The sequence below is a fragment of the Gasterosteus aculeatus genome, chromosome 1, assembly GCF_964276395.1.
Source record: "Gasterosteus aculeatus chromosome 1, fGasAcu3.hap1.1, whole genome shotgun sequence".
Lineage (NCBI taxonomy): Eukaryota > Metazoa > Chordata > Actinopteri > Perciformes > Gasterosteidae > Gasterosteus > Gasterosteus aculeatus.
Window position 1 is genome coordinate 31,433,750 of NC_135688.1, and position 141,574 is coordinate 31,575,323.

At 49.3% G+C, this 141,574-nt stretch overlaps 5 protein-coding genes and 1 non-coding gene across 20 annotated transcripts; 3 read left to right on the top strand and 3 right to left on the bottom strand.

Moving 5' to 3' along the window:
- Window positions 1-23,203: 23,203 nt before the first annotated feature.
- LOC120825860 (zinc finger protein GLI2) lies at window positions 23,204-46,224 on the top strand. Its single transcript, XM_078103916.1, has 12 exons — window positions 23,204-23,381; window positions 26,011-26,105; window positions 34,175-34,280; window positions 38,809-39,014; window positions 39,509-39,676; window positions 41,890-42,091; window positions 42,224-42,401; window positions 42,773-42,883; window positions 43,848-43,985; window positions 44,062-44,211; window positions 44,585-44,749; window positions 45,839-46,224. Exons 2-12 carry the CDS (start codon window positions 26,024-26,026, stop codon window positions 46,127-46,129), a joined length of 1,797 nt encoding a protein of 598 aa, XP_077960042.1. The 5' UTR covers window positions 23,204-23,381; window positions 26,011-26,023; the 3' UTR covers window positions 46,130-46,224.
- A 10,082-nt stretch (window positions 46,225-56,306) lies between these two features.
- On the bottom strand, window positions 56,307-74,816 carry LOC120825781 (CLIP-associating protein 1-A-like). Of its 12 annotated transcripts, XM_078103923.1 has the most exons (39): window positions 74,094-74,816; window positions 72,500-72,578; window positions 72,194-72,297; window positions 72,017-72,108; window positions 71,852-71,927; window positions 71,662-71,759; window positions 71,439-71,509; window positions 68,698-68,838; window positions 68,477-68,547; window positions 68,311-68,403; window positions 68,075-68,220; window positions 67,865-68,000; window positions 67,712-67,782; window positions 67,545-67,604; window positions 67,104-67,181; window positions 66,872-67,027; window positions 66,725-66,759; window positions 66,416-66,613; window positions 66,044-66,139; window positions 65,819-65,965; window positions 65,230-65,334; window positions 65,050-65,106; window positions 64,678-64,775; window positions 64,546-64,569; window positions 63,733-63,953; window positions 63,538-63,601; window positions 63,177-63,340; window positions 62,884-63,106; window positions 62,702-62,797; window positions 62,206-62,346; window positions 61,683-61,780; window positions 61,254-61,362; window positions 59,818-59,914; window positions 59,681-59,731; window positions 58,624-58,826; window positions 58,398-58,526; window positions 58,025-58,231; window positions 57,830-57,946; window positions 56,307-57,760 (listed from the first exon to the last, which is right to left on the bottom strand). In XM_078103923.1, the coding sequence occupies exons 1-39, from the start codon at window positions 74,298-74,300 to the stop codon at window positions 57,677-57,679; spliced, it is 4,443 nt and encodes a 1,480-aa protein (XP_077960049.1). In that variant the 5' UTR covers window positions 74,301-74,816; the 3' UTR covers window positions 56,307-57,676. The 12 variants fall into 12 exon arrangements, with proteins under 12 accessions (XP_077960049.1, XP_077960055.1, XP_077960052.1 ...); XM_078103929.1 differs by lacking the exon at window positions 65,050-65,106; XM_078103926.1 differs by lacking the exon at window positions 64,546-64,569.
- LOC120830234 (U4atac minor spliceosomal RNA) lies at window positions 72,856-72,984 on the top strand. The gene has a single exon (XR_005713882.2). It is a non-coding gene; the product is annotated as a U4atac minor spliceosomal RNA (small nuclear RNA).
- Window positions 74,817-75,535: 719 nt separating the features above from the next.
- clcn4 (chloride channel, voltage-sensitive 4) lies at window positions 75,536-80,058 on the bottom strand. The gene is made up of 12 exons (XM_078103999.1): window positions 79,889-80,058; window positions 79,329-79,483; window positions 79,148-79,247; window positions 78,882-79,069; window positions 78,677-78,799; window positions 78,380-78,586; window positions 78,213-78,293; window positions 77,588-78,133; window positions 77,288-77,474; window positions 76,806-77,204; window positions 76,503-76,719; window positions 75,536-76,410 (listed from the first exon to the last, which is right to left on the bottom strand). Exons 1-12 carry the CDS (start codon window positions 79,902-79,904, stop codon window positions 76,320-76,322), a joined length of 2,310 nt encoding a protein of 769 aa, XP_077960125.1. The 5' UTR covers window positions 79,905-80,058; the 3' UTR covers window positions 75,536-76,319.
- Window positions 80,059-80,721: 663 nt separating this feature from the next.
- ephx2 (epoxide hydrolase 2, cytoplasmic) lies at window positions 80,722-85,582 on the top strand. Of its 3 annotated transcripts, XM_040175386.2 has the most exons (18): window positions 80,722-80,939; window positions 81,020-81,098; window positions 81,173-81,335; window positions 81,435-81,625; window positions 81,707-81,829; window positions 81,915-81,986; window positions 82,269-82,364; window positions 82,440-82,518; window positions 82,593-82,627; window positions 82,755-82,781; window positions 82,910-82,995; window positions 83,139-83,250; window positions 84,363-84,437; window positions 84,515-84,557; window positions 84,634-84,736; window positions 84,942-85,011; window positions 85,200-85,280; window positions 85,363-85,582. In XM_040175386.2, the coding sequence occupies exons 1-18, from the start codon at window positions 80,836-80,838 to the stop codon at window positions 85,507-85,509; spliced, it is 1,686 nt and encodes a 561-aa protein (XP_040031320.2). In that variant the 5' UTR covers window positions 80,722-80,835; the 3' UTR covers window positions 85,510-85,582. The 3 variants fall into 3 exon arrangements, with proteins under 3 accessions (XP_040031320.2, XP_077960142.1, XP_077960134.1); XM_078104016.1 differs by lacking the exons at window positions 84,515-84,557; window positions 84,634-84,736; window positions 84,942-85,011; window positions 85,200-85,280; window positions 85,363-85,582 and adding an exon at window positions 83,373-84,130 and having other exon boundaries at window positions 80,749-80,939; window positions 84,293-84,423; XM_078104008.1 differs by lacking the exons at window positions 84,363-84,437; window positions 84,515-84,557; window positions 84,634-84,736; ... (1 more) ...; window positions 85,200-85,280; window positions 85,363-85,582 and adding an exon at window positions 83,373-84,356 and having other exon boundaries at window positions 80,749-80,939.
- A 4,433-nt stretch (window positions 85,583-90,015) lies between these two features.
- Window positions 90,016-97,376, bottom strand: LOC120825702 (uncharacterized). 2 transcript variants are annotated; one of them, XM_078104036.1, is made up of 19 exons: window positions 96,881-97,376; window positions 96,375-96,441; window positions 96,106-96,227; window positions 95,445-95,660; window positions 95,212-95,289; window positions 94,749-94,842; window positions 94,488-94,608; window positions 94,064-94,304; window positions 93,610-93,754; window positions 93,419-93,509; window positions 93,257-93,319; window positions 92,904-93,103; window positions 92,353-92,484; window positions 92,001-92,188; window positions 91,679-91,833; window positions 91,327-91,572; window positions 91,088-91,250; window positions 90,669-90,793; window positions 90,016-90,487 (listed from the first exon to the last, which is right to left on the bottom strand). In XM_078104036.1, the coding sequence occupies exons 2-18, from the start codon at window positions 96,406-96,408 to the stop codon at window positions 90,698-90,700; spliced, it is 2,385 nt and encodes a 794-aa protein (XP_077960162.1). In that variant the 5' UTR covers window positions 96,409-96,441; window positions 96,881-97,376; the 3' UTR covers window positions 90,016-90,487; window positions 90,669-90,697. The 2 variants fall into 2 exon arrangements, with proteins under 2 accessions (XP_077960162.1, XP_077960155.1); XM_078104029.1 differs by having other exon boundaries at window positions 96,375-96,628; window positions 96,881-97,163.
- Between the last annotated feature and the right edge of the window lie 44,198 nt (window positions 97,377-141,574).

Sequence of the window (141,574 nt, forward strand, 5' to 3'; positions counted from 1 at the left end):
TACGTATTCTACTTTCATGTGCGTGTGTGTGCAGATGTGGAGATGAACATGTGTCTGAGTGGTAGGAGCTCACACACGTCTCTGAGGGGGGGGGGGGTGGATGACAGCGCGTCGCCCCAGGCCCCCCCCCCTCCTCAGCAAGCAAAGTCAACTCAAATTGGGTTATTGGAGACCTCGGGCTGAGCAGCCGGGGCCACCAGGACTCCAAAATAAAGCCCCCCTCCCCCAAAATAGACCACCGCCGAAAAACCAGGTTACTGCCGGCAGAGAAGACAGAGAAACGGACCCTCGGGACCCTCGGGATGTGAAGGAGGGGGGAGGCGGGTTTAGAGGTCACACGTTGACCCCCGGGGGGAAAAATCAATGGGGTCATTATCACCAAGGACAACGAGATTACAACCAATCGCAATGCAGGATTATCTGATGGAAACGGACCCCTCAGGAAGGTGGGGAGGAAGGTCTTCTCCATCAGGTGGAGTCTGGGGAGGAGAGGTGGATCCTCTTCATTCGCCATCAAGTGGTTGAGGACACCACAATGGACCTCCATCAGGTGGAGAGAACTCCACCATGGAGGAGAGTAAACTCCTCCTTTATGTCCATCAGGTGGAGAGAACTCCACCATGAAGGAGAGTAACCTCCTCCTTTATTTTCATCAGGTGGAGAGAACTCCACCATGTAGGAGAGTAACCTCCTCCTTTATGTCCATCAGGTGGAGAGAACTCCAGCATGGAGGAGAGTAACCTCCTCCTTTATGTCCATCAGGTGGCACCCGAAGCAGCAGAACCATGGAGGACAGGAAGCTCTGCTTTATTCTACTCGTAGATGTTCATCTTGGACATCTCTGCTCAGAGGAAATAACAGAGGATTTCACCGTGATTTTCAACAGGAACAAAGCTGACGTAGATTAGACCCCTTCAGAGGATAATCGGGCCTGATTGCCATGCGTTGGGGCTCACATGTGGGGGGTGGGGAATGGCCAATGGGTGGGGGTGGATGTGTGTGTGTTTGGGGGGGGTCATGTAGAACAGGGGCTTGTCCAAACATCTTGTCCGGCTCTATTCTGACAGCAGGATTAGAAGCACCTGCCACAGGGACAAAGAAGGGCCTCCAGCCAGATGAATGAAGTGCCACTAGCGGCTAAGCCCCGCCCCCAAACGAGGCCCTCGCTGATCCTCAGGGCCCTGACCGAGGGGCCCGACATAAGGAGTCCAAAGGTTCTCCCAGTGGAGACGTTCTCAGGTCTCAGGTCAGCTGGAGGAGAGGTAGGAGAAGATGAAGCTTTTGATCACATCAAAAGATAATAATTCAGGAAGAAGGAATCTAGTGTTTGTTGAGACTAAACTTAAGTCAACAAGTTATCAAACGAAATGACTAAAACTATGAAGTGCAGCTGAAATATGACTTGATGCTGAAACATGTCGACGAGTTCTCCAAAAAGTAAATGTTTAACACTAAAGGAAGGAGACGGAAGTGCTTCTAATAAACGTCCTTCCTTTCCTTCCCTTCGTCCCCTTCCTTTCCTGCCTATCCTTCCTTTCCTGCCCTCCATCAACACACAGCAGGTTGAATGTCTCTGAGGTTGTTGTTGGTTGAGGGGGGCAGGAGGGGGGGCGTGGGGGATTACTGGGGTAACAGCAGCCTTCGGGGATCCTCCGCATTGCAGCCCCGGGGGTTATGGGGGAGGCGGGGGGGGGGGGGGGGGGGGGGGTAGTACGTCGAGTCAATCTGCTTCAGACTCGGAGGAAACAGGAAGGAAGTCGGATGGACGCTGTCAGGTGTCATGGTTCCACCTCACTTCAAAAGAGACGAGAGAGGAGATCATCATCTCTCCAATATTCTCCAGGTGTTTTATAGCAGAGGATGAAGCCTCCACCCCCCCCTCACCCACACACCCCAAAGCCCCCCCCCCTCCCTCACCCACACACCCCAAAGCCCCCCCTCTACTTTCGGCCCCTCCCTGTGTTTTTGGCCTTTCTGGTCCAGTTCCCATTTCTAAGCCCCGGGGCGCTGACAGTAGCGTACGTGATCATCAGGATTCACGAGAGAGGGAGGGAGAGAGAAAAAGACAGAGACAGACAGACAGAGAGACAGATAGGGACAGACAGACAGACAGAGGGACACGGACACAGAGAGACCCTTGGTACAGGTGAGCGTTGGTCAGCCCAATTTTCAGCTCTATGATCAAATGAATCTAATCCAAGTGTTTTTATTTTGAAAGGATATAAGTGGGTGGGGGGGGGGGGGGGGGGTGTAGACAGAGTCTGATTTGACACACATACACACTCAGAGAGATTGTTAAATGCGTCCTTCCTTAAAAGGGTTATTATTAGAATTCACTTTTTGGGGGCTTTTATTTTGAAAGGATATAAGTGGGTGCTGCGCTTATCAATGGCAAACTGCCGTCTTCATACAAACAACTGAGGAGCTTCTCGGGGACGAGGTCACCAAGGATTATGATCAGCTGACTCACAGGTTCGGATCCTCTCACCTCGATGGGCTCCGCGTTTCTTTGTTTTTGAGAGCCGAGCCCCAGAAGCAGAGCTCTGGGTTTGTTTGGCCTTCAAATATCTGTCTATGAAACGCGACCCCGCGTGACCAATGCTCTGTTGGGGTTTGTGCCGGTGGTCCCGGCCTGGACGGAGGATGGAGGGGGGGGTGGTTGTAGGTGGGGTACCGCTTATTATCAACGAGGCGCGGGAAAACAAAGGGGTGAAAGAAAAGCCTTCTCCAGACCCGGGATGAAGTCAGAGAGCTAATCCTCGGCTTAAAGGGCTTCAGGTTTGGTTTCATCCACCTGCAGAATGACGGAGAAGGTTTCTACAACTCCACCAGGAACGGTGGTGACCTTCAGATGTTCATGTGAGACAAATCACAGATGTTTTTATTATCAATAACAGGATGAAAGTATTTTAAAAGTAAGAACACACATGTTGGTGTATGGTTCCTGGATAATAGATAAGTTCAAGACTAAAGCATTTATAAGGCGTTCTGGGCCTTTTTAAATCCTATTTAAATCACATTTAGAGGACTGGGAGGTTCATCAGCTGGTGTGTGTTTTTCCCTTCTATGGTTTCTATTCTACATATCGTTGTTTCCACTAAAAAAATATAGCCGAGGTGCCTCTGGAGCAGTTTATCTACACAGGTTCTTCAGCACACTGCAGACACCTTGTAACATTTTTAGAAACCTCTAGACACCTCTGGACACCTCTAGCAACCTGTAGGAACCCTTCGACCTCTCCAGAAACCTGTAAAAACCTTAAACACCTCTACAAACCTCTAGGAACCATAGACACCTCTAGAAACCTGTAGGAACCCTTCGACCTCTCCAGAAACCTGTAAAACCTTAAACACCTCTACAAACCTCTAGAAACCTTTACAAACCCTTAGACCTCTCCAGAAGCCTGCAAAAACCTTAGACACCTCTAGAAACCTGTAGAAACCCTTCAACCTCCCCAGAAACCTGTAAAAACCTTAGACACCGCTACAAACCTCTAGGAAACTGTATAAACTCTTATACCTCTCCAGAAACCTGTAAAAACCTTAGACACCTCTAGAAACCTGTAGGAACCCTTCGACCTCCCCAGAAACCTGTAAAAACCTTAGACAGCTCTACAAGACTCTAGAAACCTGTACAAACTCTTATACCTCCCCAGAAACCTGGAAAAACCATAGACACCTCTAGAAACCTGTAGAAACCTTAGACACCTCTACAAACATGTAGAAACCCTTCAACCTCCCCAGAAACCTGAAAAAACCATAGACACCTCTAGAAACCTGTAGAAACCTTAGACACCTCTACAAACCTGTAGAAACCCTTCAACCTCCCCAGAAACCTGTAAAAACCTTAGACACCTCTAAAAACCTGTAGAAACCCTTCGACCTCTCCAGAAACCTGGAAAAACCATAGACACCTCTAGAAACCTGTAGAAACCTTAGACACCTCTACAAACCTGTAGAAACCCTTCAACCTCCCCAGAAACCTGTAAAAACCATAGATACCTCTAGAAACCTGTAGAAACCTTAGACACCTCTACAAACCTGTAGAAACCCTTCAACCTCCCCAGAAACCTGTAAAAACCTTAGACACCTCTAAAAACCCGTAGATGCCTTGAGAAGCCTTGAGAAACCTTGAGACATCTGTGGAAACCAGTAGAGACCTTTAGAAACCAATCGACAAATCTAGACAACTTTAGAAACCAGAATGACGCCAATGCTCAGATCCTAGATAGACACCTCTAAAAACCTGTAGAAACCCTTCGACCTCTCCAGAAACCTGGAAAAACCATAGACACCTCTAGAAACCTGTAGAAACGTTAGACACCTCTACAAACCTGTAGAAACCCTTCAACCTCCCCAGAAACATGTAAAAACCATAGACACCCCGAGAAACCTGTAGAAACCTTAGACACCTCTACAAACCTCTAGAAACCTGTATAAACTCTTATACCTCTCCAGAAACCTGTAAAAACCTTAGACACCTCTAAAAACCTGTAGAAACCCTTCGACCTCCCCAGAAACCTGTAAAAACCTTAGACACCTCTACAAACCCGTAGATGCCTTGAGAAGCCTTGAGAAACCTTGAGACATCTGTGGAAACCAGTAGAGACCTTTAGAAACCAATCAACAAATCTAGACAACTTTAGAAACCAGAATGACGCCAATCCTCAGATCCTCACTTTTAAATTACTCTGGAAACCAATGAGCATTTCTTTGAATATGTCCATTGAGAGTCTGCAGTATATGGCCTAAAGAAAAGCCTTCTGGGGGGTGAGGGTTGGATTTCGGACCTGAGGGCACTGGCTATACATAACTTATTGATAGATGCTCCTGTGAGCTCTTCCCAACATCATTAATTTGCTCTATTTTCAGAGAACTCCACACAATGGGCCCAATGAGTCCGACATACAGTAATCATCCATCATTGTCTGGGTTCTTTGTCGAGAGGGGTAGGGGGGGTTTAAGGCTCCTAGCTGGAACTTGAGGTATGTTCTGTAAGCAGTGGCTGCAGCTGGTTCTTCTGGATCCTGGCAGAGATCGTCTCATTCATAAATATTTACTTTTTAACAAAGTATAAAGTATTTAAATATCTATCTTGGCTTTATTTAGGTAGTATTGTAATGGGAAATGATTCAATATTCTCTGCAGAAATTCCCTCAGTTTGTGTTCACGCGTAAGTAGCAGCTAGCTTAGTAAGCTAATAAATGGCTCAATAGTTCCTAAATGTCAGCCAATTAATCCTTATTGTCTTTCCCTTCATTGAGTCGCAGCCTGATCGGCACTCATCTGGCCGGATTCTGCAAACATCTAAAGGAGAGGTGTGGATCCACCAGCAGCTGTTAACCAGTACAACCAGTACAAACCAGTACCACCAGTCAAACCAGTAAAAACAGGGGGGGTCAAAAAAGTTCGATCTGGTTCGGGACAAAGAGCCATTGGGGAGCCGACAAGCTTGTGCACTTGGGAGGGGGGTAATCTGTGGTCTTTTTAAAACACATCTTCTCTCACGCCGAGGCAGGACCCGGTCTTTTCAGGACCGCTTGACTTCCCCGACTATCTGATAGCCTTTCTCCTTTTACACGGGGCCTTTATGGGGACAAAGTGCCCTCACCTTACGCCCCCTCCCCCCCTGCGCCCCCCCCGAGTCAGGTGTGCTGTCCACGGCGCTGAAAGGAGGATCACTGACCTGGATACACAAAGGGGGGCAGGGGGTCCGGATCACAGCCTTAGGTTACAGTTATGAGAGATATGAAAGACTTTGATGACTCTGTGGAGGTTGTTGTTGTTCTTAAATTAAAGGTAAACAATGTACACATATTTCAAATAGAATATATTTCAGATCTCTTTTCTCCTAATCAGCAGCACAGCTTCACCACATTGATGTAGTACTCTGAGGAGGATACATAAATAAATACACTTACATGTACTTTGGTCTACCAGCTGAAATCCGTGTGTGAGCGAGGCTGCAGGCTGATTGATGCTGGATACAAATCCTTCCCGATATACTTATTTACGAGAAGCTTTGCATGTGGCTCTTCCAGGTGGGGGATCCTCAGGAACCTCTCGGCTGACCTTGAGTTGATCTTGAGTGGGGAACAAGAACTAGCACCACCCCTTTGCTTCTCAGAGAGGAGAAAGAAGAGTTTCTCACAGGAAACAACCTTGACTCCTCTAAGGTCGACCAAACACGGATAGATGTTTGTGAGGCATCCTCCTGTTAATGAGCGGGGGGTTAAATATGGTCAATGTGGGGCTCCGGTTCCTGGAAATGGAAGGATATTATCTCAAGGACACAGGTGTAATCGCCAAAATAAAAGCATTCCCAACTGAAGAGTCCGAGGAGCGGGGATAGATGATAAGCCGACCTCTCAGTGTGTGTGTCCTTGTGTGTGTGTCTGTGTGTTGTCCAGATGTTGACCTCCTCACAGCAGCTCTTTCGTGGAGTTTTTTTTAGGGGAACGCCACAGTGACAAGAGATCCGGGCCGTCTGCAGAGAGAACAACAAGCTCTTAACGTAATCCATCTCTCCTACGGTGACAAACGAGGCGTGTAAGCGTTTACGGTCGCCATTGTGCCCGAGGCCCTGCCCCTCCGCCGCCTCTCCTTCCTGGGCCCTTTCACAATAAGAGACGCTTTTCCCAGGACTGTTGTTCATGGAGTCCTGTGCGCCGCATCATGGTCGTAACTCACAGTCACAGACCCAGAGAGACATCGAGGGCCAGAGGACATCATGGGGCTCCAAGTTGAGACTCACAACCCAACGATAGCGACAAGACGGCCATGAGGGCGAAGGAGGGGCCATGAGGGCGAAGGAGACGCCATGAGGGCGAAGGAGACGCCATGAGGGCGAAGGAGACGCCATGAGGGCGAAGGAGGGGCCATGAGGGCGAAGGAGACGCCATGAGGGCGAAGGAGGGGCCATGAGGGCGAAGGAGACGCCATGAGGGCGAAAGAGGGGCCATGAGGGCGAAGGAGACGCCATGAGGGCGAAGGAGGGGCCATGAGGGCGAAGGAGACGCCATGAGGGCGAAGGAGGGGCCATGAGGGCGAAGGAGGGGCCATGAGGGCGAATGAGACGCCATGAGGGCGAAGGAGGGGCCATGAGGGCGAAGGAGACGCCATGAGGGCGAAGGAGGGGCCATGAGGGCGAAGGAGACGCCATGAGGGCGAAGGAGGGGCCATGAGGGCGAAGGAGACGCCATGAGGGCGAAGGAGACGCCATGAGGGCGAAGGAGGGGCCATGAGGGCGAAGGAGACGCCATGAGGGCGAAGGAGACGCCACCGGTGTCCCGGGTTAACGAGCTACCGGTTTAACTGGTGACTCAGAGCTCAGCGCGCGGCTCCTGTGGTTGCAGACTGTTGTAACTGTTGCAGAGACCTGAGTCCCTCTTATCCCTCGTATTGATTATTTGTTGATCATAAGTTCTTATTTCTGATTAAGTAAATAACTGACTACTTGAAGGTCCTCCGAGTTCGTCAAGCAGAGCGGTTCAGTCCCAGAGGAGTAGACCGACAACTCGTTCCTTATGACCCCCCCCTCTCCCAGAATGGACCCGTCCTAACCACGGCAACAGGGAAGCATGCATAGCTAACCGCCGCTGGCCCTTTGTGCGGCTCTGAGGCGCACAGCCTGCCGGGGTCCCTGGCATCAAACCCCACATGCATAATATGAAATGTATTCCCAGGCCGGGCCGGTTCAAATTCATTTTAAAGTGTTTACCCGGGTCAAACAAAGCGGGCCGCGTTCACGCCAGTTATCTGCTGATCTGTCAGTTGGCTGAGAGGAGGTGCACTTAAAGAGCGCCTCTTTCACCGGCGCTCCTCCGGCACAAAGAGACCGAGAAGTCCCGGAGCGGAGCACGGCTCGGCATTGTGTGGCAAAATGAGCCAATTTCCATAAGCGATTGGGAGGACAATGTCTTAAACAAGCGTGCATGGGGAGAGACAATGAGCGGGGACAAAGGAGCGTCCTCCAGTTACAGAGGAGGAGGAGCCGGGGAACCAGGGACGACCATCATCAGAATAATCATTCTCAGATAAAGTCACAATAAAAGAGCAACCACCTTCTGGCATTGTGTTGGATCTACGGGTAAACAAGAATCCTAAAGGTTTCAGACTATTGAAGCGTCCTGACTGTAGTCCAGCTCCCTGGAGGTCACAAGTAAACTTCATCACGTCTCCCGGCTGGAGGACGGCGTGCACATGGTAGGACGTTTACCCAGAGCCCTCTGAGGAAGAGAGCGAGACGTAAAGGCAGGTTCCCCTTCTCCTTTTCCTCAAGACCAAGGAACAAGTGGAGGACGACGAGGATGAGGAGCGAGAAGAGGATGGAGGAGGACTTGGAGAATGAGGAGGAGCAGGCTGAGGATGAAGATGAGAACTAGGAGGGGGGGAGGACAAAGAGAAGGAGGATAGAGGAAGAGAAGGATGAAGGGAGTGGAGGATGCAGGAAGAGGAAAAGGATGGAGGAAGTGGAGGATGCAGGAAGAGGAAAGGATGGAGGAAGTGGAGGATAGAGGAAGAGGAAAGGGTTGGAGGAAGTGGAGGATGCAGGAAGAGGAAAGGATGGAGGAAGTGGAGGATAGAGGAAGAGGAAAAGGTTGGAGGAAGTGGAGGATGCAGGAAGAGGAAAGGATGGAGGAAGTGGAGGATGCAGGAAGAGGAAAGGATGGAGGAAAGTGGAGGATGCAGGAAGAGGAAAGGATGGAGGAAGTGGAGGATAGAGGAAAAGGATGGAGGAAGTGGAGGATGCAGGAAGAGGAAAGGATGGAGGAAGTGGAGAATGCAGGAAGAGGCAAGGATGGAGGAAGTGGAGGATAGAGGAAAAGGATGGAGGAAGTGGAGGATGCAGGAAGAGGAAAGGATGGAGGAAGAGGAAAGGATGGAGGAAGTGGAGAATGCAGGAAGAGGAAAGGATGGAGGAAGTGGAGGATAGAGGAAAAGGATGGAGGAAGTGGAGGAGTGGAGGATGCAGGAAGAGGAAAGGATGGAGGAAGTGGAGGATGCAGGAAGAGGAAAGGATGGAGGAAGTGGAGACACTTATGAGCTCCATTCAGCTCATGCTTTGGGGACAGAGAGCGACAATGAGGATCAACATGGGAACCAGAGTGCGTTACAGTCTCATGTTCACGCACACACACACACACGCACACACGCACACACACACACACGCGCGCACACACACACACACACACACACACACACACAGCTTTGTGGGGAGCTGAGGATGTCACTGCCCCCCCTTCACTCTGCAGCTCAGTGATGCTGCTAGATGGGACATCGCATGACTGGGAGCACAATAATACATGTGTGTTTTCCTTTTAATGTACTCCCACACACACACACACACACACACACACACACACACACACACACACACACACACACACTGTGGCACCCTGCTGTGTTCCTATCAGCGTCAGTGGTGAATCGGAGCGCTCAAGCATCAGTAAAGCTCCTAAAATCTCACTCCACTGACCCTGCGTGGACAATAAGCTGCATCTGATTACTGGCGCATGCACTCCCAGTACTCCCGGTACGCAGCCCTCTTCTCCCTGGCACTGGTCTGGGCCAACTGGGCCTCTCATATCTGATGTTTTTTGACAGCTTGAGCGGCTCTGAATGAAGAGGGAGCACGACTCCAGTCGGACAGGTTTCAGTCAGTGGACACAAAGAGTCTAAGGAACGGGAAGTCTATTCCGCAGAATATCAACACTTCGTGCTCCGGGTTTCAGCTGTGTTAAAGCTGCAGTCTCTCTTCTGAGAGACCGAGTTATCTGGTCCTGTAGAAGTCTACAAGCTGATTGACAGGTCCAGAGACGTATACAGCATAGTTACGTCCTCCGCAGTCCATATATGGCCACTTCCTGTTCCCTGGTTGGTTTAAAACGGATGGCGGGTTATGTGCCATGAAGTGGACAGGTTGTTGTGTGCGTCACTGTCAAATACTTCTTCAAACATCCAAGAACACGCTATTTGGGGTAACAGTACAGCACTATGTAGCAGTGGGTAGCAGTTTAGCACTATGTAGCAGTGGGTAGCAGTATAGCACTATGTAGCAGTGGGTAGCAGTATAGCACTATGTAGCAGTGGGTAGCAGTATAGCACTATGTAGCAGTGGGTAGCAGTATAGCACTATGTAGCAGTGGGTAGCAGTTTAGCACTATGTAGCAGTGGGTAGCAGTTTAGCACCATGTAGCAGTGGGTAGCAGTGGGTAGCAGCGGGTAGCAGCGTAGCACCATGTAGCAGTGGGAAGCAGTATAGCACCATGTAGCAGTGGGTAGCAGCGTAGCACCATGTAGCAGTGGGTAGCAGTGGGTAGCAGCGTAGCACCATGTAGCAGTGGGTAGCAGCGTAGCACCATGTAGCAGTGGGTAGCAGTAGGTAGCACCGTAGCACCATGTAGCAGTGGGAAGCAGTATAGCACCATGTAGCAGTGGGTAGCAGTGTAGCACCATGTAGCAGTGGGTAGCAGTGGGTAGCAGCGTAGCACCATGTAGCAGTGGGTAGCAGCGTAGCACCATGTAGCAGTGGGTAGCAGTGGGTAGCAGCGTAGCACCATGTAGCAGTGGGTAGCAGCGTAGCACCATGTAGCAGTGGGTAGCAGTAGGTAGCACCGTAGCACTATGTAGCAGTGGGCAGCAGCGTAGCACCATGTAGCAGTGTTCAGCATTATGCAGAAGCGTGTAGCACCATGTTACAGCCAGTAGCTGTGTAGTAGCTTGTAGCATCATGTAGCACTATTTAGCAGCGAGTAGCAACGCATGGTAGTATGTAGCAGCGTGTAGCAGTGTGTAGCAACATTGAGCAGCATGTAGCGGCATGTAGCAACGTGTTACAGCATGGGTGGTCTTCTCCTGGCTGATAATGAAATAATTGGCTAGGACACAAGGGGGAGTGGGGGGGGGGGAGGGGGGGTGTTATCAGCGCACACCCAACACACAAACACAAATAGTCCATTAATGATGACGAGCTAATGAGACAAAAGCTTTATTGTTTCTCCAAACCTTTTGAGTAAATTTGTATGAAATGACCTGGAAAAATAATGGTTCTATTCACTGAAAGTTATCATCAACCAGCTGCTCATTAGAGACACACACACACAGACACACGCACACACACACGCACACACACACACACACACACACAGACACACACACGTTAATCAGAATCTTCTCTGAGGCCATCAGCAAAGTATAGGTGAGACATTTAAAAAGGAGGTGGAGCCCTGATCAGCTCTTCAGAAGCGTTTGACTGGTCCACACGGTCTTCATCCTGCAGCTTGGAGAATCTCATAAGAATCTGTAGGTGTCACATGATCCTCCTGGGAGGGGCTGCCTGGAGCCCATGAGCAGGGCAGAGGCTCCAGAACAACAAACACCACAAGAAAGCACAAGTGAATTGTGGGAAACTGGGCAGACAAAGTCAAATTCCAGGAGTTTAAATTATGATAATGGAGGCCGTGGGGGACGAGGGGGGTTGGAGGCAGTTCAAGATGTGGTTTTATGAACGAGGAACAATGGTGGTTATGCATGAGTGTCCTCAGTTCTCCTTCATTTTCTCTTTGAAGAGCTGAGAGGACACGGGGGGGGGGCACAGACGTTTTCACATCACATTACAGGTCATTTCGACGCTTTTATCCAAAGCAACTTACATTTTTAACCCATAGCTTTTACATTTTGCCCGGGGAGCAGTTAGGGGCCGGGTGTCTTGCTCAGGGACACTTGGACATGGGACATGGGACATGAGGACTCGAACCTTCAAATTACTACTTCAATGCTAAATGCTGCCTCCACCTTCTGATGACGTCATTGGTATGTGTTGATGACATCACACACTCCAGCCGACAGCAAATTATAGACTTTGAGGAGTGTATCTGTTTGTTTGTTTTTATTGTTGTTGTTGTTGTATGTGAGAGCATAAGAAGACGGATAATCCCTTCTCTGGCTAATGCGCTGACAGATTAATTTGGATCAGTTTTCAGTTTCACAAGCGGTGACTCCCGACCCCATAGAGGCCCGCCTTGTGGTCCCGGTGGTCCCCCGTAGTCCTCATGGTCCTCGTCGTCCCCCCGTAGTGCTTGTTTTTCTCCGTAGTCCTTGTGGTCCCCTGTAGTCCTCACGGTCCTTGTTGTCTCCCGTAGTCCTTGTGGTCCTCATGGTCTTTTGGGACCTGTGGTAGTACTACTACTATTAATAATACTACTACCTGTAACACCCAGACTGGGGTGTCGCTGTCTGTCATTCACCCTGCTTCTCGTTTCAGACTCCTCCCTTCCTGATTTGAAAGCCCCGCCCTCATTGTTTCTACCTGTGTCTCGTTCCCCTGATTGCCGACTGCTTGTTCTGTGCCAGATTGTCTCTATTGTTACAAGCGAGTTACCCGAGTGTTCCTTCCCGTGTTCCTGCCCGTGTTCCTTCCCGTGTTCCTGCCCGTGTTCCATCCCGTGTTCCTTCCGATTTGGATTAATCCGCCTGCTCGGTCTGACTACCGGTGCACCGAACCGCTGCCTGAAGTAAAGACATCGTTGTTTGACCCTGACTACCTCGCCTTGAGTCTGCTTTTGAGTCCAGGTCCTTGTGGCCCCAGCTCCCTAAAAGTACCACATGTATTACTACTACTACTTCAAAAATACTGCTTCCTCTACAAAACTACAGAACTACCACTGTCACCATAGTACTTGTACTTTGACAACTAACCCCACTACAACTATATACTTCTACTGCTCACACTACCAGTAATGCTATATTACCAACTCAACTACCACTAAAACTGCAGCTACTACTTCTTCTACTGTATTTGTACCACTAATATAACTAACTAACAACTACATATGAATCTGCTATTAATCTTCTTTATTCACGGATGTTAAAATGAAGAACCAGGTGACGTGACTGAGGTGACGAGTATTTCTCTAGTATATAAAGTACGACAGCAGCATGGTGGGGGGGGGGGGATAACCGCAGTCATATGGCTGACTCCACCCGGGGATTAATTAAAGAGAGGCGGTCCTGCTGATCAAATCAGACGCTTCTTACCAGGTTAATACATTAAGCCATTCAAATCTGATCTGTAATCATCCATCAAACAATTCAGCCAGCTAAGTCCTGATTAGCATTAGCATTAGCTACAGGACTTCGGAAAAACAACACATATAACCAACAAACAAACAACGCGTGTAACCAATAATGCATATAACCAACAAACAAACAACACATATAACCAACAAACAAACAACGCGTATAACGAACAAACAATGCATATAACCAACAAACAAACAACAAATATAAACAAACAAACAACACATATAACCAACAACCAAACAACACGTAAAACCAACAAACAATGCATATAACCAACAGACAAACAACACATATAACCAACAAACAACGTGTGTAACCAATAATGCATATAACCAACAAACAAACAACACATATAACCAACAAACAACGTGTGTAACCAATAATGCATATAACCAACAAACAACACATATAACCAACAACCAAACAACGCGTGGAACCAACAAACAATGCATATAACCAACAGACAAACAACATGTAAAACCAACAGACAAACAACACATATAACCAACAAACAACGCGTGTAACCAATAATGCATATAACCAACAAACAAACAACACATATAACCAACAACCAAACAACGCGTGGAACCAACAAACAATGCATATAACCAACAAACAAACAACAAATATAAACAAACAAACAACACATATAACCAACAACCAAACAACACGTAAAACCAACAAACAATGCATATAACCAACAAACAAACAACAAATATAAACAAACAAACAACACATATAACCAACAACCAAACAACACGTAAAACCAACAAACACACAACGCGTATAACCAACAAACAATGCATATAACCAACAAACACATATAACCAACAAACAAACAACGTGTATAACCAACAAACAACACATATAAACAACAACCAAACAACACGTATAACCAACAAATGCGTATAACAAACAAACAACGCGTATGACCAACAAACATGTAAAACCAACAAACAAACAACACATAACCAACAAACAAACAACACGTAAAACCAACAAACAAACAACGCGTTTAATCAACAAACAAACACGTATAACCAACAAACAAACAACGTGTATAACAAACAACGCGTTTAACCAACAAACAAACAACGTGTATAACAAACAACGCGTTTAACCAACAAACAAACAACGTGTATAACCAACAAACAAACAACGCGTATAACCAACAAACAAACAAGCTGATCCTCATTCCACGATTCACCCCTGCAGTATTTAGACGCGGGCTGTTGATCGTACACACACCTACGTGGTAACTTGGCTCCGTATCCCGGCTCGCGTGGTCTCGCGAAACACTGATTGTTCCCGTGGTTCTCTCTGTCCAACCCTGGTTCCTCTGTGCAGGTCCCGCGTTCCCCGTTCCTACCCGGCTGCCTCACGTCGCTCCGACATCCTGCGTCACTGGGATCCCCCTGTGGAGCTCGACCCCATTCCCAGAACCCCGGGCTCAGCCTTGGTTGTCCCCCTTCCGTTGAGTCATTAAATTGCTTTTGCTGCTTGTCTGTGTCCTGTGTGGAATCTCTGGGTCGGATATACGGTCTTAACAAAACCTGAGATGAACTGGTGATTGATGTGATTCTTTCAGCCAATAAAACCTTTTTGTGTTGAAGGACTGAAGCAATCAAACATTTGACATTTGTTTTACCTTTTTTGTTCGTTTAGAAACTTCTCAATTTGAATATTGAAGAAACAAATAAAGCTTTAGATATTGCATAAATGATGTTCAAATGTCTAGTAAAGGTTCAACTGCTGCAGGTATTTAGGTGTTGCATCGATTGAAGGAACCTTGTTTCTTTGAAATAAACACGCATTTAACAACTGTGAGGTTTCAGTCTTTTTTGGGCTCCCTTCTGCAGAACGATTCTGCAGGAGATCTTTTCTGCGGTGGGCGGAGGCCGGCGGAGGTGGGCGGGGGCGGGTGGTGTCCCCTTTGTGCTGCTTTGATCCTAGATTACTTTCACTAGGTTAATATCTCACTGTACATCTCTTCCACTGTGGCCGGCTTTGTTCCTCTGACCCGATGTGAAACACAATTGAGAAGTCTTCTGATACAAAGTAACTCAATCTGCTTTGAAACGTCTTGGGCGAGATGGCTTTGTGCAGCGGGGGGGACAATAGGGGGTGAGGGGCTCTGTCGGAGGCCCGGAGGTTGATTTCCACCTTTAAAGCGAGGACATCAGACACCGGCCTTTTCACTCAAACCTTCTTTCTCTCTGAGCGGAGGACGGAGTACAGAGTGATAAGGAGGGAGGACGGTGGGCGGAGGATGGAGGATAGTCGAGGGACAAGGGAGGACGGAGGACACAGGGCAGAGGATGTAGACAAAGGAGGGAGGACAGAGGAGGAAAGAGGGAGGGAGGACGGACTGAGGACGGCGGCGGCGTTCTTGGTGTTTTGCTTGCAACGGATTAGGAATCAAATCACTGTAGATGAGATGAGACACGCTAACGTGTTGACGAGTGGCGGGGGACGCCACGGGTCACACGCCACGGGTCACACGCCACGGGTCACACGCCACGGGTCACACGCTTGTGCCGTCCGTGTTGAATAACTGTGCTTTTGTTTAGTCTTGTGACCTCAGACCAGCATCCACTGGAGGAGAAAAGCTCTCCAGAGTCTTCGGTTAAACACCTGTCCTCACGACCTCCACGTCTCCTGGATCACCTCTGGTGACGCGTCCATGAAGGTCTTCAAAGACCTCCTTGGGTTTCCTCTAAAGCCTCTACGATAACAGCCCGACCAGAGCTGCTGAGCAAACAGGGGATCAAACCTGCGACCCGGAGAGGAGTGCTAACACCGTCTCAAACTCCACTCCTTCATTTCCTGCTCTCTCCGTCAGACAGGACGTCACCGAGGCCTCAAATATTCCCATGATGCCGAGGGGCTGAATGGAGGACTTACGGTATATGAGAGGATACGAGCGCGTTAGCGATGATGTCATTGGTTTCCTTTGGCAGAGACATTCAAATAAAAAGTGAAGCTGTTTCTGTGCAGAACCCCCCCCCCCCCCTCCTCCAAGCCCCCCCACCCCCCCGAGCCCCCCGCGCCCCCCGCCCCCCCCCCGCACGCTCACCGCTCTTCAAGAATAAATCTAAGTTACTGCAGCTTCCCCACCTGCGTCTGGAGAAGTCCTGGGTATTTACCTCCAGCTCAAAGGAGGCGGGGCCCCCAAAACGAGGCGGAGCCTCGGCCTCTCGGCTGCTAATCAGCTTTGTTTGTGCTAAAAACCAATCAGGGGGGATCAGACGAGCCAGCTGTCTGCACCGCGGGACGATTAGCACAGAGCTCCACGTAGCAGCGAGACGCGCTGAATCACCGCTAACCGCTAACCCCCCCACAGGTGAGTCACCGCGGCCCGTGGAGGGGTCGCTGTAATCCGGCGAGGGGTTAAAAGATTGATTAGCTGATTAGCGTTAATCTGTCAACAACGTGAATGAAAACAAAAGGGACGCCTTCGGGTGACACACAAACAACTGCCGGTTCGGATCTGTAGATCCCACCGCACGGGAGGAGACACGTCCTCCGTCCCCACAAGAGGAACCCCGAGAGACGGACCCGCCGAGCCACAACAAGGATTGTTCAAACAGGACATTTTGCTCGACTTTTGTCCCACATGGACTTTTAAAAGCAATATGAAAGTCATAATTCAGCCTGTGACTAAACCTTTGGATCAGATGTTCTTCCATGAACTCCATAAATCCAACATGTGGTGAAGGAATAAGTCGTTTAAAGCGCCGTAATTCAACCGGTCGCTCGGAGCCCACATCAATTTCCTGCGAGAGGACGGCGGGCCGGGACAAGGTGAGGGACGACATCACTTTGTCTAAGCCTCACAGCTGCTGGACCGAGATGAGTCTCACTGGGACACAGGACGAGAGTTCACAAGTTCACAGGACAGGACAGAGGACACCGGGGACGCTAAAACTGCTACAAAGAGACAAACTATTACCTCTACTTCCTCCTCTTTCTCACCCCTTCCTCCCTCAGCCTCTCCATCTCTGTCTCGCCCCCCCCCCCCCCCATACACCAGATGGGCCCCCCCTCCTCTAGCTGCATTGTCTCACTGGACTCTTTAAAAGATAAGCCTCGAGGATTTCTACGCACGCCAACCTCTTGAACTTGACCTTTGGACAAATTCATCAAAGGAAAAGCCCCCCCCTCCAATTCCAGCTCCCCCCCACCTCCTCCTCCCCCTCCTCCCCCTCCTCCCCCCTGCCTTTGTTTGTCTTCCCTCTTATTGCTGTGTTAATGAAAAGCTGTCATTAAAAAACGGCTGCACTTTGTTTGAATGATCTAGTGGATGAGGACGAGGACATGAGGACGTGGACATGAGGACGTGGACATGAGGACGTGGTCGTGAGGACGTGGTCGTGAGGACGTGGACGTGAGGACGTGGACGTGAGGACGTGGACACGAGGACGTGAGGACGTGGTCGTGAGGACGTGGTCATGAGGACGTGGACGTGAGGACGTGGACATGAGGACGTGGTCGTGAGGACGTGGACATGAGGACGTGGACATGAGGACGTGGACGTGGACACGAGGACGTGAGGACGTGGACATGAGGACGTGGACACGAGGACGTGAGGACGTGGTCATGAGGACGTGGACGTGAGGACGTGGACATGAGGACGTGGACATGAGGACGTGGACGTGAGGACGTGGACGTGAGGACGTGGACGTGAGGACGTGGTCGTGAGGACGTGGACGTGAGGACGTGGACGTGAGGACGTGGTCGTGAGGACGTGGACATGAGGACGTGGTCGTGAGGACGTGGACATGAGGACGTGGTCGTGAGGACGTGGACGTGAGGACCATTAAGATGGGTTAAGTAAACGCTCTATAGTGTCTGTTGGTGGAGAAGAGACCCCCCCACCGATGCTTCACGCAGTCCCTCACGTGGGGTCTGAGGCGGACCTGGTCCTGAAGGCCTAGTCGGAGGTGATCAATGGGCCGGGGGTCCGGTTCAGGTCTCCTTAAGAGGTGGCGTCTGACGGGCTGCAGCAGGAAGAATTCCAGCTGTAGGCCCCCTGCCCCCCCCCACTTCATTTAATCCACTCTCCCAGACCCCTGACGCCCAAAAGCCCCCCTCAACTCCAGCCCTGCACTTTGGAGAGGGGGGGAGAAGAGGGGGGAGAAGAGGGGGGAGGAGTGGGGGGGGGGGGAGTAGGAGGTCGGTGAGACACTTTCACATCTTTCATCTGCAGGAACAAATCAAAATGTTTCTCCTCAGAAGTTGAAGAGAGGACCTTTCATCTGCTCTCCGTAAACAAACTACAACTCCCACAATTCCTCTGGGTCACTTGGGACGTGACTCAGAAGAAGATGGATTCCTACACTTCAAACACTGCAGGATTAAATCAAACCGCCAGAACCCCCAGAACCGCGGACCCTCTGGGTAACCCGACACTCACATGGCCGAGCTCCCAGCATGCATCACTCTGTTTACAGTCACACATTCTTCTGGGATCTGAGTGCATCTGCATGTCTGTGCCACCTCATCACTCCCACATGTTCTCCTCTGTGGGAGCAGCATCAACACGGGGACCCAAGGGGAGGAGGAGCCTGCTCCTTCTCCCCCAGGAGGAGGAGCAGGCTCCCCATTCTCCCCCAGGAGGAGGAGGAGCAGGCTCCTCAATAAGGAGGAAGAGGAGGAAGAGGAGCAGGCTCCTCAATGAGGAGGAAGAGGAGGAAGAGGAGCAGGCTCCTCTATGAGGAGGAAGAGGAGGAAGAGGAGGAGGCGGCGGCTCTGTTATTCTGATGTCCATCATCAGCTCAACGAGTCTCCTGTAAGGACGGAACTTTATTTTGAAAATACCTCATGTAACAGGAGGAAATAAAGATAAATACATTTTATATGAAATTGATTATTAATTGGTGATTGATGATTGATTGCCCCCCGACGAGGATTAGACTTGAGAATCTTCAGTCTCTTCCAGATGTTCCAGGTGTGACTCTGTAGCTTAATTAAAGTTTCTCTTCACAGTTCTAAGAGAGTAAAACACACACACAGACACACACACACACACACACACACAGACACACTAACACACACACACACACACACACACAGACACACATACACACACACACACAGACAGACACACACAAACACACACACACAGACAGACACACACAAACACACACACATACAGACACACAAACACACACACACACACACACAGACACAAGAGGAGCTGCAGAGGGGTCAGAGGTCACGGCGAGGTGCAGAGGGCTGGATGAGGTCCAGAGATTTGGATCTGAGGTCATCCCTATCAGGTTACCCCCCCCCCACACACACACACAGACACACACACACACACACACCTTGGACGTGGACTTGAGTGTCTCCCCCCTCTTTCCTCGAGGTTTATTGGTGACCTTTGACCTGATAAACTGTTGAACCTTTGGGTGTGTTTGCATCATAAACAATGGAAACACTATAAAATATTAAAATAAATCTATTATGCTTGAGATCATATTTTTTATCTTCTTGGCTCATTGAAGTGATGTCATGGCGTCGCCTTGATGACCTCATCGTTTCTCGGTAAAGGTCTTTAAACACACCAACAGAGCTCGGCCCAATAAGCTCAAACTGCAGTTCACCACCCCGCGGTGACCTTTACCCCCCCCCCCCCCCCCCCCCTAAGCCACCAATGAGGAGGCGGCGAGGCCAGAAGCCGATGACACGCCGCCTGTCATCGCCTGCTTCCTGGGAGTTCAAAGGGAGGCGTGGGAACAAAGCACATCTCCCGACCTTCAACCCCCCCCCCCCGCCCTCCTCTCACAGAGCCACGAGGTGTCAGAGGGTGTCCACCTGTGGAGGGGGGGACCTTTGGGCTCTTCATCCAGAACAAGTGGAGAATGTCCTCATGTTCTCCTGGGAATCCTCGCACACGTGTCTGGGGGGCTAATAAAAAGGGGGAGGGGCCGGGGGGAAGGAAATGCCTTGATCCACAAGGCCTGGGGCGGATTACGGGACGGCGTGGGGCAGGTTCAGAGCCCCCCCCCCCCCCCCCACGCCGGCCCGTCCTTCTCTCTCCTCACATCAACATCTGCAAACTCCTCCCTGGAGGGAGAGGAGGAGGAAGAGGGTGAGAAAGAGGGTGAGGAGGAAGAGGAGGAGAGGGATGAGGAGGAAGAGGAAGAGGAAGAGGAGGAGGAGGAAGAGGGTGAGGAGGAAGAGAAGGGGGATAAGAAAGAGGAGGAGGGTGAGGAGGAAGAAGAGGGTGAGGAGGATGAGGAAGAGGAGGAGGAGGAGGGGGATGAGGAAGAGGAAGAGGAGGAGGGGGATGAGGAAGAGGAGGAGGAGGAGGGGGATGAGGAAGAGGAAGAGGAGGAGGGGGATGAGGAAGAGGAGGAAGAGGAGGGGGATGAGGAAGAGGAAGAGGAGGAGGGGGTGAGGAAGAGGAGGGGGATGAGGAAGAGGAAGAGGAGGAGGAGGAGGGGGATGAGGAAGAGGAAGAGGAGGAGGGGGTGAGGAAGAGGAGGAGGGGGAGGGGCTCATAGGATCTGATCTCTGTTCAGTTGAGCCTCTCCTGGCTAATTGTTAGCGACATGTAGCTTTAATATTTAATCTCATTACAGGATCAATAATTCATCCGTGTAATAAGCAGGTGAACAAAACCTGTTTGTTCCTCTGCAGCCTCACAGGGGATCCTGTTACACCGCTGACCTCTGACCTCTGACCTACCAGCAGCTCGCTCATCCAGAGGCTTTAAATCGAGGCGAGGAAAAGTCACCGTGACTTCTGACACGTTTTCCCCTCAACACACACAGACACACACTAAACACACACACACACTAAACACACACACACACACACTAAACACACACACACACATACACACACACACACACACACTGTCTTGTGTCGGGTGGGGGGGGCAGGTGCATAACATGCCCCATCCATCACTGAGCAGCAGTCTGTGTGTGTGTGTTTAGTGTGTGTGTGTGTGTGTGTGTGTGTGTGTGTCTCTTGGTGGTTCTGATGGTTCTGTCACCGTGGACCAACCGAGCGTGACTGAAGCTTCGGTCAACTTCAATCATCACGTCCAGACAGCAGAACATTGGAAGCAGACCTCCAGAGCCGGAGAGCTCAGCTCCAATAATCCCGATGTTCTGACCTCGCTCTCGTCCGTCGACACGGCCGGAGAACCGGCAGCTCGCAGTCAGGGAGAAGATCCCTCCACCGACCGTCAGGAGACATCAGAAGACCTGAAGAACAAACAAATCAAGAAGATTAACGGAGGACGAGTGAAGACCCGTCAATCAGCGAGTGGCCCCGCCCTAAAGCATCGTCTGCTCTATGGTCTGAGCAGAAGGACCCCCCCTCACATTAAACCCCCCCGCTCTGCACCCCGCCCTCGCCCCCTCTCGCACCACCGGAGCGCGGAACCGGCCGAGGGGCCTCGGGGTGTCCACGGGTTTCGGAGAGGGGCCGCATGCGTCCGCTGAGGCGAAACAAGCGCTCTCATTCAGGACGGGACGTCCCAGAGAGACGCAGCGGCTCAGAGAGGAGTTCACACCCGACGCTCTTGTTCACTTGTGAACGCTTCGAGAGCCCTTGAGCGAGAGAACGGACCCCTCGAAGGCCCTTGGGGGGGGGGCAGATTAAAGGGAGATGAATTAAGAAAGGACGGTTTACACACTCATGTTACATGTAATAACATCAGAATATTACATGTAGTAACATCACGTGTTGTAACATGTTACCTGTTCATTCTCATTTCTCAGAGGACTCATTACATTTATCCAAATCTTTAATTGAGATGTGTTACTGTTCTTACTGGAGCTTCTCAGGTCTTCCTTTCCATCTAAATTATCAAAATGAATAATGAATAAAACCGTCCCGATATTAATCCATCAAGAAATGATCAATAAAGTTGCATTCATCAGAACTACATTTTGGCTGTGATTTGCTAGTTTGTCCACTAGAGAGCGCACTTTGCTCTTTTAATAAATATTAATCTAAATCTTCAACGGATCGATCAATTCATGTTTCACTACAAAACAACTCATATATATACATGAATGCTGTATAATAACATGAAATAATGATTGGGGTGTTTACTAGAAACAAAACGAATGTATAGAGGAATTTTCTGATTAACTTTAATAATGATATTATATAATTATAATTTGTTAGACTTTTTATTCATCAAAAATCAGGATGAACTTTAGACACAAACGTTATTGATCTAATAATTATAAATATATATATATATATATATATATATATATATATATATATATATATATATATATATATATATATATTCAGAACTCCACAGAAGTCATAAATGTACTTCTTATTGATGTGATCAGTGCAGCTGCAGTTCAGCCAGACGACCGCCAGGTGTCTCTGTTTCATCTATAACAACCGGCGTAAATACTGAGTGACAATATTTTTTACATGTAATTAGAATTTAACTATATACATATACAAATATATTACGCCAATAATCAGAGCATCCCTTCATACAGACACAGGTTATTGATCCTGGTGCTAAAATGTGTATTATTAAGTTGTGTATAGAACAGCATAGGCCTATTTATGATATTTAATTTGACTTTAAATACATTTTATTATCCTTTAAATTATAATTCAATTTAATTAAATAATCCGTTTATTCATATATTCATGTATGTAATGTTTATACATCGTTTTAGCACTGTACGTTTTACTATTTCTTACTATTATATACAGAGTTTTGCTAAATTATTTCAAGTTGATTAAAAAGAATAATTATGAAATATCATTCAGTAGAATGTATTAATTGTGTAGATTACAGGGGAAATATATATTTGAAAATGAGTGCATCGTGCAGCAAATTGAGTGTTTTATTCCTTCGACGTTTTATTTATTTAAAGAATTAATATATTGATAGAAAAAACTATTTAATCCATTAAATCAAAACTATAAATACAAGACAAATATTTCGACCACCAATTGTTGCTGTGTTAATATAAGTAATATCAATAATCAATAGTTGAGGTTTGATGTTGACACTAATAATCGTCATATCGGTGTGATGGCATGTAGGTGATGATGGGGGGGGGGGCTTGGGGGGGGTCAGGAGGAGGAGGCTCCGCAGCCTCCCGCTGAAACTTCCGTCTCCTCACTCCTCCAAAGTCTCCTCCGTGGTCGGTGGCGCACCGGAGGATCCCGGAGAAAAGCCCGGTCCCGGTGCCCCCCCCGCCCTCCGACACGGACTACCTGGATTCTCGTTGTTGGTGAAGTTTAACCGGAAAGGGGGAGAAGGAGTCGAGAGGAGCTCAGCGCGGGACACTTTGGGTGAGTTCTTTGGCCATGTGCTCCGCGGCGCGTTCACGTGAGTCTCCATCACGCACGCACTTCACACCGGAGCAGAGTGTCTATTATTGAATTATTATTACCAAAGTGAACTTAGAAGTTTCACGTGATCATTTTTCATTCAAACATCTGATTGTTCAGGAAGAAGTCACGTGATCGATCAACTCGCTCATTGATCAGAAACGACTGAAAGGTCACAGAGCGGCGGAGAGGTCAACATGCTTTGGTGCAGAATGAAGAGCTCCGTGGGGGGGGGGGGGGGGGGGGGGTTTAAAGGACTGAAGTTTAAGAAGAAGAAGTGTGAGCGCAGGGATGATTAATTAAGTAATTTATTGATCATAATAATAATATTCATTTACTTGCACACTTAAATATCTATTGTATTTTTTACATTATGTTTCATTTATTTCTGCACAGGAGGAGCAGCAAATACGCAAAAATATAAATCATTTCATTTCAATTAAATATGGAATTATTGGCCCACAAAAAGAAAAAAAAATATATAAAAATGTGGTATTAGTATATATTTTATTTATATATATACATATATAAATGTATAGTAAAATGTACATAAAACAATATATACATAATGTATTATTATATTATACATATATATGTGTATATATATATATATATGTATATGTTTCTGAAGGAGACACTGACAGCGATGGAACAGAGCTGGAGCTCATTAAAGGAGCCGTTGGGGGGAGGAGGGGAGGAGGGGGGTGGGGGGGGGCAGGGGTGGTCCCTCAATGAACTCCTGGAGGACACCTTGGTCTGGTCCTCCACCACAGAAGAAGAAGACGACACAAATGTGTGGGATTCTTCGGTAATCAAACCGCTGCTACGTGATAACCGGTCGTTCAGCCCCCCCCCCACAGAGGAGAAAAGACCCTCATATCTTTTGGCCTCCTCGTACCTGCAGACTGTTGACCTTTGACCTCCTACTGAGCTCCAGCAGCGCGTCCAGTAGGAGGTCAGCAGGAGGTGCAGAGAGGAGCCCCCCCCCCTCACCTGGAGGAGGTTAACAGGTTGAGTGAGGTCTGTCCCACAGGATATGAGACCTTCAAGTTAAGAGTCTGGACGACGCATAAATCCAAATGTCAGAGCTCCGCCTCTATTTTTTCATCCACAATAAATCCCCCCCCCCCTCCCATTCCTGGTCCTCTTTTAAAGGACAGCTATTGCTCCGAGGAAGAGGAGGGGGGGGGGGGGGGGGGGAGGGTTGACCTCTGTGACCTTTGGAGTTCGGAGGGACCACGTATCTCTATATATTTATGTAAACGCAGCGTTTCCCCCTCGGTTTACACCTTCGGGGGGGTAGTCGGGCCAAACGGGGGGGGGCAACAAATCGCTTGCCAAGCTACCTGATGATCACCAGATGTTGTCTAAACGCGTGACTTTGTGCTATTTGTGCTAAGCTAGCTAGATCAATGATCACTAGTAGAACACGTCTAAACGTGTGACTTCGTGCTATTTGTGCTAAGCTAGCTGGATCAATGATCACCAGTAGAACATGTTGTCTAAATGTGTGACTTCGTGCTATTTGTGCTAAGCTAGCTGGATCAATGATCACCAGTAGAACACGTTGTCTAAACGTGTGACTTCGTGCTATTTGTGCTAAGCTAGCTGGATCAATGATCACCAGTAGAACATGTTGTCTAAACGTGTGACTTCGTGCTATTTGTGCTAAGCTAGCTGGATCAATGATCACCAGTAGAACATGTTGTCTAAACTCGTGACTTCGTGCTATTTGTGCTAAGCTAGCTGGATCAATGATCACCAGTAGAACATGTTGTCTAAACGCGTGACTTTGTGCTATTTGTGCTAAGCTAGCTGGATCAATGATCACCTGTAGAACACGTTGTCTAAACGCGTGACTTCGTGCTATTTGTGCTAAGCTAGCTGGATCAATGATCACCAGTAGAACATGTTGTCTAAACGCGTGACTTTGTGCTATTTGTGCTAAGCTAGCTGGATCAATGATCACCTGTAGAACACGTTGTCTAAACGCGTGACTTCGTGCTATTTGTGCTAAGCTAGCTGGATCAATGATCACCAGTAGAACATGTTGTCTAAACGCGTGACTTTGTGCTATTTGTGCTAAGCTAGCTGGATCAATGATCACCTAACATATTGTTAAAAGCTTTTCTGAAGTTTCAAAGCAAATATTGATTTCTTCAGTAAAGCTTTGAATGCGAGACATTTACTTGTAAACAGTATTACAAGGTTGTGGTACTGGAACAGTGCTAGTACCACAATGCAGTAATACTCAGTACATTTTCAATGTTTCAACACACGCGCACACAGTGGTGTAGTCTACGTATTACGCAGGTATACGCGCATGTTTGACTATATATATATATATAGCTGAAAATATTGCCAGGTCACAATATAATAAGAAATGTCTACTTTAAAATCTCACATCTTTCTCTCTTTTGTAATTTTTACTGGCTCACAGCGTCCTGACAAATTCTCTCTCTTCGTCTCCTTGTTTCCTTGTCTCCTCCTTCTTCTCCAACGGTCTCTTTCTGTGTCCTCTCGTCTCCTTATCTTCTCCTTTGGCTTTAACGGTCTCGTTACGCATCTCCTTGTCTCCTCGCTCCCTCAGACCTCCTTCGGCGATGGAGATCTCCCCCCCTAGAGAGAAACCAGGCAACATGGACATCTTCCCAGAGCTGCTGAAGAAACCCTTGGAGACGAGAGGTAACGTGGGGGGGGGGGGGGGGGGCAAAATGAGGAGCATCAGAGCAGCTTTTGAAGAAGTCAGTGAGCTGATGAAAGCTGAGCTTAATGAGGCTCAAAGACCTTCTTACCTCCAGAGCAAGTGAGAGGGACGAGAGGGACAAGAGGGACGGGGGGCAAGAGAGACTAGACGGACGAAGCCGCCTTTGAAGTGGAAATTAAACGCAGAATTTAGTGACGTTTTTAACGAAGGACTTGGTGGCCCCCCATCACAGAGAAACACTATCAATGATAAAGAAGGAACCAAACCACAGAAAGAACCGCTTGTACCCCAAAGAGCCCCGAATACCCCAGGAAGTGGTGAGGAAATGTCCAGGACGTGGTGAGGAAAGGTTCAGGAAGTGGTGAGGAAAGGTTCAGGAAGTGGTGAGGAAAGGTTCAGGAAGTGGTGAGGAAATGACCAGGAAGTGGTGAGGAAAGGTTCAGGACGTGGCGAGGAAAGGTTCAGGACGTGGCGAGGAAAGGTTCAGGACGTGGCGAGGAAAGGTTCAGGACGTGGCGAGGAAAGGTGCAGGAAGTGGTGAGGAAAGGTACAGTCAGTGGTGAGGAAAGGTTCAGGAAGTGGCGAGGAAATGACTAGGAAGTGGCGAGGAAAGGTTCAGGACGTGGCGAGGAAATGTGCAGGACGTGGCGAGGAAAGGTTCAGGACGTGGCGAGGAAAGGTTCAGGACGTGGTGAGGAAAGGTTCAGGACGTGGCGAGGAAAGGTTCAGGAAGTGGTGAGGAAAGGTTCAGGACGTGGCGAGGAAAGGTTCAGGACGTGGTGAGGAAATGACTAGGAAGTGGTGAGGAAAGGTTCAGGACGTGGCGAGGAAAGGTTCAGGACGTGGCGAGGAAAGGTTCAGGACGTGGCGAGGAAAGGTTCAGGACGTGGTGAGGAAATGACTAGGAAGTGGTGAGGAAAGGTTCAGGACGTGGTGAGGAAATGACTAGGAAGTGGTGAGGAAAGGTTCAGGACGTGGCGAGGAAAGGTTCAGGAAGTGGCGAGGAATGGTTCAGGACGTGGCGAGGAAAGGTTCAGGACGTGGCGAGGAAAGGTTCAGGAAGTGGTGAGGAAAGGTGCAGGAAGTGGTGAGGAAATGACTAGGAAGTGGTGAGGAAAGGTTCAGGACGTGGCGAGGAAAGGTTCAGGAAGTGGCGAGGAATGGTTCAGGACGTGGCGAGGAAAGGTTCAGGACGTGGCGAGGAAAGGTTCAGGAAGTGGTGAGGAAAGGTGCAGGAAGTGGTGAGGAAATGACTAGGAAGTGGTGAGGAAATGACGGACCTCTATAACTAGGTGGAAGCAGGAAGTTGGTTCGTGAACTGTAATTATCAGGGACCCTTTTGGTTTTTGTGGTTAACGGTTCAGGTTAGTCTGTGTGAAGAATCTTGAAAAATAACCGCTTTAATCCCGAAAGAAGCGTTTGTGTTCTGTTTAAAGAACATGGGCGACCTGGCGAGGTAGAGGAGCGGAGGCGAGGGAGGACACGTCTCACATGTCAGGGACGGCGTGATGAAAGCAGAGCATAATGAGGTTAAAAGACCTGGTTCTCACCTCCAGAGGTCCTGGAGGAGGACCCGGTGCTGAGTGACGGGCCCCTTTTGAAATGGAAATACGTGACTCCTCTTTTCTCTTTAACGGAGAACCCGGTGGCCCGCCATGATGAAGAAGTCCAACATTAAATGTTGATCAGAGAATATCAATGTGAGGCAGCTGCACACGTTGAGCGTGTTTCTTCACATGCTCTTCGTTAATATTTGAACAGAAGATCAGAGGGATGGACTTTCTACAGCGACGTTGGACCTCCAGGACTTAAAGAATCCTTCTCCAACTAAACGCCTGGTGGCTTCACACAGAACGCTGTGTTCTGCTGATGGAAAGCTTGACGTGTAACACGTAACATGTAACATGATAACATGTCATATCATCACATGCACCGGCTGCTAATTAACAGGAACTTTTAGCAATAAGGATTCGGATTTAGTTCAGTTAGTTTTCCTGTAACGTAAAGGACCAATAACACGTGACAGGAAGTGACTCTTGTCATTCTCAAACATTTGGTAACTTTTTCGCCTCCTCTTCTTTTATCGTCTCTCCCCTAAAACAAAGCCCTCATAACTCTTCCTCCCCATCGGCGTACTGTGTAACGCCCACGTACCTTAATCTCAAACCCAAGAAGAAGCGCTGATTACCTCCTGCTGCCTGGACCAATCAGAGAGCAGCACCGGGCCGGCGGGGCGTAATGTGCGTTATTATTATTCCTGTTGCCGGCTCCTGATAAGTGGACCGGGCCCTTGAACCGCCGAGTGCTTCTCTGAATATACTGCTGCTGGTTTTATTCCCCCCGGTGGATCCCTGTCACCTCAGTCATGCCCCCCCCACGTTTTATACTCCCGTCCCGTGTTATTTATCCACCGCAATTTCCCCTCGGTGGAGCGCACGGCTAATGCCGAGTTTTAATATGTTATTTGCACATAAAAAACAAGCTATTTACAGCACGCGTGTGCGCAGACGGCAGGAAAACGAATGCCCCCCCGACTCCGATCTGTTGTATCGCGGTTTAACAATCTGGATGGCTAATAGAACCATTTATCACGGCGCCGCCGTCGGTTCCTCGGCCCCAGAGGCCTGTGGAAATGCAGACAGAGTCACTTTGTTTAAAGGAGTGGATCCGACACGCGGGGACTCAATTAAGGGACGGACGCAGGTGGCTCCGGTCACACGCGAAGCCGCTCCAACGGGACATAAAAAGAACCTCTGGCACGCCGTCTTTCTTGGGGGGGGGGGGGATTCGGCTGGCGGGGTCCGCCACTCTGTGCCCACCAAATAGATTCAAATGAGCACTTGTATTTCCTGTGACAGCAGGCATCTGTCTGCCGGTCGGGGCCCCGGCAACAACCAAAGGTATTTAGAGTGATGCATGTGTCTGCTTCCTACTCACATAAAGACTTTTCTTTAAATCCCATCGGTTAAATGGAGAGTTATTGCTTCTCCCCCAGAAACCCACCCTTCTCTCCAGGCCGGGGCAGTCGGATCCCCATCGGCTCCCCCCGCCTGCCCCCGCCTGCCCCCCGCCTCCCCCCGCCTGCCTCCGCCTCGCCGATCCGTTGGACTGGAAGTCTTCCATTTGGACTCCATCGGAGTCCAGCTTTGGACACAGAAACCTGTTCAATGAGGCCAGAAAGCCTCGTTGTGGAGGCACGTCTTGCTTTTCGTCCCCTGTAGACTCCTCAGAACCACTACATCTACAAGGCCCGGCCCAGGGTGGGGTCGTCCCGTCAGAGGGAGACTGATGGCATTGTGGACCTGGATGCTTTGAGCGAGATGCTCCCAGAGGTTCTCCTCTTTGAAAAAAGGAGCTTCCTCAGAAACATTCCGCTGCGTCCGAGACGTCCTCGCCCCGTTTCATCTCACATGTGGACCTTTCCTCACGTCAGCTCTATTTATAGAGCCGCTGTAGATTACTGGATGAACAGTGTGTGGCCTCGTGGCTCTTTGAGAGGAGTCATTAAGGGAGAGGAAACATGGCCTAGATATTCCACCAGGAACACTTCTTACATGGGCAGCGTCCTCACACTTCAAATGGCTTTTATTCAAAATCACCTCACAGGTGCTCATAAATCAGTCAGGGACGAAGCAGCCAAAGCTTGAGGCCTTTTGGTGTTTCCTTCCGTTAATCCTCATTTGTGGTCACTGAAAAGAACATCGTCTACGGAGGTCTTTAACACAGAGATAATGCTGTGAGGTCACACGGCTTCCTGCTTCACGTCCTCGGTAGATCACTGGCTAAACTGTTGAACGTGTGCCGGACTGTTCAGCACCGAACCTCCCAGAGGAACTTCAGATAAGTTAAGACCCTGAGCAGGAGGCCGAGGACGAACTGTACCTATAACAGTTTGGGGCGCGCTAACGAAGACTCCCGTCAGGACCTCAAACACACCAGTCTGAATGAGTCTGAGCGAGTGGTTTGAAGCAACGTTAGTTGGGTTTGTAGAATTTAGCCACGTGTGAGCCGATTTAAAAACCAGGAATGTCAGCAGCTGCTCAGCTCATAATTATTCCAACAAGCCAACAAACGTCAGGTGATTCACGCTAGTTTTGACTGGTCTCACCGCTCATCTCCGGTCCGGTACAACGGGGACAGCAGATGGAAATCCGCCTCTCTGGCTCACTTACAGCTGGATGGGTGTGCATTGTCCTGCAGAAGACATGAACAAAAGCATTTAACAACACAGAGACGACGTGTCTCACGTGAGGTCCTGCAGCTCCTCACGGCGCTCAGTGAAATGAGAGGACGCACACTAATTGCCTTGTGAGTGTTGCAGAAAGCAGCTGGAGATTAGCAATAACGGCTAATTAGCCCGAGTGGTGGAAACCAAAGCCGGCGCGTGAGGACAAACACGCAGTGGGATGAATCCTTATTGAGTCACGCGTTGTGTTTCAAACCCACGTCTGCAGCACAGGGCGGAAACGCTGGCCTCATACACACTGGGACGGACCAGGGGCCCCATTGGCGCCACGCTGAGGGCCAACGGAAGCACGAGGGCCTCGATAAAAAGAGCGAGGAGCTATATGAACGAGCTAAGGATCATTTAAAGAACTTTTATAATTAGAATCCAAATAACAGTCCCTTCTTTTTTTCATCTCTTTATTCAATTGGAATATTTTATTGGGCAACTAACTCTCTTAAAAGTGATCTTAGAGGTGGATGGAGGAGTAAAGTGCAGATGTTACTCCATGTGAGTCCTAATGAAATGGGGCAGGAGCTCCTGCAGAGGTCTTCTGGTTTCCTCCTTTAACCAGGAAGGAAAAAGGCTTCGCCCACCGGCTCCTGGAGGAGGCAGCATGTACACCGTCGGGGGCCGTGGGTGTAGCGAGTGTCTCCGTCGGCTCCACCACAGCAGGCGCTGTCAGAGGAAGGCATCCAGCGGTGGGACGTGATGAAGGATTCTTGGCATCGATTGAAAGCACTCACAGATTCTCACTCCTTTCTCCTCTTTTTGACCAGAGGCGTCACCACGGTAACGATGAGGGGGACCGTGGAGACATGTGGGCGTGTTCATACGTCTCCAGCAGGTTCATAAACACTTGTCCCACAGCGTAGCATTACAAGCTAATAGCTCTGGCAGACTAATTGCGCTCGCGATGTGCTCCGTCTTGGTGGCGTTTGCTCGAGCTAATTGGCCACCAAACCAGGCCAGCCGGGCCAGAACCGGGTCAGGAGAGATCTGCATGTTAGTCATTAGAGAGGAACTTCATACTTCATCTCCTTTGGACTTTTTAAAGTTCCTCAAACATTTCATTTCTCCCCTAATGAAGAGCTTTGTCCTCCTAACCGGCCCTCTTTTCCAGAGGCTGAATAGTGAGGGTCAGAGGTGGAGGAGGTGGAGTCACTAAAGGCAATCTAGTCCTGTTCCTGCTGAGTTCAGGTCCTATCGAGCTGAGCAGGCCTGTACTTTGTTTCTCCTTTAAAGCCTTAGACAGTGTCTTTAATAACTTGACCTTTGATCTCATGACGTATGTGACAAGTGCCGAGTCGGCCTCTGGAGAAGTCTGAACTTAGACATAAACACACACATACATATATATATAAATCTCTATATATATACATATATATATATCCAGAGAAAAAGATCCACATCTTGTCATTTCCTCTCCAAGTGAGGGGAGCTCTGCTCCTCGGCTCCTCGGCTCCTCAGCCGGCTGTGAGCCAGAGCTTCTGCAGGTTGGACAACATTCAGCCGAGGGAGTCCTCCAGAGACCGGCTCTCCATCACCCGGGTCACTAAATAGAGACGGTCCTACTTCAGCAGATTGAGGCAAGCAGCCAAGCACGATGGACACGGGGGGGATGGGGGGGGGGTTCCTGCTGCCAAGCATTCATCAAACCCACGAAGAAGAAGCAGTGCATCGGTCAAGGGAGTCCCTCCGCGTCCTCTCTGCCGCCTCGTGGAGGAGCAGGATTCTTCCGGAGAAGTGGGTCTTTGGGGGCCCCCTCAGCAGGGGGGCAGCGGGGTAATATGGATGCTGGGTAGCGCGCTGACAGCCCCGGAGGCGACTGTTTAATTCACTGTGTTTTAATTATGGCGCCCTGACACGAGCCTTTATCACGGGGCGGCCAAGCAGATACTAAACTCTGCTTTAAGGTACTTACTTAATGTGGACAAACCCATCAATCAATCAGCCCATTGATCAGCCCATCAATCAACCCATCAATCAGCCCATTGATCAGCCCATCAATCAATCAGCCCATCAATCAATCAGCCCACCGATCAATCAGCCCATCAATCAATCAGCCCATCGATCAGCCCATTGATCAGCCCATCAATCAATCAGCCCATCAATCAGCCCATTGATCAGCCCATCAATCAATCAGCCCATCAATCAATCAGCCCATCGATCAGCCCATCAATCAATCAGCCCATCGATCAGCCCATCAATCAGCCCATCAATCAGCACATCAATCAGCCCATCAATCAGCCCATTAATCAGCCCCCCCCCCCGACGCCGCCGTCTCTGGACCCTCGCAGTCTGTGAAGGGCCTTCGTGAAATAACAGATTCCTCGGAAGGTGATGGAGGTGATGTTTCTCAGGAGATGATGCTCCTCGGAAGATGATGCTCCTCGGGAGATGATGCTCCTCTGGAGGTGATGATCGTCGGGAGATGTTGCTCCTCTGGAGATGATGATCGTCGGGAGATGATGCTCCTCGGGAGATGATGCTCCTCGGGAGATGATGCTCCTCGGAGGTGATGCTCCTCGGGAGGTGATGCTCCTCGGGAGATGATGCTCCTCGGGAGGTGATGCTCCTCGGGAGGTGATCTGGTAAATGTGTCTCCTGAACTCTGGTGAGTGGTCACCTTTTGTTCTTCCAAAACAATCGGGCTGCGGGGTGATGGAGGAGGACTTGTGCGGGCCAACATGTCCCAAGAGGAAGAAGAACATGAGCTTCAGAGACCAGAGACATTAATAAATAAATCCAGTTTTTTTCAGATATTTAGTTGGCTTTAATACAATTTGTACTTTGTTTTTATTTGAATCCCTTTATTGTTTTCAATGAATTGTGTTTAAATCTCAAAAGTACTTCTTCCTCCTGTTGTACTGCAGTGATTTAATGAGCGACTCGCCTTCAGAATAATAAATATTAAAGATATTGAAATTACTGAACAGTGCATTTTCTCCTATTTTGAGACATTAAACCTCCGACCCGAGCCCGTCCTGACGGGGCAATTTCCATTTTTGGGGGGGCGTCAGGCCTGGCTGCCCTCCTGGAGACCCGCCGAGGGGCACAGAGGCTATTTGTGTCCCTCCCCCTGTCAGACAGAGTGAGAGCAATGGACCTGGACTGCTGACTCACTCGGGTCCGGGGCCCCCGGGAGCCCACGAGCCCCCCGTTGTCCCCTCCCTTCCAGCGCTGGGACCCAGGAGCATAATGATCCGTGGCCCCCCGACCCCTCTGCACCCCGCTGCCCCCACCAGGAGAATCCTCCAGACGGAGTCATGTGACACCAGAGGAATTTTAATGTGGTCCGTGGATCATCTCCTCCTCCTCCTCCTCTCTCCTCTCCTCAGTCTCCTCTTCCTCCTCCTCATCCTCGCCTCCTTCTCTCCTCTAGCCTTAAATGTCAGGTGTTCATCTCTTAATCAGAAGCAGATTTCCTGTTTCTGCATCATGAGACTTGATCACTTATGAAGAAGAACACAATGTTTTGGGCTCTTTTAAATAATCAATAACTTTGATTCATAGTGACTTTTCTCTGCACCTGTGATGATTGGATCATTTAACCAGAGGCTCTAATGAAAGCAAAAACAGGCCGTTGCATCATGGGAGATGTAGGCTGTTTCTTGGAGCTCAATCAGTAACAACCAGAACCCGTTTTGAGGGTGTGTTTGATTTGCTCCTCTGGAGGCGGAGCTTCGGTTGAGTCGGTCGGGAACAGGAAGTAATCTGCTGAGGTTCTTCCTCAGGAGATGAGGAGCGGATTATTTATTCAAACGTCCTGTTATTGTTTGAAACATCTTCAAGCTCTTCTTCTGTGCTTTTGTCTTCCAGCCACCCACCACCTCTTCCCCACCTTCCAGCCCCCCCTCCCCATCGACATGCGGCAACACGAGGGACGCTATCACTACGAGTCCCACGCGCTGCACGCCATGCACGGGTAGGTGGCCTCGCTTCCTCCTCCTCTGTGAGCAGGGAGGAGACAGGAGAGAGAGGAGAGGAGCCTCTGAGCAAGGCACTTTCCGCCCTGAACTCACATCATCATAACAAGACAATCCATCTTTACTTCACACAGACTTTGTAGCTCAAAGTGATAATAAAAGAGAAAAGCTTTAGATTAAACCACATTTAAAGAATACATTATAAAGAATTTCAACAGATGAATAACAGCTGAATACTTTTTTGACAAATCCTCACCTTCAGGGATCAACTCAGAGACTTTTGTTGTGCAGCGGTTCATCGTGCACGTGAACACATGAACAGTGCACGTGGCCGGGTGGTGCACACGCACCCAGCTAACTTCCACCTCTCCCCTCCGATAATAAAGCCCCATAAATCAACCCTTAACACGCTCCATTAGCAGCGATCGGCAGCGCCGGATCCATCAGCGATGACATCACAGGCCGAGCCGCCTCCCCCTTCTCTTCGGTAATGGCTGCTTGTGGGAGCTAATCTGTGCGGTGCAGCTCTGCCCCGAGCCAGCGCTGTAATTACACTCCCGGAGTGGAGGGTTCACAGCTACACACACGCCAAAATACCGCTACACACGCACCTCGCTACACACACGCCAACATACCGCTACACACTCACCTACGACACTGCAGCACGCCCCAACGCACACACACACACACACCAACACACTGTGCTTATAGTCTCGTAGTGTAAATCTTGGTTCATGTCTTAGTTTACATCTTATAGTTTATGTCTTATAGTTTACGTCTTATAGTTTACGCCTTATAGCTTACGTCTTATAGTTTACGTCTTATAGCTTACGTCTTATAGTTTACGCCTTATAATTTACGCCTTATAGTTTACGCCTTATAGCTTACGTCTTATAGTTTACGTCTTATAGCTTACGTCTTATAGCTTACGCCTTATAATTTACGCCTTATAGTTTACGCCTTATAGTTTACGTCTTATAGTTTACGTCTTATAGGTTACGTCTTATAGTTTACGTCTTATAGTTTACGTCTTATAGGTTACGTCTTATAGTTTACGTCTTATAGTTTACGTCTTGTAGTTTACATCTTATAGTTTACGTCTTATAGTTTACGTCTTATAGTTTACGTCTTATAGTTTACGTCTTATAGTTTACGTCTTTGTTTACGTCTTATAGTTTACGTCTTATAGTTTACGTCTTATAGTTTACGTCTTATAGTTTACGTCTTGTAGTTTACATCTTATAGTTTACGTCTTATAGTTTACGTCTTATAGTTTACGTCTTATAGTTTACGTCTTATAGTTTACGTCTTTGTTTACGTCTTATAGTTTACGTCTTATAGCTTACGTCTTATAGTTTACGTGTTATAGCTTACATCTTATAGTTTACGCCTTATAGTAAATCTTATAGCTTACATCTTATAGGTTAAGTCTTATAGGTTACGTCTTATAGCTTACGTCTTATAGTTTACGTCTTATAGCTTACGTCTTATAGTTTACGCGTTATAGTTTACGCCTTATAGATTACGTCTTATAGCTTACGTCTTATAGCTTACGTCTTATAGGTAACGTCTTATAGGTTACGTCTTATAGGTTACGTCTTATAGTTTACGTCTTTGTTTACGTCTTATAGTTTACATCTTATAGCTTACATCTTATAGCTTACGTCTTACAGTTTACGTCTTACAGTTTACGTCTTACAGCTTACGTCTTATAGCTTACGTCTTATAGTTTACGCCTTATAGTTTACGTCTTATAGCTTACGTCTTATAGTTTACGCCTTATAGCTTACGCCTTATAGCTTACGTCTTATAGCTTACGTCTTATAGTTTACGCCTTATAGTTTACGCCTCATAGCTTACGCCTTATAGCTTACGCCTTATAGCTTACGTCTTATAGCTTACGCCTTATAGTTTACGTCTTATAGCTTACGTCTTATAGTTTACGTCTTATAGCTTACGTCTTATAGCTTACGCGTTATAGTTTACGCCTTATAGATTACGTCTTATAGCTTACGTCTTATAGCTTACGTCTTATAGGTTACGTCTTATAGGTAACGTCTTATAGGTTACGTCTTATAGGTTACGTCTTATAGTTTACGTCTTTGTTTACGTCTTATAGTTTACATCTTATAGCTTACATCTTATAGTTTACGCCTTATAGTTTACGCCTTATAGTTTACGTCTTATAGTTTACGCCTTATAGTTTACGTCTTATAGCTTACGCCTTATAGCTTACGTCTTATAGCTTACGTCTTATAGCTTACGTCTTATAGGTTACGTCTTATAGGTAACGTCTTATAGGTTACGTCTTATAGGTTACGTCTTATAGTTTACGTCTTTGTTTACGTCTTATAGTTTACATCTTATAGCTTACATCTTATAGTTTACGCCTTATAGTTTACGCCTTATAGTTTACGCCTTATAGTTTACGCCTTATAGTTTACGTCTTATAGTTTACGCCTTATAGCTTACGTCTTATAGCTTACGTCTTATAGCTTACGTCTTATAGCTTACGTCTTATAGCTTACGCCTTATAGTTTACGTCTTATAGCTTACGTCTTATAGCTTACGTCTTATAGTTTACGTCTTATAGCTTACGTCTTATAGCTTACGTCTTATAGCTTACGTCTTATAGCTTACGTCTTATAGCTTACGTCTTATAGTTTACGTCTTATAGCTTACGTCTTATAGTTTACGCCTTATAGTTTACGCCTTATAGCTTACGCCTTATAGCTTACGTCTTATAGCTTACGTCTTATAGTTTACGCCTTATAGTTTACGCCTTATAGCTTACGTCTTATAGTTTACGCCTTATAGTTTACATCTCAGCAGCTTTATTTTGTTCCTGCAGACTTCATCACAGAAGGAAGAGAGGAAAAGTCAATAGCTTTCTCCAAGTAGTGCTCTTACATTTGGATTCACAGATTTGATGGTGATGCATACTTTGCGCCTAGCGGAACAGGGCCATTCATCACGGGACTGGGGGGGGTCGGGTGGGGGCTGTACGCTCACTCCGCCACCTTGATTAATGTGATTTGATCTTGACAGAGGACCGCTAATTCATCACGGCCTTGATCTGGCTGTCGCTCCCCCGACCCCCCCATCACCCCCGCCTGTGCCAAATTCATCTAATTACAGCAACATTGTGCGGCACATTAAGCGTGGTGAGCTTTGTGGCGCTTTGTCACAAGCACGTGGCGGCGTGTCAGAGGTCCGCCTCCTCATTGTCCAACATGACACCCCACCGCTGGCCCCTTCATCATTGTTTGCATATCGCCTAATGAGGGGGCTGCTCGTTGTGTCAGGCCTCCCCTTTCTCCTCCTCCTCCTCCTCCCGCCCTAACCAGCCAATGACAGAGCGGCTCATTGGTTGCTGTAGCTACGAGAAACAAAGCGAAAGGACTTGATGAACTCGATGAAAAAGCTTCGCTGGTTGATTCTGGGCTTCAAACCGACATATTGTGTTGTGTTATTTCAGAATAAAAGACTGGATTTATGCAACGAGCAGAACTGAAGAAATCGGCCGTATGAATAAAATAACTTTTTGAGACCAGTGAGGTTTAATCCGTCAGACTATATTTTATATTAAATCTAAAACGTTCCGTGTCAAGAATCAGAGCGCTTTTCTCAGGAGATGACTGCAAGGAGGCTGTGATGTGTTTGTTTGTATGTAGGTCATGGGGGGGGGGGGGCAGCCTCATAAACCTACAGAGGGAGTTTATTCAGCCGCTCGCTGGACGGCGTCATTTATCTAAATCAGAGAGCTCCCTGAACTCTGTCACACGCTCACAGAACTCTCACTGAAGGATTGGAGATTTATCTCTCTGCACACTTTGTTAAAACCTTCAGAAACAAAATCGGTTTCTGATTGTTGCTCCGATACGATGAGCAGTGAAGGGATGTGTTCTTCAAACATTTACATGATGCCTGCAGCCTGTAAATAACAACAACAAGCGTCAGCATCAATTATTTCGTCACTCCTTTAATGCCGGCCTGCAGACTCCAGTAGACCAGCAGGAGCTCGGGGAGGCCCACATGGGGGTCACACCTCGCATGACTGACACCAGAAACTCAGGTTTACTGAGGGAATGAATCAGGAGAGAAGAAGAGCAGAGGAGTCGCCCCCTGCTGGTCACCGTAGAGAATGCAGCTTCGACACATGAAGCTGTGACTGTGCTCACCAGACGATCACATGACTTATTGACCACGTGGCAGCTTGTCGTCTCAAGTCAACAAAGATGTTTTTACCCCATGAGAGCATTAATATTTCACCCGCACCGCCAGGCCGATCGCGGGTTCACGTTGCTTCACTTTGGATGGTGTTGTGTCTCCGAGGGGGGGGGGGGGGGTCTTTGTGGGACGGAGGATGGAGGGTGTGCGTTGTTAATGAAGTAGCCCGGCAAGAGACACATTTATGACTCACTTTCACCTGAGGGGGTTTACAAAGTCGTATTTTATAGATGTATTACACCTTCATCAAAGAGACGTAAAGAGACCCCCCCCCGCCCCCCCGCCTCTTTCTTTCAGCCCTGCAGGTCTGGCCGGCTGCCCCGTGATCTCCGACATCTCCCTGATCCGCCTGTCCTCCGCCGCCGTGGCAACGGCCGACTCGCCCTTCAGTCCGCACCACCCGTACACCGTCAGCCCCCACATGGAGCAGTACCTGCGCTCGGTGCACGGCGGCCCCTCCCTGTCCATGCTGTCTGCGGCCAGAGGACTCAGCCCGGCGGACTGTGAGTGGTCTCCTCCCCCCCATGCGCCGGTTATTGTGGAGGTCAAAGGTTAGGATCGATAAAAGGACGGGACCAGATTCTTGCACAAAAGTCACCCTTTCTGTGACGCATTTCATCTCGTGTTTTTTCTTGCGGATTCAAAGGGACGAACGTGAGGCGTGAAGCGGATTCCTGATGGGTTTATTTATTTAGTCACAAATGGGTTTGAAGCGGAGTAACGAGTGATGGCGTCTCGCGCTCATGATGACAGATGGTACAAATCAGCCGCCATGTGGCCGCGTGGGGAAGTTAAGCAAGAGGCGTGGCTGTGGGGGGGCAAATGGACTTTTCAATGTGGGGGCGGGGTTTGCAGACCAGAGTGATTCGGGGGCCGCGTGAACAGGAACTACACTCGTATTTTTGTACTTTCCTGCCGGCACATCGAGGCTTTTCTTCCTTTAGTAACTTTGCAAACTAAGACGTTACTCCCTCCCTGTGCCCCCCCCCCCCCTTAGTGGCTCACGAGCACCTGAAGGAGCGTGGGCTCTTCGGCCTCCCCCCTCCCCCCCCCAGGGCGAGCCCCTCTGAGTACTACCACCTGATGGCCGGCCAGCGGAGCCCCTACGGAGAGGGGGGCGGGGCCACGGGGGGCCACCTGTCCGACTACACGGGCCCCCTCGACGGTGAGTGACTCGGGGACCGAAGCGGGGGGGTTGTGATCGTGTTCTTCACTTTACGTCTCTTCATTATTGTTTCGTTATTTAGTATTTAATGCGATAACCTTTGATTGGCTTCGTCTAAGAGCATCGGAACGATCTGAATATTCTAAGTGGTAGAAAACATGAACGCGTGAAGAAGAAGTTGCAGCTCCAGAGTTCAGTTTGTCGTCCAAACCAAGACGAAGGGGGAGAGGAGCAGAAGCTCCAGCGGCTCGACCAATGGGTGGCCTCCGTGCTGATTGAGGAGAAAGACCCTCCAATCAGGTGAAGAGGTGGCGAAGCATCAAACGTCTGCAAAGTTCTGCTGACCGCTTTGATCCGGCGCTGTGCTCCTCAAAGGGAACGGCGTCCTCCTCGCTGGCACTTCCTGTTTCTGTTCGGAGGCCTCTGTGAGAGGAGGTGGAGCCCCCTGGTGGAGGCCCCTCCCTGACAACCAGCGCCAAGAACGCCACTGTCACGTGACGGAGGCCCTCTGAGGGCTTCTGGACACCTTCTGGTTTCAAACAGTCCGGTTAGAGACGGACCACAGAGGCGCACACACACACACACACACACACACACACACACACCTCTAACGCCACCGTTACCCCTGAGCTTCGCTCAACTTTAGGAGCTTAAATGTCCAAATTAGCGCCCCGCGGCACCGGGGGGAAGCGACGGCGTCCCTCAGCTTCACCCTCAAAGAAGACGGGGCTGCTAAGCTCCGCCCCTCAGAAAGTTGCTAAATAAGTAGCACCAGAACCAGCGCCCTCCCCCAGTGGGCGGCGGGCGTAGGCCCGTCGAGACACCGCCAGACGCGTTATGAAGAAACCGCAGTTGATATTATGCTGAACAGCCAAACTTTATTAACATCTGTTAACATTTGTGTAGCTTGATAAAACCGTAGTTTAAACACGGTGTTGTATTCTGCAGCGTTTAATAGGCTACACACAGTGATCCTTCCTCCTGTACGCGTAGCCATTTGTCTCTTCATCATTCGCAGACATGAACCGTTGGCCTACATCTGCAGGCTCAATCTTCTCCGCCCGCTACAATGCAGCTCTGCTTGTATTAAATCTCCAGCGTCTGCGACCGTTGGATAAACATACCAGGCTAGTTTAGTCCAGTACCAGCAGGATAGCAAATCAAAAGTTCAGCTGAATTAACGCTGAATTGTCCATTTTGGTAAAGTTTGCATTAGATGGTTGTTTTTTATTATTCCCTGGTGTATTTAGTAACTCTGTGTCCGTCTGCTACCAGCTCTCTTTCTATGAGGGACCATTCACACAGTTTCAGATCATCTTGTCGAGGACGCGTTGGAAACCTTGGAAATCTATTTTTTACTTCATCGTATAGATAATAATCATAATGAGTTTGCAGATAAATTGTGCACATTGTTGTTCCAACAGGCATTTCAAATTAAAAAAATATTGGGGGGGACAATTGGGTCTTTCCCAAACTTTGGTCGTCACTAGTCCTTAAGACCCCAACGCAAACCTACACGGTCTTTGCAGCGGACTCTTCACAGACTCCCCGAGGGAACAAACGGTTCTCTCCGTAGTTCCAGACTTGAGTCGATCCGGATCGCTCTGCATCTCCTTGCAGGCAGAAATTAAACATTGCGCAACAGGAAGCCTCTCTAACGCCACGCTAAACCCTATGCCACGTCTGAGGCTAATGGAGGTCGACCACGTGGACCAAGCCAGACCCACATGGACCAACTTGGACCCACGTAGACCAACGTGGATCAACAAGGACCCACGTAGACCAACTTGGACCAACAAGGACCCACGTACACCAACAAGGACCCGCATGGACCAACAAGGACCCACGTAGACCAAGAATGACCCACGTGGACCAACAAGGACCCGTGTAGACCAACAAGGACCCAAGTGGACCAACAAGGACCCACGTAGACCAAGAATGACCCACGTGGACCAACAAGGACCCGTGTAGACCAACAAGGACCCAAGTGGACCAACAAGGACCCACGTAGACCAAGAATGACCCACGTGGACCAACAAGGACCCGTGTAGACCAACAAGGACCCAAGTGGACCAACAAGGACCCACGTAGACAAACAAGGACCATCGTGGTCAAAAAACTAAATACCTTTTTTATAATGTTTTCATTGATTTTTGTATTTCCTATTCTTTCCATTTCAAATATAAAATGTTTTCCATCCCCCCTCCCCTCAGCGTCCCGGTTCTCCCGTCCCAGGACGCCCCCCCGGCCGAGCAGGAAACGTGCCCTGTCCATGTCGCCGTTGTCGGAGGCCAGCATCGACCTGCACGCCATGATCCGCTCCTCCCCCAGCTCGCTGGTGGCCTACATCAACAGCTCGCGCTCTGGCTCCGCCTCCAGCAGCTCCTACGGACACCTGTCGGTGGGGGGGTTCAGGTAGCTCACCCCCTCGCGCAACCTCATGCATCCATTTCTCTTTGGTTCCCTCCTTCCTTACCCACCTTGTCCACGCAGGTGACATTTGTCAAGGATGTCTCCTTGTGTCCTTGTGTCCTTGTGTCTTTGCAGCCCGTCCTTCCCCTTCCCTCCGCCCATCAACCCGATGGCGTACCAGCAGCTTCTCGCTCAGCATCGAGGGCTGAACGCCTTCGGCTACACGCCGCCTCTCCTCCAGGCTCCGCCCTCTTTTTGCGGCCCCCAGCCGGGTCTCGGCCCGCCGCTCCACGGGCGCGACCTGCAGACCAAAGTGAACAGATGATCTATTATATGTACACATATAACATAGATAATATCTTCAAAGATGTTTTTAGATTCAAGTAAAAACAGAAATCACTCGACTGAAGTCTTCAGTTTAGACATTATTAAGTTATGAAAGTTTAAAAATAACATTTTATTTATATTTATTAAATATTTATAATTTCACATTATTTTTTTAATTAATAATAGTTAATACATTAGCTAAAATATACAAAATGATAGAGAAAAAGAAGCTCATGACAAAACATATCAAATAATTACAATGAAATAAATTAAAAACAAATATTTGAAATCATTTTTTAAAAAAGTATAATACTAAAATCTGTTTCCTTCCTCGGTGCCCCCCCCCTCCCCCCACAGAACCACAGCGGCGAACCGGCGGTCAGCAGCACAGTCGAGCCCGCCGTCACCAAGAGGTCAAAGGTGAAGACGGAGGCGGAGCGTTGGAGGCCGCTGTCTCCTTGTTCCCCGGTATGAGAGGAAGAGGGCGGGGCTTACAGACTGTATTAAAACTTTTCTTCGTTAACGTCGTAAAGGCATTCGTGCATTTATTCTTTATTTTTATGGAAAGTCAGTAAGTTAATTGTGAAAGGAAACATTTAAAATAACAAACATGGTCTTAACAGAGGACAGCATTCATTTGACTTTTTGTTTAAAATTTTAGGGCAATTTAGAAAGTCGTGATAATATTTAGAAAGAGTGAAAAACGAACCTTTAGTGTGAAGAGACCCCCCCCCCCCCCCCCCTCTAAACTGTGCCACAGCACTTCATTTTCATGAAATATTGTCCGGGCCTCATCTGAGGAGCCTTTTCTCTGCTTTGATAAATCCCCCCCCCCCCGTCCCCCGGCGTGATGCATGGGGACGAGGAGGCGCGCCGTCGTCTTGGGGCCGCGAGAATTGATGAAGATAGCGAGCGCACATGCTGCAGTCAGCACGTTGTGTAAGTGTGTGTCTGTGTGTGTCTCACACGCGCAACGGTGTGTGAATACCAGCGTCTCTGTGAGGACACTTTTAGTTTTAGCAGGACGTTTCTCCTGTGAGACAAAAAAGTGAGACAAAAGAGTAGAAAGAAAAGTGTTTTTTGTGAAGGGAAGACATTTAGACGTTTAGCTCTAAATATCTTTGGGGACAAAGATGATTCTTGAGGACTTCCTGTAAAGGACATTTTTTAGGTAGTCAGAAGTTGGAAGGGGAAATATTTAACATTTTTGGACAAAATGCACAAAAACAAAAGTTTATTGGCCAGTTTTGGGACATCTTGTCCTGTTCTTGCCGGAGACGCGGCGCGGTGGCTCTGGCGTCTTTGACCTCTTGTCCCGCTGTGGGACGGGGACACTTCTCAATTACGGAGCGTACAAAAGTCAAAGCTTTACTTGCTCTGCAAAAACACGTGAACGCTTCCACATGTCCGAGTCCCTCCTTGTCCTCCGCAGGTCCACCGCGGCCCGCCGGACCGGAAGGACGAGGCGGAGCGGGACGAGTGCAAGCCGGAGGCCGAGGCCGCGTACGAGACGGACTGCCACTGGGACGGCTGCAGCCGGGAGCACGAGAACCAGGAGCAGCTGGTGCACGTGAGTGTGAGGAGGGAGACGCAGCGCCTCCTCTGGATGCCAGAATCAGCTCCTCACTGCCCGTGTGTGTCCACAGCACATCAACAACCACCACATCCACGGCGAGAAGAAGGAGTTCGTGTGCCGCTGGGACGCCTGCTCACGGGAGCAGAAGCCCTTCAAGGCTCAGTACATGCTGGTGGTCCACATGCGCCGGCACACGGGGGAGAAACCACACAAGTGCACGGTGGGTAACGGACGGCTCCACCCCCCCCCACGCTGCCCAAACACCGTGCACGCTCACACACACACACACACACACACACAGGAGGGAGGAGCTGTTTGTTTGTGTCAATAGGAGCTGAGAAGACTTTACAGATTAAAGAGGTCTCCACATTAAAAGGTTAATTCCTGATTAGAGACGTCACAGTGAAGGAAGAAAACCGGAACAAATTAGCTAAACAATCATAAATCATCATTCGGCCATTTCCCGGGTTGAAGAAAGAAAAAATTTATTCCTGCTGCAAATTCTGTTGAATGCCGAGGTGGTGGTCTCCTCCCAAAAGCTCCACTCATGATAAGAACTCTGATGTAACTGATATCATCTTGTCCCGCTGCAGTTCGAGGGCTGCTCCAAAGCCTACTCCCGACTGGAGAACCTCAAAACTCACCTGCGCTCCCACACCGGAGAGAAACCCTACGTCTGCGAGCACGAGGGCTGCAACAAGGCCTTCTCCAACGCCTCGGACCGGGCCAAGCACCAGAACCGCACGCACTCCAACGAGGTGACGCGCCGCAGCATCCGCACGCTTCCTCCACACGCATCATCCACACGCATCATCCGCACGCTTCCTCCACACGCTTCCTCCACACGCATCATCCACACGCATCATCCACACGCAGCATCCACACGCTTCCTCCACACGCATCATCCACACGCATCATCCACACGCATCATCCACACGCTTCCTCCACACGCATCATCCACACGCATCATCCGCACGCTTCCTCCACACGCTTCCTCCACACGCTTCCTCCACACGCATCATCCACACGCATCATCCACACGCAGCATCCACACGCTTCCTCCACACGCATCATCCACACGCATCATCCACACGCATCATCCACACGCTTCCTCCACACGCATCATCCACACGCATCATCCACACGCATCATCCACACGCATCATCCACACGCAGCATCCACACGCTTCCTCCACACGCATCATCCACACGCATCATCCACACGCATCATCCACACGCTTCCTCCACACGCATCATCCACACGCATCATCCACACGCAGCATCCACACGCATCATCCACACGCATCATCCACACGCAGCATCCACACGCTTCCTCCACACGCATCATCCACACGCATCATCCACACGCAGCATCCACACGCTTCCTCCACACGCATCATCAACACGCATCATCCACACGCTTCATCCACACGCTTCATCAACACGCTTCATCCACACGCATCATCCACACGCTTCATCCACACGCAGAGAGTTAATAACAGCAGAGCATCAATAAACCTCACGTGTTGTGTGTTGCGTGTTGCGTGTGTTGTTGATAGTTGAGGTGGGGGCGTCCCTATGTGAATCAGCTGGAGTAGCACCACCCGTATAATACCTCTTGGTGACCCTCGCCGGGCTGCACCACCCATGTGGGGGGCCGCTCGCCGGCTGGGCCGTCACAGTGTGTGTGAATAATGACGTGTACACACAGTGAGCATGACAGCCCACAATGCATTGGGGCGAACCCCTCGCTGAGCAGGACCACCTGCAGACGGCGAACAGAGGAAGCAAACCAGCGCGAGTACAAACACACCTGCTGATGGAACCTCCTCTTCCTGGTTCCCATAGAAACCGTACGTCTGTAAGCTCCCCGGCTGCACCAAGCGCTACACGGACCCCAGCTCCCTCCGGAAGCACGTGAAGACGGTCCACGGCCCGGAGGCCCATGTCACCAGGGGGCAGCGCGCCGCCCCGCCCCCCCCCGGACCTCCCTCGCGGCTGCCGGGGGACAGCGGTGAGGAGGCGGCGGGGAGGCGCAGGAGGTCGGAGCGCGGTGGCGTGGAGGACTACCTGCACCTCAGGTGCATCAAGGCGGAGCCCCCCGTGGTGAGAAGGAGCCCCCCGTCCTCTCCTCTGTAGTAACCAGCCCCCTTTGTGCTGCTTGATGATCGCTCTCCTTTCTTCTCCCCTCACGGACAGACTTTGTTAAGGTGAGCTCACCTGTGGCTTGTTATCACCTGACCCCCCCCCCCCCCCCATCTCACTGCATCACACCGAGACCACTTCAGTCGAGGAGGAGTCGACCAATAAGCATTAAGGACTGAAGTGGCTTCTTAGAATCTATTTACATGAAGTAACGACCTTCCAGCAGTAAATGTACTTTTGACGTTATTGTAAAGCCAGTATGTTGGGGGGAGGGGGGGGGGGCAAAATACACCAACATGAAACATCAATAGATACAGGACCCGATCAATACAGGAGCTGATCAATAAATGCCCTTAAATGTACTTGAAGCCGTATTTTTAAAATGTGACCGTTATGTATTTTACATTCTTTTCCAGGACCCGAGCAGACGGGTCGACCTCCTCATATCTATAGAGCTCAGCAGAGACCCCCCCCCGTCAGAGATAAAAGACCCTCCAGGATTAGTATTCACCGGCTGGGAGTCGACTTTCACGCCGTGATCAAGACGGCTTTAATCAGCGAATACATTAGAGTCAGCGAGGACACGCGGTCCTGGGGGGGACAGATGAACTCCCGTCTGCAGCATTATTAATATATTTGTTCATTATTAAGTGCAGGAGGTGTGTGAGTGCCTGATGAAACGCCTCCTCGCTGTATAACGGGATGATCCCCCCCCCTTCACCCCAAACTCCCCAAATAAACACTCGTTATTTACAATTAAGATTCACTGTTGCTCCACTTCTATTGAGGACAAACTCTTGTGCCCCCCCCCCGTAGATGCATCAGTCCGGACCTGCCGGTCGCTCATCACGAACCATCGCCACCAACAACCACCGTGGAGTAGAGATGGCGGCGCCCAGCGGGGAAGCTTGGGGGATCCAGGTGGGGGCGCGGCGGCGGGGGGCCCCCACCTGCGAGAGCGGTTCCTGAGGCCGGACAAGCTGAAGACGGCGAGGGACAAGCCCCCCCCCCCATACCGGCAACCGCCAGGCCTCACAGCTCGGCAGCAACAGCTCCGCCGACCTCTACGACCTCGGCAGACACGTCCCGGCGCTCCAGTCAGGCCGGTCAGTGCGGCGGCTAAGTATCGGGGGGTTACGGGGGGGGGGGGGGGGCCCTCTGGCCTGCTCGCCCTGACCCCGGCGCAGCAGCCTCAAGCCTGAGTACGCCGCCGCCACCGGAGGTGCACGGCCTACATCTCTGTCGTGCACGGACAGACTGTGCAAGGACTCTGACAGGCCCTGAACCTCGTGGGTGATGTCTCCTTTTGAAGACCCCCCCGCGGCGCTGGAGTGAGCGCAGACAGCCGGCGATGGGGGCCGGCGATGGGGGCCGGCGATGGGGGCCGGCGATGGGGGCCGGCGAGCTACGCAACTCGATGTCGTAGCAAACGGTCGACGAACACGTGCTGCACAACAGACTTCAAACGGTGTCTTTGTGTCCCCAAAAAGTCTCCGGCGGCGGTTTCCGTGTCTCGTTGGTTCAGTATCGTCACGGCAACCGGACTCCACCGGCTCTGCAGTGCCTGGCTCCGCCTCCACGGCATTAAAAAGACTCCTCAGCGATCCATTATTTTTTTGTGTTGTTGAACCAGTTTGTTTCTCGCTGCTTGAATGTAAATATCATTTGTACGTTTCTAAGAAAGACAATGTGGACATTTTTAAACAAAGCGTTGTTTGTGCTGTTATTTGTGCAGATTTGAATAATGATTATTATGAATGTTTTTTCGGATCCAACAAAGATTATATTTATAAAGGTTGTTGGTCTGTGAATGTTTTGAACGGTTTTGTTCGTCTCCATCTTGTTTTCTTAGTGAGGAGGAAGTGACCACATTTGGACTGAGTAGGACGTTGAGACCTGTCAATCAGCGTTAGGCCCCGCCCTAAAGCGCCCCCTGCTCTATGGTGTGTTACATCTAAATGGGCCGTAATTCACTAAATGAACATCATGCTGTAGCTTTAAAGAACAGGAAACAAACGTCGTTCTAACGGAGCTGCAATGATTATTGTCACTGCTCAGATTACAGGTTCCCATCAAACGCACGATGATAATTCAGTCTTAAATGGAATCGTATCGCGATGGAATTAGATATCGTGATACAAATCATACCGGCTAAATTGATTCTAAAAATGCTAATGCTAAAAGTTCTTAATTAAACAAAAAATGGTCATCAGCTACTATGTTGACGATGGATCGATCAATAAGCAGAAATGGGAGAACGGACCCTCACTCAGATCCTCCTCCTGCTGTTAGTAATAGTAACAGTAATATTACTGTAATATTAGTAATAGTAACAGTAATATTAGTAATAGTAACAGTAATATTACTGTAATATTAGTAATAGTAACAGTAATATTAGTAATAGTAACAGTAATATTACTGTAATATTAGTAATAGTAACAGTAATATTACTGTAATATTAGTAATAGTAACAGTAATATTAGTAATAGTAACAGTAATATTAATGTAATATTAGTAATAGTAACAGTAATATTACAGTAATATTAGTAATAGTAACAGTAATATTAACAACAGCAATATTACTGTAATATTAGTAATAGTAACAGTAATATTACTGTAATATTAGTAATAGTAACAGTAATATTACTGTAATATTAGTAATAGTAACAGTAATATTAGTAATAGTAACAGTAATATTAATGTAATATTAGTAATAGTAACAGTAATATTAACAGTAATATTACAGTAATATTAACAGTAATATTACAGTAATATTAGTAATAGTAACAGTAATATTACTGTAATATTAACAACAGCAATATTACTGTAATATTAGTAATAGTAACAGTAATATTAATGTAATATTAGTAATAGTAACAGTAATATTAACAGTAATATTAGTAATAGTAACAGTAATATTACTGTAATATTAGTAATAGTAACAGCAATATTACTGTAATATTAGTAATATTAACTGTAATATTACTGTAATATTAGTAATAGTAACAGTAATATTAGTAATAGTAACAGTAATATTACTGTAATATTAGTAATATTAACTGTAATATTAGTAATAGTAACAGTAATATTACTGTGATATTAGTAATAGTAACAGTAATATTACTGTGATATTAGTAATAGTAACAGTAATATTACTGTAATATTAGTAATAGTAACAGTAATATTAGTAATATTACTGTAATATTAGTAATAGTAACAGTAATTTTAGTAATAGTAACAGTAATATTACTGTAATATTAGTAATATTAACTGTAATATTAGTAATAGTAACAGTAATATTACTGTGATATTAGTAATAGTAACAGTAATATTACTGTGATATTAGTAATAGTAACAGTAATATAACTGTAATATTAGTAATATTACTGTAATATTAGTAATAGTAACAGTAATTTTAGTAATAGTAACAGTAATATTACTATCATTGTTCATCGTGCGTCCCCCCGTTGCCTCGTGGAGTGTTGATCGCTTCAATAATTAAACTGCAGAACTTCCTCTTTGAAGTCGTGCTCCTTTCTCCTCTTTGAAATAACTTCCCCGACCTCGTGAGTCCTGACGGGGGGGTGGGAGCGGGTGGGAGGGGGGTGGGGCTACACCGCGGCGTTCCTCCATATTGGCTCTGACAGAGCGGCCCGGAGGAGGCGCCGCTGAAACCACATAAAAGAGGAACAAATGATTGGAGTCGGTCAGGAAGGTTCTCTGCTGCTGTCAGAGGGAACAGCCCCGGGTGGAGATGCAGGGTGGAGGAGTCCTGAGACGATAAATACATGCGGTCTCTGCGGGACAGTGCAGCCGTGTATCAGAGATCACTGCTCTTGTTCTAAAGCTTTGGTTAATAAACTCTATATATACACATTTAAATACAAAACCTGCTGCGTTTAGCGACGAGAGTCAGAAACCACTTCCTGTGTTTCGGGGAGCAGAAGAATCCTCCGACAGGTAAAAGTCATCCAGTATTTGTGCAGAGATGTGGCTCTAAACGCTTCCTACCAAGACACAACTTTTATCCTTCACTGGTAAACTTTCTTATACTTCCATCTATAATAAAAGGAGACGTTAAACACGAAGACGATCCAGAGGAAAGTCCATCTTCTACAAATACTTCACAGAGTGAGACGGTTCATTCTGGACACAAAGTATTTCATTGTGTCTGGATTCATTTATTTACTTCAAGGGGGATTTAATTATTCGTACACACACGTTTTAAAGGGTTTGGAGCTCCTGCAGTTTTTTTTAACTCTACATTAAAGCAGATTTTCCCGCCCTTTCATACGTCGACGCCTCTCAGAGTGTCGTTGCCGTGACGATATGAAAAGTGACGAGCGTCTCTCTAGTTGTGACACTCGGACGCAGTCTGACGTGAAGGAGAACGCCGGCCCGCCGCCACGACCTCCAGCCGCCTCCGCTGACACCGCTCGGCATTATGGGTGTTATTATCACATGTCATGTGACAGCCTGACAGAGTCTAACAATCCCGCCTCCGGCGCGCGGTGTCATGGCGGATGATGGATAGCGCTCGGCTCTCATTCGTTTCCATTAGAACGATATGTAAATCCCTCCTGGAGCCGAATATTCATTTAGGAATCAATTCCAGAAGCTTCTGGTCAAACTGGCAGATAAGGAGTCTGTCCGTCTCCATTTGTCTCCGGCTGGAGACGAGTCCATCGGCAGAGACACAGCCGGAGACATGGAGACCCTGGAGGACACCCTGAGGATCGGCTGCTGGGGAGACAGAGACATAAAGCACGTCCCCATGGCGTGCGCCAGGTACCTTCAAAATAAACCTCAGTGTTCACAATATACAAGTATTATACCGAATAAAGAATGTGGAGCCAACATGCACCATGTATTTTCAAAATAATGTCCTCAGGAAGCATCGTTGTGCATGGTGCGGCTTCAAAATAAAGCGGAACCGGAGTGAGCTTAGTGGTCAGGTAAATAAAAGTATCGGTTGGGTTGAGGACCAGCTTGTAGTTTGGCACATTTAAGACACCACAGCTGATAATGATAAAAGTATTATAAAACATCTGGGTGAAGGTGAACGTCTGCATCGCGTCACCATTCAAATGATCCAAAGCTACGGTGGCCCCCGAGGGACAAATCTATTATTAACACGCTGCTCCGCTCATTTAAAAAAAATGAAAAAGGGCCACCTCGCCGCCGGGATCGAGCGCCCCGGGCCCCCCGGCCACCGGCTGCTTTATTATTAACGAGGGCCCTCTGAATAATCTGCGGGGGTCAATGGGGGGGGTCTAAAAACCAGCGGCCTGGTCCTTTAACAGCAAATGTTTAAAGGAGGAGATGTGCAAGAGTTTGATTCTGATCTGAATTTACACTCTATAAAGATAGTCAGGCGTATTAGCATGTAGCATGTAGCATGTAGCTTCGTTTCCCAAATTGTTTGGACAAAACCTCACAAATCATTTTGTTCACTTTGATGTAATATCTCAACTTTTGGGGGCTTAAACGTTTGATTTTAGAGTCATGTAAGTATTTAGAATCATCAAAACAGATCGTCATCAATTCATCGAGTGACAAATCGTCCATCCATCCATCCATCCTCACACCGCTCATCCTGCACACGGGGTCTTGGGGGGCTGGAGCCAATCACAGGGCTACACAGAGACACACAACCACTCACACACCTACAGGCAACTAGTCCCCATCAACCTGATCCCAGAGCAGGTCTCTGGACTGTGGGGGAACCCGGAGAACCCGGAGAGAACCACGCAGACACGGGGAGAACATGCAGACTGCACACAGAGTGGAACCAGGACCTTCCTGCTGTGAGGGGACGGTGAAAACCACCACGCCGCCGTGCCGCCCCCCCATCGACAGATCAATACATTAAAAAGTACTTAAATAAGAAGATTTCCATTTAATTTAACTGATAACTGAATACTTTCTGCACTTTGACTAAAGGTTAAAGCTCAGCGGGAACCGGCCAATCAGCAGCGAGGCCTTCGGTGTCACCAACTAATGCCTCATGAATATTCATGATGTGTTCCTCTGAAAAATAGCAGCTGTTTTCCACCAAACGCCATCTGTTCCTGTGGAAACGTGTGCACACATACACGCTCATATTTACGTATTATAGCTGAAATAAAAACTAAATCCTCGTTCAGACCCAACAACTGGTATTACTCCACCCACTGTTTTCACTCCTCAACAGGAAGTTGCAGCAGACTATCAAACTAAAGTTTGGTTGCTTAAATGAGAGGAGGTGGAGGAAGAGGAGGACGAGGAGGAGGAGCAGCGAGACGAAGGGCCGGCGGGGCTTCAGCTGAGGGAGGTCAGCGCTCGCCGGGTCCTCCAGGTCTCGGCTCTCTGGAGGTCCTCATTAAAACTCCGCCCCCATCGCTGTGCCCCCTCTCCACCTCTCCACCACCCCGGCCCACCTTCTCCATCCTCCTCGGAGGACTCGAACACGTCTGCACTGAAACACTTTCCACCTCGAGTGGAATACGTCATCTCATTACCATGTAAATGTAGATATGAAGTATTATGAGTAGAAGAACATTAAGCTTAAGAAGGTTCTGATGACGAGCAGAGAGACCTTCACCCAGGAGACTCACGCCCTGTGACCCCGAGAGGAGGCGGGGCCTCTGTGGGGCCGCACGCGGTTTACTCACACGTCCTGTTTCTGTCTCCTTTAATATAACCGTGTTCATGACTCCTCCTCCTTCTCCATTTTCTTCCTTCTCCTCCTCCACCTCCTCCTCCATTTTCTTCCTCCTCTACCTTCCCCCATCTCTTTCTCCTCCTGTTTTTCCTCTTCCCAATCCTCCTCTTCCTCCTAAACCATCTCTTCATCCTCAATCTCACCTCTCCTCCCTCTTCTCCTTCTCCTCCTCCCTCCTCCTCCTCCTCCATCTCACCTCTCCTCCTCCTCCTCCTCCTCCATCTCACCTCTCCTCCTCCTCCTCCTCACCTCTCCTTCTACTTCTCCTCCTCCTCCTCCTCCTCCATCTCACCTCTCCTTCTCCTCCTCCTCCTCCATCTCACCTCTCCTTCTACTTCTCCTCCTCCTCCTCCTCCTCCTCCATCTCACCTCTCCTTCTACTTCTCCTCCTCCTCCATCTCACCTCTCCTTCTACTTCTCCTCCTCCTCCATCATCACCCCCCCCCCTCCCCTCCTCCTCCCTCCTCCTTCACAGTGAGCTGATGAAGTGATATGATGTGTGTGGGGGGGGGGGGGGGGGTCTTTGTGGAAGGACTTCTGGTGGCGACTCCCTGACCCCCCCCCGGTATGCAGAGCGGGCCTCGGCTGTCGCCGGCTAATCACGGCGAGGATGATGGATGGTGTTTATTCTGCCGTGATGGACGCCCCCCCTTCCCCCCCCCCCCCCAATGATAATTGTAATGAAAGGGACAGATCAAGCTGGCGATTGATTAAATTATCACAGCATAATCTGCGTCAGTGGCAGAGGGGGGGCTTGTTAGAGCCAGAGTCCACCTTGAAAAGTCGCCCGTGCCCTTGCACGTGCCCCCCCACAGAGAGGACGACACCGTCACATGACGGAGGAGCTCTCCGCTGTCTCTGCTTGACATATTTATGAATCATTTATCTTTCGTTATTCTGTGACGTTAATCTGCAGAACTTCCTTCAAAATGCTGTTTGACTCAAAAAGTTTCTCATGAAGAAAACTGATTGTTTGACCTCGACGGGAGAGAAAAACATCAAACGCATTCAGATTATTTATGTAGAACGATGCAAACGTTATATTCCAGTGAAACTTCATGTATTTACAGGAATGACTTTTTACTAATTCATTGAAATCGTCTCAACGAGAACAATGATCCATATTTAATGAGGTTCAATCAACTGGACGTTTTACTCATCGAGCTGCTGAAGAAACATCAGAAACCAAATCGATCAAACTTTAAACGTCACCAAGTTCAAGCCCGAGAGACAGGAAGTCACCGCCAAAATAAGATGACCAGTAATTCTGATTTCATTCAGAGCAAACCTGAAACGGTCTGAAGCTCTGAAGCTCTCTCTGCTGGAGACCAGAGGAACATCAGCACACCTCAGAAGCTCAGGAGCAGCATAGCAGAGGAAAACCTCATGAGCTCTAAAACAGCCACCGATGTGAAATGTCTCCATGTCGTCGATGAACCGAATGTTTTTACAGGCGACATGCTGCTTGGTGGTGTTGCTTCTGATGACGTGGACAAGCTAGAGACTATAAATCAATCCCCAGGGCTCCGTTTTAAGTATTATAGTAGGAGGTTTAACTTCATTCACCCTGAGGTGTGAAACCCAGCTGTTTAGAGTCGGTTGACTCAGATACTCACAGTATGAAGGCAGCATGAACGGAGCCACGATACTACGAGTTACCATGACAACCACAAACTGTATATTCACCCCTATCGAGCTGCACATATTAACGCAAGCGATGAGTATGAAGCCGCAATGAGACGGAAAAGCAACTCGCTGCTGCAGCAAAACACAGAGAAACGTAGTGTTAATATTCAACGTGCACACTGATCATAATCCACCGCTACTGCTACCAGTACTACCAGTACTACCAGTACTACTGCTACCAGTACTACCAGTACTACCACCACTACTGCTACCAGTACTACCAGTACTCCTCCTCGTCCCGTCCTGATTAATACTCATCATGAATAATCAGGCGGGTGGAGTCAAACTGACGGGTGGAGCTCCGCAGTGGGACGAGGTCGTCTCCATATTAAGCAGGCGGGTCAGGTGAGTCCTCTGACTCCGCCTCCCAGGGTAAACGGGGGAACTGACCCTGGCGCCTCTGCCGGCTGAGCCCGCCCCTTCCCATCATGCACAGGGGCACACAGCCAGCTCCCAGGAGCCCCGGCCCGCCGGCCGCCATCTGCCGTGATTTATAGAGAACGGCCGATGATTTATGAGCCAGTCATCGCACAATGAAGTCGCTTTCTTTCATTTGGGCGACCTCGCGACCTCACCGCCACTCCCAGCCAGGTGGGGGGAACGAGGGGGGGGGGTTAATGAAATTAAGTTACAGCTGCGTGTGCATGCGATGAGGCCTCTGTGACGGCACGCGACCACCGCCGAGAGACGCTACCAGAGACGCCCGCAAGGGCTACGAATCAAACGCCCCGTAAGGGGCTACGAATCAAACACCCCGCAAGGGCTACGAATCAAACGCCCCGTAAGGGGCTACGAATCGAACACCCTGCAAGGGCTACGAATCAAACGCCCCGCAAGGTCTACGAATCAAACACCCCGCAAGGGCTACGAATCAAACACCCCGCAAGGGCTACGAATCAAACGCCCCGCAAGGGCTACAAATCGAACACCCCGTAAGGTCCCCTCACTGTCGCAGGTGAAATGTAATCGATTGGTAAGTACATTTAGATTTTTCAGCAGATCACATATAAATATAAATATATTTATTTGTTTCTCTCTTCTTAGTTAATAGAGTGAAATGTCTTACTGTCCATGATGGTCTGTCCCTCCACATCCGGGTCCTCGTCCTGCAGCAGAGACACACGGGTCACGGGTCCGGTTCCCTGCAGCAGCACAGCGGACGGGTGGAGGACGGGTGGAGGCTTAAAGTAGAACATCTGGCGCCATCTGGCGGCTGCGGCCTTTAGTTCTTTGATTTAGTTTCATTTAGTTTTAAAGTTAAAAACATTTTCAACATGAAAAAGTGAAAGACGTCGTTCCTACGACTCGTCATCGAAGGGAACCAGCTGCTCCTGATGGATCAGCTGGTTCCAATCAGGCCACATGGTGAGCAAAGGCCCCTGGGAAATGTAGTCCGAGTGTGTAGCGTCCAACAGGCCTCACCGATGAGGGAAGAAGTACTGATAGTTTACTTTATTAAAGACACGTGTACTTTAAAGTACTTATTCTACAAAAATGATGTCTGTGAGAGGTAGTATGACATGAAGTACAGCGTGTACCTCTCAGATGTAGTAGAGTAAAAAGTACTACGTTGACCTGAGATTTAGAAATACACACAAGGTAAAAATACCTCAGTAACAAAATACCAGAACAACTAAACCAAAAGGAAAAAACAAAGATCTGTATTCATTGTAGAGACTCTTGATCGCATTGATCATTATATGCTAATTGATCATCACACACATCAATGATTAGATATTAATTATGTTTAAATCATCGTGACAAAAGACAAACAAGAGGACAGAAGTCTGACGGTTTATTTCCAGTTGTCTAAGCGTGTAAATATGTACATATACAGAGAGGAACATAAATAAAGTGTAGTGTATTAATAGGGAGGGTAAGGGGGCGGGGCCATGCATATTCACAGCTCATTGGTGGAGCAGCAGCGCGGTGGGTTCAGGTGAGGCACGCGTTCAGGAATAAAGGAAACTACGTCTCATGTGTGTTGGTGGTCCTTAAAATGTGCACGAAGGAGTAAAGGGATGAATTCCACATTCGTGTAACAGTCCGAGGTGCAGTAAGGCCTTCAGGAAGCGCTGTGTAGGCCGCGTAGCTTAGCTTAGCATAGCTTAGCATAGAGGCTGGAAAAAGGAAGGGAGCCTCCTTTGTCTCCTTTAACGTTCACGAATAAACTTTAATATTCCTTTAATATTAAATATTAATATTCCCCTCGGGGCTTTATTGCTAAACGTGTTTTACGTTCACGTGATGATATTCATGGAATCATTCAGATCACATTTAAGTTCACATATTTATCCTCTTCTCTTTACGACACACTCAGGACTTTGACGTAATTAAAACATTTGTGTATTTATGTTACAGTTTGAATACGTTTATAAGATTTAAAAATGATGTTAGTTTGTTCTCTGTGATTTTAAATATATAAATAAAGATGCAACGCTCAACAGCTTCATTTCCATTTAAATGCAAATCGGCTTTTGTCAAATTAATTTAAATTAAAAGGCTCTTTTACTACATTTCCTCTTAATAGAGTGTGTTTTGGTCCCATTATGAAACTAAACTACATCACAAGGTGAAAAAAGTCGGCTTTCATTTTTTTCAGGATGCAACGATATTCAAACATAATTGATATTGATTCCAGTGGTGATGATTATATTAATGTGAACCTTAAAATAAAATCTATATAATAAATAATAAAAAGGAAATTATTATTACTCATTAAAATCGAAATTATTCTTAATTTAAATGACTTATGAGGGAGTTTACGTGGTGACGATGTTTGAATATTAACATGTTTAAAGGAACTAAATGTGTGAAACAACGTCAGCTGTTAACTCTTCATCATTGATCCACGCCGACAGGAAGTAGCATCTCACAGCTTAATGAACGACGGCGTTGAAGGTTCAGGAGGAACAAACATACATTCAATACTCCGAGAAGCTTCTGAGGAACCAAAACTCTGACAGGTGTCCTCCTGCAGGTGGAAGGAGGCGCTCTGGATGCTACGCTAACGCTAGCAAATCCAGAGGAGTTGCAGCAGGTATTAAGGCTCGTAAGACGGAGGCGCAAACAAGATGAAGGACCGAGCTCTGGAGGAGGAGCTCTGCAGGAACGAGGTGACGGTGGGTGGGGAGGAGGAGGAGGAGGAGGAGCTAGTAGGAGGAGATGTCGGAGGAGCTGCTGCTGTTGCTGGTGGAGGTCTGAGCTCTCTTGATGTAGAGGTTGAGCAGCTTCATCTGCAGGAGGGAAACAGTCACATCTTTCTCCGTGGCAACAGAGCAAACGCCGGGGGGGGCGGGGCCTACCTTGCTGCCGGTCAGCTGGGCCAGGTAAGGCTTCAGCTCCTCCCCGATCACCGAGTAGACGGCCACCAGGCAGAAGACGCTGGCCTTCCTCACGCTGCTCTCCGTGTTGTCGTAGCCCTGCAGCGGCACGGAGGGCGTCAGGCCTCTCTGGAGGGGGGAGGAGCGGGGGAGGAGCGGGGGAGGGGGGGGTCTTACCTGCAGCAGCCCCGGGATGATGTCGGACAGCAGCTGATGCAGCGGCTCCCTGGCGGTGCGTTCGATGGCCCTGGTCTGCATCTTGATGGCGGCCAGGTTGACGGGGTAGTCGGCCGTCTGCACGATGGGGCAGAGGACCTTGATGCACTGCTCCGGGTGGACGGAGGCCGCCAGGGTGGAGGCCGCCTCCTCCGCCGCACGCACCACCTGCAGTGCAAACACAGGCTGTAAGAGCTGTCGGCCCAGTCGAGTTTCCTCTTTCCGACGGCCCCTGAACACAGCTCTTTATATTCCGTGTTATCTAGATCTATATCGAACAGTCCATGGCGCCGGGTTCAGAGCCCCGGCCACGCCCCCTCCAAGCAGGGCCCACCTCCTTGTGCGGGTCCTTGTGCGCCTCCAGCGTCTTCATCACCGTCAGCTCGGCGTAGTTCTTGAAGCGTGCCGGCTGGTTCCTCAGGATCTCCTTCAGGACTCGCAGGGCCAGCGCCCGGATGGTGTGCTGGGAGAGAGGGGGGGGGGGGGGGGGTCAGAGAGCGCCCAACCACACGCCTTGGCGGTCGGGGGGGGAGGGGGGGGGGGGGCGGTTCTGTCCTCACGTCTTTGTCTCCCAGCGTCTCCAGCAGCAGCAGCAGCATGGTCTTGAAGTGCTCCTCCCAGACCACCAGGCTGTCCTCGCGGGCCGCCTTCAGCAGCTCCAGCAGCGTCCCCCGGCGCTCCTCGGGACCCCGCTCCCCCGCCCGGCCCTGGGACACCTCCTTCAGCAGCCCCCCCACCAGCTGCAGCTGCTCGGTGGGGGCGGCTGACGGAGGAGAAGGAGGAGCGAAGGGGATTTAGACACATCAAGAAGATGAGGTCCAGCAGAGGAGCAGGAAGGAGGGGGAGGAGGGGGAGGAGCAGGAGCAGGAACAGCAGGAAGAGGAGGGGGAGGAGCATGAGGGGGAGGAACAGCAGGAGGAGGAGGGGGAGGAGCAGGAGCAAGAGCAGCAGGAGGAGGAGCATGAGGAAGATGGGGGGGGAGCAGGAGCAGCAGGAGGAGGAGGGGGAGGAGCAGGAGCAGCAGGAGGATGCGGGGGAGGGGGAGGAGCAGCAGGAGGAGCAGGAGGGGGAGCAGGAGGAGGAGCAGGAAGAGCAGGAGCAGCAGGAGGATGCGGGGGAGAGGGAGGAGCAGCAGCAGGAGCAAGAGGGGGAGCAGGAGGGGGAGCAGGAGGAGGAGGGGGAGAAGCAGGAGCAGCAGGAGGATGCGGGGGAGGGGGAGGAGCAGGAGGAGCAGCAGCAGGAGGAGCAAGAGGAGCAGCAGGAGGAGCAGGAGGGGAGCAGGAGGAGGAGCAGGAAGAGCAGGAGCAGCAGGAGGATGCGGGGGAGGAGCAGGAGGAGCAGCAGCAGGAGGAGCAGCAGGAGGAGCAGGAGGGGGAGCAGGAGGAGGAGCAGGAGGAGCAAGAGGAGCAGCAGGAGCAGCAGGAGGAGCAGGAGGGGGAGCAGGAGGAGCAGGGAGCAGGAGGAGCAGGGAGCAGCAGGAGGAGTAGGGGGAGGAGCAGGAGGAGCAGCAGCAGCAGGAGGGGGAGCAGGAGGGGGAGCAGGAGGAGCAGCAGGAGCAGCAGGAGGAGCAGGAGGAGCAGGGAGCAGCAGGAGGAGCAGCAGGAGCAGGTTCTCTACCTGGGAAGCTCTTGGGGTTCGTCTTGTTCTCTACAGATTCCTGTCGTCCACCTGCAGAGACAAAACATCTCTGTTTAGAGACAAAGGGGACGAGCTAAAAAGACCTGGAGGGGTCGGGTGGGGTCGGGTGGGGTCACCGTCTCGCAGCGTCTCCGCAGCCTCCTTCACGCCGTCCGTGTAGTTGTACGGATTGTAGTCCCGGAGGCGCGGCGCGCCGGAGGAGCGAGGGGGGGGCTGCAGGGAGAGGACACAGGTTCACCAGAGATGTTTGACGAGACAGACTGAAGACACGGGGGGACGCATCTTCTCTCCTGGGGGACTGCGTTACTCCCTCAGATCAATGTGCCAAATTATGAGATTATGAAAATAAAGTGGAATTAAAGTGATACATTCATGGGAAAATATGAATAATGTTAATATGAATAATAACATGAATAATAACAATAATGTTAATATGAATAATAACACAAATAATAACAATAATGTTAATATGAATAATAACATGAATAATAACAATAATGTTAATATGAATAATAACACAAATAACAATAATGTTAATATGAATAATAACATGAATAATAACAATAATGTTAATATGAACAATAACATGAATAATAACAATAATGTTAATATGAACAATAACATGAATAATAACAATAATGTTAATATGAATAATAACATGAATAATAACAATAATGTTAATATGAACAATAACATGAATAATAACAATAATGTTAATATGAACAATAACATGAATAATAACAATAATGTTAATATGAATAATAACATGAATAATAACAATAATGTTAATATGAACAATAACATGAATAATAACAATAATGTTAATATGAACAATAACATGAATAATAACAATAATGTTAATATGAATAATAACATGAATAATAACAATAATGTTAATATGAACAATAACATGAATAATAACAATAATGTTAATATGAACAATAACATGAATAATAACAATAATGTTAATATGAATAATAACATGAATAATAACAACAATAATGTTAATATGAATAATAACATGAATAATAACAATAATGTTAATATGAACAATAACATGAATAATAACAACAATGTTAATATGAATAATAACATGAATAATAACAACAATGTTAATATGAATAATAACATGAATAACAATAATGTTAATATGAATAATAACATGAATAATAACAATAATGTTAATATGAACAATAACATGAATAATAACAACAATGTTAATATGAATAATAACATGAATAATAACAATAATGTTAATATGAATAATAACATGAATAATAACAATAATGTTAATATGAATAATAACATGAATAATAACAATAATGTTAATATGAACAATAACATGAATAATAACAACAATGTTAATATGAACAATAACATGAATAATAACAATAATGTTAATATGAACAATAACATGAATAATAACAACAATGTTAATATGAATAATAACATGAATAATAACAATACTGTTAATATGAACAATAACATGAATAATAACAATAATGTTAATATGAACAATAACATGAATAATAACAACAATGTTAATAATAACCTCAGGCTCCTCTTGGCTCCGGAAGTTGAAGTTCTGGATGGCCTCGGTGACCCCCCTCAGGGAGCTGTAGACCTCCGGGTTCAGGTTCTCATTGTTGTGCTCTGGCATGCTGCGGTTGGGGGGGGCATTAATTAATTAATGACGAAGGACACTTTCATCCACGACTACACAACGTCTCAGGGGAGCACAGAGGTTCCAGCTCAAGAGAAACCAGACGAGAGGAAAATATACAGCACAATAATCTTCATGTTAACATATAAACAGTTATTGTGGTATAATATATAATACCTTTCATTTCTGTATATAAATATATATATATATACTGCTTATTGTAATATAAGATATAAAACCTACATATATAGACCTTTAATCTCTGTTTGGTCCTGAATATTTCTGACTTAATGAGCTCTGATGTCACATGTAAACTACCTGGGGGAGCCCCCCCCATGGGCCCGGCTGGGGGGCGAGGTCAGCAGGGTGCCGGGCGGACGCGGAGGGGCTCGAACCGCCGGGTTGCCGGGAGACGCCTGCACAGAAAATAATCACAGATCTAAGAAAACAAACTTATTGTCTGAGATTAAAATCACATTTTATATCCTCAGAAGCAAAAATGCAAATTAAAAAAAAAACGTACAAATTTGCGTTAGAAACGTTAAATTTTAATTAAACTTTCATGTGAGCGTGTGAGTGTGTGTGTGTGTGTGTGTGTGCGTGTGTGCACGTGTGCGCGTGTGTGTGTGTGTGTGAGCGTGTGTGAGCGTGTGTGCGCGTGTGTGTGTGTGTGTGAGCGTGTGTGTGTGCGCGTGTGTGTGTGTGCGCGTGTGTGTGTGTGAGCGTGTGTGCGCGTGTGTGTGTGTGTGTGTGTGAGCGTGTGTGTGTGTGTGTGTGAGCGTGTGTGTGTGTGTGTGTGTGAGCGTGTGTGTGTGCGTGCGTGTGTGTGTGAGTGTGTCACCATGTGGGCGCCGGCGCTCCTCAGGTGTTCGTGCAGCAGCTTGGTCGTCCCGTCCTGGAAGGTTTTGGGCAGAGCGCCGAGCAGCATCGTGAACTCGGGGGTGTTGAGCTCGAACAAGGAGATCAGCACCAACTGTGCCGCCTGCACACACACACACACACACACGCACACACACACACACACGGCCACACACACACACACACACACACGCACACACGCTCACTTTTTTTGATTCAATATTTCTAATAAACTGTTTATTTTTAGAAAGGGCTGATGAGGTCACATGACCGCCCCCCCAGGAAGAAGCTTGAAAGGTTAAAGGTCGATGTGAGTGAGGTGTTAAGAAGAACACGTGCAGAAGGTCCAGAAGCAGAAAACAAGCCTCCAGTTCTTCAGAATTCATCAGAGCTTGTGAACGTTGTTAGTTCCTCTGGTCAGTGCAGAGAGGCTGAGGTTACATGCTCTGCTGGGGGGGGGGGGGGGGGGGGGGTTCTACCTGCTTGCACCTTTCCTCCAGGTTGCCCTCCCCAGGCAGAGAGGCCACAGTGCCGACCCGGCCTGAGGACTCCGCCCCCGGCCAGTTGTGAAGGGTCTGCAAAATGAAGATGTGGAAACCAAACAGGGAAAAGTTGTGGGGGGGCGGCGGGTAGGGGAGGGGGGGGGGGGGGGGTCTCCCACCTTGCGCAGGTCGGAGCTCTTGGGCTCGGTGGTCCAGGTGATGACCCGCGACACCGCCAGCCGGGTCTCGCTGGTGTTGAGGAAGTCGGACGGGTCCATCTGGCGGGCGAGCGCCTGCAGGTGGCGCAGCAGGGCGACCTTGACCTTGAGGTTGGGCGTCTGCGTCTGGTCCACGATGAAGCGCATCAGGATGTTGAACTGCTGCTCCGAGGAGAACGAGTCCCTGCAGACACATCCAGGGGTCTCAGCGGGAGAAGATGATGCGGGATGATGGTCGGGGACCCCCCACCCACCTGGTCACGTCCAGGGCCCTCTGCACTTTGGCCTGCACCGAGCCCAGCAGGTCGGCCCCCATCTTCTTCAGCAGCTGGGTGAGCAGGACGAAGAGCCAGTCCTGCAGCTCGTCCCTGTGCAGCGTGATGAAGTCCACCAGGGTCTCCAGGAACATGCTGAAGACCTGGGGGGAGGGGAGGAGCGGGGGGGGGGTCAGGTCAAACACACACAGATCAACAGACTGTGGGGGGAGCACTTACCCTCTGGGTGGGTTGGAGTCCACAGCAGCCAGCACACATGCAACAGAAGGACACGCACTGGGAGTTAGTGGGGGCTCTGACCAGCAGCTCGGGGGGGTTAACACCAGGGGGTCGCTCTCACCTTGCTGTGAGGGTCTGCAAACATCCTGGTGAAGATCTCACAGAGCCTCTTCAGCTCCACGCGGCTGTGAACAAGCACACCCACTTTTAAAGGGTTTGAGTCCCCCCCCATGAAGGGTGACCTTAGGGGGTCAGAGGAGTAAACTGTGTGATGTGTAATACAACAATATATCGTATGGCCCCCCCGGCTCCCCACCTCAGCATCCTCTGGCTCCTCAGCAGGTTCTGCAGGCCCAGCAGCCCCTCCTTCCTCTCGGACCAGTTGGTGCTGGCGCAGTGGTTCAGCACCTCGGCCACGTCCAGGTGGAGCGCCGCCGCGCCGTAGGAGCGCTCCGAGCAGGCGCTGGAGGCGTCGCTGTTGGCGTCATCGTCCGAGTACACGCCGGGAGACTCGAAGCGCCGCCTCACGGGCCGCCGCTGGAGGAAGAGGGGGGGGGGGGAGGGGGTTAGGGGCTGGACTTTGGATCTAGCATGCAAGCTACGTGGTGGAGGAGGCTTCTGCATGCTACTGCTCCACCTCTGGCCTCATGCTCTCATGCCCTCATGCTCTCATCTCCTCATGCCCTCATCTCCTCATGCTCTCATCATCTCATCTCCTCATGCTCTCATGCCCTCATGCTCTCATCATGCTCTCATCTCCTCATGCCCTCATCTCCTCATGCTCTCATCATCTCATCTCCTCATGCTCTCATGCCCCCATCTTCTCATGCTCTCATCTCCTCATGCTCTCATCATGCTCTCATCTCCTCATGCTCTCATCTCCTCATGCCCTCATCTCCTCATGCTCTCATCATCTCATCTCCTCATGCTCTCATGCCCTCATGCCCCCATCTCCTCATGCTCTCATCTCCTCATGCTCTCATCTCCTCATGCTTTCATCTCCTCATGCCCTCATCTCCTCATGCTTTCATCTCCTCATGCCCTCATCTCCTCATGCTCTCATGTCCTCATGCTCTCATCTCCTCATGCTCTCATGCCCTCATGCTCTCATCTCAACGCAAGTGTGTACCTTACTCCTGGAGTCTCCTAAGAGCTGGAGAGAGAGGACAGAGGAGTTACTGCAGGGCTCCAACTACGCCTCCTCCACCGGAGACACTTTCACAAGCACGAGACTACGTCACCATGGAAACACGCTTCCTACCAGAGCGTCGGCCACGGCGGCCTCCACCTCGGTGCCCGTGTCCAGGATCTTCATGGCGTTCACGGCGGCCGAAATCCGAGAGTGATGGGATAGTCGGTCTGAGGGGGGAGGAGGAGGTTTGGATGGTTCACTAATCATGTCCCATGAATCTACTGGGACCACATGGAGGAGGGGGCGTGTCTGAAGGACTCCATCCATCCGGGTTTGGTATCATACCAGAATCAAAGGATTCCTCAGGTGAGGAAGGAGGTTTGAGAAGAAACCCAACGCAAAGAGAACTTAGTCGTGACCCGGCAGAACGCATGGAGCAGCAGGAGCCCCATGGAGGAGGAGCTCCTGCTGCTCCATGGGACAGGAGGAGGAGGAGGTCACCTGAGCAGGTCTCTGCAGAGGACAGGGCGCTGGTGGAGCGGGAGTGGCGGCGCGTTGCTGCAGGAGGACGAACAGTCAGAGGAAGCAGGCAGAGGACAGTCTTTGGGTAGAGGACACTAAGAACAGAGCGTGCAGAGCATCGGGGGGGTGGGGGGGGGGGGCAGCACCTCCCCTACTCACTTAGGGGGGAGAAACCCCGGGCGGGGCTGGTGTCGCGGCTGCTCTCGCGGCTGGTTTCACGGCTGCAGCCCTGACTCATGCTGGGCCGGGGGATCCGGCTGCGGGCTGGAGGACCGCGCCAGAGAGACAGACAGGTGGACGGGCAGAGACACAGGTAGAGAGACAGACAGGTGGACGGGCAGAGACACAGGTAGAGAGACAGACAGGTGGACGGGCAGAGACACAGGTAGAGAGACAGACAGGTGGACGGGCAGAGACACAGGTAGAGAGACAGACAGGCAGAGGTTAGCTTGCGGCACACTGAAGCTCTGCAGAGGGTTAGTGGAGCAGCGGTGAGGAACGGAGGTCCTGGTGGACCAGAACCAGCAGCCTTTAGACCGCCAGCAAAGACGACCAGAACTACGACGTCTCTACTCAAAGAGACGGTTTGTTTTCACCACATTCTGAATGAAACTAACTAATGAAACTATGGCGTCATGATTCATGTAGTCACACATCACAGATCTTGACTAAAGGATCTTCATCGTCCTGGTTTCCACAGAGGGGCGGGGCCTCTTCTTCTTCTTCTTCTGCATTAAAGGCGAGTTACCCGAGGCGGATCTGGAGGGGCTCGTCTCTCGGCTGCAGCCGTGGCTGCGGTGACCTCGGGGTCGGCCGGCGGTGGCCACGTTGGGCCTCGGGGCGCGTCCGTAGGCGGAGCCTAAGAGTCGCCCGGGGGAGCCGGACCTGCTGCCGGCTGGAACCCAGAACCAGAAGATCAATCAACGCATGGAGAGCTTAAATGAGTTTGAGAAGAGGAAGAAAAGCCGCTCACGCTGAGACAGGGACGCCACCTTCCCTCGCCCCGCCCCCCGGCTGTCAATCACTGGCGGGCCGCTTCCAGAACTCGTTCTTCTGGTTCGGACTCGGCCTGCAGAGAAGAAGAAGAGAGACGTGACAGAAGACTCATTTAGTCGATGAATAACGAGGCTGAAGAAGAAGGAAGTACAGCGTCAACATGCATCTGATGCCGCAGACGCCTCGTGGACGCCGCGGGGACCAATCCGCTCTTTTTACCGGTTCTTGATGATAAAGAAGAGGAAGCAACTTTGAGAATAAATCAACTTCTTTCATAGCTCGTCATTCGTTCGTTTGGAAGGAAACGCCGGTGGGCTCCACGCCGCTACGAGAGGCGTCGCCATCTTACCCAGAGACGCATAAGAACCGGGGGGGAGGGCCGAGGCCGAGCTGAAGGGCGACTGCAGGGTGGCGGGCGCGGCGGGCATCCTGGAGCGGGCGGTGGCGGAGGCCGCGGCGGTGACGTCCACGTCGCTGCGAGAGCGCTGCAGGGAAGCCGGGGGGGAGACGGAGGAGGAGGCCGGCGCCCGGGGGGGAGGAGCTCGGGCTGCAAAACATTCAATAAATACAATAAAATGCAAAACAGAATTATTCAAATATGGAACTATAGTATTTATTATACGTGGAGGTTTTTCCCCTTAAAGGTAAATTGACTGACATCTTGTCGAGCTGAAGGTCACAGGCAGCGGGCGACTGAGGAGACAAAGAGAAGAAGAAGGAGGTTCACAGTGTGAGGTCATGGAGTGACCTTCCACCAGTGATGTCACTACAGGTTTAACCAATCAGAGAGCAGGAGGCGGCTCACTTCAGGCTCTCCTGCGAGGAGGAGGACGAGCGATCGGGGGTCCCGCCCTCTCCGCTCCTCAGGTGAGCCTGCAGAGCCTTCTGATAGGACGACTCCAGGCCCTGGAACAGAAGCTCCGCCTCCTGCCGGAAGTGACCGTGGAAACGCCAGAAGCACCTGCGAGGCACAGACGCGTGTCAGTGAGCCGCTTCCTGTGTGCGGGGAACGATGAGGTCGTCGAGGCAAGACTGACCTTCTGGCCACGGAGCGAGCCTCTGCGTCCGCGTCCTGGATCCCTTTCCTTATGGTCTCCATGGCGACGGCCACGTGTCTGCGGAACATGTTTTCAGAGGGAAAAGAAAGGGAGACGCACCGGCAATAGATCATCATCATCATCATCATCATCCATTCATAATAAACAGGTAGTAAGTGCTGATGGCCTTTGACCCCGTAGGGGTCAGCAAGCATCTGGACTCTGACAGGCTCCATTAATCAATACGTTTAAACACACTCTGATTGATCCGTGGGAACCAGAGAGCCCCCCTGGTATCGGGGGGGTTTGGGTTTCCCCCGTGTGGCGACAGGAAGCGGCCGAGCTGAAACCCAAAGAGGCTTTTTGGGAGGCGGACGCCCCCCCCCCCCCCCCCGCAGCATCGCCATGGAGACCGCCATGGCGATGCTGACCCGTCCTCACCTCTCCAGAGAGCTCGTGTTCCAGTCCTGAAGCAGCAGCTCCAAGAACTCAAAGCAGCGCCTGGAACCCAGAACAAGAACCCAGAACAAGAACCCAGGTGAGACCAGGACCGACCAGGACCGGCACCGAGCCGCTAGTTCTCTCCACAGCGTTTATATGTTTCGGACCTTCTGACAGCCACGGATCTGGAGGCGCAGTGGCTGCTGATGACGGGGAGGAGGCGCGGCGAGTGCGTGTGCTGCAGAGAGAACACATGTACATACATGTACACACACACACACATCTATATGCACACACACACACAAGGAGCCGCCACGTACTCGCAGGATGAGGCGGATGGCCGACGCCCCCGAGGAGGACATCACTTTGGCGCTGTTGGGGAGCAGGTTGAGGAGGGTCGGCATCAGGGCCTCGGCGCCGTGGTCGAAGCGGCTGCCGAGCACCGCCGACAGGTGGCTGGCGACGGGAGAGGTGACACCGTGAGCCACAGAGAGAGAGGGAGACGGTCAATGGGGGGGGGGGACACTCACCCCAGGGTGAGGCAGGCCTCCCTCACCACCTGAGAGCGGAGGTCCTTGGCCGACAGCTTGAGCGCCGCCTCCGTGAGACGCAGCTGCTGCAGGAAGCCGTCGAACTCAGCGGCGCCGGCGAGGAGCAGCGAACGCACCTTCTTCAGCTGGAGGGAGGGGGGACAGAGACGGAGGACGGACGGTGTCAAACAACGAGACCCTACTCAGAAGAAGAAGAGGAGGAGGAGGAGTCTTACAGCCGCCACCCTGAGCTCCCAGTCCCGCTTATCGTCAGACAGCACGTCTCGGACCTTCGCCATGGCGTCCTCCACCTCCCTGTTGGAGTAGATCTGCAGGAGAAGGAGAGGACGGATGAGACCCTGCATGGACACACCTCGGAGGACGTGCTGAAGACGCGCAGACCTGGAGAGTGGGGACGTCCTCAAACCCCAGGATGAAGTCCTCCTCGTCCACGGCTCCGGCCCCGTCCCTCCCTAAAAGACGGAGACGCCACAGTCGTCTTTATTCATCGGTGTCAACGGTAGGAGACGCAGGAAGGTCATAATAAGTCTACACGAGGACATGAATGGAAATATATCCGCAAAACAAATGCAAATGAAGCTCTTTGATTGGTGCCCTCTGACCTGCTGACTTGGCGGCGGAGGAGGAGGCGGAGCCTCTGAACGACGCCATGCTGTGCGCCTTCTTCCCGGCCAGCGAGGCGGCTCTGGAGGACGAGGAGGAGCGGACGCCGTCTACGGAGTCCTCGTCCTCCAGGTTCCTGTCTGCGGGAGGGGGAGGAGCTTAGTCACATGACCACCAACCATCGACATGATGCAAACAAACCGTATCCATGAACCAGTTATTGATCAGGAGGACGATGGATTAATGAAAACATGAATAAAATCAGATCGCGATGCAACGCCAACCAGTGAGACCGACCCACTGGATTAACATGCACCTCCTCCTCCATCTACTCCTCCACCTCCTCATCTAAACTGAGGCAGCGCTTACAGGAGCAGATCCTCCTGCAGACCAGTTTCCTCAGCATGCAGACAGACAGGTGGTCAGACAGACAGGTGGTGTTCCTCCGAGCCCCCCCCCTGCCCCAACCTCCCCCGGCCGGCAGCATGTGTCTTCTATGAGGTCTTCCTCTTCTCCTTTCCGTCCTCGTCCTCCGGCTCACTTGGAGGATGAAGGAGAGGAGGAGGACCAATGGGAGGAGGAGGGGGAGGGGTCAGACTCAGGAGGAGGAGGAAGCTCCTCCTTTGTTGAATAATTTAACACTGAATAATTAATGTTCTTTTCTCTCATTTAGATGGAAAACAACGACATCATTAATCCATAAATGAATTAATCAGAAACGAATCAACAAATTGTTTTATTTTATTATTATTAACTGAATCTTTAGTTTGGGACAAGAAATCACACAGTAGAGCAAAAGTATGAATGATTTGTTAAATATAACCCTTTTGAAAGGCATTTTTCTATTAAGAGTGTAGCAAGTGAATTTAATATCTAAAAATGTAAAATGTGTTACTTCTAAAACAGAAGAGAGAAATATCCTGACAGACCAGTCCTACATTTCCCATAATGCACCCGGAGAGCCTGTTTCTCAGGCAACCTCACGATGAAGATGAACTGATCCACCGGGTCACACGACCTCCTCCACCTGGCAGCACCTGTCTTCAGGAGCTCCGCCCATGGAGGCGCACAGCTGATCTCCACAAAGTAAATTCCCCAAATGAGGGGGAGGAGCGCCAAGACGCGTTCAGGCGACCCACAGAGCGCAGGAACTTCTGGTTCTCTCTCAAAGTTTACGAGAGAGAAGCTTCAGAAACGAGTTCAATAAACGAGTAAATAAACGCTGGACGACGAGAAGCTTCTGAGACGACTTCAGTGCATTATGAGATTATCGCTTTATGTAATGATAAGACAAATACAATAGGTTAATATCCTGGTTCACAAGTTCCATAAATACATTCATGTACAGTTTTATATACACACACACGATCTATCCGTCCCTGCACAGCGCTCCTTATTCAGGAGCCCCGGGTCCTGGTCTACCAGAGTCCACTGATCCGGACTCAGTGACTCCACATGGAAGGATGAACCTGACCTCCAGGTTCACTCGTCAGCCTTCCACCGGCTTATAGGCCTGAATTAAATAGGAATTAACAAGCTACGGGATTCAAACGTTTCTCGATCTTATGTGACAGAAATATAAACAAGCCAGAAAGTGTTTGATATTGAAGAGAAAAACTTTTTAAAATGAGACAAAAATAAAACAGTGTTGGCAAAATAAAGTGTCGGTTCCTTCAGGCTTTTAGTGAGTCCTTGTTAGAGGGACTGAGGCTTAAGAATAGTGGTTTGATTCATCTTTCTGCTGCAGGACAGGCTTGTTTACTCCTATCCGGGTTATTAGAACTCATATATAACAAACACATATATATATCTATAAATATATACACCCCTGATGCTGTGTGAGTGTATAGACACACACACAGGTCTACAGGGGTTGGTATCACACCAATAAAGCAGTTAAATTACCAGTAACGTAAGGACACCAGTACATTAAGTCTAAGAGCACAACCTCACCTCGGGGCTTCCTCCACCCCTGAGCACCACTTCCTGTGTGGAGGTTTCCCCCCTCTGAGTTATGGTGGAGGACCACTTCCTGTCCCAGGCGAGGACTCTGGGGGACTCTTTGTGTTGTGGAGGTCCTGCAGGAGGAGCTGGTGTACTGCCCCCCCCCCCCCACTACCTGGTCTTGTGACTGTAGCCGACCACGCTTACAAAATAAGAGCCCTGAGCTGCATGTAGTTCGACGATCCTCTGATCCCTATAACTTCCTGCAGCCCTTTCACACTAAAAGCTCTCAACATGTGAACCACTTCTTTAAGTTGTTTCCTTCGTTGAAACATGACCTCCAAAATAAAGGAGGAGACATCCGACAGCAACCCGGTTCAGAGATTCTCTGCAGGAGCACAAAGAGAGCGGCTCAGGTTACACCCCCCATCTCCTCCCTTCTCCTCCTCCTCCTCCTCCTCCCCCCCCCCCCACCACTCCTCCTCCTCCTCTCCTCAGCCCCCCCATCCCTCCCTCCTCCTCCTCTCCTCGTCCCCCCTCCTACTCTCCTCCCCCCTTCTCCTCCTCCTCCTCCTCTCCTCGTCCCCCCCCCCCCCCCCCCTCACAGAGACCAGGACATCCGGGCTGAAACGACCAAACAGGGCCGAGAGGAGTCGCTGGAAAAGTTGTTGTTATTATTGTGGTTGTCATGTGACCTTTGGTGGCACTGATACACCCTCACAGCAGCACTCGTGTTCTGCCTGTGGGACAAACAACAAAACCATGCTGCCATGGCGACCGGGAGACGGGACCCCACCTGACAGCGGCGACAGGACCATGTTTCCCGACCTCTGGACCTCATCGAACCTGCTGAAGATCTGGTTCAGCCTGGATGGATGGGGGAGGGGGGCGGAAGTAAACCGGAGGTTTACGGTATATATTTTGTTGCATTAATCTCGGCCACATTAATCGCATAGATTAATGCGTTAATGTGGACAGCTCTAATATATATATATATATATATATATATATATACGCACCTTGACTGAGGAAGACCTTTCTTTCCTAAATCCATTCTCACTCGCTCTCCCACGTGGCGGTAAATCTCCACGAGGCAGCTCATGGCTCCGTCACGCACCTAAACACAACAACACCCACAAGAAAGGACACGGAGCGTGTGATAGAAAGGTAGGAAGCGTGATTTGCTGGGGCGGTCCGGCTGAGTCCTACCTGACTCGTGGGATCTCCCAGGAGGTTACAGATGTGAGGAACGATTTTACTGAGCGTCAGACTCTGAGATCCAAACCTGAGGAAACACAACATGAGACATCAGTGCCACTCGTATCCGGCGTGTGTGTTGAGCGGTCGTCGTAGTGGTGTGTCGGTGTGACTCACACGTTGAGGGTGGACACGAGGCACAAGCAGAGACCCTCTCGGCTCCGGCTGTTCTTGTGTTTGAAGCCTCCCGTCATTCGCTCCCACACAAACTGGAAACACAGTAAAGCAGCTTCTCCTGTCAGCGTTTGACCCCCCAGCAGAGAGAGAGATGGGGGGGTGGGGGGGGGGCTTCACCTGAGGGTTAGCGGCCTGGTCCATGATCTTCAGCAGCAGCGCCTGGTCCTGCTCTCGGACCTGGTCCTTGGAGTCGCCCAAGCGGTCGATGAGGCTCGGCAGAACTGAGGTCATATTTATTATTAGAACTAAATGACACACATTCATGTATTTGGCCTTTAATGCTGTTCTAACAGACATTTGTCCTTATTTTAAAAAAGGAAAATAATAATAATAATAATAATAATATCCTGCGTTAAAAAAATGAGAACTAAGAGATCAATCATCAGATAATCGGTGTTTTCTCTGAACATGTTATCTTCTTACCGGTGCCCACCTGCGTCCTGAATCTCTCCTGCAGCCTGCTGACCAGAGCCGACAGGATGTCCATCCCCAACAGCACCACCTGCCGCGCACACACGCACATACACGCACACCCGGAAGAGGTTGACGCACAGCGATGGGAAAGGCGGACCGCAAAGCATTGTGGGTGGTCCGCCAGAACGAGTTCGCACTAAAAGTAAAACCAACACAGTTGAAATAAATGCGTTTCGTGCGGTCGGAGCCGGCGTGAGGAGGCGTTCCTTCATGTACGGAAGCGGCGGAGCGAAGGAGGAAATCTCCACCGCGAGCGAGGACGCTGCGTCCTCGTTACACTCTTCCCGCTCCGCCGCCGGACGCCATCTTTCCTTGTCATGGGGTGGCTTGGGGGACTCAATGAACGCGTAGTGAGAGCCTCCCTGCTAACACCAGACCAACACATGCGCGTCACCCGGGCGTCACGCTCGGGCTATGACGCAATTTTTGGAACCTCTCAATCAGCAGAGAGAAAGGTGAACGTGTCCAACGACAATAGAAGCGCGAGATTTCACGTACCACGTGACCCATCAAAATAGACTTACTCGTGTGTAGTTCGCGCCTGTGATCTGCCGCGGCGCCCTCTGGCGGACACACGGAGGTGCTACGCGGTGGTCAAAGCAGCCTAGAAAGACTAATGTGAGGGTTCGATTTAGACCCGAGAGGAAAACACGCACATCCCGATCAAAAAAAGCTCGTGGTTGTGTGTTTCGTCCCTGATGTAAATGTTGGAGCAGTAAGGAAGGAAACTGGGCTGATGGTGCTGGTAATCCCAGGAGCCTCGTCCCCATTATGGCACCACTGGGACCACTTGTGTCAGTGTGTGTGTGTGTGTGTGTGTGAGTGAAGTCAGTGTGTAGCTTCAATGAGCTCCACACAAAACGCCAAAATCTGGCATTTTAGTGCTGAGGAAGATCACGTGTGTTGAACAGCTCCAGAGGAGGCCCTCAGTAGACCCCCCAGTGTGCACGGTGAAACAGTACACGGGGTTCTCCATGTGGCAGTATTTATAACAATTATATATATTAACGTCTGATGAGGCTACCTGGCACATTTCAGAGTACCACCACTACTACTACTACTACTACACGCGTAGTACTAGTGTGGGAACACTGCATTAAACTGCAGCATTGATTCATCAGCAAATCATGCGCCATGGCAACAGGAGGTGCAGCCTCACGTGAACCCACACGGACACATGGGTGAGTAAATGAAGCGCCCCCCGAGGAGAGTTTGTTCTCCACACCTGCAGGAATCTGCAGAGGAGGAGGAGCTTTCTGGACCCAAACAATAACAAACGCATTGTGGATTCTCACAGTAAACATTCAAAGACTTTAGTCAGAACCTTTTGCTTTAACTCTCTCAGGTGATTAAAGTCTTCTTCCCCTCATGTCTGTGAATTAATCTGCATCCCAACACAACACGTTAAAACCTAAATACATCTTTATACATGTATGTTTGCCCTGGTTTGAGGGTCTGGATCAGGTTCTCCTTGTCTGACATCAGAAGCAAGCAGCTGATCCACAGAGGTTCTTGTGCTCCTCCATCCGAGGTTCTTCCTCACCTTGAAGTTGCTGCAGTTGACCCAGGAGCTGGCCACCGCGTCCACCATCCGGTCCAGCAGGCTCTGGTCCTGCTCCATGTGGGGGGACCTCACCTGGTCCAGGATAAGGTCGGTGATCTCCTGGCCCACCTGGAGCCTCCTCCCCAGGTCCTTCTGCAGCAGCTGCTCCAGCAGATGCTCCATGCTCACCTCCACCTGCTCCTCCATCAGAGTCTCCGTGTCCTCCACCGTCACAGGTGGGTGTGCTGCATTCCCCTGCAGCACCAAAACGTTTAGCGGTTAGCTTCCGCGGCTAGCAGCTAGCTTGTTCTTAACAAGCGTTTCAATCCGCAGTCGAGCGGAGCTGCTGTTAGCTAAACTAAGCTGGGCCGAGTCAGCACCGGGTCTCTGCCGGTACCCATCCGTTGATCACGGGTTGATTCATCATTTATTGATCCGGTGACCGGTTAGAGGTTCGCTGACCGGATGGGCTGAGTCGTTCCCCGGGAAAAAAAGAAAAAGAAAAGTCCAAAGTAGCGATTCCGCCTCGGGTTTTAAACTCCCGTCACTACCGTTTGAAGTGGTATCTTCCCCCCGCTGGGTGCGGGACGCCCGCCCGGGTGAGACGAAGCCTCAGGCGGCTCCGCGCAAGTCATTCATTGGGATTAAAACACGACTTCCATAGTTATTTGAAAAAGTCGGTCCCAGCGTGTCCCGTGTCGGACGCCGTAGAGCGCGCAGAACGATGACGCCTGCCGGCAGAGACGCGCAACTACACCCCGATCACTGAACGATCTGCCTCTTTTTATGTGACTAACTATGGAAACAATCAACATAATTAATAATAAATAAATACATAATTTAATTTTCAGACGAATAGCTGTAATGGGTTCTGGTATCTCAACATATCTGTATTATTATTTATGAACAGAATGCGTCTTCCTTATATCTTAACATTAAATAAACATATTTCTTTCTGTCTTGCTGTGCACAATACTACAGTGTTTTAGGTTTACCTGTTTTGTTGTATTTCTTTTTACATATTTCTTTATTCAATTTATTATTATGTTGTTTATTACTACAAGGCCCCGTTGAAAGGATGGGGGGCACGTGGGCGGGCTCTCTGTCAGCTGCAGGTGACCCCTCAGGACTCAAGGAGGAAGTTGTGACATTTGAAAACTGATTTAAAACTAAAACTAACCTGTCTCACGACGGTCTAATCCCAGCCCACGTTCCCTATTAGTGGGTGAACAATCAAACGCTTGTTTTCTCTAGAAATATTTAAAGAAAACAAAGACAAATAAAAATACTTGTTACTGTACTTTATAAAGAGAAACGTTAGCACTTCCTGTTCACATTTTGTCTTCACACGTGTTTCTTACACTTTATTTAACTTCATGTAACTGATCGTCTTTCTAATTGTTTACACAGAAAAAGCATTGATATTAAAAACACAACAAAGAAACAATTTAATATGGTTTATTTTTTATCACTTCATTGACAAATTAAAAAAGCTAAATAAAAGTGCAAATAACCGAGTGACCTCTGATAAATATTTAGTGTAACAAATAAAACGTAAGGAAACAACAACACGACGACTCTAAACAGCAGCTTTAAAGTGGGACTTCCCTCATGTGTGATGACGCGTTAGCAGCTGGGAGCTCCGACCAACAACAACAACAACAACAAGGAAATAAAACCAACGGCTCGTGTGCAACCTTCAATCTCTACGTGCTGCAAATGATCTTCAGGCGTGTTCAGTTCACTTACAGATGTTCCTCCAGCCAAACATCAAGCCACAGCTGGACGACCCTCCCCAGCGTAAAGGAGCAGCAGGGGGGCTCTGTGAGGAGTGATTAACAGGGCGGGGGGGCTTTTGACACCTTTTCATTGACACAAAACTCCAAAGAGACGAATGTGAACTGACAGCTTAAAGTGTCAGTTTGTGTCTTCAGGGAAACAAACAGAAAAATGGCAGCAAACAAAAGGTGAAATGAGGCTTCGGTCGCTTTCATCTTCTGTGCCGTTCGATCACCGCTGACATGAAACCATGAAGCCGATCGGCCCCTAAATGATGGGCGAGGATGACATCATTCAATAAGGGGACCCTGAAGGAGGTGAAGGAATGAATCGTGCGAGACCTCCTTATCGATTAATGATTAGTCTTCAGTCTCTGAAGGACCTGAGACCATCAGCTGATCAGCAGTCCATTGGCCTCCACGTTACCGTGACGACGCCGCCCTTCGTCTAATTGAACATGATGGACTCCGGGTCCTGGTTCATCATCTGGGCCATGTGGCGCAGGACGTCCTTCTTGGTGATGATGCCCAGGAGGCGCCTGAGCAGAAAGGGCCAGAGGTCAGAGGTCAAGTCATGATTACGGTTTCGCATCACAACGCAACATCTCTAGAGTCCATCTGATGGTCCTACCCGCTCCTGGTGACCAGACACTGGCGGAGGCCCAGCTTGCGGAAGATGTCCACCACCGTCTCCATGGGGGTGTGGTCTGTGACGGTGAAGGGGCTGAGGTTCAGGATGCGGCGCAGCTTCAGCGGCTGCGGGTTGGTGGGCGGCAGTAGCGGCGCGTCCTCGGTGAAGTAGACCACCGAGCTGCTGACTACGCCGTCCTGCTTCTGGCGGGCGGTTTCTGTGGACACACGGGGGAGGGGGGGGGGGGGGGGGGTGAGAACATCACCAGGCCGCTGAAGGAGGACTCTGCAGAGGCGGACTTACTGATGGCGACGGTGAGGTCGCGGCGCTGCACGAAGCCGATGAGCCTCTCCGACTCTCTGGACATGACCACCGGGAAGCCGTTGTAGTCGGTGTCTTTGATCAGCGCCTCCACGTCCTCCACCGTGGTGGAGTCCTGCGTGAGGACGGCCAGAGGGGGGTCGTTCCGGCGGGGCCGCATCACGTCGGTGGCCAGCGTGCGGTGGGTGAACTCGTCCCGGACGTCCAGGTACGGGTACCCGTTGAGCTGGATGTGCGACTCGTAGATGCCTTCCTTCCCGAAGGCGTCCGCCACCCACTTGCTGGTGACGGCGGCGGCCATCAGCGGGACGATGTACTCCAGGCCGCCGGTGAGCTCGAACATGATGACCACCAGGGACACGGTCATCCTGGTCACTCCGCCTGGCGGGACAGATCATTGGCTGCTTTAGGACGGGACTGTCTAAGCAAAGGGGACGATCGCTTCTGAGGGCGCCGCGGCTCACCCAGGCAGGCGGCGGCGCCCACCATGGCGTAGAGGCCCGGCGTGACACAGTCGGCGCCGGGCCGGCACCAGTTCTTGAAGATGAGCCAGTCGTGGTGGTGGTACGCCATCTGCTCCACGGCGATGCCCACGATGCGTCCTGCGATGGCGCCGACCGCCATGCTGGGGATGAAGAGGCCTGACGGGATCTGGAGAGGAAACACAATCCGAGGCTTCCGTTTGAATCCCACAACCTCCTCCTCCTCCTCCTCCTCCTCCTCCTCCTCCTCCTCCTCCTCCTCCTCCTCCTCCTCGTACTGACCTTCATGCCGAAGGTGAAGATGGTGATGACGATCTTGAAGACGAGCGCGAGGGCGAGCTGCCACAGGGCGTTGTAGACCCCGGGCCCCGCCGGGCGGTCCGGGATGTCGTCCACGGGCCGACTCATGTTGGGGTTGTTGACGTAGTCGCACAGCTGAGACGACTCCAGCGCGCCGCAGTCGTTGAAGAGCTCCGAGATGAGCTCGCTGGTGCTGCGCCGCGTGTACGGGTTGGGGAACGCCAGCACGGCGGTGATGCCCGTGACGGCGATGACCTCCAGGACCGGGTACTTCCCCAGCAGGGTGGTCTTCCTGCGCCGGCACCAGGCGATGTTGGCCCGGATGAAGAGGGTCCCCCAGAGGCCCCCGAACACGCCCAGCAGGATGAAGGGCACCAGCTCGGCCATGTACCACGGCGTGTGGTACTCCACGTAGAACAGCACCAGGCGGCTGTTGCCGAACGGGTTGATGGCGCGCAGCGTGAAGGCGGCGACCAGCGCGGCGAAGAACGAGCGCCACAGAGTCTTCAGGGGGAAGTAGTAGCTGACCTGCAGGAGACACGGAGAGAGACGCTGCCGACCGGCTTCCCACCGCAAAGCACAGACCAACACGGGGACGTCAACGCACCTCCTCCAGGCTGAACAGAACTCCTCCGATCGGCGCGCCAAAGGCCACCGACACGCCGGCTGCTGCTGCGGCCGATAGCACCTGGGAGGGGTCAGAGGTCAGACACGCAGCATTCAGCACCTTCTCACAGGGGGGGACGTGACGATCAACTGGACGGAGGTCCACACCTCTCGCCGCTTGCCCTCGTTCTTGCTGTACTTGGAGAAGAGGCTGCAGAAGAGGTTTCCACAGCAGCACGCCACGTGGACCAGAGGGCCCTCCTTCCCCAGGCTGAGACCCGACGACACGGCCAGAACCAGGGTGACCGTCTTGATCAGCAGCGTCCATTTGCCCAAGTAGCCCCGGATGATGAAGCCGCTGAGGATCGTCTTGATCTGCAAAGCGGCACAAGTGTTGGGGGACCAGTCGGGACAGATTTGGAGACCCATCGGAGACCCGCGGGTCTCCTCGCCAGCGTCTCTCACCTCCGGGATACCCGAGCCGCAGGCGTACGGAGCGAACACCCGCACCAGGGACACGGCCAGGAAGGAGAAGAGCAGCGCCCACATGACGTAGAGCAAGTAGTTCAACACGTACGCTCCGGCGCCCTGCAGGACACAAACAAAGCCCTCACAACACGTCGCCCGTACGACTTTTTGGTGTTTCATCGGGGCGGCGGCCCGGCCTGACCTCGGCGTGGCCCGTCATCAGCTCGGCCCATTTCTGCCACTGAGGACACTTGTCCCGGTCGTCGAAGGTGGTCTCGTTGGACGTCCAGCAGCACTGCTCGTGGCTGTACCAGAAGGCCGTCAGACACACGCCTTCCTTCAGGTCCGTCATCCAGTCCACCGCCAGGTCGATGACCCCGGCCAGCGTGCCTGCAGGAGACGTCGTCCACAGAGCGATGAGAACGTAAGCCTTTGTGTTTTAAAGCACACGGCTCCCTGGAGACGAACCTGAGAGCAGTCCGATGAGCAGCATCACCACCCATCCCGACCAGGCGTCCAGCAGGCTCTTGATCAGCTCCCACAGGGACTCTTTGCTCTTACTGGTGATCTGAGAGAAGACATCGGAAAGTCACCGCGGGAACAGCAGCCGCCGCAGCCCACACGGCACAAAGAGGCGCGCTGGGCAAACCTTGCGGTGGCGGTCGGTGTCCCGGGACTTCTCCCTCAGCCAGTCGATGGTGTGGAAGTCTTCATACGTGCCCACGTCGGGAAAAGGCTCGTCCAGGAAATCCATCAGGTGTCCGGAGCCGTTCGGCTCCTCAGTGGGGGTGGAGGCGCTGACACCTGGCAGAGGGGCGGGAGGTCAAAGGGTGAGGAGGGGGGAGAGGGGGAGGAGGAGGGGGAGGAGGGCGCATCGTCTCCTCACTGTGAATCTACCCAACGATTCACCTGCCGGCCATATCTCACGATACCTGAATCACTGGTGTCTCGCCTGAGAACCAGTGAAACATCGAAGTTCAGTTCTTTAAATGTGTCTCTTCATTTACAGAAACTAATGATAAATGCAGCCATCGTTACTTTATCACGTTATAGATGACATGGATGCGCACGTGAGGGGAGCAGCATCTTTGGCTGCGGATCAATAATCACACGAAATGCTAGGCGTGTTAGCATCTACCGCTAACGGTAGCCGTCAGCGTTAGCATCCTGCCGCTAGCCGCGTTAGCTCCACCGCGGCGGTGTTTTTACCTTCACCCGCCTCCATGTTTCCCTCCGTGTGGCGCCCGCGGCTGCAAATCGCGTCTCTGGAATCGCTGCCGGACTTAATGTCGGCGACGGTTCACGTCGCAGCTCCGCCGGAGAGATAAACAGACGGCGTCACACGTCGCTTCCCACAATGCACCTGTTCACCGCCCTCTGACGCGGCGCCTCAAAGATCGTCTATTGTCGGATAGAAGGACGTCAAAGAACGCAGATTTCTATGGCTTATTGAAATGATGAAGAATGTACGAGGTGGACTGCTTATAGGAATGGAGTTGATATTATGAGCGACACATGAATCACATGACTATATTTTATGAAATCTTATTCTCTCGTGTCTCTTTTGTATCTAATAGTAATACATTAATTAGATTGCCCATTTTGAACATGACATTCTTGAACTAAACTAACTTTTTAAATGTAAATTATAGGTTATCAGGTTAAAAGGCCCCAGAGGGGCGTCGCTGCTGCCTCCTGCTGGGCGCCAGAGGCGGTGCAGCTGCTTCCCGTAAACACCGGACCAAAGCTCTTAGGTCTGCGTATCTACTGTTATAAACGAGCCTTTAGTTGTCTCCAGAAAACCTTTACACAATGTCCCACCGAGAGGCTCTTGTAGAACGGTGGAGATATTTATTCCTGCGTCGTCTTCACTGCTCCTCAGACTGAAAATACCGTCTGTGGCCTTGATGTGAACGAGAATGGATTCAGCAAACAACCTGAATCCATCAAACATTGAAGGAGGCGTTTCCCCCCACAAGCATTCGTTGCGTCAGTGACGAGATGGCGACGCGCCCGTACACGCAAGAGGAGCCCCTTTGTCCCAGATCCCGCCCACAGCCCGCGGGTAACACGTGGGGAGAGTCGGTCAGGGGGGCAAAGTCTTCCCTCAGCAACAGAGACCACACAGAGGCACAAGTTTTCCTGCTATTCCAGAGATGTCTGAGAAGAAAGCCGTGCTGTTCAACTTCTGGGGAGTGGTGGCCTCGTCCAGACCTCGTGCACTCCTGCAGGAGCTGGAGGAGCTGCACCAGCTGCCGGGGTAAGAGGCGACTAAGAGCTCGTAATACAGTCCTGGTACAAACGTCTTTGTGGCCTTCTAAAAATGTCCTCGGCTCCCAGAGGCTTCCTGTCCGAAGTGGCGTCCCGGATGGACGGCGCCATGAGCCGGGCGGAGAGGGGCCAGGTGACCTTTTCTCAGGTGGGTGACGTCGCGAATCACCTGCACTCACTGATGGTGGAGGAGTATTTTACGGCCTGCGTGTGTTTGCGCAGATGATCCCAGCCTTCGAGGCGGAGTGTGCGGAGGAGGCCGGGGTCAGAGGTGTGACGCTGCCCTCTGATTGGTCAGCTAGAGGCCTGCTGGAGGAGCTCAGAGAGGCCATGATGGACGTCCAACCGGCCGTGATGAAGACAGCTGTCCGCCTGCGTCACAGTGGTACAAACGTGAACCAGTCAGCATTCTCTCTGGTGACCACCGGGGGGCGACTCCTCTGGTCCTACAGAAGTCTATGAGAACCTTCCTTCCCTCCACCAGGGTTACTGACGGCGGTCCTGGCCAATCACTGGCTGGATGACGTCGCCGCTGGAGGCTGTCCGGCCCGCCTCCTGTCTCTGCTCGGCGCCCACTTTGACCTGGTCCTCCAGTCCTGTCGCTCAGGCCACAGGGTCCCAGAGCCTGCCATGTTCCGCTCCGCGCTGCAGCAGCTGGGAGTGACGTCACAACAGGTGGACTTGTGGGCAACGCGTCTTAGCAGTAGCAAATGGCCGAAGTGACTCAGCTGGGTCGTCCCGTGGCTCTCGTTGCAGGCCCTGTGGATGGATGCGGACGAGGAAGGCGTGAAGGCCGCGGAGGGAGTCGGGATGACCGCCGTCTTGGTGGAAGACCTGGACGAGGCTTTGAAGGAACTGGCCAACTTCACCGGAGTTCAGGTGAGGAGCGCAACTCTTTGATCTCACGACAACACAACTTTGATGAGAGGGAATAGAAGTCATCCCGCGTGCTGGTGTGTTTCAGGCTGTTGGAGCAGAGACTCCGCCCCCCCCCTGCAGCCCTGATGACGTGGCACATGGATACGTCACCATCAGGGTAACGCACCACCGGAGACACAGCAGTGTGTCCAATGCAAAAGTACCAGAATGTTCTGCTGCCTCCGGATTTATCAAGCAGCTCTTAGCCAGTAGACCCAACAGGGTCAAAGGTCAAGGTGGCATAATACGAGGTAACAGTCGATACGTTGAACAGGAAGCTGCAGAATGCGCTGAAGTAATAACAAGAAGACGTAGGACATAAGGACATACATGAATGATAAAAGGATCAATACGTGAATGAAATCCAGTTAGGGAATAACGCCGAGTGTCTCTCCCTCAGCCCGGAGTGAGGACTCACTACGTGGAGATGGGCTCGGGTCCACCGGTGGTTCTGTGTCACGGCTTCCCTGAGAGCTGGTACTCCTGGAGGTACCAGGTAACACGCCTTCTCCGTACAATGCCTGTGCTCATTGTGTGTGACCCCTGACCCCTGACCCCTGGCTCCTGGCAGATCCCGGCCGTGGCTGCAGCAGGGTTCAGGGTGCTGGCTCTGGACATGAAGGGATACGGAGGCTCCACGGCGCCACCTGGTGAGCCTCCACCTGCATAAATGCATATGTGTAGGTACGTTCCTCGTTGATGGTGGCCTGTCCTCCTCCCGCAGACATCGAGGAGTATTCTCAGCAGCAGCTCTGCAAGGTGCAGCACTCACAAATATAAGTACACAAATATTTAAAGAAACTCACCGGTCAACCATCGGGTGACGTTGTACATCAGGTTATTAAAGTTGTACTTATATGTATATAATGTAAATGTTTTCCTGCAGGATTTAATCATATTTCTGGATAAAATGGTGAGTATCCAACCCACTTATTAATGCATACAAAATAATGATTAGTACTACCTTATACACAGTAACGTATGAGCCGGTAGTACTTCTCTTACTTGTATTTGTACTCCATGTTGTGTGTTGTTTTACAGGCGATACCTCAGGTCACCCTGGTGGGTCACGACTGGGGCGGCGTCCTGGTCTGGACCATGGCTCAGTATTTCCCTGAGAGAGTCAGGTACACACAGTCAGTTTACACGTATACATGTGTGTGTATGTACATCAGTGTAGTGCAGCGTGTGTGTGTGTGTGTGTGTGTGTGTGTGTGTGTGTGTGTGTGTGTGTGTGTGTGTGTGTGTGTGTGTGTGTGTGTGTGTGTAGGGCTGCAGCCTCTCTGAACACTCCTCTGTTCCCCGCGGATCCGTCTGTGAGTCCTGCAGAGAAGCTGAAGACGATTCCCATCTTCGACTACCAGCTGTACTTCCAGAAGCCCGTGAGTGTACTTCTACTGCCTTCTACTGCTCTGCACCTCAGAGGTACTTCTACTGCACTGCACCTCAGAGGTACTTCTACTGCACTGTACCTCAGAGGTACTTCTGCTGCACTACACCTCAGAGGTACTTCTACTGCACTACACCTCAGAGGTACTTCTGCTGCACTGCACCTCAGAGGTACTTCTACTGCACTACACCTCAGAGGTACTTGTGGAGGTACTTCTACTGCCTTCTACTGCACTACACCTCAGAGGTACTTCTACTGCACTGCACCTCAGAGGTACTTCTACTGCACTACACCTCAGAGGTACTTCTACTGCTCTGCACCTCAGAGGTACTTCTGCTGCACTACACCTCAGAGGTACTTCTACTGCAATACACATCAGAGGTACTTCTACTGCACTGCACCTCAGAGGTACTTGTGGAGGTACTTCTACTGCCTTCTACTGCACTACACCTCAGAGGTACTTCTACTGCACTGCACCTCAGAGGTACTTCTACTGCTCTGCACCTCAGAGGTACTTCTACTGCACTACACCTCAGAGGTACTTCTGCTGCACTACACCTCAGAGGTACTTCTGCTGCACTGCACCTCAGAGGTACTTCTACTGCACTACACCTCAGAGGTACTTGTGGAGGTACTTCTACTGCCTTCTACTGCACTACACCTCAGAGGTACTTCTACTGCACTGCACCTCAGAGGTACTTCTACTGCACTACACCTCAGAGGTACTTCTACTGCTCTGCACCTCAGAGGTACTTCTGCTGCACTACACCTCAGAGGTACTTCTACTGCAATACACATCAGAGGTACTTCTACTGCACTGCACCTCAGAGGTACTTGTGGAGGTACTTCTACTGCCTTCTACTGCACTACACCTCAGAGGTACTTCTACTGCACTGCACCTCAGAGGTACTTCTACTGCTCTGCACCTCAGAGGTACTTCTACTGCACTACACCTCAGAGGTACTTCTGCTGCACTGCACCTCAGAGGTACTTCTGCTGCACTGCACCTCAGAGGTACTTCTGCTGCACTACACCTCAGAGTACTTGGTAGTGGCTGTCTAGTGTCCTGCGCTTTAGAGGTACTTGTAGTACTTTGTGTCTCAGGGCGTAGCTGAGGCCGAGCTGGAGAAAGACCTGGAGAGGACCTTCAACATCATGTTTGTCAGCAGTGCTGAAGTGGTGAGGACAAACACAGACGCACGCACACGCGGCAGTAACATGCTAATCACACTAACCACCGAGTGTCTGTCCCTCAGGGGCAGCGTCCCGCTCTCAGCACCGCGGGGGTCTGCGCCCGAGGTGAGAAGCTCCTCCACTGCACACTGAGTGTGTGTCTCTATGTGTGTCCCTGTGTGTGAGTGTCTGTGTGTTGCAGGTGGTCTCTTTGTGGGTCTGCCGGAGCAGATTCCCCGCGGCTGCATGCTGACGGAGGCCGACCTGCGTTACTACGTCAGCCAGTACCGAGAGCGAGGCTTCAGGTCCCAAAAACTGATGGCACACACACACACACACACACACACACACACACACACACACACACACACACACACACACACACACACACACACACACACACACACACACACACACACACACAGCGATTGATAACCCACAACGTGAAGACAGCAGGACTTTAAGGAACATTCAGTCACACGGTGTCAATCTATTGATTATTGATCGCAGGCGCCCGCTGAACTGGTACCGCAACGGGGAGGAGAACTGGAGGTGGATGTGCTCCCGCCCCCCCGGAAAGGTTACATACACACACGCACACAGACACACACAGACCAACGAGGCGTTTAATATGTAGACACAGGGAAATATATGCAAATGGAAAATTAAATGGTGCATTTGTAAGGGAACTACTTTGCGTGGCGTATTAATCCGTGTGTGTGTGTGTGTGTGTGTGTGTGTGTGTGTGTGTGTGTGTGTGCGTGTTAGATGCTCATGCCGGCGCTGATGGTGACCGCGGGTAAAGACCAGGTGCTGCTGCCGGCCTTCTCCAAGGGGATGGAGGACCTGGTGAGGAAACAACGCACAACGACACAAGCGCCCCAGTGTGATGCATTGTGGGAAACCAATGAGTGGCGCCTGTGATCCTCAGATCCCGCACCTGAGCAGAGGACACATCGAGGACTGCGGGCACTGGACCCAGATGGAGAGGCCGGCGGAGACCAACGGCATCCTGATCTCGTGGCTCCAAGAGACGCTGAAGGGGGGCGGAGGCGTTTTCATGGCGCCCAAACTGTGAGGGAGGGGGGCACGCGGCATGATGACACCAAGGACATATTAAGTAAAAATAAATCAGAACAGAGTGACAAAAAGTGTGATTAATTATTATTATTCAGCGGTTTATCAAAGATCAACTTCTTATCCGACACCGTCTTTATGTACCGTACTGTGTAAGAAGCTACATGTATGTTATGTGTTGTTCATGCTGTGAGCGCCCGACCTCGCGGGGTGGGCTGAGGGGTCCCAGGGGAGAAGAGAGGCGGACGACAAGCGGGGTTACGGTGGAATTAACCACGGTTTATTATCAAATAATGCAAAGGGGAGAAGGGGGAAGAAGGGTGAGAAAACGATAACTCAAGTTCTTCACCGGGGTGGCCAGGACATCGCCGGGTTCCTCCTGGTGCAGAAGAGAGAGCGTATATTTAGTTAGACTCAGAGGATCCAGCTCCTCGTCTCCTCTCTCCTCAGAACAACAATGAGGAGCTTTCTTAAGCCCAGTTAATGCTTCTGCGTTTTCAGAGCGACGCAGACGCGAGCCCCCCATGCGTGTCCCTTTCGTGCCTTTTCACACCTCCTTGCGTCCTTGCGTGTGTTGAGACATTTTTCTGCAGCGCACCAGGCTGCGATTGGTCCGCTGACTACGTCCTTTACGGAGTCTCACATTTCCGCTTTCATAGCCCGATGCCGCCATTATTAAAACGAAGAATGTTTACGAGAGAACGGATCAGATTTAAGAACTTTTGTCAGAAGAAATGCGTAAATATGAGCGCTTATACAAGCCGTCTTTGGCAGGTTGAATTTCTTCAGCTGCCTCAGGAAGAACAACCTCTGCTGAGCCTTCTTGGTGATGGAGCTGATGTTCAGCTCCCACTTGAGCCGCAGGGGGTTGTGAGGGTTTTCAGGTGGGACAGAACCAGCCGTTCAAAAGACTTCATGTCTACAGAGGTCAGGGTAGCGGGCCTGTAGTCATTAAGTCCTGTGATCCTGGGCTTCTTGGGAACAGGAATGATGGTGGAGGTCGGCTTGTAGTTTGTGAGGTGTTTAAGGCCTCTCCAAACCGAAGCAGAGTCACTTGCTGGGAACTGTTGTTGGAGTTTCTCCAGAGTACAGTCGTTTAGCATCTCTCGCCGCCTTGCTGAACCTGTATATTGACGTCTTTGTCCCCACTCCTAAATGCCTGATCCTTCTGCAGTCGTAGTTTTCTGAGTTCCGCTGTGAACCAGGGTTTGTTGTTGTTGTTATAACTCACCCTGGTGCATGCTGGTACACAGCTGTAGGAACAACTCTTCCTCTTTAAGATAAGACAGTGCCTCACCAGCAGGTGCCTTGTAGGTAAGGAGAAGTACCTTCAATTCTATTCTTGCATGCTGCATTCTGAATCAACTGGAGAGGCTTAAGAGATTAACAAACATATGTTTAATAACATATATATATAACATATATATCTGATAACAAAGAATTACAGTAATCCAGTCTAGAAGTGACAAACGCATGAACTCATTTTTCTGCATCACTTTGAGACAGGAAGTTCCTGATTTTCGATATATTCTGTAGATGAAAAAAGGCAGTCCTTGAAGTCTTCTTTATATGAGAGTTGAAGGTCATATCCTGGTCAAAGGGAACTCCAAGATTCTTGACGGTGCTGCTGGGTACCAGAGACATTCCATCCATAAAAACTGTATCACGTGACAGCTGGCTTCGAAGGCGCTCTGGGCCTATCAGGATAACTTTTTCAGGACGTTGGAGTTCATCCAAGTTTTGATATCTCCAAGACATTTTTGAAGTCTAACTAGCTGGTCGGTCTCTTTCGGTTTGATCGACAGATACAGTTGTGTATCGTCTGCATAACAATGGAAGTTAATGCGGTGTTTCCTGATAAGATCGCCCAAAGGAAGCATATAGAGGGTAAATAGAATGGGTCCAAGTACAGAACCTTGTGGGACTCCTGACCAACTGTAGCCGACCAAAGTCTTGTTCATTCCCAACGGACCAAAATAAAGAAGGCGGGGCAAGGAAGGCTGAGAGATTGGACACACCTGCAGTTGAAAAAAACAATCAACTGACAGAGGCTGGATGGCAGAGGTGAGAGGAGTGAGAGACAAAGGGACAAACAAAACCTAGGAGATCACTGGTTGCTTGACCTCGGGTGTCCTACGAGACACACACAAAAAGACCTGCTCGACACCAGAGGAAGGGAACCGGCTGGAGAGACCTTTTGGACCTCCCTGGACTCCGGCGAGCCGTTGTCGATCAGGACAGATAAGTCCCCGCAGAAACACCTCTCCTGACTTCTCCGGATGATCCGACTCACAATCAGCAGCCCACACGCCACCCAACACACACCGACCACGCAGTCTGCTTTAACACAAAAGTGACATCATTGGGACTCCGTAGCTGAAACATCAACGGACTTTCCACGTGATTATTTGTTGTGCTTAAACATGTGTTTAAATTGAACTGCGGTGCATTTATGTTTTGATTATATGCTTTACGTTTGAATACACGTTTCCCATGAGTCGATGGGCTTCCTGGTTTGTCTTTGATGTAGTGTTTGATTTAATTTACATTTTTGCAGAGGGGGTACCCAGCTGGTCGGGTACATTATTGCGCTTTGTTCGGAGGATTACTTGGATAACTAAATATGACAGGGAATAATCTGGGTTATTTGTCTGTCTGGCGACCAACGTATCATTCAGATTAAAGACACACCCCTACGCTACACAACATTGGTCTTCGAGGATTCACTGCTTACAAGCACAAACTGGGATCGATCTGATAAACAGGGTTTAAACCAGCTGAGTGCAGTTCCTTTGATATCAATCAAATGTTCTAGTCTCTGCAGGATACAATGATCTATGGTGTCAAATGAGGCACTGAGGTCCAGCAAGACAAGAACAGAGATGAGTCCTTGGTCCGATGCCAATAGAAGAATTCGTAATTTTTCACCAGTGCTGTTTCTGTACTGTGATGCACTCAGATTCTGACTGGAAATCCTCCAACAAAGCATTGTTTTGTAGAAAGTCACATAAATGATTTGCGACGGATTTCTCAAGGATCTTAGAGAGGAAGGGAAGATTAGAGATAGTCTGTAGTTAGCCAACACCTCTGGAGCAAGAGTAGGTTTCTTAAGAAGGGGTTTAATTACAGCTACCTTGAAGGACTGTGGTACATGTCCTGTCAAGAAAGACAGATTCATAATATCTAATAAGGATGTGCTAACTAAAGGAAAAACTTCCTTAAGCAGCTTGGTCAGAATCGGATCCAAGAGACAAGTAGACGATTTAGACTTGTCCATTTTAAGAACCAAACTCTGAACTATGAAGATTCAGATAGAAATTCTGAATAAGGTTCTGGGGCCCTGTATACTCTTATAAATTATTTTCCAGGTCGGTTGACTCAAAGACTGAAAACCAGGCTTTCAAATGAGTTATAATCCACCTTAGGTTTAAAGTTTATTAAAAGGCAGGAGTCATAAATAGCTGCCACCCCCCCCCCCCCCCTCGGCCTGTGCCTCGGGGAATATGAGTATTAACATGACTCGGAGGAGTCGCTTCATTTAAACAGAAATATTCCCCATTCAACAACCACGTTTCAGTAAGACAAAATATATCGACATGGTGATCTGATATTAGTTCATTTACTAAAACGGCTTTAGATGAAAAGATCAAAAGTCCCCCTTTAATTCTCCTATTTTGTTGCACTATTGCTACATTAGTTTGAACTTGAAGTTATTTACTACAACTCCTGGGTTGTTTACCTCTAACTTAGATAAGTGTGTCCGTGGGGCAGACGAGGTCTCTATAGGGTTCATTATGCTGAGTGACTGCGACTCTGCTCCCTGGTCTGAACTCTGGGTCATGGATTAAGTCCACTAAGAAACTGGGTCAGGTTCTTAGAAAGAAGTTCAGCTCCGTCCAAAGTGGGATGGATGCCGTCCCTCCTAATCAGACCAGGCTCTCCCCAAAGCGTCTTCCAGTGATCAATGAAGCCCACATTATTTACTGGGCACCACCTCGACAACCAGCAGCAGAATGACGACATGCGGCTATACATGACGTCACTGGCCAGAGAAAACTACGGTGTCCGACATTGTTTTAGCGTGTGTACACACCGATTCCACATTAACTTTAGTGACCTCCGAGCAGCGTAATCGGGAGTCATTACCGCCGACATGTATTACAATCTTACTGTATTCACGTTTATCCTTAGCCAGCAGTTTGAGATGAGACTCAATGTCGCTCTGGTCCCCGGTTCACACGTAACTATGGTCCCTGGTTTCTCTTCACGTTCCTCAGAGTGGAGCTACCGATCACCACAGCTTCTCAGTGTGTGGCCGAGTGGGGAGAAGCGGTTTGAAACGTGAAGTGGTTGGTGGTTCACTGTGTGCTTCCACTTGGACTTCTGATTACTCAGTCACGCAGCCTCCCGGCCGCTCGGGGTTCCCTCACGTATTTACATGGATAACTTTGGATTTAGAGGCCTCAGAGTTTAAAAATAAAAGATGAAATAACCATTGACACTCACGTTGGTTTTCTCCCTTTATTATATTTTTGGTATTTTCTTTTGCTCATAGTAATAACATAATAGTACAACAGCATGTCCTTGTGTAATAACAGTTTACAGTTCTTTGCTTCCACTTGTACTTTTCTCATCTCATGTCACTAAAACACAGACTCTGTTGCTGCTTCCACCAGGTATCATTCAGACTTTGCACGTTTAAAGAAGTGATTCAATATATATTTAAAGTACCAGACCCTTAAAACCCTCTTTGATTAGTTTTTTTATTCTATTTTCTATCATTTATTTCACTAGAGATTCTGATAAATCTCATAATAATTAGCAAGAATCATTGGATATATAAAGAAGTAATAAATGCTTCATCCCAGGTGACCAAATGAAGACCTGCCAGCATTGTTTCACAGCAGCAACATCTTCAAACATCTGTTGAAGAGCCGTGAGGTTCGAGGCTGGTTGTTGGAGCTTCAATGAGGAATCAGCTGAGAAGACAAGCGGACGTCACTGATGAGTCATGACTTCTACTTTGTCTCTGATGAAGGGCAACTATGAAATACCTAAGAGTCAGATGACATTCCTGCTCCTGAGAGGATGAACCCTCTGACCTTTACACTGGTGCGTGTAGCAATTCATGTTTTCAATCCAAATGAACGTCATACATACCAGGTCAAAGGTCAGAAGGGCAGCGGTCTTTAATTACTCCAGGCCATAGTGATGAGGGCTGGGTTTCCCTCTGCAGTCTTGGACCTGGAGGATCTGCGCCTCCTCTTACTGCTTCCAGGGCAGGTCTGTGGGACAGGCAGCGTGTTCAGGGTTAGACTGCAGCCCGTGTGGGCTCCACGGAGGTCCACACTACAGAAGCCCTTTGTCTGCTCATGTTGTTAAAGTAGACATTTGTTCAGGAGGGAGAGACTGTGAGCAGGTTCAATTATGCCAAACGTGATGTGAAGAACTCGGCTCAGCCGACTATAACAGAGCTGCTGACATATTAATGCATGAGTGATAACTCTCCTTCAGCAGGAGAGGAACCACACAGGAGCATCACTAGTTGGTGAAGCAGCCTCTTCTCTGCTCCTGCTTACCGGAGCACAGCTTTTGCCCTCTTTGGGGCACAGCTCCACTTTGCAGTGCAGGTAGATTGCAGATGTTTCTCCAGAGAACTGGAACACGTTGAAAGAGAAGACGTTGGAGGTTCCCAGTCCGTTTCCCTCCACCATCACCGTCTGGTCGGCCTTGTTGGGGCATCTGCTCAGAAACAGGAAATCAGGTGAGTTCACCTGCTGCGGATCCTTGAAGCCGCAGACAAAGAGTTCTTTCTCACCCGGTGATGACGAGGTCGTATCGCGGGCTGCTGTCGGTGGACGGCTGGGTGGTGGCCCAGCAGGAGTCGGTCACTATGGCGACCAGGTCGCCGTCCAGCCCCTCCGTCTTCAGCTGCAGCCACACCTTCTGGTTCAGCTGGATCTCGGTGCTCGACTCCACGCGGTTCTGGAGTCCGCCGTCGGTGTAGGCGGCCATCGTCAGAGTGTAGTTCCAAGCTCCGGATACGATCTGCAGTACCACAGAGCTGCAGAGCGTACGCACACACACACACACACACAAACTTCAGCTTCCTCAAACAACAACAGGCTGCAGGCTGACGAGCAGGTGGAGCTCAGCCGTCCTCCACTCACCTGTCTTTGATCCTGAAGGACAGGCTCTGGACGTCTGGCTTTGCGTAGAAGCAGGAGAAGTCGATCTGGACTTGGTCTCGGCGGGTGATGACGCCGTTCTGAGAGCCGTTCCCCGTCGTGATGGTGTTCTTGTAGAGGATTTGGCTGTTGTTCATCTATGTTGAGACGGGAACACGAGGCACCGTCACCTCAGAGGAAGTAACTTGTTCACCTGTTTGTGTGCTGGTTGTGTAAACACAGTCTGCCACACATTCATGGCAACAACACACTTGGTGAAGGAGACCAACTAGAGGAGGGCAACCAACTAGAGGAGGGCACCCACCGAAACCTCCGCCCCACAGGTGTCGCTGCTGTCGAAGCTGAACTCCACCATGTGGGTGCGTTGGTCCACGTGACCTTTGCAGTCGGGGTCAATGAGGTGGAGGGCGGAGGAGTCGATGCCTCGGTCCTGCAGCAGACATCCGGCCAGAGTCACAGTGGCAGAGTTCTGCGTGCAGACTGTCGGCTCGCCTGAAAGCCCAACAGCACAATCCCGTAAAGTACCAACACCTCAGTGGGGAGGGGTCAGCAGTGGAGGAGTTGGACTAATAAGAGCTAGTTTTATCTATCACAGAGGTAGAGACACGTCCACTTTAAATCCTCCACTTGCTGCAGCGTGTGATGTTTGACTGTACCTAAAGCGTTGGTCGGGTTGAACTTGGAGGCAAACAAGGCCCGACAGAAGCAGCTGGCTTCACCGAGGCGCTCTCCACAGAACTCGTGCTCACTGCAGTACTGGTCCAGACAGGAGGGCTGAGGGACAGCAGCTACACAGACACATGGACACATGAGCTCAGATCAGACCAAACAGCAGCAAATAACATCCTCCAACATGTAGTCTCCACAAATACTCCACTGGTCCTGGAACAGTTCTACATTTTCAGGTACCTTCGTAAAGCTGCTTTCATGTACTCGCCTCACTTCCACTTTTATTGGGCAGTATTTATTTAGAAAGACTGTTACTTCTCAGACAGAGATGATACACAAGTTAGCAATACTACTGATCAAATAGATCTAAATGTAAAGAATACTTTACATATACATTAGTTGTACTTGAGGTATCTTTGAGTACTCATCTACAGAAGTACCATTTCATTATTATTGTTATTAAAAGGAAGAAGCCTCAAACGTGTAACTGAAGGAGCTAAACCTCCACCAAGCAGCAGAAAGTGGAGGAGCATCTTACGGCATTGGACCGTTGACCTCCAGTCGCCCAGTGGGATGTCTCTCAGGCTGCAGGACTCGGCGTAGGCCTCCAGAAACTGGCAGTCGAGACCGTCCACCGCCGGGTAGTTGCACAAAGAGTTGTTGCAGGCGGCCACGTAGGAGTCCGTGTCCACGTGTTGGTGACAAGCATCGAAGGGGGGCTGATTCAGGAGCTCACAGCTGATCCAGCCATGCAGAGAGGAGGAACCAGAGGACAGTCCCATGAAACCCTCCCTGGTCACATGACAGCGTGGTGGCACATAGAAAGGTACCATGCAGAGGACTCCATGCTGTCTGAAGGGGGGTCTGCTGGTTAGAAGGGTCACTTCTTACCGGTCAGCTGAGCGGCTGCAGGTGATGGAACTGTCGGTGGTGTCGGTGTGCAGAGTGTCGCAGCTAGGGGGGGGACAAGCAGCCCGTCACACGAGATCCAGACACCACATCAGCCAATAAGAAGGACCATCAGTCAGCGCATCAAGTTAAGACTGTACGTACCCAGCCGAGGAGATCCGTTCAGCATCCAAGGTGGTGGTCCAGCTTTCATTAGTAGGGTTACCACACAAACCCTCTAAGGAGACCTTTGGTCCTGTTTGATATCAGGAGACAATTGGAGGCAAACCAATGACCTTTGACTCTAACAAGCACAGATTTATTCTGACACTGGGTCCAGATTGAGGGTCCTGTACCTGACACGTGTGCCGTGTTGCCATCAAACACGACCGTCATCTTGGAGGAGGGCAGCTTGGCGGTCACTCCAGTCTGGTCCTTGGAGAGCTCCACGCCGTGGACCAGCTGAGCCGTGGTGTTGAGATCCAGGATCTGGTCACCGACCTACATCCCAGCAGAGAGGAAGCATGAAGGAACCACCGGCTTAAAGGTCCCATCTAATATTCTCTCTGCATATGAGAGGGGCTGAAGTCAGGACCACGTGACAGCTTTCATAACCAGTTACTTCAGATGGAGATTATGGGATCCAATTAAACATGATGAGTTACTATGGATCCAGTGAGAAGAAGTCAGTGTCTGACCCCTTAAAGCTGTGAAATACATCACAAAGTACCTCCTGGCTCATAATGACCTTCAGAGATGAATCAAACCCCCCATGAACACACGGTGTTCAGATGGATCGTAGCAGCTCACCCGGACTCTTCCACCTTGTTCCAGGTGAATGTCTCCAGCTGTCTGACTTATTGTCAAGTAGTCCAAGAAGGACACATCTGTACGGCGTCGCTCACGGAACCCCCCGATGAGTTGCACACCAGGTCCTCCTTGAGGCTTCATCAGAGCGTATTCACAGCGATCCTCCACCGAGTGGACCTCGCCGTGGAAATCGATGAGGGTGGAGCCAGTCACAGTGCACACAGAGGGGGGGGGTTTACACCTGATGGAGATGCAGAGACACAGGTTGAACCGTCAAAGACACGGAGACATTTAACCAGGACGTCTTCATCTCCTCCACAAGTCTGAGAGGCTTCAGGTGTCTTTCAGTCCACGTGGAGCACTTCATTTAAATCAGTCAAACCTTCATTCACACTTCATACAAATATAAAAAGAACATATTTACGTGTTGTTGCCGAGGCAAACGTCTCCGGGTTCACATGAACTGAGGACTGCAGACGTACTACAGAGTAAAGTGGAACAGTTCTCTGGGTCCGATATCTTCTCACCGTATCGTAAAGGGACACCTGGGAGGGGACAGGAGGTTTGAGAAGGAGTTTGATACGAGCTTTAAGAGACAGAAATAACTGACATGTTAAGAGATCACATTTATCAGAGGAGCCCTGAAGAGCCCCCCTCCCTTTATATGGAGACCTGATTGGCTCACCTGAGTGCCTGCAGGAGCTCACATCAAAGATCAATAATCTGTCTCTAATAGTCCATGAATCCACAGTCAGGGTCCCGACCTTCGCAGTCAGCAACTAGAAGGACATGTGACACATCAAGGTTAAACTGTGGGACTGAGGGACCAGTCTAGAACATGGATCTCCTTCCTGACATTCATCTTCAACTTCAGGACATTTCAGTGGAGACCTCAGCATCACATGACCAGACGTCACCCTTTGACCCCCACTAGAACTACTAAAGATCTTTATTCTAATAAGCTGTGCTCATAGTGACCCAGTTCGTCCCTCTAATGAATTACTAATCGATTCAAGAAGAAAGAAAATACGTTTTAACAATTCACAAGTAGCTGGAAGACGTTTCAGAGAAACACAAGTGAATACCTTAATACGTTTCAGTAAAACACATCAGAACATTCACAAGTTTGTACAATGGTAGATACTTACAGCATCTGAGTCAAGTGCAGTCAAAATAATTACTGCCAAAGCTGTTTGTGGTCCAAAGCTGTAGATAGCAAACTCAACCTGAACAAAGAGAAGAAACAGAATATGAGCAAACATCTCCAAAACGATTCAGAACAAAACTATGGTTTGAAGTTCTCTTCATCAAACGAAGTATGAAAATGTTCAACATTAGAAAATACCATCAGAGTACAAACATGAAACGGATGATGACTCACCTTTCGCTTGGAATTGCTCATGAATTGAAAATACAACCAGCAAGTTGATGTTCCCTTTATGTTCGGCAGATTAAAATCAGATGCTGATTCTGTAACGGGAGAAACCTCCACTTCCACCGTGTCTGATCCCAACGCTTGATTCAGCGTCAGACAGTCTTGAGGTGGATCGTTGGCGCCGTCCATGAAACAAATTACCAAAGAATCCTTTAACCTCACCTGAAGACACAGAGACAGGTTCATCTGTTAATAAGTCAAAGCATCATTACCAGAGCTGCCAACTCTCACGCTTTCACCGTGTGACACACACGTTGCATGTTTTCACACGCACTCACGCCACACGCCAACTACAAAAATGAGTAGTACTTTTGTCCGAGCCGTGTTCCTCTGCAACGTCCCCGTCGGCCGTATTGTCTGCGATCTATTATTATTATTAATAATTTAATATAATAATGAATCACACAACAGACTTGTTTTATTACAAATAAACATCTGATCCCTTAGAAAACAACTGCACACCCTCATCAGGGTCACAGGCGTGATGACGAGAGGTGACATGTGACATGTGTCATGTGACAAGTGTCACAGTGTAATAACTGAATGTTGTTGTAGGTAAAGGAAGGTCTGTCAGATAACAGCAGTAAGAGGCTTTAGTTTTACTCACGTCCATCCATGAGAATGAGCGTCCATAGAAGGTGATGGGACACGAGCTGATGTCCACCACTCCACCAGAAATATCAATTGTTACTCGTTGAGATATGGAGACGTCCACCTGGCTGGCAGCAACTACAGCGGGAATGTGAAAGAACATCACATGTGAATTAATACGCTTCTCTCCTCACTCACTTCAGTCTGCAAAGATCAGTTTACTCTGAAATGGACTTCAAGTCGTTAAGATAAAGGTTGTAAAGTCCACTTCCAACGGCTGCTCACCTGCCAGAAGGAGGAGCAGAGCACCTGTCTTCATGGTGGAGAAGAGGCAGGAACAGGTGGAGAGACTCTTCATGTAGAGACAGGAGAAACACTCTTTAGTCCCTCCATCCACACAGTGTGAGGGACAGTGTGGAGGATCCTGCCTCTCAAAAGGCTCCTTGTTGTCTCTAAAGCCACCACATGGAGCCTGAGTGGACTCCTTAGAGGGAAGCTCCTTCACCGAGTTAGTACGAGTACAAAAGGCTCCATGTGAGCTGTTAGATGAGGCCCAGGACGGGATGAGGAAACACAAAGTATTACTGGTGCTGAAGGGTTCCTTCTATTTGGAGAGGAACACTCAAAGCTTCTGAGATCACACTGACTGGAGTTTACTCCACACGGGTGGAGCTAAACCACGGAACATTTGGTGCAGAATCAAGGAATTAAAAGATCCTAAATAATAACAGCGATGAGCATTTGGTCGATATGAAGTCGGGCAGAGAGGAAGAGGATGCAGCTGCTCTTACCTTGTGGAGGTCGGGTGGAGCAGCAGGGAGACGGAGCTCTGAAGATGGAGATCAGTGAAGTCTCTCAGGAAGATGTGCCTGCTGTGTCTCCGTCTCCGTCCTTTATACTGCTGCTTCTCTTCACGCCCAGAAGACCGATGTAACGTTGACATCAGAGCAGAGACGTGGGGTTACGGAGGTAAACCTGGATTCTATTGAACTGGTTCCTCAGCATTCTGTCCTGGTGGCTTTGGACAAAATGTTGGGTCTGTGACAAAAGACACAGAAGAGCACACAAGGAGAAAAGCACATACGTGAATGTGTGGTGATCAGGGTGTGTCGGTGTGATTGATCACGCCCAGAAGACTGATGTAACTTTGACATCAGAGCAGAGACGTGGGGTTACGCAGGTGAACCTGGATTCTATTGAACTGGTTCCTCAGCATTCTGTCCTGGTGGCCTTGGACCTGAGAGCATCAGGTGCTTCATAACAGGTCTGTGACAAATGACCTGTCAGACTCTCTCATAACTCTTAAATGGAAAGGACGTGTTGTTATTCTAAAGGAGGAACTAATTCAGGTGAAATGATTAAATGTGTAGTGGTCAGAGTGTCGGTGTGATTCAGGAATCAGGAAACCTTTATTACCAAAATATGTCAAACATACAATGAATTTGTCTTGGCGGTTGGTGCGCGACAGTAGACAGACAAGACAACAGTGCACAAGTAATAAAATAAAGTAAATTGAAATGCTAATGCAATGGGTTAGTAGAATAAGGCTATTGGTTAGTAGAATAAGGCTATGGGTTAGTAGAATAAGGCTATTGCTTAGTAGAATAAGGCTATGGGTTAGTAGAATAAGGCTATTGGTTAGTAGAATAAGGCTATGAGTTAGTATAAAACAAGGCAATACAGTAAAAAAGAAATTTAAATATTAAAAAAGTTACAAAAGAAAAAAAAAATCTCTATATATTAAGCATAAAGTGCACTAACGAACAAGTAACAAAGTGCCGAGTGACGACAAAGTGATGAATTGCATTTAAAGTGACATGTGCAGTGTGAAGGGGAGTGACCGGTGGGATGTTATAGTCAGTCAGTGGGGGACCGGCTCTGTTGATGAGAAGAAAGGGTTAGGGTTAGGGTTGGGTTAGGGTTAGGGTTAGGGGTGAAAGGGTTGGGACAGCGGTCCGAAGACCACTGTCGGTGCACGGTCCATCAAACCGGACAGGTCCCGCAGTCCCGAACATCCACGCAGCCTCCTGTTGTCCTCCGTCTCCAGCCTCCAGCTTTCTGTTATTAAACTGTTATTGATTTTGTAAACGTAAACACGAAGCCGTCACCTTCATCAGCAGCCGTCCGTGTTGCGGTTTAGCTGACGCTGCACCTGGACTGGTCTCAGCGGCGTGGCTCGGTTCGCAGGTCATCGCGTGTGCGTCGTCTCTCTCCTCTCCGGCCCCCTTGCTTCGATGTTATTGCATCATCATACGTCGTGCCGCGTTCGCGTTCGCCTCATGTTGTGCGTGATACGCCTCAATGTCTATGGACTCGCTAGCGGGCTGTGCTAGGATAGCCTCAGTTAGCTTATAGGCCCGCTTAGCATTAGCATTTAGCTCCAGCATGACTTAGCTTTTAGCAAAAAAAACGGAGAAAGGATTGTTCTTTGCCGTTTATTTTTCTTGAGTCCGACAAAACATGAGAATCGTCTTACTGTACATCCAACGTTTCGACCAGGTTTAGGTCTTCTTCAGGGACAATAAACAGCAGTTAGCGGCTACATAACGGGAGCCAAGGACGGGGAGATGTTACTCCACCAACAGTCCAGGAGAGAGAGAGAGAAGAAGAAGCGGAGCCAATGATAATACAGCTGGGTATGACGACATCCGGTCACCTTCCGGTGTCTCATCTAAAAACACACTGATAGATACAAACCACGGAAGAATGGGTCCATTGCCCTTCAATGTTGCCTTCAAGCATAAAGTCATCCCTATTGGCGTTATCAATACAGTGCATTATAATAATTATACATTTGTCATACCTTCACCAGAGTTGCAAACATTACTAGGAATCAAATTGTGCTTCATTTTGAGCTACGTCCTGTATATAAATATGCATAACATTCTGGGAGTTAACTTTGTCACTTAAATAATTGCAAACAGTATTGTACACACAGATGAAGAATCCTAATAGCAGGAATGCATATTAAAGTATGAAATAGTCCATGTTAGTGGATTGCAGGTGAGTCACTGTGGTTGTGATTAGGGCTTAAAACCTCTGTGGTTAGGCTTAGGGACAGGAACATCGGGGACCGCACAGACGTCCAGCGAAGACAGGACCCAGACCGGCGAGGCACTGGCTGGTTAGGGGTGAAAGGGTTGGGACAGCGGTCCGAAGACCACTGTCGGTGCACGGTCCATCAAACCGGACAGGTCCCGCAGTCCCGAACATCCACGCAGCCTCCTGTTGTCCTCCGTCTCCAGCCTCCAGCTTTCTGTTATTAAACTGTTATTGATTTTGTAAACGTAAACACGAAGCCGTCACCTTCATCAGCAGCCGTCCGTGTTGCGGTTTAGCTGACGCTGCACCTGGACTGGTCTCAGCGGCGTGGCTCGGTTCGCAGGTCATCGCGTGTGCGTCGTCTCTCTCCTCTCCGGCCCCCTTGCTTCGATGTTATTGCATCATCATACGTCGTGCCGCGTTCGCGTTCGCCTCATGTTGTGCGTGATACGCCTCAATGTCTATGGACTCGCTAGCGGGCTGTGCTAGGATAGCCTCAGTTAGCTTATAGGCCCGCTTAGCATTAGCATTTAGCTCCAGCATGACTTAGCTTTTAGCAAAAAAAACGGAGAAAGGATTGTTCTTTGCCGTTTATTTTTCTTGAGCCCGACAAAACATGAGAATCGTCTTACTGTACATCCAACGTTTCGACCAGGTTTAGGTCTTCTTCAGGGACAATAAACAGCAGTTAGCGGCTACATAACGGGAGCCAAGGACGGGGAGATGTTACTCCACCAACAGTCCAGGAGAGAGAGAGAGAAGAAGAAGCGGAGCCAATGATAATACAGCTGGGTATGACGACATCCGGTCACCTTCCGGTGTCTCATCTAAAAACACACTGATAGATACAAACCACGGAAGAATGGGTCCATTGCCCTTCAATGTTGCCTTCAAGCATAAAGTCATCCCTATTGGCGTTATCAATACAGTGCATTATAATAATTATACATTTGTCATACCTTCACCAGAGTTGCAAACATTACTAGGAATCAAATTGTGCTTCATTTTGAGCTACGTCCTGTATATAAATATGCATAACATTCTGGGAGTTAACTTTGTCTCTTAAATAATTGCAAACAGTATTGTACACACAGATGAAGAATCCTAATAGCAGGAATGCATATTAAAGTATGAAATAGACCATGTTAGTGGATTGCAGGTGAGTCACTGTGGTTGTGATTAGGGCTTAAAACCTCTGTGGTTAGGCTTAGGGACAGGAACATCGGGGACCGCACAGACGTCCAGCGAAGACAGGACCCAGACCGGCGAGGCACTGGCTGGTTAGGGGTGAAAGGGTTGGGACAGCGGTCCGAAGACCACTGTCGGTGCACGGTCCATCAAACCGGACAGGTCCCGCAGTCCCGAACATCCACGCAGCCTCCTGTTGTCCTCCGTCTCCAGCCTCCAGCTTTCTGTTATTAAACTGTTATTGATTTTGTAAACGTAAACACGAAGCCGTCACCTTCATCAGCAGCCGTCCGTGTTGCGGTTTAGCTGACGCTGCACCTGGACTGGTCTCAGCGGCGTGGCTCGGTTCGCAGGTCATCGCGTGTGCGTCGTCTCTCTCCTCTCCGGCCCCCTTGCTTCGATGTTATTGCATCATCATACGTCGTGCCGCGTTCGCGTTCGCCTCATGTTGTGCGTGATACGCCTCAATGTCTATGGACTCGCTAGCGGGCTGTGCTAGGATAGCCTCAGTTAGCTTATAGGCCCGCTTAGCATTAGCATTTAGCTCCAGCATGACTTAGCTTTTAGCAAAAAAAACGGAGAAAGGATTGTTCTTTGCCGTTTATTTTTCTTGAGCCCGACAAAACATGAGAATCGTCTTACTGTACATCCAACGTTTCGACCAGGTTTAGGTCTTCTTCAGGGACAATAAACAGCAGTTAGCGGCTACATAACGGGAGCCAAGGACGGGGAGATGTTACTCCACCAACAGTCCAGGAGAGAGAGAGAGAAGAAGAAGCGGAGCCAATGATAATACAGCTGGGTATGACGACATCCGGTCACCTTCCGGTGTCTCATCTAAAAACACACTGATAGATACAAACCACGGAAGAATGGGTCCATTGCCCTTCAATGTTGCCTTCAAGCATAAAGTCATCCCTATTGGCGTTATCAATACAGTGCATTATAATAATTATACATTTGTCATACCTTCACCAGAGTTGCAAACATTACTAGGAATCAAATTGTGCTTCATTTTGAGCTACGTCCTGTATATAAATATGCATAACATTCTGGGAGTTAACTTTGTCTCTTAAATAATTGCAAACAGTATTGTACACACAGATGAAGAATCCTAATAGCAGGAATGCATATTAAAGTATGAAATAGACCATGTTAGTGGATTGCAGGTGAGTCACTGTGGTTGTGATTAGGGCTTAAAACCTCTGTGGTTAGGCTTAGGGACAGGAACATCGGGGACCGCACAGACGTCCAGCGAAGACAGGACCCAGACCGGCGAGGCACTGGCTGGTTAGGGGTGAAAGGGTTGGGACAGCGGTCCGAAGACCACTGTCGGTGCACGGTCCATCAAACCGGACAGGTCCCGCAGTCCCGAACATCCACGCAGCCTCCTGTTGTCCTCCGTCTCCAGCCTCCAGCTTTCTGTTATTAAACTGTTATTGATTTTGTAAACGTAAACACGAAGCCGTCACCTTCATCAGCAGCCGTCCGTGTTGCGGTTTAGCTGACGCTGCACCTGGACTGGTCTCAGCGGCGTGGCTCGGTTCGCAGGTCATCGCGTGTGCGTCGTCTCTCTCCTCTCCGGCCCCCTTGCTTCGATGTTATTGCATCATCATACGTCGTGCCGCGTTCGCCTCATGTTGTGCGTGATACGCCTCAATGTCTATGGACTCGCTAGCGGGCTGTGCTAGGATAGCCTCAGTTAGCTTATAGGCCCGCTTAGCATTAGCATTTAGCTCCAGCATGACTTAGCTTTTAGCAAAAAAAACGGAGAAAGGATTGTTCTTTGCCGTTTATTTTTCTTGAGCCCGACAAAACATGAGAATCGTCTTACTGTACATCCAACGTTTCGACCAGGTTTAGGTCTTCTTCAGGGACAATAAACAGCAGTTAGCGGCTACATAACGGGAGCCAAGGACGGGGAGATGTTACTCCACCAACAGTCCAGGAGAGAGAGAGAGAAGAAGAAGCGGAGCCAATGATAATACAGCTGGGTATGACGACATCCGGTCACCTTCCGGTGTCTCATCTAAAAACACACTGATAGATACAAACCACGGAAGAATGGGTCCATTGCCCTTCAATGTTGCCTTCAAGCATAAAGTCATCCCTATTGGCGTTATCAATACAGTGCATTATAATAATTATACATTTGTCATACCTTCACCAGAGTTGCAAACATTACTAGGAATCAAATTGTGCTTCATTTTGAGCTACGTCCTGTATATAAATATGCATAACATTCTGGGAGTTAACTTTGTCACTTAAATAATTGCAAACAGTATTGTACACACAGATGAAGAATCCTAATAGCAGGAATGCATATTAAAGTATGAAATAGTCCATGTTAGTGGATTGCAGGTGAGTCACTGTGGTTGTGATTAGGGCTTAAAACCTCTGTGGTTAGGCTTAGGGACAGGAACATCGGGGACCGCACAGACGTCCAGCGAAGACAGGACCCAGACCGGCGAGGCACTGGCTGGTTAGGGGTGAAAGGGTTGGGACAGCGGTCCGAAGACCACTGTCGGTGCACGGTCCATCAAACCGGACAGGTCCCGCAGTCCCGAACATCCACGCAGCCTCCTGTTGTCCTCCGTCTCCAGCCTCCAGCTTTCTGTTATTAAACTGTTATTGATTTTGTAAACGTAAACACGAAGCCGTCACCTTCATCAGCAGCCGTCCGTGTTGCGGTTTAGCTGACGCTGCACCTGGACTGGTCTCAGCGGCGTGGCTCGGTTCGCAGGTCATCGCGTGTGCGTCGTCTCTCTCCTCTCCGGCCCCCTTGCTTCGATGTTATTGCATCATCATACGTCGTGCCGCGTTCGCGTTCGCCTCATGTTGTGCGTGATACGCCTCAATGTCTATGGACTCGCTAGCGGGCTGTGCTAGGATAGCCTCAGTTAGCTTATAGGCCCGCTTAGCATTAGCATTTAGCTCCAGCATGACTTAGCTTTTAGCAAAAAAAACGGAGAAAGGATTGTTCTTTGCCGTTTATTTTTCTTGAGCCCGACAAAACATGAGAATCGTCTTACTGTACATCCAACGTTTCGACCAGGTTTAGGTCTTCTTCAGGGACAATAAACAGCAGTTAGCGGCTACATAACGGGAGCCAAGGACGGGGAGATGTTACTCCACCAACAGTCCAGGAGAGAGAGAGAGAAGAAGAAGCGGAGCCAATGATAATACAGCTGGGTATGACGACATCCGGTCACCTTCCGGTGTCTCATCTAAAAACACACTGATAGATACAAACCACGGAAGAATGGGTCCATTGCCCTTCAATGTTGCCTTCAAGCATAAAGTCATCCCTATTGGCGTTATCAATACAGTGCATTATAATAATTATACATTTGTCATACCTTCACCAGAGTTGCAAACATTACTAGGAATCAAATTGTGCTTCATTTTGAGCTACGTCCTGTATATAAATATGCATAACATTCTGGGAGTTAACTTTGTCACTTAAATAATTGCAAACAGTATTGTACACACAGATGAAGAATCCTAATAGCAGGAATGCATATTAAAGTATGAAATAGTCCATGTTAGTGGATTGCAGGTGAGTCACTGTGGTTGTGATTAGGGCTTAAAACCTCTGTGGTTAGGCTTAGGGACAGGAACATCGGGGACCGCACAGACGTCCAGCGAAGACAGGACCCAGACCGGCGAGGCACTGGCTGGTTAGGGGTGAAAGGGTTGGGACAGCGGTCCGAAGACCACTGTCGGTGCACGGTCCATCAAACCGGACAGGTCCCGCAGTCCCGAACATCCACGCAGCCTCCTGTTGTCCTCCGTCTCCAGCCTCCAGCTTTCTGTTATTAAACTGTTATTGATTTTGTAAACGTAAACACGAAGCCGTCACCTTCATCAGCAGCCGTCCGTGTTGCGGTTTAGCTGACGCTGCACCTGGACTGGTCTCAGCGGCGTGGCTCGGTTCGCAGGTCATCGCGTGTGCGTCGTCTCTCTCCTCTCCGGCCCCCTTGCTTCGATGTTATTGCATCATCATACGTCGTGCCGCGTTCGCGTTCGCCTCATGTTGTGCGTGATACGCCTCAATGTCTATGGACTCGCTAGCGGGCTGTGCTAGGATAGCCTCAGTTAGCTTATAGGCCCGCTTAGCATTAGCATTTAGCTCCAGCATGACTTAGCTTTTAGCAAAAAAAACGGAGAAAGGATTGTTCTTTGCCGTTTATTTTTCTTGAGCCCGACAAAACATGAGAATCGTCTTACTGTACATCCAACGTTTCGACCAGGTTTAGGTCTTCTTCAGGGACAATAAACAGCAGTTAGCGGCTACATAACGGGAGCCAAGGACGGGGAGATGTTACTCCACCAACAGTCCAGGAGAGAGAGAGAGAAGAAGAAGCGGAGCCAATGATAATACAGCTGGGTATGACGACATCCGGTCACCTTCCGGTGTCTCATCTAAAAACACACTGATAGATACAAACCACGGAAGAATGGGTCCATTGCCCTTCAATGTTGCCTTCAAGCATAAAGTCATCCCTATTGGCGTTATCAATACAGTGCATTATAATAATTATACATTTGTCATACCTTCACCAGAGTTGCAAACATTACTAGGAATCAAATTGTGCTTCATTTTGAGCTACGTCCTGTATATAAATATGCATAACATTCTGGGAGTTAACTTTGTCTCTTAAATAATTGCAAACAGTATTGTACACACAGATGAAGAATCCTAATAGCAGGAATGCATATTAAAGTATGAAATAGACCATGTTAGTGGATTGCAGGTGAGTCACTGTGGTTGTGATTAGGGCTTAAAACCTCTGTGGTTAGGCTTAGGGACAGGAACATCGGGGACCGCACAGACGTCCAGCGAAGACAGGACCCAGACCGGCGAGGCACTGGCTGGTTAGGGGTGAAAGGGTTGGGACAGCGGTCCGAAGACCACTGTCGGTGCACGGTCCATCAAACCGGACAGGTCCCGCAGTCCCGAACATCCACGCAGCCTCCTGTTGTCCTCCGTCTCCAGCCTCCAGCTTTCTGTTATTAAACTGTTATTGATTTTGTAAACGTAAACACGAAGCCGTCACCTTCATCAGCAGCCGTCCGTGTTGCGGTTTAGCTGACGCTGCACCTGGACTGGTCTCAGCGGCGTGGCTCGGTTCGCAGGTCATCGCGTGTGCGTCGTCTCTCTCCTCTCCGGCCCCCTTGCTTCGATGTTATTGCATCATCATACGTCGTGCCGCGTTCGCGTTCGCCTCATGTTGTGCGTGATACGCCTCAATGTCTATGGACTCGCTAGCGGGCTGTGCTAGGATAGCCTCAGTTAGCTTATAGGCCCGCTTAGCATTAGCATTTAGCTCCAGCATGACTTAGCTTTTAGCAAAAAAAACGGAGAAAGGATTGTTCTTTGCCGTTTATTTTTCTTGAGCCCGACAAAACATGAGAATCGTCTTACTGTACATCCAACGTTTCGACCAGGTTTAGGTCTTCTTCAGGGACAATAAACAGCAGTTAGCGGCTACATAACGGGAGCCAAGGACGGGGAGATGTTACTCCACCAACAGTCCAGGAGAGAGAGAGAGAAGAAGAAGCGGAGCCAATGATAATACAGCTGGGTATGACGACATCCGGTCACCTTCCGGTGTCTCATCTAAAAACACACTGATAGATACAAACCACGGAAGAATGGGTCCATTGCCCTTCAATGTTGCCTTCAAGCATAAAGTCATCCCTATTGGCGTTATCAATACAGTGCATTATAATAATTATACATTTGTCATACCTTCACCAGAGTTGCAAACATTACTAGGAATCAAATTGTGCTTCATTTTGAGCTACGTCCTGTATATAAATATGCATAACATTCTGGGAGTTAACTTTGTCTCTTAAATAATTGCAAACAGTATTGTACACACAGATGAAGAATCCTAATAGCAGGAATGCATATTAAAGTATGAAATAGACCATGTTAGTGGATTGCAGGTGAGTCACTGTGGTTGTGATTAGGGCTTAAAACCTCTGTGGTTAGGCTTAGGGACAGGAACATCGGGGACCGCACAGACGTCCAGCGAAGACAGGACCCAGACCGGCGAGGCACTGGCTGGTTAGGGGTGAAAGGGTTGGGACAGCGGTCCGAAGACCACTGTCGGTGCACGGTCCATCAAACCGGACAGGTCCCGCAGTCCCGAACATCCACGCAGCCTCCTGTTGTCCTCCGTCTCCAGCCTCCAGCTTTCTGTTATTAAACTGTTATTGATTTTGTAAACGTAAACACGAAGCCGTCACCTTCATCAGCAGCCGTCCGTGTTGCGGTTTAGCTGACGCTGCACCTGGACTGGTCTCAGCGGCGTGGCTCGGTTCGCAGGTCATCGCGTGTGCGTCGTCTCTCTCCTCTCCGGCCCCCTTGCTTCGATGTTATTGCATCATCATACGTCGTGCCGCGTTCGCGTTCGCCTCATGTTGTGCGTGATACGCCTCAATGTCTATGGACTCGCTAGCGGGCTGTGCTAGGATAGCCTCAGTTAGCTTATAGGCCCGCTTAGCATTAGCATTTAGCTCCAGCATGACTTAGCTTTTAGCAAAAAAAACGGAGAAAGGATTGTTCTTTGCCGTTTATTTTTCTTGAGCCCGACAAAACATGAGAATCGTCTTACTGTACATCCAACGTTTCGACCAGGTTTAGGTCTTCTTCAGGGACAATAAACAGCAGTTAGCGGCTACATAACGGGAGCCAAGGACGGGGAGATGTTACTCCACCAACAGTCCAGGAGAGAGAGAGAGAAGAAGAAGCGGAGCCAATGATAATACAGCTGGGTATGACGACATCCGGTCACCTTCCGGTGTCTCATCTAAAAACACACTGATAGATACAAACCACGGAAGAATGGGTCCATTGCCCTTCAATGTTGCCTTCAAGCATAAAGTCATCCCTATTGGCGTTATCAATACAGTGCATTATAATAATTATACATTTGTCATACCTTCACCAGAGTTGCAAACATTACTAGGAATCAAATTGTGCTTCATTTTGAGCTACGTCCTGTATATAAATATGCATAACATTCTGGGAGTTAACTTTGTCTCTTAAATAATTGCAAACAGTATTGTACACACAGATGAAGAATCCTAATAGCAGGAATGCATATTAAAGTATGAAATAGACCATGTTAGTGGATTGCAGGTGAGTCACTGTGGTTGTGATTAGGGCTTAAAACCTCTGTGGTTAGGCTTAGGGACAGGAACATCGGGGACCGCACAGACGTCCAGCGAAGACAGGACCCAGACCGGCGAGGCACTGGCTGGTTAGGGGTGAAAGGGTTGGGACAGCGGTCCGAAGACCACTGTCGGTGCACGGTCCATCAAACCGGACAGGTCCCGCAGTCCCGAACATCCACGCAGCCTCCTGTTGTCCTCCGTCTCCAGCCTCCAGCTTTCTGTTATTAAACTGTTATTGATTTTGTAAACGTAAACACGAAGCCGTCACCTTCATCAGCAGCCGTCCGTGTTGCGGTTTAGCTGACGCTGCACCTGGACTGGTCTCAGCGGCGTGGCTCGGTTCGCAGGTCATCGCGTGTGCGTCGTCTCTCTCCTCTCCGGCCCCCTTGCTTCGATGTTATTGCATCATCATACGTCGTGCCGCGTTCGCGTTCGCCTCATGTTGTGCGTGATACGCCTCAATGTCTATGGACTCGCTAGCGGGCTGTGCTAGGATAGCCTCAGTTAGCTTATAGGCCCGCTTAGCATTAGCATTTAGCTCCAGCATGACTTAGCTTTTAGCAAAAAAAACGGAGAAAGGATTGTTCTTTGCCGTTTATTTTTCTTGAGCCCGACAAAACATGAGAATCGTCTTACTGTACATCCAACGTTTCGACCAGGTTTAGGTCTTCTTCAGGGACAATAAACAGCAGTTAGCGGCTACATAACGGGAGCCAAGGACGGGGAGATGTTACTCCACCAACAGTCCAGGAGAGAGAGAGAGAAGAAGAAGCGGAGCCAATGATAATACAGCTGGGTATGACGACATCCGGTCACCTTCCGGTGTCTCATCTAAAAACACACTGATAGATACAAACCACGGAAGAATGGGTCCATTGCCCTTCAATGTTGCCTTCAAGCATAAAGTCATCCCTATTGGCGTTATCAATACAGTGCATTATAATAATTATACATTTGTCATACCTTCACCAGAGTTGCAAACATTACTAGGAATCAAATTGTGCTTCATTTTGAGCTACGTCCTGTATATAAATATGCATAACATTCTGGGAGTTAACTTTGTCACTTAAATAATTGCAAACAGTATTGTACACACAGATGAAGAATCCTAATAGCAGGAATGCATATTAAAGTATGAAATAGTCCATGTTAGTGGATTGCAGGTGAGTCACTGTGGTTGTGATTAGGGCTTAAAACCTCTGTGGTTAGGCTTAGGGACAGGAACATCGGGGACCGCACAGACGTCCAGCGAAGACAGGACCCAGACCGGCGAGGCACTGGCTGGTTAGGGGTGAAAGGGTTGGGACAGCGGTCCGAAGACCACTGTCGGTGCACGGTCCATCAAACCGGACAGGTCCCGCAGTCCCGAACATCCACGCAGCCTCCTGTTGTCCTCCGTCTCCAGCCTCCAGCTTTCTGTTATTAAACTGTTATTGATTTTGTAAACGTAAACACGAAGCCGTCACCTTCATCAGCAGCCGTCCGTGTTGCGGTTTAGCTGACGCTGCACCTGGACTGGTCTCAGCGGCGTGGCTCGGTTCGCAGGTCATCGCGTGTGCGTCGTCTCTCTCCTCTCCGGCCCCCTTGCTTCGATGTTATTGCATCATCATACGTCGTGCCGCGTTCGCGTTCGCCTCATGTTGTGCGTGATACGCCTCAATGTCTATGGACTCGCTAGCGGGCTGTGCTAGGATAGCCTCAGTTAGCTTATAGGCCCGCTTAGCATTAGCATTTAGCTCCAGCATGACTTAGCTTTTAGCAAAAAAAACGGAGAAAGGATTGTTCTTTGCCGTTTATTTTTCTTGAGCCCGACAAAACATGAGAATCGTCTTACTGTACATCCAACGTTTCGACCAGGTTTAGGTCTTCTTCAGGGACAATAAACAGCAGTTAGCGGCTACATAACGGGAGCCAAGGACGGGGAGATGTTACTCCACCAACAGTCCAGGAGAGAGAGAGAGAAGAAGAAGCGGAGCCAATGATAATACAGCTGGGTATGACGACATCCGGTCACCTTCCGGTGTCTCATCTAAAAACACACTGATAGATACAAACCACGGAAGAATGGGTCCATTGCCCTTCAATGTTGCCTTCAAGCATAAAGTCATCCCTATTGGCGTTATCAATACAGTGCATTATAATAATTATACATTTGTCATACCTTCACCAGAGTTGCAAACATTACTAGGAATCAAATTGTGCTTCATTTTGAGCTACGTCCTGTATATAAATATGCATAACATTCTGGGAGTTAACTTTGTCTCTTAAATAATTGCAAACAGTATTGTACACACAGATGAAGAATCCTAATAGCAGGAATGCATATTAAAGTATGAAATAGACCATGTTAGTGGATTGCAGGTGAGTCACTGTGGTTGTGATTAGGGCTTAAAACCTCTGTGGTTAGGCTTAGGGACAGGAACATCGGGGACCGCACAGACGTCCAGCGAAGACAGGACCCAGACCGGCGAGGCACTGGCTGGTTAGGGGTGAAAGGGTTGGGACAGCGGTCCGAAGACCACTGTCGGTGCACGGTCCATCAAACCGGACAGGTCCCGCAGTCCCGAACATCCACGCAGCCTCCTGTTGTCCTCCGTCTCCAGCCTCCAGCTTTCTGTTATTAAACTGTTATTGATTTTGTAAACGTAAACACGAAGCCGTCACCTTCATCAGCAGCCGTCCGTGTTGCGGTTTAGCTGACGCTGCACCTGGACTGGTCTCAGCGGCGTGGCTCGGTTCGCAGGTCATCGCGTGTGCGTCGTCTCTCTCCTCTCCGGCCCCCTTGCTTCGATGTTATTGCATCATCATACGTCGTGCCGCGTTCGCGTTCGCCTCATGTTGTGCGTGATACGCCTCAATGTCTATGGACTCGCTAGCGGGCTGTGCTAGGATAGCCTCAGTTAGCTTATAGGCCCGCTTAGCATTAGCATTTAGCTCCAGCATGACTTAGCTTTTAGCAAAAAAAACGGAGAAAGGATTGTTCTTTGCCGTTTATTTTTCTTGAGCCCGACAAAACATGAGAATCGTCTTACTGTACATCCAACGTTTCGACCAGGTTTAGGTCTTCTTCAGGGACAATAAACAGCAGTTAGCGGCTACATAACGGGAGCCAAGGACGGGGAGATGTTACTCCACCAACAGTCCAGGAGAGAGAGAGAGAAGAAGAAGCGGAGCCAATGATAATACAGCTGGGTATGACGACATCCGGTCACCTTCCGGTGTCTCATCTAAAAACACACTGATAGATACAAACCACGGAAGAATGGGTCCATTGCCCTTCAATGTTGCCTTCAAGCATAAAGTCATCCCTATTGGCGTTATCAATACAGTGCATTATAATAATTATACATTTGTCATACCTTCACCAGAGTTGCAAACATTACTAGGAATCAAATTGTGCTTCATTTTGAGCTACGTCCTGTATATAAATATGCATAACATTCTGGGAGTTAACTTTGTCTCTTAAATAATTGCAAACAGTATTGTACACACAGATGAAGAATCCTAATAGCAGGAATGCATATTAAAGTATGAAATAGACCATGTTAGTGGATTGCAGGTGAGTCACTGTGGTTGTGATTAGGGCTTAAAACCTCTGTGGTTAGGCTTAGGGACAGGAACATCGGGGACCGCACAGACGTCCAGCGAAGACAGGACCCAGACCGGCGAGGCACTGGCTGGTTAGGGGTGAAAGGGTTGGGACAGCGGTCCGAAGACCACTGTCGGTGCACGGTCCATCAAACCGGACAGGTCCCGCAGTCCCGAACATCCACGCAGCCTCCTGTTGTCCTCCGTCTCCAGCCTCCAGCTTTCTGTTATTAAACTGTTATTGATTTTGTAAACGTAAACACGAAGCCGTCACCTTCATCAGCAGCCGTCCGTGTTGCGGTTTAGCTGACGCTGCACCTGGACTGGTCTCAGCGGCGTGGCTCGGTTCGCAGGTCATCGCGTGTGCGTCGTCTCTCTCCTCTCCGGCCCCCTTGCTTCGATGTTATTGCATCATCATACGTCGTGCCGCGTTCGCGTTCGCCTCATGTTGTGCGTGATACGCCTCAATGTCTATGGACTCGCTAGCGGGCTGTGCTAGGATAGCCTCAGTTAGCTTATAGGCCCGCTTAGCATTAGCATTTAGCTCCAGCATGACTTAGCTTTTAGCAAAAAAAACGGAGAAAGGATTGTTCTTTGCCGTTAGGGTTAGGGTTAGGGTTAGGGTTAGGGGTTAGGGTTAGGGTTAGGGTTAGGGGTTAAGGGGTTGGGACAGCGGTCCTAAGACCACTGTCAGTGCACGGTCCATCGTCAGGCCCGGCTCCGAGGACCCAAAAGTAAACACAGAATCAAGTTTCCCTTAGTCCCAGTTACCCACAGACATGGCGCCTCCGCTTTCTCCATCACTTTGATGTCGCGTCATCACCTCCGTCCGGGTCCGGGTACCTCTGCTCGCCTTAGCCGTGGTGCTGGTGCAGGTGCCTTCTCCCTCCGTGATGTGGACCGGAAGAACTGCGCTCCTCACCTCAGCATCAGCAGCCTCGCAGTCACCCATGGCACCCGGCTCGCTCACGTCCATAATCTGCTCACTCGTTGCTCCGCCATCTTTGTTAGCATTTCACCGCATGTTGGGCTCGATTAGCCTCATTAGCTTTGGGCTAACTTAGCCACAAAAGCACTTAGCTTAGAAAAAAATCGGCGAAAAGGTTTTCTTTACCGTTTATTTTCTCCAGCAGGAACATGGGAACAGGCACAAAACAACACCGCAACGTTTCGGTCTCAACTAGACCTTCTTCAGGCAGGTTTAAAAAGTGTGCATTTAACAAAACAGCGGAGCTCGTGCCGGGGACTCCTTTCCCTCCGGACACGCTGGCGAAAATGACGTGAGTCGGCGGCGCAGTGATATCGGAGGTGCGGACCGGCGTGATCCGGCACCGCTGGATCTATTTTATCTCAAACTCAACACAACACATCATGATATTTAGCGTTAGCAGGTATTGTATCATTAAAACAATATATCCGCCCTATTCTCGACCGTCCATATCCCCGTGGATTCATAATTATGTATACATTGTCAAGAATAAGCATTGTTTAAATAAAAACGATCACAATCCTGTACACATGAGTGGTGGAATCCTTCAAAGCATGACACAAAGTTAGTATTCAATGCCTGTCAGTAATATTAAACTGAAATTTCACATCCTCTTATTGTGTTCACAGTGCAAAACATCATAAAACAATATATTGGCCGTACTCTCAATCGTGCTTCTTTCTGTGGATCCGTAATTGTGCTTCAATAGAGCGTCGTCCTTAAAGAATAGTGCATACATTTCTAAGAGTCAGCATTGTTTAAAAGATTGTAATCCTGTACACACAAGTGATGGAATATAATAGCATGACACCAGGTAGGTATTCTATGCATGTCAGTAAATTATAACTTGACTATTAAGATTTGTGAAGGAGTGAGATGTCATAGATCCGCTATAAAATGTGTTGTTTTATTCTCTCCATGCATTAAAGGGCCAGATTAGGTTTGCAAATAATACATGTACTAATGTTGTGTTTAGGAAAAGGGGACCAGGTTAGGTCACAGCCTCCCTCCAACAATAGAAAACTGTGTGGTTGTGTTTAGGAGAAGGGGACCTGATTAGGTCACAGCCTCGCTCCAACAATAGAAAACTGTGTGGTTGTGTTTAGGGCTAGGTGATGGAGAGACTGCATAAACAAATGGGGGAACCCCCGGGGCTAGACCCAAGAGGCACAGGGTTAGGGTTAGGGGTTAGGGTTAGGGTTAGGGTTTAGGGTTAGGGTTAGGGTTAGGGGGTTAGGGTTAGGGTTAGGGTTAGGGTTAGGGAATAAATAGTTTTGGATGGACCTGCGAGCAGGACCATCTGTGCACTGTCCAGCACTGCCTCACAGCCCGCAGCTCTTAGTCCTCATTTAAGCCCTTAGGGAACCTGGTGTTTAATTTATTGATCCAGCCCCTCTCCGCTCTCCTCCTCTGGGGAGCGCTCCATCCGGGGTTCATCTGGATCACACACACAGACACAGATTTCCAACTGTGCGAAATAAAATGTGCCACAAGTGGCGTCAGTGTTTTTTTCTTTTTAATGATGTTGTGTTTGTGTTGTGTGAAGCGGGTCGCGATGGTGTTCCCCGTCTCCCCCACATATTGTAATCCACATTGTGCACACGTGATGAGGTAAACACAGTTCTTAGACTTGGTGTTTCCCCTGGCTGAGTTCAGGAAAACGTCTCCCGTGCTGTGGCTTTGCAGCCATTTTCTGTGTTTATAAAAGGCATCACTCTGACCTCTCCCCTTAGTGCTGTGCAGAGGTTTTAATTTGGCCTTTACCAGATAATCCAGTAGATTCTTGTTTCTCCTGTAGGCCGGGATGATCCTGTGGTCCTGCAGGACAGAAGACCCTGTGGTGTGGGAGAGGAATCTCCTTCTGCATCCTCTGACCAATGCCATGGTGGAAGGTGAATACGTGGTGACAAAGGGGAGACTGGAGCCCACAGTAATAGGCTTCTTCTCTAGAAATGACCTCTGGCATTTTCTAAGAAAGGTCCTAGAGTACCCCCTGGTGGACAAAGCGTGAAAGAGCACCCCGACTGCAACCCGGAAATCCTCTTCTCTGCTGCATATTCTGTGAAACCTCAACAGTTGGGATTTGATCAAGCCAGCATATGTGTGCTTTGGGTGGAAGCTGGTCTTGAAGAGCAGAGCATGTGTGTCTGTCTCCTTAAAAAATACCTTAATGTCCAATGTGTGGGTTTCCTTAAATGTGTTACTTTTAAACGTTGTGGTGTCCAGAAAGTCAACAGAAGTCAAATTGTCGGTGGATTTAATTTTAATAGACTGATTGTGATTGTTGAGGGTGCACAGAAACACTTCAAAATCCTCCCTCGAGTGGGGCCACACACCCCAGATGTCGTCCAAATATCTATAATAATGCAGTGGCTTTTTAGGACATATTTTCAGGACTGATTCCTCCCACTCAGCCATAAAAATGTTAGCGTATGCAGGAGCAAACTTCTTCCCCATCGCTGTACCCTTGATTTGAAGGAAAAATTCCCCATTAAATTCAAAATCATTTTGGGTCAGATTGATCTCCAGTAACTGTAATAATTCTTTTTCTGGTCGCTTTTTGTCGGGGTGTTTCCGAAATGAATTCTTAACGGCCTGCATGCCTTCTTTTATGTCAATGTTTGTATAGAGACTATCAATATCTATGGTGAATAAAATTGAGTTGTCCGGAATGCGGAGTCTTTTAATTATCTCTACAAAGTGGTACGTGTCCTTTATGTAACTCGGGTGTGTGGTCGACAGAGGATTCAAAAAGTGGTCGAGGTACTCTGCAGTGTGATAAGTCTCACTGCTGCAGTCAGACACGATGGGCCTGCCGGGAGGGATTTCATGTGGTTTACTCCACTTGGCAGGGTCCTTGTGTATTTTGGGCAGCATATAGAATAATCTGGCTCTAGGTACAGCGTCACCCATTAAATAATGCTTTTGTTTCAGATTAATAAACTTCTTCTCATGTAGAGTTAGGATGATTTTATTTACAATCGGGACAGTGTTTGGATAAATGGGGTGGGTCAATTTGGTGTAGTATTTGGGATCATTAAGCTGTCTGTAGCCTTCCCATAAATATTGCTCCCTGTCCAAGATCACTATAGAGCTGCCCTTATCTGCTGGTTTAATAACTATGTGTTTGTTATTAACTAGTTCATCAAGTGCCCGCACTTCCTCCCTACTGAGGTTAGGAGGCACGTGATGAATTTTGAAGCGTGTGTTAAAATACCGAATGTCTGATTGTATTAGAGCAGTTATGGTGTGTGGTATTTGTGCCTGTACAGGAGCCCAGGACGATTTATAAATGAACGGGAGTCGTTCACACTCTCTCGAGTTTTCAAAATAAGCCGCCAGCTTTAACCTCCTGTGATACTGCTGTAGATCAAAGCGGCTCTGCTCTACAATCTGTTTATTAGTTCCCTTAGTGGGAATGAAATTTAACCCCCTGCCAAGGAGAGTGCGCTGTGCTTCAGTGAGTTTAAAGTTCTTAGTGAGGTTGATGACTAACTTATCCCCCTCCTGAGTAGGCAGGTTTATGGGGACAATTAGTTTAAGTAGTGAACCCAATTGTCAAATATGCGGGCAGCTGTGGCTCGGGTCCAGTGGATGTGATCCGGACCTGTGTGAAAGAGACCTGCTGGCAGCGCTGGGATGTACTCACACATTCTCGCAATAGCAGTGTTCAGATGTGTGAGGCGCAGTTTCTCCTTCGGGGGAAGATCTCCGGAGAAGTTGACCTGTGGCACAAAAACGTCAGCAGATGGAAAAGTCAGTCTAACGCTTCGGAGGGCCCTCTGCAGCTGTTTGATGGCCGTCTCCTGCGTTTTTTGGACACGGTTGTTGATGCCGAAGGCCAAAATGACCTTCTGCACCGTGACCTCAGAGGTCGTCTTGTTCATCAGGAGATCTGCGTTCCTGAAGGTGCCCCCTGGAAAAGCATCCACCTGCAGATCCTCGATGTTGTGGGCTGGCAGTTTGTACACATTGGAGTCTCCAATGATGAGCCACTTCCTGGTCACATGGAGACTCCAATCCTGTGCCTTCCGCGCGGTGGACTGGTGTCTGCATGGTCGCTGAGCTCCCTGCGGTGTCTGCAGGCCGGAAGTGGGAGTGGCCACCGGCCGGATCAGCTGGGTCTGCACCGCTGTCCTCAACCTGGTGGTGCTGATGGGCGTTAAGGGAACGTGCCTCACGTCCCTCTGCATCGGGGTCCACGGCTCTCTCGCCTCCTGCTGCACCAGCTCCTCCAGGTTCCTCTGGGAGAACTCCACCTCGTCCGTGTTCGGGGCCACACACGGATTACGCGGTGCGAAGGACCATACAGCAGATATTGAGGGCGTCGCTGCCGCCGGTGGAGGTGTCGGCGGTGATGTCGCTGCTGATGATGGCGCTGTTGCTGCTGCCTCCTCCGCCTCCGTCTCTGCTGCTGCTGCTGCCTCTGCTGAAGCCACTGACGACGAGCTGGGTGAAAGTTCTATCGTGAACTGTGGTCTACGAAAGTTCAGTCTCTGTGGCCGGGGCAGCTGGGAAGACGGAGTGGGTGAAACCACCTGCTGTGAGCCCCCTGCCGACTGTGGCGTGTCGGGGGAGAGGGTGTCAGAGTTGAAACTAACCTCGATCGGGAAGTCTAAGAGGTTCTGGATCAGTGGAGGAGTGCTGGGCCGCCGTTCTGCCGTCACTGGTGAGGGGGGCGTCACCAGCACCGCCGTTGGAGCATGCGGTCCCGCGTGGACCTGGGCCGCCGTCGTGGTGATGACAGGTGCCACAGGTGCTGCTGCTGCTGCTGCTGCTGCGGCGGGCTGAGGTGAGTCTGGGCGTCTCTGGGCCTCGATAGTGTGTGTGGGCGGTGCGTTTACCGGTTCCGCTCTGGCCACAGGTCTCACTCGCCTCAGGGGATGACTCACCGGGTCGGTCTGGGCCGCTGGTGCTGCTGTTGTAGCCGGCGCCGCCGCTGCAGGGGCCTGTATTGGCTCATCTACCGCCAGACCGGCCATCCAGTCCACAATTGTCTCTCTGGCCTCTTTTAATGTGTCCGGGCCGAGTCTGCGGCCAAACTGCCTTTTGGCCCAGGCTGCCGCCACCTCGAACGGGTCACTCCACTCTGGACTATTGAGTCTGTGAAGGTTCCGGATTTCCTCCTTTATCACAGACTCATAGTGGTCCTGTAAAATGACCAACGCAGTGTGCTCCCAGTTCTTAGCGTTGCCTTCAATAAGCATCTGCGTGGCCGTGTTGGGAATAGCCGGCTTAATGAATGCGGCTAACTGCTGGGTCATTCTAGAGATCGTGACCGGTGGGTGTGTTATAACAATGTTAGAAAAATGATGTGCCGCTTTAATGATCTTATGGAGGATCCGGCATTTAACAGTGAAAAGTGGGTCGTCAGATCTGGGCCTATTCTGAGCGCCCTCATTGTTCTGGTTCTGGTTTCGCTGGTACCGTGTGTTATTGCTATTTTCGCTGTTATTGTTATTGCTATTATTATTATAGGGGGGGCGTTGAAAGCGGGAGTCGAAGGACCGGGGCTGTGCGGGTCTTGGACGGGGACCGCGGTTAGCGGGACGTCCCGTGTACCTGTCATCATGGCCGCCATCATAGCGCCACCGCGGGGCGCCTCCCCGATCCACGGGTCTCCGGACAGCGTTCGCGTAGGTGTCGCGTGGATAGCGGGGCTGCTGTCGCTGGAAACGTGGCGGTGCGTTCTGCTGAAAGCGGGGCTGTTGCGGCTGGAACTGTTGCGGGGCTCGGCGCTGGTCCTGTGGCGGAGCGTGCTGATTGCGGCGCCTACCGCGTCTGCCGTACTGCACCAGCGTCCACTCGCCTTCATCCTCCCGGCCACGCCCGTACATGTCGCTAGCTAGTGAAGCCTCGTGTTCACTAGCCACGAAAAAAAAGGCGAAGGAAAAGTGGTTCTTTTTACCTTTTATTGACCGGAACAATAACAACAAAAATAAAGCAATAAACGGAACAAGTTTAAACAGATTAGCAACGTTTCGGATATAAAGAATATCCTTCCTCAGGCTATAAAACTTGTAAAAAAGTGTGAGCTAAAGATGCGCGCTGTTGTTGTCGCTCTGGTCAGCTCGGTGAAATGACGGTCCGGCTAGGGCGTCGCCAATATGGCGGCCGTGACCTTTCCCCTCCCCGGTGTAGCTGACCAATAGCTGCGCTGAACTACGAATCTCTAGGTGCATCGCATACAGTGAGACGTTCAATGCACCCGTCTCACAATCCGAAATACCAGCATCGTCAAAACCAGAAACATGAATCACATAGTAATAAGGCATAAACATGATAATAACACCAGTAAACATCACACGTATAATTATTAAAAATAGAAACAGTGATGGAACATGGAATAAAACACACATTTTTGTCAAAAAGCAGAAATATTAGAAATATTTACAACGTAACCACATTCCCAAACAAGTGAATAAAACCCTTTTTCATAGGGTTAGGGTTAGGGTTAGGGTTAGGGTTAGGGTTAGGGTTAGGGTTAGGGTTAGGGTTAGGGTTAGGGTTAGGGTTAGGGTTAGGGTTAGGGTTAGGGTTAGGGTTAGGGGTTAGGGTTAGGGTTAGGGGTTAGGGTTAGGGTTAGGGTTAGGGTTAGGGTTAGGGTTAGGGTTAGGGGTGAAAGGGTTGGGACAGCGGTCCGAAGACCACTGTCGGTGCACGGTCCATCAAACCGGACAGGTCCCGCAGTCCCGAACATCCACGCAGCCTCCTGTTGTCCTCCGTCTCCAGCCTCCAGCTTTCTGTTATTAAACTGTTATTGATTTTGTAAACGTAAACACGAAGCCGTCACCTTCATCAGCAGCCGTCCGTGTTGCGGTTTAGCTGACGCTGCACCTGGACTGGTCTCAGCGGCGTGGCTCGGTTCGCAGGTCATCGCGTGTGCGTCGTCTCTCTCCTCTCCGGCCCCCTTGCTTCGATGTTATTGCATCATCATACGTCGTGCCGCGTTCGCGTTCGCCTCATGTTGTGCGTGATACGCCTCAATGTCTATGGACTCGCTAGCGGGCTGTGCTAGGATAGCCTCAGTTAGCTTATAGGCCCGCTTAGCATTAGCATTTAGCTCCAGCATGACTTAGCTTTTAGCAAAAAAAACGGAGAAAGGATTGTTCTTTGCCGTTTATTTTTCTTGAGCCCGACAAAACATGAGAATCGTCTTACTGTACATCCAACGTTTCGACCAGGTTTAGGTCTTCTTCAGGGACAATAAACAGCAGTTAGCGGCTACATAACGGGAGCCAAGGACGGGGAGATGTTACTCCACCAACGGTCCAGGAGAGAGAGAGAGAAGAAGAAGCGGAGCCAATGATAATACAGCTGGGTATGACGACATCCGGTCACCTTCCGGTGTCTCATCTAAAAACACACTGATAAGATACAAACCACTGAAGAATGGGTCCATTGCCCTTCAATGTTGCCTTCAAGCATAAAGTCATCCCTATTGGCGTTATCAATACAGTGCATTATAATAATTATACATTTGTCATACCTTCACCAGAGTTGCAAACATTACTAGGAATCAAATTGTGCTTCATTTTGAGCTACGTCCTGTATATAAATATGCATAACATTCTGGGAGTTAACTTTGTCTCTTAAATAATTGCAAACAGTATTGTACACACAGATGAAGAATCCTAATAGCAGGAATACATATTAAAGTATGAAATAGTCCATGTTAGTGGATTGCAGGTGAGTCACTGTGGTTGTGATTAGGGCTTAAAACCTCTGTGGTTAGGCTTAGGGACAGGAACATCGGGGACCGCACAGACGTCCAGCGAAGACAGGACCCAGACCGGCGAGGCACTGGCTGGTTAGGGGTGAAAGGGTTGGGACAGCGGTCCGAAGACCACTGTCGGTGCACGGTCCATCAAACCGGACAGGTCCCGCAGTCCCGAACATCCACGCAGCCTCCTGTTGTCCTCCGTCTCCAGCCTCCAGCTTTCTGTTATTAAACTGTTATTGATTTTGTAAACGTAAACACGAAGCCGTCACCTTCATCAGCAGCCGTCCGTGTTGCGGTTTAGCTGACGCTGCACCTGGACTGGTCTCAGCGGCGTGGCTCGGTTCGCAGGTCATCGCGTGTGCGTCGTCTCTCTCCTCTCCGGCCCCCTTGCTTCGATGTTATTGCATCATCATACGTCGTGCCGCGTTCGCGTTCGCCTCATGTTGTGCGTGATACGCCTCAATGTCTATGGACTCGCTAGCGGGCTGTGCTAGGATAGCCTCAGTTAGCTTATAGGCCCGCTTAGCATTAGCATTTAGCTCCAGCATGACTTAGCTTTTAGCAAAAAAAACGGAGAAAGGATTGTTCTTTGCCGTTTATTTTTCTTGAGCCCGACAAAACATGAGAATCGTCTTACTGTACATCCAACGTTTCGACCAGGTTTAGGTCTTCTTCAGGGACAATAAACAGCAGTTAGCGGCTACATAACGGGAGCCAAGGACGGGGAGATGTTACTCCACCAACGGTCCAGGAGAGAGAGAGAGAAGAAGAAGCGGAGCCAATGATAATACAGCTGGGTATGACGACATCCGGTCACCTTCCGGTGTCTCATCTAAAAACACACTGATAAGATACAAACCACTGAAGAATGGGTCCATTGCCCTTCAATGTTGCCTTCAAGCATAAAGTCATCCCTATTGGCGTTATCAATACAGTGCATTATAATAATTATACATTTGTCATACCTTCACCAGAGTTGCAAACATTACTAGGAATCAAATTGTGCTTCATTTTGAGCTACGTCCTGTATATAAATATGCATAACATTCTGGGAGTTAACTTTGTCTCTTAAATAATTGCAAACAGTATTGTACACACAGATGAAGAATCCTAATAGCAGGAATACATATTAAAGTATGAAATAGTCCATGTTAGTGGATTGCAGGTGAGTCACTGTGGTTGTGATTAGGGCTTAAAACCTCTGTGGTTAGGCTTAGGGACAGGAACATCGGGGACCGCACAGACGTCCAGCGAAGACAGGACCCAGACCGGCGAGGCACTGGCTGGTTAGGGGTGAAAGGGTTGGGACAGCGGTCCGAAGACCACTGTCGGTGCACGGTCCATCAAACCGGACAGGTCCCGCAGTCCCGAACATCCACGCAGCCTCCTGTTGTCCTCCGTCTCCAGCCTCCAGCTTTCTGTTATTAAACTGTTATTGATTTTGTAAACGTAAACACGAAGCCGTCACCTTCATCAGCAGCCGTCCGTGTTGCGGTTTAGCTGACGCTGCACCTGGACTGGTCTCAGCGGCGTGGCTCGGTTCGCAGGTCATCGCGTGTGCGTCGTCTCTCTCCTCTCCGGCCCCCTTGCTTCGATGTTATTGCATCATCATACGTCGTGCCGCGTTCGCGTTCGCCTCATGTTGTGCGTGATACGCCTCAATGTCTATGGACTCGCTAGCGGGCTGTGCTAGGATAGCCTCAGTTAGCTTATAGGCCCGCTTAGCATTAGCATTTAGCTCCAGCATGACTTAGCTTTTAGCAAAAAAAACGGAGAAAGGATTGTTCTTTGCCGTTTATTTTTCTTGAGCCCGACAAAACATGAGAATCGTCTTACTGTACATCCAACGTTTCGACCAGGTTTAGGTCTTCTTCAGGGACAATAAACAGCAGTTAGCGGCTACATAACGGGAGCCAAGGACGGGGAGATGTTACTCCACCAACGGTCCAGGAGAGAGAGAGAGAAGAAGAAGCGGAGCCAATGATAATACAGCTGGGTATGACGACATCCGGTCACCTTCCGGTGTCTCATCTAAAAACACACTGATAAGATACAAACCACTGAAGAATGGGTCCATTGCCCTTCAATGTTGCCTTCAAGCATAAAGTCATCCCTATTGGCGTTATCAATACAGTGCATTATAATAATTATACATTTGTCATACCTTCACCAGAGTTGCAAACATTACTAGGAATCAAATTGTGCTTCATTTTGAGCTACGTCCTGTATATAAATATGCATAACATTCTGGGAGTTAACTTTGTCTCTTAAATAATTGCAAACAGTATTGTACACACAGATGAAGAATCCTAATAGCAGGAATACATATTAAAGTATGAAATAGTCCATGTTAGTGGATTGCAGGTGAGTCACTGTGGTTGTGATTAGGGCTTAAAACCTCTGTGGTTAGGCTTAGGGACAGGAACATCGGGGACCGCACAGACGTCCAGCGAAGACAGGACCCAGACCGGCGAGGCACTGGCTGGTTAGGGGTGAAAGGGTTGGGACAGCGGTCCGAAGACCACTGTCGGTGCACGGTCCATCAAACCGGACAGGTCCCGCAGTCCCGAACATCCACGCAGCCTCCTGTTGTCCTCCGTCTCCAGCCTCCAGCTTTCTGTTATTAAACTGTTATTGATTTTGTAAACGTAAACACGAAGCCGTCACCTTCATCAGCAGCCGTCCGTGTTGCGGTTTAGCTGACGCTGCACCTGGACTGGTCTCAGCGGCGTGGCTCGGTTCGCAGGTCATCGCGTGTGCGTCGTCTCTCTCCTCTCCGGCCCCCTTGCTTCGATGTTATTGCATCATCATACGTCGTGCCGCGTTCGCGTTCGCCTCATGTTGTGCGTGATACGCCTCAATGTCTATGGACTCGCTAGCGGGCTGTGCTAGGATAGCCTCAGTTAGCTTATAGGCCCGCTTAGCATTAGCATTTAGCTCCAGCATGACTTAGCTTTTAGCAAAAAAAACGGAGAAAGGATTGTTCTTTGCCGTTTATTTTTCTTGAGCCCGACAAAACATGAGAATCGTCTTACTGTACATCCAACGTTTCGACCAGGTTTAGGTCTTCTTCAGGGACAATAAACAGCAGTTAGCGGCTACATAACGGGAGCCAAGGACGGGGAGATGTTACTCCACCAACGGTCCAGGAGAGAGAGAGAGAAGAAGAAGCGGAGCCAATGATAATACAGCTGGGTATGACGACATCCGGTCACCTTCCGGTGTCTCATCTAAAAACACACTGATAAGATACAAACCACTGAAGAATGGGTCCATTGCCCTTCAATGTTGCCTTCAAGCATAAAGTCATCCCTATTGGCGTTATCAATACAGTGCATTATAATAATTATACATTTGTCATACCTTCACCAGAGTTGCAAACATTACTAGGAATCAAATTGTGCTTCATTTTGAGCTACGTCCTGTATATAAATATGCATAACATTCTGGGAGTTAACTTTGTCTCTTAAATAATTGCAAACAGTATTGTACACACAGATGAAGAATCCTAATAGCAGGAATACATATTAAAGTATGAAATAGTCCATGTTAGTGGATTGCAGGTGAGTCACTGTGGTTGTGATTAGGGCTTAAAACCTCTGTGGTTAGGCTTAGGGACAGGAACATCGGGGACCGCACAGACGTCCAGCGAAGACAGGACCCAGACCGGCGAGGCACTGGCTGGTTAGGGGTGAAAGGGTTGGGACAGCGGTCCGAAGACCACTGTCGGTGCACGGTCCATCAAACCGGACAGGTCCCGCAGTCCCGAACATCCACGCAGCCTCCTGTTGTCCTCCGTCTCCAGCCTCCAGCTTTCTGTTATTAAACTGTTATTGATTTTGTAAACGTAAACACGAAGCCGTCACCTTCATCAGCAGCCGTCCGTGTTGCGGTTTAGCTGACGCTGCACCTGGACTGGTCTCAGCGGCGTGGCTCGGTTCGCAGGTCATCGCGTGTGCGTCGTCTCTCTCCTCTCCGGCCCCCTTGCTTCGATGTTATTGCATCATCATACGTCGTGCCGCGTTCGCGTTCGCCTCATGTTGTGCGTGATACGCCTCAATGTCTATGGACTCGCTAGCGGGCTGTGCTAGGATAGCCTCAGTTAGCTTATAGGCCCGCTTAGCATTAGCATTTAGCTCCAGCATGACTTAGCTTTTAGCAAAAAAAACGGAGAAAGGATTGTTCTTTGCCGTTTATTTTTCTTGAGCCCGACAAAACATGAGAATCGTCTTACTGTACATCCAACGTTTCGACCAGGTTTAGGTCTTCTTCAGGGACAATAAACAGCAGTTAGCGGCTACATAACGGGAGCCAAGGACGGGGAGATGTTACTCCACCAACGGTCCAGGAGAGAGAGAGAGAAGAAGAAGCGGAGCCAATGATAATACAGCTGGGTATGACGACATCCGGTCACCTTCCGGTGTCTCATCTAAAAACACACTGATAAGATACAAACCACTGAAGAATGGGTCCATTGCCCTTCAATGTTGCCTTCAAGCATAAAGTCATCCCTATTGGCGTTATCAATACAGTGCATTATAATAATTATACATTTGTCATACCTTCACCAGAGTTGCAAACATTACTAGGAATCAAATTGTGCTTCATTTTGAGCTACGTCCTGTATATAAATATGCATAACATTCTGGGAGTTAACTTTGTCTCTTAAATAATTGCAAACAGTATTGTACACACAGATGAAGAATCCTAATAGCAGGAATACATATTAAAGTATGAAATAGTCCATGTTAGTGGATTGCAGGTGAGTCACTGTGGTTGTGATTAGGGCTTAAAACCTCTGTGGTTAGGCTTAGGGACAGGAACATCGGGGACCGCACAGACGTCCAGCGAAGACAGGACCCAGACCGGCGAGGCACTGGCTGGTTAGGGGTGAAAGGGTTGGGACAGCGGTCCGAAGACCACTGTCGGTGCACGGTCCATCAAACCGGACAGGTCCCGCAGTCCCGAACATCCACGCAGCCTCCTGTTGTCCTCCGTCTCCAGCCTCCAGCTTTCTGTTATTAAACTGTTATTGATTTTGTAAACGTAAACACGAAGCCGTCACCTTCATCAGCAGCCGTCCGTGTTGCGGTTTAGCTGACGCTGCACCTGGACTGGTCTCAGCGGCGTGGCTCGGTTCGCAGGTCATCGCGTGTGCGTCGTCTCTCTCCTCTCCGGCCCCCTTGCTTCGATGTTATTGCATCATCATACGTCGTGCCGCGTTCGCGTTCGCCTCATGTTGTGCGTGATACGCCTCAATGTCTATGGACTCGCTAGCGGGCTGTGCTAGGATAGCCTCAGTTAGCTTATAGGCCCGCTTAGCATTAGCATTTAGCTCCAGCATGACTTAGCTTTTAGCAAAAAAAACGGAGAAAGGATTGTTCTTTGCCGTTTATTTTTCTTGAGCCCGACAAAACATGAGAATCGTCTTACTGTACATCCAACGTTTCGACCAGGTTTAGGTCTTCTTCAGGGACAATAAACAGCAGTTAGCGGCTACATAACGGGAGCCAAGGACGGGGAGATGTTACTCCACCAACGGTCCAGGAGAGAGAGAGAGAAGAAGAAGCGGAGCCAATGATAATACAGCTGGGTATGACGACATCCGGTCACCTTCCGGTGTCTCATCTAAAAACACACTGATAAGATACAAACCACTGAAGAATGGGTCCATTGCCCTTCAATGTTGCCTTCAAGCATAAAGTCATCCCTATTGGCGTTATCAATACAGTGCATTATAATAATTATACATTTGTCATACCTTCACCAGAGTTGCAAACATTACTAGGAATCAAATTGTGCTTCATTTTGAGCTACGTCCTGTATATAAATATGCATAACATTCTGGGAGTTAACTTTGTCTCTTAAATAATTGCAAACAGTATTGTACACACAGATGAAGAATCCTAATAGCAGGAATACATATTAAAGTATGAAATAGTCCATGTTAGTGGATTGCAGGTGAGTCACTGTGGTTGTGATTAGGGCTTAAAACCTCTGTGGTTAGGCTTAGGGACAGGAACATCGGGGACCGCACAGACGTCCAGCGAAGACAGGACCCAGACCGGCGAGGCACTGGCTGGTTAGGGGTGAAAGGGTTGGGACAGCGGTCCGAAGACCACTGTCGGTGCACGGTCCATCAAACCGGACAGGTCCCGCAGTCCCGAACATCCACGCAGCCTCCTGTTGTCCTCCGTCTCCAGCCTCCAGCTTTCTGTTATTAAACTGTTATTGATTTTGTAAACGTAAACACGAAGCCGTCACCTTCATCAGCAGCCGTCCGTGTTGCGGTTTAGCTGACGCTGCACCTGGACTGGTCTCAGCGGCGTGGCTCGGTTCGCAGGTCATCGCGTGTGCGTCGTCTCTCTCCTCTCCGGCCCCCTTGCTTCGATGTTATTGCATCATCATACGTCGTGCCGCGTTCGCGTTCGCCTCATGTTGTGCGTGATACGCCTCAATGTCTATGGACTCGCTAGCGGGCTGTGCTAGGATAGCCTCAGTTAGCTTATAGGCCCGCTTAGCATTAGCATTTAGCTCCAGCATGACTTAGCTTTTAGCAAAAAAAACGGAGAAAGGATTGTTCTTTGCCGTTTATTTTTCTTGAGCCCGACAAAACATGAGAATCGTCTTACTGTACATCCAACGTTTCGACCAGGTTTAGGTCTTCTTCAGGGACAATAAACAGCAGTTAGCGGCTACATAACGGGAGCCAAGGACGGGGAGATGTTACTCCACCAACGGTCCAGGAGAGAGAGAGAGAAGAAGAAGCGGAGCCAATGATAATACAGCTGGGTATGACGACATCCGGTCACCTTCCGGTGTCTCATCTAAAAACACACTGATAAGATACAAACCACTGAAGAATGGGTCCATTGCCCTTCAATGTTGCCTTCAAGCATAAAGTCATCCCTATTGGCGTTATCAATACAGTGCATTATAATAATTATACATTTGTCATACCTTCACCAGAGTTGCAAACATTACTAGGAATCAAATTGTGCTTCATTTTGAGCTACGTCCTGTATATAAATATGCATAACATTCTGGGAGTTAACTTTGTCTCTTAAATAATTGCAAACAGTATTGTACACACAGATGAAGAATCCTAATAGCAGGAATACATATTAAAGTATGAAATAGTCCATGTTAGTGGATTGCAGGTGAGTCACTGTGGTTGTGATTAGGGCTTAAAACCTCTGTGGTTAGGCTTAGGGACAGGAACATCGGGGACCGCACAGACGTCCAGCGAAGACAGGACCCAGACCGGCGAGGCACTGGCTGGTTAGGGGTGAAAGGGTTGGGACAGCGGTCCGAAGACCACTGTCGGTGCACGGTCCATCAAACCGGACAGGTCCCGCAGTCCCGAACATCCACGCAGCCTCCTGTTGTCCTCCGTCTCCAGCCTCCAGCTTTCTGTTATTAAACTGTTATTGATTTTGTAAACGTAAACACGAAGCCGTCACCTTCATCAGCAGCCGTCCGTGTTGCGGTTTAGCTGACGCTGCACCTGGACTGGTCTCAGCGGCGTGGCTCGGTTCGCAGGTCATCGCGTGTGCGTCGTCTCTCTCCTCTCCGGCCCCCTTGCTTCGATGTTATTGCATCATCATACGTCGTGCCGCGTTCGCGTTCGCCTCATGTTGTGCGTGATACGCCTCAATGTCTATGGACTCGCTAGCGGGCTGTGCTAGGATAGCCTCAGTTAGCTTATAGGCCCGCTTAGCATTAGCATTTAGCTCCAGCATGACTTAGCTTTTAGCAAAAAAAACGGAGAAAGGATTGTTCTTTGCCGTTTATTTTTCTTGAGCCCGACAAAACATGAGAATCGTCTTACTGTACATCCAACGTTTCGACCAGGTTTAGGTCTTCTTCAGGGACAATAAACAGCAGTTAGCGGCTACATAACGGGAGCCAAGGACGGGGAGATGTTACTCCACCAACGGTCCAGGAGAGAGAGAGAGAAGAAGAAGCGGAGCCAATGATAATACAGCTGGGTATGACGACATCCGGTCACCTTCCGGTGTCTCATCTAAAAACACACTGATAAGATACAAACCACTGAAGAATGGGTCCATTGCCCTTCAATGTTGCCTTCAAGCATAAAGTCATCCCTATTGGCGTTATCAATACAGTGCATTATAATAATTATACATTTGTCATACCTTCACCAGAGTTGCAAACATTACTAGGAATCAAATTGTGCTTCATTTTGAGCTACGTCCTGTATATAAATATGCATAACATTCTGGGAGTTAACTTTGTCTCTTAAATAATTGCAAACAGTATTGTACACACAGATGAAGAATCCTAATAGCAGGAATACATATTAAAGTATGAAATAGTCCATGTTAGTGGATTGCAGGTGAGTCACTGTGGTTGTGATTAGGGCTTAAAACCTCTGTGGTTAGGCTTAGGGACAGGAACATCGGGGACCGCACAGACGTCCAGCGAAGACAGGACCCAGACCGGCGAGGCACTGGCTGGTTAGGGGTGAAAGGGTTGGGACAGCGGTCCGAAGACCACTGTCGGTGCACGGTCCATCAAACCGGACAGGTCCCGCAGTCCCGAACATCCACGCAGCCTCCTGTTGTCCTCCGTCTCCAGCCTCCAGCTTTCTGTTATTAAACTGTTATTGATTTTGTAAACGTAAACACGAAGCCGTCACCTTCATCAGCAGCCGTCCGTGTTGCGGTTTAGCTGACGCTGCACCTGGACTGGTCTCAGCGGCGTGGCTCGGTTCGCAGGTCATCGCGTGTGCGTCGTCTCTCTCCTCTCCGGCCCCCTTGCTTCGATGTTATTGCATCATCATACGTCGTGCCGCGTTCGCGTTCGCCTCATGTTGTGCGTGATACGCCTCAATGTCTATGGACTCGCTAGCGGGCTGTGCTAGGATAGCCTCAGTTAGCTTATAGGCCCGCTTAGCATTAGCATTTAGCTCCAGCATGACTTAGCTTTTAGCAAAAAAAACGGAGAAAGGATTGTTCTTTGCCGTTTATTTTTCTTGAGCCCGACAAAACATGAGAATCGTCTTACTGTACATCCAACGTTTCGACCAGGTTTAGGTCTTCTTCAGGGTTAGGGTTAGGGTTAGGGTTAGGGTTAGGGTTAGGGTTAGGGTTAGGGTTAGGGTTAGGGTTAGGGTTAGGGTTAGGGTTAGGGTTAGGGGTGAAAGGGTTGGGACAGCGGTCCGAAGACCACTGTCGGTGCACGGTCCATCAAACCGGACAGGTCCCGCAGTCCCGAACATCCACGCAGCCTCCTGTTGTCCTCCGTCTCCAGCCTCCAGCTGTGTTGTTATTGAACTGTTATTAATTTGTTAACCGTAAACACGAAGCCGTCACCTTCATCAGCAGCCGTGTTGAAGCTTAGCTGACGCTGCACCCGGACTGGTCTCTGCGGCGTGGCTCGGTTAGCAGGTCATCACGTGTGCGTCGTCTCTCTCCTCTCCGGTCCCCTTGCTTCGATGTTACTGCATCATCATACGTCGTGCCGCGTTCGCGTTCGCCTCATGTTGTGCGTAGTACGCCTCAATGTCTATGGACACGCTAGCGGGCTGTGCTAGGATAGCCTCAGTTAGCTTATAGGCCCGCTTAGCATTAGCATTTAGCTCCAGCATGACTTAGCTTTTAGCAAAAAAAACGGAGAAAGGATTGTTCTTTGCCGTTTATTTTTCTTGAGCCCGACAAAACATGAGAATCGTCTTACTGTACATCCAACGTTTCGACCAGGTTTAGGTCTTCTTCAGGGACAATAAACAGCAGTTAGCGGCTACATGACGAGAGCCAAGGACGGGGAGATGTTACTCCACCAACGGTCCGCGAGAGAGAGAGAGAAGAAGAAGCGGAGCCAATAATAATATAGCTGGGTATGACGACATCCGGTCACCTTCCGGTGTCTCATCCAAAAACACACTGATAGATACAAACCACGTAAGAATGGGTCCATTGCCCTTCAATGTTGCCTTCAAGCATAAAGTCATCCCTATTGGCGTTATCAATACCGTGCATTATAATAATTGTAGGGTTAGGGTTAGGGTTAGGGTTAGGGTTAGGGTTAGGGTTAGGGTTAGGGTTAGGGTTAGGGGTGAAAGGGTTGGGACAGCGGTCCGAAGACCACTGTCGGTGCACGGTCCATCAAACCGGACAGGTCCCGCAGTCCCGAACATCCACGCAGCCTCCTGTTGTCCTCCGTCTCCAGCCTCCAGTTTTCTATTATTAAACTGTTATTTATTTGTTAAAAGTAAACACGAAGCCGTCACCTTCATCAGCAGCCGTCCGTGTTGCGGTTTAGCTGACGCTGCACCTGGAGCGGTCTCAGCGGCGTGGCTCGGTTAGCAGGTCATCGTGTGTGCGTCGTCTCTCTCCTCTCTCCGGTCCCCTTGCTTCGATGTTATTGCATCGTCATACGTCGTGCCGCATTCGCGTTCGCCTCATGTTGTGCGTAGTACGCCTCAATGTCTATGGACTCGCTAGCGGGCTGTGCTAGGATAGCCTCAGTTAGCTTATGGGCCCGCTTAGCATTAGCATTTAGCTCCAGCATGACTTAGCTTTTAGCAAAAAAAACGGAGAAAGGATTGTTCTTTGCCGTTTATTTTTCTTGAGCCCGACAAAACATGAGAATCGTCTTACTGTACATCCAACGTTTCGACCAGGTTTAGGTCTTCTTCAGGGACAATAAACAGCAGTTAGCGGCTACATAACGGGAGCCAAGGACGGGGAGATGTTACTCCACCAACGGTCCAGGAGAGAGAGAGAGAAGAAGAAGCGGAGCCAATGATAATAGAGCTGGGTATGACGACATCCGGTCACCTTCCGGTGTCTCATCTAAAAACACCCTGATAGATACAAACCACTGAAGAATGGGTCCATTGCCCTTCAATGTTGCCTTCAAGCATAAAGTCATCCCTATTGGCGTTATCAATACAGTGCATTATAATAATTATACATTTGTCATACCTTCACCAGAGTTGCAAACATTACTAGGAATCAAATTGTGCTTCATTTTGAGCTACGTCCTGTATATAAATATGCATAACATTCTGGGAGTTAACTTTGTCTCTTAAATAATTGCAAACAGTATTGTACACACAGATGAAGAATCCTAATAGCAGGAATACATATTAAAGTATGAAATAGTCCATGTTAGTGGATTGCAGGTGAGTCACTGTGGTTGTGATTAGGGCTTAAAACCTCTGTGGTTAGGCTTAGGGACAGGAACATCGGGGACCGCACAGACGTCCAGCGAAGACAGGACCCAGACCGGCGAGGCACTGGCTGGTTAGGGGTGAAAGGGTTGGGACAGCGGTCCGAAGACCACTGTCGGTGCACGGTCCATCAAACCGGACAGGTCCCGCAGTCCCGAACATCCACGCAGCCTCCTGTTGTCCTCCGTCTCCAGCCTCCAGTTTTCTATTATTAAACTGTTATTTATTTGTTAAAAGTAAACACGAAGCCGTCACCTTCATCAGCAGCCGTCCGTGTTGCGGTTTAGCTGACGCTGCACCTGGAGCGGTCTCAGCGGCGTGGCTCGGTTAGCAGGTCATCGTGTGTGCGTCGTCTCTCTCCTCTCTCCGGTCCCCTTGCTTCGATGTTATTGCATCGTCATACGTCGTGCCGCATTCGCGTTCGCCTCATGTTGTGCGTAGTACGCCTCAATGTCTATGGACTCGCTAGCGGGCTGTGCTAGGATAGCCTCAGTTAGCTTATGGGCCCGCTTAGCATTAGCATTTAGCTCCAGCATGACTTAGCTTTTAGCAAAAAAAACGGAGAAAGGATTGTTCTTTGCCGTTTATTTTTCTTGAGCCCGACAAAACATGAGAATCGTCTTACTGTACATCCAACGTTTCGACCAGGTTTAGGTCTTCTTCAGGGACAATAAACAGCAGTTAGCGGCTACATAACGGGAGCCAAGGACGGGGAGATGTTACTCCACCAACGGTCCAGGAGAGAGAGAGAGAAGAAGAAGCGGAGCCAATGATAATAGAGCTGGGTATGACGACATCCGGTCACCTTCCGGTGTCTCATCTAAAAACACCCTGATAGATACAAACCACTGAAGAATGGGTCCATTGCCCTTCAATGTTGCCTTCAAGCATAAAGTCATCCCTATTGGCGTTATCAATACAGTGCATTATAATAATTATACATTTGTCATACCTTCACCAGAGTTGCAAACATTACTAGGAATCAAATTGTGCTTCATTTTGAGCTACGTCCTGTATATAAATATGCATAACATTCTGGGAGTTAACTTTGTCTCTTAAATAATTGCAAACAGTATTGTACACACAGATGAAGAATCCTAATAGCAGGAATACATATTAAAGTATGAAATAGTCCATGTTAGTGGATTGCAGGTGAGTCACTGTGGTTGTGATTAGGGCTTAAAACCTCTGTGGTTAGGCTTAGGGACAGGAACATCGGGGACCGCACAGACGTCCAGCGAAGACAGGACCCAGACCGGCGAGGCACTGGCTGGTTAGGGGTGAAAGGGTTGGGACAGCGGTCCGAAGACCACTGTCGGTGCACGGTCCATCAAACCGGACAGGTCCCGCAGTCCCGAACATCCACGCAGCCTCCTGTTGTCCTCCGTCTCCAGCCTCCAGTTTTCTATTATTAAACTGTTATTTATTTGTTAAAAGTAAACACGAAGCCGTCACCTTCATCAGCAGCCGTCCGTGTTGCGGTTTAGCTGACGCTGCACCTGGAGCGGTCTCAGCGGCGTGGCTCGGTTAGCAGGTCATCGTGTGTGCGTCGTCTCTCTCCTCTCTCCGGTCCCCTTGCTTCGATGTTATTGCATCGTCATACGTCGTGCCGCATTCGCGTTCGCCTCATGTTGTGCGTAGTACGCCTCAATGTCTATGGACTCGCTAGCGGGCTGTGCTAGGATAGCCTCAGTTAGCTTATGGGCCCGCTTAGCATTAGCATTTAGCTCCAGCATGACTTAGCTTTTAGCAAAAAAAACGGAGAAAGGATTGTTCTTTGCCGTTTATTTTTCTTGAGCCCGACAAAACATGAGAATCGTCTTACTGTACATCCAACGTTTCGACCAGGTTTAGGTCTTCTTCAGGGACAATAAACAGCAGTTAGCGGCTACATAACGGGAGCCAAGGACGGGGAGATGTTACTCCACCAACGGTCCAGGAGAGAGAGAGAGAAGAAGAAGCGGAGCCAATGATAATAGAGCTGGGTATGACGACATCCGGTCACCTTCCGGTGTCTCATCTAAAAACACCCTGATAGATACAAACCACTGAAGAATGGGTCCATTGCCCTTCAATGTTGCCTTCAAGCATAAAGTCATCCCTATTGGCGTTATCAATACAGTGCATTATAATAATTATACATTTGTCATACCTTCACCAGAGTTGCAAACATTACTAGGAATCAAATTGTGCTTCATTTTGAGCTACGTCCTGTATATAAATATGCATAACATTCTGGGAGTTAACTTTGTCTCTTAAATAATTGCAAACAGTATTGTACACACAGATGAAGAATCCTAATAGCAGGAATACATATTAAAGTATGAAATAGTCCATGTTAGTGGATTGCAGGTGAGTCACTGTGGTTGTGATTAGGGCTTAAAACCTCTGTGGTTAGGCTTAGGGACAGGAACATCGGGGACCGCACAGACGTCCAGCGAAGACAGGACCCAGACCGGCGAGGCACTGGCTGGTTAGGGGTGAAAGGGTTGGGACAGCGGTCCGAAGACCACTGTCGGTGCACGGTCCATCAAACCGGACAGGTCCCGCAGTCCCGAACATCCACGCAGCCTCCTGTTGTCCTCCGTCTCCAGCCTCCAGTTTTCTATTATTAAACTGTTATTTATTTGTTAAAAGTAAACACGAAGCCGTCACCTTCATCAGCAGCCGTCCGTGTTGCGGTTTAGCTGACGCTGCACCTGGAGCGGTCTCAGCGGCGTGGCTCGGTTAGCAGGTCATCGTGTGTGCGTCGTCTCTCTCCTCTCTCCGGTCCCCTTGCTTCGATGTTATTGCATCGTCATACGTCGTGCCGCATTCGCGTTCGCCTCATGTTGTGCGTAGTACGCCTCAATGTCTATGGACTCGCTAGCGGGCTGTGCTAGGATAGCCTCAGTTAGCTTATGGGCCCGCTTAGCATTAGCATTTAGCTCCAGCATGACTTAGCTTTTAGCAAAAAAAACGGAGAAAGGATTGTTCTTTGCCGTTTATTTTTCTTGAGCCCGACAAAACATGAGAATCGTCTTACTGTACATCCAACGTTTCGACCAGGTTTAGGTCTTCTTCAGGGACAATAAACAGCAGTTAGCGGCTACATAACGGGAGCCAAGGACGGGGAGATGTTACTCCACCAACGGTCCAGGAGAGAGAGAGAGAAGAAGAAGCGGAGCCAATGATAATAGAGCTGGGTATGACGACATCCGGTCACCTTCCGGTGTCTCATCTAAAAACACCCTGATAGATACAAACCACTGAAGAATGGGTCCATTGCCCTTCAATGTTGCCTTCAAGCATAAAGTCATCCCTATTGGCGTTATCAATACAGTGCATTATAATAATTATACATTTGTCATACCTTCACCAGAGTTGCAAACATTACTAGGAATCAAATTGTGCTTCATTTTGAGCTACGTCCTGTATATAAATATGCATAACATTCTGGGAGTTAACTTTGTCTCTTAAATAATTGCAAACAGTATTGTACACACAGATGAAGAATCCTAATAGCAGGAATACATATTAAAGTATGAAATAGTCCATGTTAGTGGATTGCAGGTGAGTCACTGTGGTTGTGATTAGGGCTTAAAACCTCTGTGGTTAGGCTTAGGGACAGGAACATCGGGGACCGCACAGACGTCCAGCGAAGACAGGACCCAGACCGGCGAGGCACTGGCTGGTTAGGGGTGAAAGGGTTGGGACAGCGGTCCGAAGACCACTGTCGGTGCACGGTCCATCAAACCGGACAGGTCCCGCAGTCCCGAACATCCACGCAGCCTCCTGTTGTCCTCCGTCTCCAGCCTCCAGTTTTCTATTATTAAACTGTTATTTATTTGTTAAAAGTAAACACGAAGCCGTCACCTTCATCAGCAGCCGTCCGTGTTGCGGTTTAGCTGACGCTGCACCTGGAGCGGTCTCAGCGGCGTGGCTCGGTTAGCAGGTCATCGTGTGTGCGTCGTCTCTCTCCTCTCTCCGGTCCCCTTGCTTCGATGTTATTGCATCGTCATACGTCGTGCCGCATTCGCGTTCGCCTCATGTTGTGCGTAGTACGCCTCAATGTCTATGGACTCGCTAGCGGGCTGTGCTAGGATAGCCTCAGTTAGCTTATGGGCCCGCTTAGCATTAGCATTTAGCTCCAGCATGACTTAGCTTTTAGCAAAAAAAACGGAGAAAGGATTGTTCTTTGCCGTTTATTTTTCTTGAGCCCGACAAAACATGAGAATCGTCTTACTGTACATCCAACGTTTCGACCAGGTTTAGGTCTTCTTCAGGGACAATAAACAGCAGTTAGCGGCTACATAACGGGAGCCAAGGACGGGGAGATGTTACTCCACCAACGGTCCAGGAGAGAGAGAGAGAAGAAGAAGCGGAGCCAATGATAATAGAGCTGGGTATGACGACATCCGGTCACCTTCCGGTGTCTCATCTAAAAACACCCTGATAGATACAAACCACTGAAGAATGGGTCCATTGCCCTTCAATGTTGCCTTCAAGCATAAAGTCATCCCTATTGGCGTTATCAATACAGTGCATTATAATAATTATACATTTGTCATACCTTCACCAGAGTTGCAAACATTACTAGGAATCAAATTGTGCTTCATTTTGAGCTACGTCCTGTATATAAATATGCATAACATTCTGGGAGTTAACTTTGTCTCTTAAATAATTGCAAACAGTATTGTACACACAGATGAAGAATCCTAATAGCAGGAATACATATTAAAGTATGAAATAGTCCATGTTAGTGGATTGCAGGTGAGTCACTGTGGTTGTGATTAGGGCTTAAAACCTCTGTGGTTAGGCTTAGGGACAGGAACATCGGGGACCGCACAGACGTCCAGCGAAGACAGGACCCAGACCGGCGAGGCACTGGCTGGTTAGGGGTGAAAGGGTTGGGACAGCGGTCCGAAGACCACTGTCGGTGCACGGTCCATCAAACCGGACAGGTCCCGCAGTCCCGAACATCCACGCAGCCTCCTGTTGTCCTCCGTCTCCAGCCTCCAGTTTTCTATTATTAAACTGTTATTTATTTGTTAAAAGTAAACACGAAGCCGTCACCTTCATCAGCAGCCGTCCGTGTTGCGGTTTAGCTGACGCTGCACCTGGAGCGGTCTCAGCGGCGTGGCTCGGTTAGCAGGTCATCGTGTGTGCGTCGTCTCTCTCCTCTCTCCGGTCCCCTTGCTTCGATGTTATTGCATCGTCATACGTCGTGCCGCATTCGCGTTCGCCTCATGTTGTGCGTAGTACGCCTCAATGTCTATGGACTCGCTAGCGGGCTGTGCTAGGATAGCCTCAGTTAGCTTATGGGCCCGCTTAGCATTAGCATTTAGCTCCAGCATGACTTAGCTTTTAGCAAAAAAAACGGAGAAAGGATTGTTCTTTGCCGTTTATTTTTCTTGAGCCCGACAAAACATGAGAATCGTCTTACTGTACATCCAACGTTTCGACCAGGTTTAGGTCTTCTTCAGGGACAATAAACAGCAGTTAGCGGCTACATAACGGGAGCCAAGGACGGGGAGATGTTACTCCACCAACGGTCCAGGAGAGAGAGAGAGAAGAAGAAGCGGAGCCAATGATAATAGAGCTGGGTATGACGACATCCGGTCACCTTCCGGTGTCTCATCTAAAAACACCCTGATAGATACAAACCACTGAAGAATGGGTCCATTGCCCTTCAATGTTGCCTTCAAGCATAAAGTCATCCCTATTGGCGTTATCAATACAGTGCATTATAATAATTATACATTTGTCATACCTTCACCAGAGTTGCAAACATTACTAGGAATCAAATTGTGCTTCATTTTGAGCTACGTCCTGTATATAAATATGCATAACATTCTGGGAGTTAACTTTGTCTCTTAAATAATTGCAAACAGTATTGTACACACAGATGAAGAATCCTAATAGCAGGAATACATATTAAAGTATGAAATAGTCCATGTTAGTGGATTGCAGGTGAGTCACTGTGGTTGTGATTAGGGCTTAAAACCTCTGTGGTTAGGCTTAGGGACAGGAACATCGGGGACCGCACAGACGTCCAGCGAAGACAGGACCCAGACCGGCGAGGCACTGGCTGGTTAGGGGTGAAAGGGTTGGGACAGCGGTCCGAAGACCACTGTCGGTGCACGGTCCATCAAACCGGACAGGTCCCGCAGTCCCGAACATCCACGCAGCCTCCTGTTGTCCTCCGTCTCCAGCCTCCAGTTTTCTATTATTAAACTGTTATTTATTTGTTAAAAGTAAACACGAAGCCGTCACCTTCATCAGCAGCCGTCCGTGTTGCGGTTTAGCTGACGCTGCACCTGGAGCGGTCTCAGCGGCGTGGCTCGGTTAGCAGGTCATCGTGTGTGCGTCGTCTCTCTCCTCTCTCCGGTCCCCTTGCTTCGATGTTATTGCATCGTCATACGTCGTGCCGCATTCGCGTTCGCCTCATGTTGTGCGTAGTACGCCTCAATGTCTATGGACTCGCTAGCGGGCTGTGCTAGGATAGCCTCAGTTAGCTTATGGGCCCGCTTAGCATTAGCATTTAGCTCCAGCATGACTTAGCTTTTAGCAAAAAAAACGGAGAAAGGATTGTTCTTTGCCGTTTATTTTTCTTGAGCCCGACAAAACATGAGAATCGTCTTACTGTACATCCAACGTTTCGACCAGGTTTAGGTCTTCTTCAGGGACAATAAACAGCAGTTAGCGGCTACATAACGGGAGCCAAGGACGGGGAGATGTTACTCCACCAACGGTCCAGGAGAGAGAGAGAGAAGAAGAAGCGGAGCCAATGATAATAGAGCTGGGTATGACGACATCCGGTCACCTTCCGGTGTCTCATCTAAAAACACCCTGATAGATACAAACCACTGAAGAATGGGTCCATTGCCCTTCAATGTTGCCTTCAAGCATAAAGTCATCCCTATTGGCGTTATCAATACAGTGCATTATAATAATTATACATTTGTCATACCTTCACCAGAGTTGCAAACATTACTAGGAATCAAATTGTGCTTCATTTTGAGCTACGTCCTGTATATAAATATGCATAACATTCTGGGAGTTAACTTTGTCTCTTAAATAATTGCAAACAGTATTGTACACACAGATGAAGAATCCTAATAGCAGGAATACATATTAAAGTATGAAATAGTCCATGTTAGTGGATTGCAGGTGAGTCACTGTGGTTGTGATTAGGGCTTAAAACCTCTGTGGTTAGGCTTAGGGACAGGAACATCGGGGACCGCACAGACGTCCAGCGAAGACAGGACCCAGACCGGCGAGGCACTGGCTGGTTAGGGGTGAAAGGGTTGGGACAGCGGTCCGAAGACCACTGTCGGTGCACGGTCCATCAAACCGGACAGGTCCCGCAGTCCCGAACATCCACGCAGCCTCCTGTTGTCCTCCGTCTCCAGCCTCCAGTTTTCTATTATTAAACTGTTATTTATTTGTTAAAAGTAAACACGAAGCCGTCACCTTCATCAGCAGCCGTCCGTGTTGCGGTTTAGCTGACGCTGCACCTGGAGCGGTCTCAGCGGCGTGGCTCGGTTAGCAGGTCATCGTGTGTGCGTCGTCTCTCTCCTCTCTCCGGTCCCCTTGCTTCGATGTTATTGCATCGTCATACGTCGTGCCGCATTCGCGTTCGCCTCATGTTGTGCGTAGTACGCCTCAATGTCTATGGACTCGCTAGCGGGCTGTGCTAGGATAGCCTCAGTTAGCTTATGGGCCCGCTTAGCATTAGCATTTAGCTCCAGCATGACTTAGCTTTTAGCAAAAAAAACGGAGAAAGGATTGTTCTTTGCCGTTTATTTTTCTTGAGCCCGACAAAACATGAGAATCGTCTTACTGTACATCCAACGTTTCGACCAGGTTTAGGTCTTCTTCAGGGACAATAAACAGCAGTTAGCGGCTACATAACGGGAGCCAAGGACGGGGAGATGTTACTCCACCAACGGTCCAGGAGAGAGAGAGAGAAGAAGAAGCGGAGCCAATGATAATAGAGCTGGGTATGACGACATCCGGTCACCTTCCGGTGTCTCATCTAAAAACACCCTGATAGATACAAACCACTGAAGAATGGGTCCATTGCCCTTCAATGTTGCCTTCAAGCATAAAGTCATCCCTATTGGCGTTATCAATACAGTGCATTATAATAATTATACATTTGTCATACCTTCACCAGAGTTGCAAACATTACTAGGAATCAAATTGTGCTTCATTTTGAGCTACGTCCTGTATATAAATATGCATAACATTCTGGGAGTTAACTTTGTCTCTTAAATAATTGCAAACAGTATTGTACACACAGATGAAGAATCCTAATAGCAGGAATACATATTAAAGTATGAAATAGTCCATGTTAGTGGATTGCAGGTGAGTCACTGTGGTTGTGATTAGGGCTTAAAACCTCTGTGGTTAGGCTTAGGGACAGGAACATCGGGGACCGCACAGACGTCCAGCGAAGACAGGACCCAGACCGGCGAGGCACTGGCTGGTTAGGGGTGAAAGGGTTGGGACAGCGGTCCGAAGACCACTGTCGGTGCACGGTCCATCAAACCGGACAGGTCCCGCAGTCCCGAACATCCACGCAGCCTCCTGTTGTCCTCCGTCTCCAGCCTCCAGTTTTCTATTATTAAACTGTTATTTATTTGTTAAAAGTAAACACGAAGCCGTCACCTTCATCAGCAGCCGTCCGTGTTGCGGTTTAGCTGACGCTGCACCTGGAGCGGTCTCAGCGGCGTGGCTCGGTTAGCAGGTCATCGTGTGTGCGTCGTCTCTCTCCTCTCTCCGGTCCCCTTGCTTCGATGTTATTGCATCGTCATACGTCGTGCCGCATTCGCGTTCGCCTCATGTTGTGCGTAGTACGCCTCAATGTCTATGGACTCGCTAGCGGGCTGTGCTAGGATAGCCTCAGTTAGCTTATGGGCCCGCTTAGCATTAGCATTTAGCTCCAGCATGACTTAGCTTTTAGCAAAAAAAACGGAGAAAGGATTGTTCTTTGCCGTTTATTTTTCTTGAGCCCGACAAAACATGAGAATCGTCTTACTGTACATCCAACGTTTCGACCAGGTTTAGGTCTTCTTCAGGGACAATAAACAGCAGTTAGCGGCTACATAACGGGAGCCAAGGACGGGGAGATGTTACTCCACCAACGGTCCAGGAGAGAGAGAGAGAAGAAGAAGCGGAGCCAATGATAATAGAGCTGGGTATGACGACATCCGGTCACCTTCCGGTGTCTCATCTAAAAACACCCTGATAGATACAAACCACTGAAGAATGGGTCCATTGCCCTTCAATGTTGCCTTCAAGCATAAAGTCATCCCTATTGGCGTTATCAATACAGTGCATTATAATAATTATACATTTGTCATACCTTCACCAGAGTTGCAAACATTACTAGGAATCAAATTGTGCTTCATTTTGAGCTACGTCCTGTATATAAATATGCATAACATTCTGGGAGTTAACTTTGTCTCTTAAATAATTGCAAACAGTATTGTACACACAGATGAAGAATCCTAATAGCAGGAATACATATTAAAGTATGAAATAGTCCATGTTAGTGGATTGCAGGTGAGTCACTGTGGTTGTGATTAGGGCTTAAAACCTCTGTGGTTAGGCTTAGGGACAGGAACATCGGGGACCGCACAGACGTCCAGCGAAGACAGGACCCAGACCGGCGAGGCACTGGCTGGTTAGGGGTGAAAGGGTTGGGACAGCGGTCCGAAGACCACTGTCGGTGCACGGTCCATCAAACCGGACAGGTCCCGCAGTCCCGAACATCCACGCAGCCTCCTGTTGTCCTCCGTCTCCAGCCTCCAGTTTTCTATTATTAAACTGTTATTTATTTGTTAAAAGTAAACACGAAGCCGTCACCTTCATCAGCAGCCGTCCGTGTTGCGGTTTAGCTGACGCTGCACCTGGAGCGGTCTCAGCGGCGTGGCTCGGTTAGCAGGTCATCGTGTGTGCGTCGTCTCTCTCCTCTCTCCGGTCCCCTTGCTTCGATGTTATTGCATCGTCATACGTCGTGCCGCATTCGCGTTCGCCTCATGTTGTGCGTAGTACGCCTCAATGTCTATGGACTCGCTAGCGGGCTGTGCTAGGATAGCCTCAGTTAGCTTATGGGCCCGCTTAGCATTAGCATTTAGCTCCAGCATGACTTAGCTTTTAGCAAAAAAAACGGAGAAAGGATTGTTCTTTGCCGTTTATTTTTCTTGAGCCCGACAAAACATGAGAATCGTCTTACTGTACATCCAACGTTTCGACCAGGTTTAGGTCTTCTTCAGGGACAATAAACAGCAGTTAGCGGCTACATAACGGGAGCCAAGGACGGGGAGATGTTACTCCACCAACGGTCCAGGAGAGAGAGAGAGAAGAAGAAGCGGAGCCAATGATAATAGAGCTGGGTATGACGACATCCGGTCACCTTCCGGTGTCTCATCTAAAAACACCCTGATAGATACAAACCACTGAAGAATGGGTCCATTGCCCTTCAATGTTGCCTTCAAGCATAAAGTCATCCCTATTGGCGTTATCAATACAGTGCATTATAATAATTATACATTTGTCATACCTTCACCAGAGTTGCA

Excerpts from the sequence above, each read along its gene's own strand:
- LOC120825860 (XM_078103916.1), top strand. The coding sequence starts at position 26,024 with ATGGAGATCTCCCCCCCTAGAGAGAAACCAGGCAACATGGACATCTTC. Across the intron at positions 39,677-41,889 it reads CTACACGGGCCCCCTCGACG|CGTCCCGGTTCTCCCGTCCC; the intron begins GTGAGTGACTCG and ends CCCTCCCCTCAG. Across the intron at positions 42,884-43,847 it reads CGCTGTCTCCTTGTTCCCCG|GTCCACCGCGGCCCGCCGGA; the intron begins GTATGAGAGGAA and ends TGTCCTCCGCAG.
- LOC120825781 (XM_078103923.1), bottom strand. The coding sequence starts at position 74,300 with ATGGAGGAGCAGGTGGAGGTGAGCATGGAGCATCTGCTGGAGCAGCTG. Across the intron at positions 68,839-71,438 it reads GGTCCTGTCGCCGCTGTCAG|ACAGGAACCTGGAGGACGAG; the intron begins GTGGGGTCCCGT and ends CCCCTCCCGCAG. Across the intron at positions 68,001-68,074 it reads GAGGCCTGCCTCACCCTGGG|CCACCTGTCGGCGGTGCTCG; the intron begins GTGAGTGTCCCC and ends TCCCGTCGCCAG.
- clcn4 (XM_078103999.1), bottom strand. Across the intron at positions 78,294-78,379 it reads ACGAGGGCAAGCGGCGAGAG|GTGCTATCGGCCGCAGCAGC; the intron begins GTGTGGACCTCC and ends GACCCCTCCCAG. Across the intron at positions 76,411-76,502 it reads TGTCTGGTCACCAGGAGCGG|GCGCCTCCTGGGCATCATCA; the intron begins GTAGGACCATCA and ends CTTTCTGCTCAG.
- ephx2 (XM_078104008.1), top strand. The coding sequence starts at position 80,836 with ATGTCTGAGAAGAAAGCCGTGCTGTTCAACTTCTGGGGAGTGGTGGCC. Across the intron at positions 82,782-82,909 it reads TCATATTTCTGGATAAAATG|GCGATACCTCAGGTCACCCT; the intron begins GTGAGTATCCAA and ends GTTGTTTTACAG. Across the intron at positions 82,996-83,138 it reads TATTTCCCTGAGAGAGTCAG|GGCTGCAGCCTCTCTGAACA; the intron begins GTACACACAGTC and ends GTGTGTGTGTAG.
- LOC120825702 (XM_078104029.1), bottom strand. The coding sequence starts at position 97,032 with ATGTCAACGTTACATCGGTCTTCTGGGCGTGAAGAGAAGCAGCAGTAT. Across the intron at positions 96,629-96,880 it reads CTCCACCCGACCTCCACAAG|CTCACATGGAGCCTTTTGTA; the intron begins GTAAGAGCAGCT and ends CTCATCTAACAG. Across the intron at positions 94,305-94,487 it reads GTTTGCCTCGGCAACAACAC|GTGTAAACCCCCCCCCTCTG; the intron begins GTAAATATGTTC and ends CATCTCCATCAG.